The sequence below is a fragment of the Excalfactoria chinensis genome, chromosome 2 (assembly GCF_039878825.1).
Source record: "Excalfactoria chinensis isolate bCotChi1 chromosome 2, bCotChi1.hap2, whole genome shotgun sequence".
Taxonomy (NCBI): domain Eukaryota; kingdom Metazoa; phylum Chordata; class Aves; order Galliformes; family Phasianidae; genus Excalfactoria; species Excalfactoria chinensis.
The window spans coordinates 22045690-22188232 of NC_092826.1; the positions used below are offsets into that span (position 1 = coordinate 22045690).

At 44.6% G+C, this 142543-nt stretch overlaps 5 protein-coding genes across 14 annotated transcripts; 2 read left to right on the forward strand and 3 right to left on the reverse strand.

Annotated features, from left to right (window-relative positions):
- Nucleotides 1-16162: 16162 nt before the first annotated feature.
- Nucleotides 16163-26433, forward strand: TP53INP1 (tumor protein p53 inducible nuclear protein 1). Of its 4 annotated transcripts, XM_072330377.1 has the most exons (5): nucleotides 16176-16238; nucleotides 18202-18485; nucleotides 18937-19288; nucleotides 21081-21114; nucleotides 23058-26433. In XM_072330377.1, exons 2-5 carry the CDS (start codon nucleotides 18374-18376, stop codon nucleotides 23073-23075), a joined length of 516 nt encoding a protein of 171 aa, XP_072186478.1. In that variant the 5' UTR covers nucleotides 16176-16238; nucleotides 18202-18373; the 3' UTR covers nucleotides 23076-26433. The 4 variants fall into 4 exon arrangements, with proteins under 4 accessions (XP_072186476.1, XP_072186478.1, XP_072186479.1 ...); XM_072330375.1 differs by lacking the exon at nucleotides 21081-21114 and having other exon boundaries at nucleotides 16163-16238; XM_072330378.1 differs by lacking the exon at nucleotides 16176-16238 and having other exon boundaries at nucleotides 18238-18485; nucleotides 18940-19288; nucleotides 23058-23218.
- Nucleotides 26434-28164: 1731 nt separating this feature from the next.
- Nucleotides 28165-37233, forward strand: CCNE2 (cyclin E2). Of its 6 annotated transcripts, none has more exons than XM_072327823.1 (12): nucleotides 28165-28293; nucleotides 29970-30007; nucleotides 30099-30213; nucleotides 30373-30432; nucleotides 31208-31359; nucleotides 32709-32844; nucleotides 34110-34256; nucleotides 35291-35386; nucleotides 35628-35762; nucleotides 35980-36091; nucleotides 36802-36956; nucleotides 37097-37233. In XM_072327823.1, the coding sequence occupies exons 2-12, from the start codon at nucleotides 29994-29996 to the stop codon at nucleotides 37196-37198; spliced, it is 1224 nt and encodes a 407-aa protein (XP_072183924.1). In that variant the 5' UTR covers nucleotides 28165-28293; nucleotides 29970-29993; the 3' UTR covers nucleotides 37199-37233. The 6 variants fall into 6 exon arrangements, with proteins under 6 accessions (XP_072183924.1, XP_072183923.1, XP_072183922.1 ...); XM_072327821.1 differs by lacking the exon at nucleotides 28165-28293 and adding an exon at nucleotides 28581-28648 and having other exon boundaries at nucleotides 30376-30432; XM_072327820.1 differs by lacking the exon at nucleotides 28165-28293 and adding an exon at nucleotides 28627-28648.
- Nucleotides 35245-59919, reverse strand: INTS8 (integrator complex subunit 8). Of its 2 annotated transcripts, none has more exons than XM_072327815.1 (27): nucleotides 59711-59919; nucleotides 58585-58759; nucleotides 56785-56925; nucleotides 56347-56418; nucleotides 55099-55150; nucleotides 54535-54717; nucleotides 53923-54030; nucleotides 53056-53211; nucleotides 52478-52578; nucleotides 51350-51491; nucleotides 50064-50134; nucleotides 49194-49369; nucleotides 47023-47156; nucleotides 46354-46464; nucleotides 45541-45742; nucleotides 44922-45043; nucleotides 43713-43897; nucleotides 42545-42578; nucleotides 42173-42229; nucleotides 42028-42089; nucleotides 41441-41559; nucleotides 39873-39976; nucleotides 39434-39484; nucleotides 39104-39177; nucleotides 38951-39015; nucleotides 38807-38850; nucleotides 35245-38611 (listed from the first exon to the last, which is right to left on the reverse strand). In XM_072327815.1, the coding sequence occupies exons 1-27, from the start codon at nucleotides 59838-59840 to the stop codon at nucleotides 38495-38497; spliced, it is 2988 nt and encodes a 995-aa protein (XP_072183916.1). In that variant the 5' UTR covers nucleotides 59841-59919; the 3' UTR covers nucleotides 35245-38494. The 2 variants fall into 2 exon arrangements, with proteins under 2 accessions (XP_072183916.1, XP_072183918.1); XM_072327817.1 differs by having other exon boundaries at nucleotides 35816-38611; nucleotides 59595-59720.
- A 134-nt stretch (nucleotides 59920-60053) lies between these two features.
- Nucleotides 60054-97018, reverse strand: LOC140247810 (neural-cadherin-like). The gene is made up of 33 exons (XM_072327814.1): nucleotides 96376-97018; nucleotides 91656-91850; nucleotides 90862-91087; nucleotides 90573-90777; nucleotides 90070-90181; nucleotides 86677-86926; nucleotides 86344-86486; nucleotides 84996-85168; nucleotides 84526-84694; nucleotides 83268-83438; nucleotides 80548-80720; nucleotides 80275-80442; nucleotides 79350-79599; nucleotides 78640-78767; nucleotides 77600-77786; nucleotides 77307-77450; nucleotides 76461-76744; nucleotides 74028-75645; nucleotides 72330-72423; nucleotides 71428-71612; nucleotides 70593-70822; nucleotides 69354-69631; nucleotides 68774-68988; nucleotides 67915-68042; nucleotides 67337-67458; nucleotides 67060-67192; nucleotides 66797-66977; nucleotides 64826-64992; nucleotides 64134-64398; nucleotides 63742-63922; nucleotides 62466-62719; nucleotides 61326-61480; nucleotides 60054-60914 (listed from the first exon to the last, which is right to left on the reverse strand). Exons 1-33 carry the CDS (start codon nucleotides 97016-97018, stop codon nucleotides 60513-60515), a joined length of 8229 nt encoding a protein of 2742 aa, XP_072183915.1. The 3' UTR covers nucleotides 60054-60512.
- Nucleotides 97019-99847: 2829 nt separating this feature from the next.
- DPY19L4 (dpy-19 like 4) lies at nucleotides 99848-129261 on the reverse strand. The gene is made up of 19 exons (XM_072330050.1): nucleotides 128373-129261; nucleotides 126042-126149; nucleotides 124971-125095; nucleotides 124252-124342; nucleotides 122469-122590; nucleotides 121388-121533; nucleotides 119312-119435; nucleotides 118625-118759; nucleotides 117851-117982; nucleotides 117663-117761; nucleotides 116333-116406; nucleotides 114841-114999; nucleotides 113010-113129; nucleotides 111763-111883; nucleotides 110248-110304; nucleotides 108897-108979; nucleotides 106714-106846; nucleotides 105638-105796; nucleotides 99848-103093 (listed from the first exon to the last, which is right to left on the reverse strand). Exons 1-19 carry the CDS (start codon nucleotides 129001-129003, stop codon nucleotides 102929-102931), a joined length of 2784 nt encoding a protein of 927 aa, XP_072186151.1. The 5' UTR covers nucleotides 129004-129261; the 3' UTR covers nucleotides 99848-102928.
- Nucleotides 129262-142543: the final 13282 nt, after the last annotated feature.

Sequence of the window (142543 nt, forward strand, 5' to 3'; positions counted from 1 at the left end):
ACTTAGAAGCCTTCAGTTGCAAGCTGGGACACTGCTGGACACAGCCTGTCTGCAGTGCTAGCTCACAGAGCAGCCATTTTAGGCCTATGGTTACTAGTAGAAGCAGCAGCAGCAGCTGAGCTTTCTTTCCTTGGCCCTGCCACCCTGCTTCCAGTTTCACTGTTCTCTTTGTTTTGCTGAGTTAGTCCTCTGCTAGTCTGGTGGTGTGAATCAGTTCGCTGTGAGAACTTCAGCAGGGGAATTTAACATGGGCATAGAGCTACAGACTGGAAAGTGAGGAGGATCTCCCTGACCACGGCCAGTAATATGTGTGTTTGCAAGCAGAACTAACTGGACTGAAGCCACGCAGTGCATATGGGCAAGTTCTGAGTGGGCAGCGACATTTAAGTCGCAGGACTTCTGTTTGGAAATGAGAGCAAGCCTTTATTTTGTATAATGGAAAGACAACATGGGAGAGGAGGAAAGGAAGCCTGGGAATCTCACCCGAACCTTATTTATTTTATTGATCAGTGGCTCTTGTGGGTTTATGCCGAGTCTTTATTCTTCCCTTTCCCTCTGTTCTTTCCCTTGTCTCTAAAGTTCTCTTTGTCTCGAAGCTCTGGACCTTGTTTTGAATCCCTGCTCTGCCTTGAGCAGGAATTATGTTTGTCAGGGCACCCAAAGGAGGTCATTTTGCTTTGGTAGATTTCTGGGTGGAGGCCGAAACTGCTGTTGTTTAAGTTTTCAGAGAGAACCCCTAGATAAATGAATCCAGCTCTTTCAGCTGCTGCCAATTCCTGCCAGAAAGGTTACATAAACATACTCTAAACCTCAAGGGTATTATAAATAAATCTTATAAAATATTAAATTTTGTTAATCTCTGAATGAACCAAAACGGTGCTAAACTGATTTAAACCCTTAGTAAGAGAAGAATTAACCAGATGTCTTATAAAAGTCCTGACCTCTTTCTCAGCACACCGACATTTGTTTCTGGCCATTCTGTACCTTCACTGTTCTCATTAAATTACCTTTTCTTTTTCTTTAAACAAAAACCTCAGACATAATGGATAGTTATCAAAAAGCTTCTTCAAGTCTGTATGGATTGTAGCACTAGCAGAACTGCTAGTGACAACAGCGGCTGGTTCAGGTAGAGATAATTCACTTATTGCTTTAACATGGGATTTCTGGGGGAAAAAAATATGTTAGAAAATAGCAATCAGTTATAACCAACAACTGACAGATATCCACATGGTGCTGGTCAGCATATAAATGAGAGAGACCCTGAGCTATCCCATGAGAGCATGAAATATGAGTGGCCTACTTGCTTTCAGGTGCATGTGCCAAAAAAGTCATCATACAGAAGAGCAAAGGAGAAGGAACCCACCTCAGGATATCCAGTGGGCTGGAGGCTCAGGTACTGACTGGAAGCTGAGAGGCACCAGTATCCCTAACCTGTAACAATGAAAGAAGAACTAAGAACGAGGATCTGCACTCGTATGGGCAAGGATATATTCTTGCTCTCTCGTTTTCCTCTGCTGAATAATCCTGGATTCATTCTGGTGTGAGAGTTAAGGAAAAAATCTTTGTGGAGTAGCAATAGTATTTCCTGCCCAGTTGCTTGCCACAGTGAACAGGCACATGGCAGTTATTTTTACCTGAACTACGAAAAATACTCAGCCAAAAATCTTCTGTTTAAAGGGAGCACACTAACAAAACATGACTAACTGCAGTCGTTCCATTCCTGGCCGCGGAATAATACATTCATGCGTGTGGTAACAAGCAGTGAGCTACTTGAAAACACACTTATCCCATTTTACTTGGTTTAAATAATGAAGTCTTTAATTGCAAAGTAGATAGAAAGTTCCAAAATGCCGTTGAAGGGGGTTCATCTTTGTTGCTGCTGCATGTGTTTATTTTTTGTGGTTTTGTCTGCAGATTAATGTGCTTATAAACTTTCTTTCTTATTACCATTCTGCACTCCCCAGTTTCGATCACAGATGAAAACTGCAAGAGGTGCTGCTATTCTAATGACAGCGGAGAACAAAGGTCTCTACTTTATGAAGCACGAGGACCACTGTGTGCTTCCTTGGCTGCGTGCTGAAGGACTGAACTGACTGTTCAGCTGATGGAAAGCAAACAGCTCTTCTTTCCATGTCCACTGATGCCTTTGCCAACCATGGGCACACTCCGCTGTGCTCGGCCGGCATTGCTGCCCACCTGGTGTTCTCAAACCTCCTGCAGTTTTACTTGAGGTTCCGTTTTACTCCCATAGGTGGATCTCTCAGTGAACTTTAAATATGCCATCAAGCATACTGATGGATGTTAACTAGCTCTCAGTTATTTCTGATTCAGGCTGCAGAGCTGTGAGTGAAGCAGTGGGTATTCAGGTCATGCAACTTCTGTTGCACGATACCTTTCGATACCTATCTTTTCTTAGGATAGTCTCTTATCTCTTTTTACCCAGTGGAGCAAAACAGGAATTCTGCTGAGAGTAACTCAGAATAAGGACATAGTATCAGCACACAGATCATTCTAATTAACCTCAGACTCTCTCCTAATTGCTGGTTACAAATCCTCTCTGACCAAGAACCTCTCCATTGCAGTAGCACATTCACTGAGCACACAGGCAGAAGCAGAACTCGAAGCCAAATTTTCAAGGGCTTAGCACATAGCTGCCCGGCTTCCACTTTGACATCAAAATGAGAAGGCATTGCTATTTATCTAAGGCATTCCTTTGAAAACCCAGCTCCCTGTGGGGACAATGCAGTCTCTTCAGAATTTTGGCTCTGGTTCTTCAAGAGCCACCCTGAAAACTCAATATTGTCATGAGAGATGACTTATCTGTCTGCCCTTGCGCAGAAGCACAGGCCTACGCAAACACAACTTGGTTGCATGTTGTTGCCTGGGGTGATATCAGATGCAAATACAGGGAGTATTTGAATGGAATTCACAAAGTGTATGCTTTTAAGATAAAGCAGAGCCAAGTCCTGCTGCTGCTGCTTTGGATGCAAATGTATTTGTAATGAACTCTGGTTTTGTACGTGTCCCTTATCTTGCACCTGTTATCATCTTTGTTGTAAAAAGCTTACAGGTAAGCTTGCCAAATGATACGCCCCATCTGTGCTACCTGGATAAACACTGTTAGCAAGAAACATGCAAACTGAAAAGCCACAAGTTCTTGACAGACAGGTACCAGTGCTGTTTCTCGAGCTAGCAAGGACGAGGTCTTTGTGTTCCTTCAACAAGTTGCCAGCCTTTTCTTGTTTGAAATTCTTGTGAGGTTATTGGGAGGGAGACGAGGAAGAGGAGGTGCAAGCTGGTTTTTGGCATGCAGATGAAGTCAGTCACAAACAAAAGAAGGATTTCAGTGGAATCTACAAAGCGAATGTTTTTTAGCCAGTGCTAAGATAGAGCTGTGTTGGAGGCAGGTGTGTGTGTTGTGAATGCTACTCTTGTTTAGATCTTGCAACCTGAACTAGCACTTGGATGGAGGGAAGGTGAATAATGGAATACTGCATCACTGGGGCCTGTTCCTAAGAAGACCGGAGAGAAATGACCCAGCAGATATGGCGTGCTGAAAGTCCTAAGGCTTTCCAGTGAAGAAACAACAGTAGGGGAGAACAGTTTGTTCTGGGAGCTTATCATGTTCCACTGAGACCTCAACATTTTCCTGCGTTGTTTCGTTTTAGGAACTTGTGTGAGAGAGAACTACTGAGTAACTAATGCACAAGGCTGGTAGCTTGGGTTCTGAAGGCCTATCACTAAGTTCCCGTGGGCCACATTTGTACTCTCAGATGGTCACATCTTAGAGAGGCTGACACTCTGGTCCCTGGAGCAAGCCATTTTAACTTAGTGCTCGAGTCCCGAGGCCTTTTGGATGTAGAGAACACATCACTACTGCATATTAGCAGGGACACAGGGAGGTATGAGACATGACCCACCAAGGAAACATCCCTGGGCCTGTTGCCACCTTTGCTACCTGAGGCAAAAAGGATGAGACCAACAGCACTTGGTGTGCCTGGGTATGAACCGCTCCCTGCTCTGCCATTCATTGGCTGCCTCGCGCTCCCTGTGCAGGCATGCTGCTGCTTGTTGCTTTTGTGTTAGAGCAAGGTAGAGGGTAGAACTTGGCATGGTGAGCACCCTGTCCTAGACCTCCAGTCATAAGGGAGTTCACCTAATGCCATTTTCCAAAACAAAAGACACTAACAGGGCATGTGTTCCTATTGCTGCCTGCCACATAGGGTCTGTTTGTATAAAACTAGGAAGGGCACGGCAGGCTGTCACTGAAGGTAACCCATAACCTGATTTCTCTGTCAGAGTCCACTGTGATGGCAACTTGGCCCTTGGATACCTTGTAGCAGACACTCCTGTTGTTTAAAGAAGAAACAGTGGCCTGAAGGTATCCCTCTCCATTATGGTCAAGGAACTTTAACCAGGCTCCAAACTCTTGCAGGGCCGAGCGTGCTGCCCAGCAGCTGAGCAAAACATTGCAGGTTTGCTGGCAGTGATACAGCATCCATCCCAAGCACCCTTGCTTCCTCCAAGGTTCTTGTACAGCTTGTACAAGGACTCGGAGAAAACGTTCCATTCAGAACGGGCATTCCTAGGTGCTGCAGGCCACCTTCTCACTGGGCAGTGTGCCAGTCTCTGGGAGGAGATAATGCTTTGGGACACTCACACGTAACAAAGATCTAGCAGCAACATGTCCAAAAGCTACAGGTCTGCAAGGACGCAGAGTTGTATTCATTACACATTAACCTTTGGTCACCAGCTCCCAGTGGCTCATGACAGAAACTGAGCTCTCCTTCCTTATCCCAGCCCCCTGTGGCACGTAGCAGGCTGCCCCCATTTAAGCAGGCCATGCAGTCAGTAGCTTGCAGGAGAATGCCTCAAACCCTGCTGGTTCCTTACTGAAAAGATAGTGCCTGCTGAGTATTACTGATAGCCACAGTTCTCTTCTTACCACAAGCGTCTTATACTGCACAGTCTGGGGACAAGGGCTGTTTATGGCTGAACAAGGAAAAGAAGTCCCAGGAGCCTCAGAAACCTTTACAGAGGTGAGCAAACAGCACTTCAACTCTGTGTTCCTTTTGTGTTTTTAAACAAAAGCCTGAAAAGCCCAATGGCAATGAAGTTTTTGTTTATACATACATGCATGAATAATGAAAGCCTTGCTCCGCTGACTGGGCTTCCTGGCAGGAGCTGAGACACCACAAGCCTTCTCCTTTACTCCTATGCCTTTTCCTTTGAAAAACTGTTTCTCCCCCACACCGTGATACCTGCAGGTTGGTCCCAGTGTCCTAGGACACCTGCATCCCAAGGTCACATGTAGCCACTCCAAAGCTGTGGGTGCTCAGCCCCTTTGCTGACCCTATTGCTGGGGTGTGACCTGGAGGAAAGCAGGGCCCAGCTTGGCCCACAGGCTGTTAGTGCAGCACAGCTGCCTTCCAAAGTCTAACTCCAGATTGTTTACCTCTCACAACGCAAGCATAGCCCCATTGTTGTCAGCTCATGGGGCTGCCAAGAGATGTTTCTGCTGCAAGGAGTTGGAAGTGTGAGCACTGAGAGATGGAAAAGAATGCAAGGCTGCCAACCCTACTGAAATATACTTGAAGGACAGGACAGTTTTATACACTCAAACCACTTGTGACTACTGTAGGCATGGAACTGCAGAGTATAGCATGGAGGTGCCTATGTAGGTTCCTGGGACACTGTAGTGCTTGTTTTATGTATGCTCCTTTGAAAAGGATTGTTGGAACGATACCAGGTTTCCTGGGGTTGGTCCCTGAGGTGGTAAGAGATGCTGTTGTGTAGGAGATGCTACAGCTGGCTTTACCAACTTAATCATTAACCAACGTTACCAACCGACATCCATGCATAGAAATAGCACCTCAAGTACTTAAACGCTTTTCCTGACAAAATCTTGGGCACTTACAGCTCCTCACAGCAGCATGCAGGGCCTGACTTCTCAATTAGCATCCTCACTGGCATAGGGATGGCCCGCTTATCTCAACCAGGATCTGTCCCTCCAAGCTCTGCTTGGCCAAATATCTGTCAGATCCAAAGAGGCAAGGAGAGGGAACTTATCTGGACAGAAACTGGGAGGGTCATCTGCAGAGGGCTCCAAGACACACACATGGGAATCTGCAATGGGAGGCAGAAATGTTCTCCTCCTTGCCACCCAACCTTAACTGGTCAAGCACAGCAAGTACAGCAGTTGCTGGGAAAAAGATGCCTAGTTACTGCCCTGCTTTCCACTCCCTCCCCCCAACACCCAACCGCCTTTTTTAATTTTCCTTTTCTGGTGCTATTGGATCCTAAAGCATTTCTAAAACTCCTTTCAGAAACTGACTACTCAAATCCACAAACAGACCAGAGTTCAATTCCGAGCATTATAAATGGTCTCGCTAATTAAATGCAGCTAAAATACTGAAAAGAGATGCGGAGAGGACAAAATGAATGACAAAACACCCTCAGAGAGCATAGGAGGAGAAAAAGTACTGATGTAGAAAGGTGATTTATGGTGATTCTCTGGTTGCTGAAACAGATGAATTATTGAGAACCTTACAGGAGAAAGGAGCTTTAGGTTGGAAAATTGATGACTAAAAACCATGGGGAAGTAATCCTTTCTGCATCAGTATGGCAAAGCTCAGTCCTGGGAGGCAGGTCACCGTAGGTCAAGGCCTGAAGAGGAAACCCTGAGCTGGAGAACTGCTCCGATCGGCTCCTGCCCCCACACTGCTTTCTCTCCACTCCCTCATTAACAAAAGGAAGCTGTACGTTTCGGTGGTGTGATTTCTCTCAGCTGCACAGTTTGGCTCCTAACCAAAAGCCTCAGCCTGATGCAAAGATAAAGTAAGTTACTCTTGTTTTGTCCTGAAGTTAGCAAGTTATTAAATGTAGATGTTACTTCATTTTGGCATATGCGAGATTAGGGAGTCATTTTCTCATCTTTTGTTCTATGTAGGTCATTGTAATCATTTAATACAACAACACCGAGAAGGGTCCAGTTTAGGGAACTCATACACAACTGTGAGTTACTGCGTGTCCTTCCCTCAGTAACTGCATTACAAATAAAGCAAAGAGAAACTCCTGTACCACTGTTAAGAAGTAAGTAATAACCTCACCTGCAACAGGGGATGGCAACCTGTGGAAAGTCAGCATACTGATTTTCAAAACTTGTCTTTTGGATGAATGGAGTTATGCATTAGAATGATCACACTGTTACGTTTGGACAATTATATGATCATATGACCATCATAAAATTGCCGTTTCCTTTATTTCAGGACGTTTCAGACAATGATTATTGCAATTGGATGGCATTTCAAGAACTGATCTCTATCAGACACCAGTGGTGAGTCACACCATCAGCAAAACATGGCAAGTGTGGTGGCACATTGTCATGTAACAGCAAGGCACTCTCTTATTCTAATGTTTTAATGACAACCTTCTGAATTAGACCAAGAAAGTGCTTGTTATTCACACACAATTATTTGGGTTGCAAAAATGGCCCAGGAGGATAGAGCTAATAAAATAAGCAGCTGGTTAGAACAAACTTCTTCATTTCATTTTACTGTGTGAAGAACGGCAGAGTTTTCTCACACAAGAAAGGCACTGCTGTTGTCTGGAAAGGTTCCATGTGGCCTTGCAGCTTTCACATTGCTCCCACCAAAGCTGTCAATCAGCAGTTTGCTGCACTTTCACTACTGTAGACTTGAACATCTCCATGCATTTCACAGATTGGCTTCATTTGAAAAGCAATGTGTAGTTGTAAACCACTAGTCATTAACCAGGCATCAGTTAGCTGCAAAATATTAATCATTAATCCAATACTGTTATTGCCAGGTTTGCACCTTCATTTGTTTTTTCTTCACTGGAACGTAATGTCTTGCAAATGAAATATAAGATCAAGGGCTGGAGCACCTCTACTGTGAAAACAGGATGAAGGAGCTGGGCTTGTTTAGCCTGGAAAAGAGAAGGCTGCAGGGAGACCTTGTTGTGGCCATCCAGTATTTAAAGAGAGCTTATAAACAGGAGGGAAATCAACTTTTTACATGGGTAGACAGTGATAGGACAAGAGGAAATGGTTTTAAACTAAAGGAAGGGAGATTTAGATTAGATGTCAGGGGGAAGTTTTTACTGAGAGAGTGGTGAGGCGCTGGAACACACTGCCCAGAGAGGCTGTGGATTTCCCATCCCTGGAGGTTCCAAGACCAGGTTGGATGGGGCCCTGAGCAATCTCATCTAGTACTTGATCTAATGGTTGGCAACTCTGCCTGCAGCAGGGGTTTTGGAACTCGATCATCCTTGAGGTCCCTCCAACCCAAGCCATTCTATGATGTTATGATCAATTCTGTGTTTCTTCTGTTCCAAAGATGCACTTAAGAAGCCATCCGTTGTGCTTCCTTGCATCTGGGAAGTCAGCAAACCTGCACAGTTTGGTCCTGCCTGCTAGCCCTGCCTACATACGCACAGCATGGCAATTACGACAGGAGGAAGTCTGAAATAATTGTGTGTTTGGAGCATGAGGTTCATCTCTAACCAGACCTCAGACTGTGCTTTCCACAACATTAAGATTGCTGAAGGACTCTTACATCAGCCTAATTGACACAATTAAAAGAACGATTCCTTACAGATGTGTGTTGCTTTAGCAACCTGGGGCGAGGGGAGCGAAATTGTCCTCCATATTTAGGAAAATAATATTAATCATAAAAGGTAGAAGCACTTTATCCATTTTACAAGACTCTTGCTCTGAAGCCAACTGCCTTACCGTGTTGCAACAAGAATCACTCTACTGGAGCTGTAATAATTTGACGTTGAGCTAAAAGTCTCTTGGTAAATAACCAAAATTACATGGAGACAGAAGTGTATTCACATTGGTGTCTAAATCTCCCAGGATGCAGGCAGGAGGATTAGCTGTTCAAGGCTTTGATTCTGCTGCCATAGGAACATGGGGTGAAGAAAAACACCAAAGGTGTCTGTAGAAGCAGGATGAGGCCTGAACTGCTGTGCTCAGTCAAGCTTTGTCTTTCCTCAAGGTCCAACTGCCCGGTCAGATCACTGTGAGCAGGTTTAAATCCACCTGCAGCTTCCTGTATTTCAGAGGGACTCCAAGCAGCTCTGTGGATATGCATGGTAACATGGCAGCAAGTCTCCTACCTCCCTCCCACACAGCAAGCCAGAGCTGGAGGGGATGCTTTATAGACTGGATCTATGTGCTTTTATTCCTGACTCTGCTTTGCTTGTCCCAGTAAAACTGCAATGTTTATCCAAACACAGTCCCTCTGAAATGTAAAAGGGACCATGAATTACCTGAGATGCACGACATGTGACTTGCTTTAATGAAATCTTTTGATGTAAGGCCAACGACAGGTATTTTAATCAGTATGAGCATTGCTTCAAATGCTATTATTTTAACAATTGCTATTCTAAACTTAGTCCTGACATCCTTGCAACTTAAACACAGTCATGTTGTGTTGCTGCGTAGTACAAGAAAAGCCTGAAATCAGTGCTGACTGGGACTGAACAATTTGATTTCCATTTCCAAGGTGAACATGCAAGTGAACAGCGTGGCTCAACAAGCACTTCTGAAAACCCTTGTTTATGGAAGATGATGGAACATCCAGATGAAAAGGGATCTCAGGAAGCCATCTCTACCATCCCACTCTTTAGGGATAGATTCATTTTCTCTCTGTCATTCCTGACTAAATTTTCTCTGATCACTTCTTAAAAAGATTTACAATCCTCAGGCAATCTGATTTAATGCATCACTATCCTTATCTTTAGAAAGCTTCTCCTAACGTATAACCAAAGTATTTATGCTGAAATCGAGTGTCTAATGTTTCTAATCTCTTAGTGCTGGAAGACTCCTATCTTCATCAGATTTCCTTCACTGCAGCAAGCACCTCCTTTCCTCAGTCTTCCCTTTAAGTTGTGTTTTTCCAGAGCTCTAATGGCATGAATTGCTCTCCCATGTCCCTGATCAGAGTTCACAGAATCATAGAATCACCAAGGTTGGAAAAGACCTAAAAGATCATCCAGTCCAACTGTTCACCTATTACCAATAGCTCCCACTAAACCATGTCCCTCAACACAACATCCAATTGTTCCTTGAGCACCCCCAGGGTCGGTGACTCCACCACGTCCCTGGGCAGTCCATTCCAGTGCCTGACCACCCCTTCTGAGAAGTAATACTTCCTAATGTCCAACCTGAATCTCCCCTGCCATAGCTTGAAACCATTCCCTCTAGTCCTATCACTAATGGCACAAGAGAAGAGGCCGACCCCAGCTCACCACAACCTCCCTTCAGGAAGTTATAGAAAGCAATGAGGTCTCCCCTGAGCCTCCTCTTCTCCAGGCTGAACATTCCCAGCTCCTTCAGCCTCTCCTCATAAGGCCTGTGCTTTGTTGCCCTCCTCTGAACACATTCCAGGGTCTCAATGTCTTTCTTTCAGTGAGGGGCCCAAAAGTGGACACAGTACTCGAGGTGCGGCCTCACCAGAGCTGAGTAAAGGGGGAGTTCCTCTCCTGAGCACAGTGCCCCAAGCCAGACTTGTGGAGCTCCAGCTGAGTTTTGCCAAGACTGTGTAAAGTGCAAGAATTACTTCATGTACTTTATAGCCTCTCTTTTATAGCCTCATCTCAGTATGAAGTTTGCTTTTTTTGAAGCAGTATGTAAGCTCCAAAGCGCTTCTGCAGGGCGGCTCCCTACTCTTTGCTCCTCAGTCTGTTTTTGCAGTTGATCAAACAGAAAACCTTGCATTTTTTATTTTTTTAATAGCATCTTATTTATTTATTTTTTTCACTAACAGTTAGTGTGCAGTTAATTAATGTGTGCTGTGGTTTAACCCGGCAGGTGGCTGAGCACCACACAGTTGTTTGCTCGTTCCCTTCATTCTGAGTGGGATGGGGAAGAGAACTGGGTGGAAAAAAAAGCAGAAAGTTGAGATAAAACTATTTACTAAGATAGAGAAAAGGAAAAGGACAATGATTATGACTCTCTCTCTCTATGTATATATATATGAATGTGTATATCAAGAAACACATAACCAATTGCTCACCACCTGTCAACTGTTGCCTAACTTGCCCCCTGTGCTGTGGAAGAGGGAGGCCTTGGCTCTGTATAACACTGTGTAGCAGCAACTATAAACACTGGTGTGTTATCAGCATTGTTTTCATCCTAGAACCAAAACCAGCATCATTCCACACACTCTGAAGAAAACAATTCCATCCCAGCTGACATTAAGACAATGTGGCATTGCTCACTGGAATATTAAACTCATATCTCTTCCAATTTACGTCCTTATCTTTTAAGCTTTCCTATACCGCTTTGTGTTGGGATCTATAAACCTTCAGCTTTACTCTAATTATAGCTCCAGAGCCCAGGTACAACGTGTTCATGTTCAGGCTGCACGTGGCCCCTGTGCTGACCCTGTTCCAGGTGCAGTGGTGTGATTACAGCTGTCTGACCTGTTGCACCATTGGAGGCTCAGCGCAGTTATATTTACTGTCCTTGCAGCTCTGGCAATTACATCTCATTACACCACTTTAATTATTGAAACACTGACATTAGGGTGATGAGAAAATGTGAAGAGAAAAAAAGAATTCTTTCAATTTAAAGGTCTTTTATTTAGCTCTTCTCTTGAGCTGTGTTTTCTTACAACACGCTCCTCATTCTGTCACAGCCACAGTCACGATGTTTTTAAGACACTCCCAGGCTCTGCATCTGCCAGGCATTTTTTATATAAAAAAAGAAATAATAATGATAATAATGCTAGTAATACTTCATAGAATCATAGAATCACTGATGCTGGAAAAGAAGTCTAAGATCATCTGGTCCAACATCAGCCCATCCCCACCATGCCCAGTAACCACATCCCTCAGTGCCACATCTCCACGTCTCTTGAACACCTCCAGGGATGGAGACTCCCTCAGCTCCCTGGGCCTCCTGTTCCAATGCTCACCACTCTTTCTGAGCATATCTTTTTCCTAATGTCCGACCTGAACCTGCCCTTTCTCCACAGCATGGGGAGATGCATCTTCAGAATATGGGAGGTAGTGTGCATTAAGTACTGGAATGCATGTAGTGAATCAGCACATCAGCTCTTTGGGTTGATGCTCAGTAATACTTGGTGCTTGGAATGGCAATGCTGGCAACGTCACTGCTGAGCTGTTACATTCTGTCATGTCAGGAAGTGTCATTTTGGTGTCTATGGACAAAAACTGAATCATACGTGTAACTCTGGGATTCAGACCTCACACACCCTGGAAGAATAATCCAGGAGCAGTTTGACTTCTTGTAACCACAGAGCCTTTCTGACAACTCACAGTTACTGGAGAAGCTCTAGGAGAGCCTGCAGCACAAAGAGTTAAGTGCACAAGGCCTCTTGCATCACCCCTTGGTGCCTGGCTGGCTACCCAACCACATCCTACCTACCAGGAACTCAGGCAGAGTTACACAGCCTGCCCAAAGCCCTAGAGCAACTAAACCCGGAGCACAGGTCTCTTGCTATAGCAGCTGGACAAGGCTGTCTCACTGGCACGTTTCATTGAGAACTTTGCTAGCACCTAGGGAGATATCTTGATTTGCATGGAAGTTGTACCTCCCTGTGGAAGCTGGCTTTTCCAGCCGGGAAGGGCATGCGGCAGGATCTGTCTCTTGCTGAGAGGCTTCATTACCCTCAATCCCGCAGACACTGAGATCTCATTGGTTTGTTGTTGTGCATAACCAGTTTTAAACTGTGATCTGAAAAGAGCCCTTCAGTTGCACGTAACAGCAGATTCGCAGTTACACTGACTCAGTATGCGAGGAGGACTCCTGCACCTGGCTCCTATGAGATGCTGTCTAGTGCAGCAAGACCTCCCAAGGCCTGTATTCATTCAGTAGAGCTCTGCTGGCACAGGGTGCTGGCATGCACCATGTGTGTCCTAAGCAAGCAAGGGGTGCACGGAGCCCAAAAGACATTTGATCTTCTCTCGGAAGTATTTGGCACATCTTTTTATCTCCTGGGGCCATTCTGAGTAATGTGGAGAAACTCTGGGCTCCAAACTTGCAAGAAACACCCACAGCTAAAAAGAATTACAGTGCAGAATCAAATGCTTTGTACACTGCAAAGAGCAGGAACTCTTAGTGAGGTAACGGTAATGCACAATTGGATGGAGTCTTGCGGTTGAAATCCAAGGACATTTTAGAATGACCAGATTTGTATTTCTTGGTGCTAAGCTGATGTTGTTAATTCTTTTGTTACTCATCACCACAAAACAAAGATAGTGCTTTCTATTTTAGGAAGCCCATGAATCAGTGGGAAAGCCAAAAGGAAACAAGTGGATCCCTGCTAAGGCCAGAGCTGCCTCAGAGATGGTTGGTGCATGTCTGCAGACTCCATGGCGGTGCATAAAAATTCAGTAAAGGGTTTAAGCATGGCTGGCCCCGCAACAAAACATGCTGCGAGGAGGCAATTTAAGGAGGAAGCTCTGCAAGCTTCTAATATTTCATCACCATCTGTCATTCCCACGTGATTTAAAACACAGACGTGCTGCCAACAGAGAGACCTACTTATCCCTTCACCAAGCATTAAGTGACAGTCATTACAAAGATAAATCCAGCGCAGAAAATAAATCACGGAACAAAGGTGCGTTCCTCCTAAGCTCAGCCTGCAGTGGGTGCAGAACAACTTCTGATTGAGCAGCAGCTTCCCCTGCACTGAGTGTTGCTCAAGAGCACTGGCCGGCACGTGGGACACCAACTATTGTAACATCGCCACTGAAATAAAGAACAACAACTGGAAGGGTTAATAACCACAGTAATAACCTATCTGACACGGATGGGTTAGGAATCTCATTAATGTGTTTCTTAAGTGTAACAAAGGCAAGTTCAGTGCCAAAGTCAAAAATCCCCATGTCTTTTCTTCGCCGGGTGTTGGGACCACTTCCCTTGAGTTAGGCAGGAGGTGTGCTTCTGGAAGGCCTCCAACCTCAAGGCAAGGCTGAAAGCATTCAGTGCGCGTGGCTTGTGGCTGTGCTGGAGGTGTACCAGGGTCTCCTGTTAGAGAGTGCTGAAGGAGAGGACACGTTCAGGCAGGAGCATTGAGCAGTGCTGGGCTTTTTCTAGCACAAGAAACAAACAGTGCAGCCCATGGAGGTGCCCCCATCCGACAGCCCCAGCTCACAACTCCGCTCTGTCACTGAATGCAGAATGACAGAGGCACGCAGACCACAAAAACCCACACGGCCTTCTGACAGGGTTTTTGTTATGATGGAGGCAAGGAAAAGAGCTCAAAGCACGGCTAAAGCTCACCGTTATTTCTTAACGTGGCGGGGATTTACAGTGGCTCCCTGCCAAGGAACATTTGAATAACACCTGGTTTTGCTCTTCAACAATATGAATTGAAGGGATTGCATCTTGACAGTCCCTCAAGGAAAACAAGCTTTCCTCTGTCTATCCAAGCACCGTTTGTGAGAGGGCTGGCAGGGCTGATGTTTTCAGACCAGAATTCCTCCCCAGAAAACCAAACCCCAGCTCCTTCCAGTCCAGTCTGAAGGATCACATCCCGTAACCTCTGCCTCCCCGCCTCTGTCAGCCAAACTGTGGGGCTCCTGGTCACATCCCAACTAGATTCTTGAGTTTGCTCACTTCAATACTCTCGAAATACAGAAACAGGTCTCTGGCACCTGTTCTGCTTAAGTCCTGGGGGGGGGGCTGGGCAGGAAGGGGGCTGGTCTCACTCACCAGGGTAGCTCGCTGCTTGGAAAATAGCATTACGGACTGTGACTTACAACAGGATCAATCAAGCTGATGTTGTTAAGCCAACGCTGCAGAAAGCTCCGCACTAACCAAAGGAAGGAAAGCAGGGAAGGAAGCGGCCATTTTAGCTGAGCCTGATGTTAAACCTAAAGTGGACTTGCAGAACATTTTGCACATGGACACACACGTGAGAGTGTGGTTTTTTGTGTTGGGTCTGCTCCGACAGCTTGTGCATTAAATAACATGGTGGGGCTTGAGCCTAAATTCGAAGCAGGAAACCTTGGAAGCAGATGTGTAAGGAAAGAAGAACGGCTGGGAGGTTCCTCTACAGATACGTTGGGCTCGTGCTGCACACAAGTGATTGATGTTCATGCAAATTGCTCGGAGTGACAGTTTGCAAGGGATTTGTTTTTACCTCTGTTTGGAGGAGGAAGAAGGAGCTGGGGCACCCCCTGCACCTGGTGGCGGTGTGGCAGGGAGCAGCCTGACGCTGTGTGCTGCAAAACTAACAGGGGAGTGCTGCCCAATCACTTCCTGCTTCTCTGACCCATGGAGTGCCGGGGCATGGTGGAAGCATGAGCAGGTCATTGCTCCAGAGAGCACTGTTGTGTTTTTTTTGTCTGCAACGCAAATACCAATGTCAGTTCCCTTAAGGAAATCCTTTAGCCAGCCTTTGTACCCAGATAGTCACAGAGCACAGGGACTGCTGTTCCCAGGCCTCAGCACTGCCGGGCTACAATGGCAGCAATGGTTGGAGGAAGGCCACTGTGCCTCCACTTTGTGATGTGGGCTATCACAAGGAGGAAGGGAAATGCGGGATGTGAGAGCAGTGCTGCAGGGAGAGAAGGCTCTCAGCTCCTCTCCAGGCTTGTCTCAGATACAACCCAAGGGCTTGACCGTGCCAGAAAAATACACCTTGCTAATTGATCAATGCTTAATTTTAATGTAACAGCCACTGTAAGCGAGGATGGCCACGAGCGACGTGGTTGCTGACCCAAGGTGACCCAGACATAGTGGTTTTCACCTCCTGAAGCACTTTGTGTGGCCTCAATTAACATGTCCCAACACAGCCTAACGCTGAAACGCACACACCTCCCACGGGGCATTCATTCTATACGCCTCACCTTTGGCCCCACCTGCCTTTGGCTCCCAGGCACGCCCCACCTCCACACAGACCTATTTCACTCCCGGGGCCGCTAACACTGCAAATAAGTCATTCTGCCCATCTACGAACTGCAAACCCACCCGCACGGCTCCCAGCCGACACGGCCCGGCACCAGCCCCACGCGCACCGCCCGGCCGCGCGCACCGCGCGCCCCCGCCCCGCGGGAGCGCGCCCTGCCGGCCCCTCCCCTCCGTCACGTGCGTTAGCGACAGCCGCCGGCGGCGCCGATTGGGCGCGGGGCGGGGCCGGCCGTCAGCTGTGCGCGCCGCTATAACAACAAAGGGCGGCGCGGGGCGCGGAGTTGGCGCGGCTGCGGCGCTGGGAGCGGCAGCGCTGTGCGGGACAGAGGTGAGTGCGGGGCCGGACGGTCCCGGCCCGCTTCTCAGTCCGCTCCTCAGCCCCGAGCGCCTCCCGCGTGCCCGGACCCGTCGCACCCGGAAGGGCGGTCGGGGAGACCGGGTGTCCGCGCCGCCGCTTTGTCCCCGCCGGGTGGGCGGCTGCGTCCCGGAGGAGCCCCGCGGGGTCCCGTGCGCTGCGCTCCCCCCCGCCGGTGGGGCCGGTGGGGTCGGGCAGCGCCGCCCGCCGCGCAGCGCCCGTATCCCGGCCGGGAGCGCCTGGGAGCCGCCTGGCGGCAGCGGGAGCAGCCGGCCCAGCTGCGGCGGCAGAGGAGCGGTGCTGCCGGCCCGGAGCTGCTCTGTGCTCCGGCTCTTTCTTCTCTTTCCCTCACGTTCGGTTCTTTCCTCCAGCGCGTCCCTCAGTCCCGGCGGTTGCGCTGCGCGCTGGGCGGGGCGCCGCTCGTTGAGCCGCCCTCATCCAACCGCGTCCTCAGCTTCGGTCACGGCGGCCCCGCTGCGTGCGTAGGGCAGCGTGCTCGGAAAGCTGGACGGAGGAAAAGGATCTAGGCGTGTTAGCTGACGGCCGGCCGGGCGGGAGCCTGCGGTGTGCCCAGGAAGGCCAGCGGCATCCCGGCTTGTGTCGGAAACTGTATGGCCGGCAGGAGCGAGGAGATGATCGTCCTTCTGTGCTCAGCTCTGGCGAGGCCGCGGCTCGAGTGCCGTGTTCAGCTTTGGGCCCCTCGGTGCAAAATAGCCATCGGGGTGCTGAAGTGTGTCCAGGGCAGCAGAGCTGTGAGGGGACTGGAGCACGAGTCTTATGGAGAGTGGCTGAAGGAGTTGGGCTTGTTCAGCCTGGAGAAGAGGAGGCTCAGGGGAGACCTCATTGCTCTCTACCGCTGCCGGAAGGGAGGTTGTAGTAGTGGGGGGCTGACCTCTTCTCTCGGGTAACAGCAACAGGACCAGAGGGAATGGCGTTATGCTGCACTGGGAGTGTTGAGGTTGGGTGTTAGGGAGGATCTCTAGTGAGGCACTGGCACAGGTGGCCTCATATCAGCATGAGAACTTGGCATGTTCAAAAGCTCTTTGCTAAAAAACCGGCTGAAGTCAGCGCAGCTTCAGGTGTTACCTTGAATCTTCCTTGGAGTGGAGAAAACAGCACGGTGAGGTTGAAGCCAGTGTGCCCCATTAGCGTGCTCTGAGAGCTGTGGGTGAGGGGGCGTGCAGGCCTTGATCAAGGATGCAGCTTGTAAGGAGTGCTGTTGGCTGGTGTTGTCTCCTGCGGTGTCTGTCCCATTCTGAATGGGGACACTTGTGTCTCTGCCATGCATATCATTTTCCTTAGTTAATTATTTAAGCAGGTATTTAACTAAGAATTCCAGCAAGCTGAAGTAATTCAAATATCGTTCTGGTGAGGTGAGCTTATAGTTCAGTCCCTGAATGTTTCTCACATGTAGCTGTTACTTATTCAGCTGGCTTCAGCTCCTTGGGTTGTACAAGGATATTCAAAGGCTGTCTGCATGCTACTGTGGGGACAACTGGATGCTCAGCTCTCAGCAGCAATGGGATGCTCTCATCCCAACCTCTGCATGCAGGGCTCAGGCTCGCTGGCTGTCATTACACCTAGATGTAGGGAAGTATGCTAAGAAGTAAACATTACTATAATTAAGCCATGTTATCACTGCTCGTTCCTTGGAGTCAGTGAGGGCAGGGTGCTGAGGAGGGGTTTGGTGGGCCTGTGTTCTGTGTAGATGGGGGGCAGCAGTAGGGCAAAGCTTCTTAAGGGAGGAGGACCTAGGAGGAAGGTTTCAGAGGGACCTGGGCCTCTTCTGTGTACACTGGGATGCCAGTAGGGCTGCTGCTTTCTGGGAAAGACTTTTGCTGGTCCCTCACCCTGCACCAGTGAGAGGGCTTTAGTTTGCTGCCCTCGGGATGCTCTCTGCTGTGTTACTAAGACCCATGTCACTGTTGTTTTGCAGGTTTAACACAAACTGTTGACCAGCCATGACTCTGCGTGTCCTGTACCGAAGCTAATAAAGCATCTGTGCACTTTAATCTCAAGTCTATGCCACCCTGCTAGAACAGCGTGAGCTGTGCCTTGAACCTTGGATATCAAGATCTACCAGCCAAAGTCTCATTCCTGCCTTAGTAATGTTCCAGAGGTTAAATAACATGTTCATGGGAGAGATTGATGGCTTGTCCAGCCAAGAGCCAGAGTTCAGTGAGAAAGAAGATGACGAGTGGATTCTAGTTGACTTCATAGGTAAGGTGCCTGTCAGACGTGAGCTCTAGCCTGTACTGGTTGTGTTTCCATGTGAAGAAACCATACAGTCAGCAGGAACTTGGTGGAGGCAGAGAGGATGGGAGTGCAGGGTGTCTTCTGAACACGTGCAGCAAAACATATTATGTAAACTGGTGAGAAAAACGACGTCAGGTTTATGAGCCTGCCGTGAGCTTCAGCAGAACCACTTGTACAGATCAAATGTGTTTGACTTATTACACAGTTGTATCGCTCTGCTGATAACGGCTGCTTTACGTGTCTAACCTGCGTTGTCAGGGAACTCCCTTTTCTCCTCCCCTTGGCTCATAAAAACTTGTGTACATACTGATAGGGGTTTGTTTCTGTTTTTGTTTCATATCCTGTTTCTGGCGATGACCTTGCTGTGTTTGTCCTGCCATTGCTGATGTCGGTGGCTTCCCCTGACCACCTGCAGCAGACACTTGCACTAACTGCACCACGGAGCAAGATGACATCGCTGAAACATCGCCTGCGGGCGGCTCACCCGTCTTCACCTGCCTGCCGTCTCCCTTGGAGCACTTGCCTGAGGCTGGAGAGTCGTGCTTCATCCAGTTTGAGTCGTGTCCCATGGAGGAGAGCTGGTTCATCACTCCTCCGCCGTGTTTCACTGCAGGTGGGCTGACTGCCATCAAAGTGGAAACCAGCCCCATGGAGAACCTCCTCATTGAGCATCCCAGCATGTCTGTTTATGCTGTCCACAATGCCTGCCACAGCCTCAGTGACACTGGATGTGGAGATGAGGAATTCTGCAGCCCGGGCAGTCCCAGGTACCTTTGCTTTTTGCCAAGCAAGTGCTGCTAAATATATCTGGTTTCTACTTGATCAGTATAGACACTTAATACTGAATTTTCCAGCTTATTTCAGAGCAAGTGAATAACATGAATACTACACAGGTTGGGTAGGGTGATCAGGGCTGCCTGCCGAGAAAGATGTTACAAGAGATGACTGCGCTAGGAGAAAATTAGCTGTGCTGTTCTGACACTGAGAGGTGTATTTATGGAGCCCAGTATTTCCTTCATAGAGCACACTTAAGGTCCGTTGAAACTGGTGGCAGTTAGTTGCACAGCTGATTGCAGATGCTGGAAGCATCTCTTTGCCCAGTGTAACTAAAAGAGGGGAGACTTAGAAAACTAATGTCCAGTCTATGATAAGGATAGTGAAGCACTGGAACTGGTTGCCCAGAGAGGTGGTGGATGCCCCACCTTTGGGGACATTCAGGGTCAGGCAACCACATCAAGCTGGAGATGTCTCTGTTCAGTGGAGGTGAGTTGGGCTACATGGCCTTTATAGGTCCTTCCAACTCCAATGAGATTCTATAGCAGTGTGTATTTTATCATAACCATTAGTCAGTACCTTCCTGTCGCCTTGAGCTGAGAAATGTTACTCCAATAATCCTAACAGGGAAGTCTGTTTCTTTTTGCCTCTTTCAACCTAGTAATAGGTTGGGATAGAAGATTAAAATCTTGTACGTGCAGTTTGTGGAACAGACCCAAACTGAAATACTTAACAAAACTTACATCCCACAAGGTGAGAGTCTGCACTGCAAATTTATACTGAGGTGACAAGTTGTGCTGTTCTAGCCTTGAGTTCTAACAGTCTTGCCATGTAAGATTACTCTAGATGTGTGTTCTTGGTGCTCTGCTTCCTTGCTGTGAAGTGCCCAGTATGTGCATCTAGACCATATACCATGTGTATATGCATGCAGATATATTTTTGTTGCTGTCACTCCACATTTGCCTACGTTCCATTAATTGGAATTAATGGGATGTTTTGGGTATCCTGGTTGATGGCAGTGACTTAAATCATAGAGAGCTTTGTATGGGAGAACAGCACAAGTGCAGAGAAGCTGCTGTAGGTAGATGCCCATTGACTTTGGGTCAGGTCCTTGTTGTGTTTAAACTATTCATTTTGAAGAAGTGAATGACTGAGATGCTGCACATTGCTGTGTTTTGAGCGTAGTGCTGATGCCAGATACCAGTACACATACAGAATATGGGATTCCTTGTGATTATCTGGGAGGGCAGTTTATGGTGTCAAGCTCTGAGGGCCTGAATGAACTTAAAGGGGAAGCTGTGTGCACACAGAACCTTTTAAAACTTGGGTTAGAAGGGCAACCATAGGCTCTTAGGCATGGCCTATAAAGATAAGACCAGCTTTAATAAGGCATCTCCAGTGGATAGAAACACCTCAAGTCAGATACTGGCTTCACTGGTGGCTTCTTTGCAAGAGGTGATGGTATTAATTTGGGAGAAGAATCTTGTGTTATGTGATGCAGTGGAGTTAAGCAACTTGGATGTGTTGAAGATCTCAGCTTTAGTTTCCCAACCGGCATATGATTAAGTTTCCATGTGCTGTCTTCTCGTTTGTTACCTTATCAAGGGATCTTGGTTGCTGTATAAAACCAGGCTATTTGGGGTGGCAGAACTGGGGGTTGATTTCAAGTGTAAAGCTGAGGTAAATAGCAAACTGGGAAAATCAATTGTGCTGAAAGCACAGTAAGCTTTGAAAGCTGTCTTTTAAGTCCCCAGTGGTTTAATGGTTGGCCATTTAATGTTGTAGGGCCAAGAAAAGCTGCTTAAGGCACACTGGCACAGTAAGTACTGCTGTTTTGGGTTAGTGCTTCTTGTTTGATCAGCCTGCTAGCAACACTGCTTCCTCTAGAGCCTCATATGCCAAAACAATACTCATTTTTAGGACTAACCTTTGTGCCGAATAATGTGAACTGATCAAGCCTAACTACATCTGCTTTAACAAGCCAAAATGCTAAGTGCAGAAAAATTACTTTAAAATATTAATTGGTGTGGGGTCTGAATCCTATAGCATCTCTTGTGAGCTCTGGCTGCGTTGTGACTGTAGTAGCGGTGCTTTCTAGCAATAAAGGTGCTGGGCACACAGTGTCTGCAGCAGCAGGCTGCCTTTACATATAGCTCATCTAAAAAGATGTCTTTGACTGTGTGCTTAGAGGCTCATCAACCCAGTTGTCCCGGTGCCTAGCGCTCACTGGGGCCTGGCTACCAAGGCAGCCACTGAGATACCAAAATACTGGATTTTTGCTTAGGAAGTCTTCATTTGTTCCTTCTAAATTCCTGTCATAAACTTTCCTTGCGTTCATTAAGTCAGTTGTATTTTTTCCCATCGTAAGTCCCAACACTTGGGATTAGCAGTTAATGCACTTCTTTAGCTAATGACATGAAGCAAAAGTGTGTTTAAGAGTTTACATTCCAGTAACACACTGTGGTATGGCTTCCTAACCTCTTAAGGCTTTCTCTGTGTCTGGAGTTCCAGCCCCAGCACTGTTGAACACATGAAGGGGCCACCAGATATGGAAAATAGTAGCCCCATGTTTGCAGGCACTCTCATGTAAATTGAGCTGGTACAATCTGCTGAGCAGGTTTGTGTTCTTATTCACTTGCTTCATTTTTGAAGTGCTAGATTTAGGATAAATCCAATGAATGAAGAAAATGAGCATGTCATATATTGCTATCCTGTAGGGTTCAGTGCAGTTTCTTCAGGTTAACTAGAAGCTTATAAAGCGAGCGGGTTAAGTGCATTTTGATATGTAGAAGAGAAAAGGAGAGAGGAGGGGCGAAGTCCCATTCTGACAGAGCATATCCATCCTTCTGTATGGAGTGGAGGCAGGGAGAGGAGCTCAGCTCTGTGCCAGTCACCTCCTAGAGTTGCTCACTGGTAGCTGGGGAAGTGAGAAGGCAAGTAGTGCTGGTGCCTCTGGTCTCACACCAGAGCGTGTCACACCAGCTGTGTCTCTCTGACTCGGAGCTTGCTTTTTTCACTTTGAAAACCAAGTTATTTTTAATATCTACTCTTGAAGTGTCAGGAAACACCAGTGATTGTTCTGTGAAGCAGGGAAGTCCTCTCTCAGTCCATCGGGCCCTGCTTGCGTAGGCTGCTGCTTTGTTTCTCAGTAGTGCATGATGCAAAGGTTTGCCAAAACTGCTGACTCTCCACTCATGAAATCAAGAGGACTGTTTGGAGAATGAGCCTTTTGAGTTGTTCCCAGCGTGTGTCGCAACTTGTCTGTCTTTCCCACTCCTGTGCATGGACGTTGAATTTACTCGTATGGCTCACAGTGCAGATGTACACTTCCATTAGTGTGCTGCTGTTTCCAGTTGAAACGACCGGTGTTCAAAGTGATTTTCTTAAACCAAACTCCATCTAGAGGATAAATTTAAGTCTTCTAAAGCTGGATTGGTGACGCACGTTGTCTTGTATCTCTGATCTGTGCTGTATCGTGGGGTTAGGGAAGTGGAGTGGGAAAATAAGGGCATGGTGGCATAACACACCAGAAGCCCAAAAGCTGTTGTGCTGCCTTGATGGCAAAAGCAAGTTGGCAGTGCTGCTTACTGATGTGATTTTCTTAAACTGGCTTGGCCTAACTTCAGCCCAGATCTTTACCCAGTACAATCATTGCGCCCCTTCTTGAGATGCTGGATGTTGTTCATGTTCTTGTGCCCTCCACAGCTCGCGTCTTTCAGACCTAACTCAGAATCAATCTGAATGTGCTTGTTTTGTGTTTAGACTGGAGGCCCGAAATGAAACAGGACAGCGCGTCCATTGCTTCGTCGCAGCTCTTCCTACTCGTTCAAGCTTTCTGGAAAAAAACAAGAGCTTTCGTCCTACCCACTGGATGAAAGAACACAGTGAAAGACACTATCTCAACAGGAATGGTCTCCGTCGCCAAAACCTCACCAGGGATTGCCACTCTCGGCACATCAAGCACAACGGACTGTTTGTTCACCAGCCTTGCCAGCGTCAGTTCAATTACTGATGGCTCTGGTGGTTTTAATCTATGATCTAAATTGTTTCTTAGGTTGCTCATGTCTTCTTGCGTAGGTAAGCGTGGTCAGCCTGCAGCTGATCATTGATCCCTCAGACACAATCACAACTAGTGCTGCATTTGTTTGAAGTGACACATCTCCAAGAATCTTGCTGCAAGCCTCAATTACGTTAAATATCAGTGTCTTAGAAGCCTGTCAGTACAGTAGCTCATGTGCTGACCTATCTACTAACTAGATAGGTTCATAGGTAGTCTCTTGAAGCTTAACTGAGGTAGAAAATCAGTTGCGTCTTTGCATTAATCAAAGTGGAGTTTGAAAATCTGAAGTTAGCCATATGCTTTAATGACAAGTACTTGACAGCTTGTGTATCAGTCTGCATTGGGCTTATATGATTAAGTTCTAACAAGGAAATACTGTAGCTGCCAGTGAATATTACATAGCTATGCTGAACTGTTACGAGGACGACTAATCTGAATTGGCTAGTACCTACCTGTGTTTGCATGGAGTCTGTGTAGTTGTGTTAGGTACTTAATATGAGTATCAGAAAAGGGTTAAACGTCCCTTTGGCATTCCTGCAGTATCTATGGCACTGGTGTTACAGATGAAGTACCTCACAGTGGAGTGAAAGGAAGAGTGGACCTATGGGTTAAATACAGATGCATAACCCAGAGAGCCGATCTGTTCTACCTGGTACAGTTTGAGTTCTCTTCCCTTTCTAACTCTTTTTATTGCTGAAGATCAATTTTTCTTAAATCCTAACCTATTCCATTTGTTCTGTAGTCTAGTTACCAAAAAAAATGGTGGATCAACTGTTGCTCAGAGATAGCTGGAAGGAAGGCTTTTATCAGAAGTTCTTCCAACTCTGTCTTACCTGTCCTCCCACTCAATCAAGTCTGAGATAAATTGTGACTGGAAATGAAGGGCAGTGCGTGGCAAGGAGAAGAGCATTCGGAAACTGTCTTACAAAACTGAATGCAGGCAATGGTATGTAACATTTGAGGCACCTCAGCAATAATGCTGTGTTTTGGTTTTTGGGTTATTTTTCCTAAGTCAACAGGGGGCAGGAAGACTGGATTTCAATTCCATGGGCCACCAGGGAAGAAAAGCCATTCAAAACTAACAGATACTTAAGTGTACGCTCTTAAGAACACTCTGCAACATATGTTGGAAGTAGGTGGGCACTTAAAGGCAAAAAATAGCTTACTAATAGGTTGTGCATTGCAGCCTCATGGCACGCTGAACACAGATAGGCAATCTGGGAGGTGGGTTAAATCTCTTCGAAGGGGAGAGAGAGCAGAAATTCTCACATGATAGGGGGGGAATAAGTAATTTTACCTCCTTTCTGTCTGTGCCCAAATGTTGTTTTTGTCTCCCTGTGCTGGGTGCTTAGGGCATTACATGTTAGTGTTGCATTCAGTCATGTCTTCCAGTAGTCCTTAGGCAGAAGGACTTATACAGGGAGCATTGGAGATGGGTGATGTCAGTGTGAATCGTTCCAGACCTGCGTTGTTTGTGTTCAAAATCCATCCAAATGCTTCAGATTTTCTCCGAAGCCCAACAATTGGGATTAGTGTTGATGTAGTTAGAGCATCATGTAGTGCATGGTGTAGTTACTGCTCGTAGAGCAGCTGGAATTGCTGGGGAACATATCTAGCGTGCAGAAAACAGCAATTACTTCAGTCTTCGTTTCTCTCCTCAGTTCTGCTGCTTCCTTGGGATTAATTAGGGTTGTTGTGGAGGGATGCTGGCAAGTACATGCACATGTAAGAGCAAGTGGTGCTTTCCTGGATACACTGGTCTTTGAAACACATGGACTTCGTGTGAACTGGGAAAGAGAACGAAACTGGTCACATTGTGAGCCTCAAAAATAGCAGTGAGGGTGTTAACAGCTCTTTAAAGCCTTACATACCCGTGTGCATACAAGACTTCTGTGGTCCAAATACTTTGGCTTATCTCTAAGTAGCTGTAGTTTCTCCAGCCTTGCATCTGTACGTATCTGCATCTGGCATAAACTTCTACTTGCCTCAGATGATCTACCTTTACCACTCCAACTCTGTCCAGCTTAAACTTCCTTCTCCTCACTGCCAACTTTCTAGCTCAGGAAAATTCTGTGCTTTCCTGTATTATGTTTTTTTTTCTTGATATATCAAGTAACTACTTTCCTTCAGCTTTAATTTTCTTAAAGTTAAATGAAGGAAGATGATGTCTCCACCTCCCTGTGTTGGAAGGAGTGAGTAATCCTTTTAGTCTCAACAGGGAGATGGAGTTGAGAGTATAAAGGCTCCCAGGCGTTAGAATGAGAGCCTTGGTCTGTTCTTCTTAGCAGGCGAGTAAATGCAACTTTAGACTGCTCCTAGAGTTGGGAGAAACTGATCTCTTTTTTTATACTACATTACTAGATAACTTTCTGGTGATGAACGCCTATATCTTTCAGGATATAAACTGTTTTGTTGCACAAAGCTGTGCTTCTCAACCTGTAATATCGGGAACCGTATCGTTGTGTGAGATAGTCCTGCATCAATGGCTTTTTTTGTTCGTTTGTTTTAAGTATTTATATTGGTTTAGCCCCATTTTATGCCTGGAGCTGTTGGGCGATTAGATTTGTTTCTTTGGTTTCTTGTTTTTAATAGTGAGCTGTGTGGCTTTTTATATGGATTTTGAGTTGTATTCAGGTGTGTGTTTTTTCTTGTCCAAGCGGAGGCCTTGCGCTGTCTCATACTGGTTGATACTCATGAATTTTCATATAATATTGGTCAACAGACAGACTCGCGTTTTAAACTGTGCCTTCTAGGTGTAACTTTACACAGCAAACTTGAAGATACAAAAGGGACATTTCAGATGGGATTAATACTGTCTATCAGTCTATGCATATACGGCAGCTTCTTTCCAGAGCCACTTTGAATTTGTAGCAGTCTTTTTGATATGGAAGAACGTCTCGCTCTTATTTTTACCGGTCTAACACAAGCCGTAAGCTGACAAAATACAGCACCTTGCCAAAAAGTAGCATTGCTTCACCGGTGTGTATTTACTGAAGTGGTCTTCTGTATTTTGTTTCCACGGTGTGTTACGCGCTGTGGGGAGACGTGAGCTCTCAATAAATGGCCTATTGAAAAGTGTCAGCCTGCTGTGTGTCTGTTCAGTTTGAAATGGATGGGTGTCGCGTTGGGGTGCGGTAGGTGCGAGTACAGTATGTACCAAAATCCTCGCTGTTGTCCGAAGGTTTCTCTGGGGATTGTTTTGCGTTACTTGATCGAGTGATAATATGTGGTCTCGGGGATGCCTTGTGTCTCTGCCATCTGCTGTGCCTCCTGAGGAGCGTGCCAGAGTGCAATAGGTGAATAGGATAGAAAGTCCAGGTGATCTGTGCCCACATTTGTACTTGGAAGGCTGTGGTTACCACTCAAGAGTTAGAAGTAGGGGTAGGTAACGTGAAGCATGTGAAGACCCTGTGCAAATGTATTACAAAAGCCAAGCCCCCTGCAGCTGAGTCCAACAAAGACTCTGTCGTGGCTGGAACCATAACACTCTGGAAGGCAATAAGGGGCTTCTACAGATACACCACCTGCATAAGGATTAGGGAGAATGCAGAGCTGCTTCTAAATGGGGCAGGAGAGGCTGTGTGAAGGCAGCACAGAGAAGGCTGAGTGCCATGTGTTCTTTGCTATAGTATCTAGTGGTAAAAAATGGTCTTTGGGAATCACGGGCTTGTGGGGTTAGTGGGGAAAATCTAGAGCAAAGAGAGCACTGACCCTTGGTGGAGAGGGACTGAGTAAAAGAATGCTTCAAGAAATGGAAGGTAAATCTGTGGGATGCATCTTTAACTGATAACAATAATCGAGTGTCTAATGGCGCTGTGAGGACACTCAAAGCTTTCAGTGGTTATGGCAGTGGTTCCTGAGGAGGGGAAGAAATGAAGTATCATGGCTGCCTTCAAGAAAGTACGAAACAAAGCCCTGTGAAATCATAGGGCAGTTGGAATGGTTGAGCTCAGGACACCGTGTGCAGTGACACCAAGCCTAGCTAAAGGCCGTCACCTACTGCTGTACCCAAAGTCAGTGACCTGTGCAAATAAGGGTATTGGTGGATACCGAGTTGACTGTGAGCCAGCAGTGCACCCTCGTGGTCTCAAAAGCGAAGAGCCTCCCAGGCTGCAGTGGGAAGGAAGAGCAGAGCCATCAGGTTGGCAGAGATCTGAGTGCTGTGCCCAGTGCTGAGGGCCCCAGCATTTAGAGAGGTGGATGTGCCAGAGGGGCCTGCTGGAAATGGCTCACTTAGATGTTGTAAACTACAGACCTGTTTACTCTTTTGTAGCGTTACACTTGGGAAAGGAAAAAGCAGAAGTGAAGAAAACGATGATGAAGTGGATTCATCTGAAGGCAGGTGGGGTGTTTCTTCACATGTGTTCACTCTCTTGTCTCTCCCACCTGCAAAATAGCCGCGCACAGCACCGCGCTGCTGCCCAGCCTTCCTGCACAGCGTCATTTCAAGGAAGAAAAGCAGCTTTCGGGCTAGTTTTCTCACGTATAAGGAGAGGCCCTTCTCTCGTTTAGATGAACTTCCCGCTGCTTCAGCCCTGTGTGGCGGCGGGAGGGCGAGGCGGTGCCCCGCCGGGCGGCTCCGACCCCTCAGCGCCGCCGAGTTCTTGGCCCCGCCGGCTGCGGGTGAGGATGGTCCCGCCGGAGAGCCGTGCTGCCGGCGGAGCGCAGCTGACAGGCGGAGGCCGCCCCGCTGACAGAGCCGTCCGGCCCCGCCTTCGGGCGGCGGGAGCGGCGCGAGGAGCGTGTTTACATTCCGCCGCCGCTGCACGTTGTCGCCGCGAGGCGGGCCGCCATTGGCGGGCGGAAGGCGGCGGCTCCGCCCCGGGGCCGGGCCAAGCCGGGAGCGCGGCGTGCGCGGAGCGTGGGGCCGACCGGCAGAGCGAGAGTCCGCGGGAACGGGGAGGCGGCGGAGCGGGACGGCGATGCGGGGCGGTGGGGGTACGTGCGTGGGAACGGAGACGGCGGGCGGAGCGGGGAGCGGCGGCGGGGACGGCAGAGCGGCCCACCCGGCCTGCCGCTCCCTCGGGTCGCCTTACGGGGGACACCGAGGCGGGCGGACCCCGGGGTCGGGCGGGCGGCGGCGGCCGCAGGGTGCCCGGGGGGGGGGTCGGGGTGGGGGCCGGGGTGGGCGCCGCGGCCGAGGGGCGGCGCTGGGGCAGCGGGGCGCGGGCGCGGGGCGGGGGAGCCGTCTGCCGCCCTCGCACATGCGCAGCGCGGGCGCGGGCCGCGCTATATAGCGGCTTGGCGCCGGCGGCAGCGGAGCAGCGCGGATCGGGCGGCGGCGGCGGCGGAGGTGCGCGGGGATGAGCGGGGGCGGCGGGCGGGAAGGAGCCCGCGGTGCGGGGTACGGGGATGGCGGGGCCGGGGGAGCGTGCGGCGGGGACGGCGGGATCGGGGGACGGCGGGATCGGGGCGCGGGGCGTTAGGGGTGCTGGGGTGCCGGGGACGCGGTGCGGTGCCGGAGCTGCGCGGATCGGTCCGGGGCTGCGCGGCTCTTGGGGCTGCGCGGCTCTTAGCGGCGCGGGCGGGAGCGGCGGGCGGGATGCGCGCCCGGTCTCCGTTTTGGGGGGAGAGCGGCTGAGGCGGAGCGGCGGCGGCGCCCATCCGAGCCCGCATCGCCCCGCTCAGCCCCGCGCTCGGCGGGATCCCGTCCCGGCGCGCCGTCCTCCCGCCCGCCGCCGGTGGGGGCGGGGAGCGCCGTTGGCGCGCTGACCCCGTTTGCCGCCCGCCCGCACCCCGCGGCGCTCCGGGGCTGCCGCGTCCCCCAGGGCGAGGCCTCGGCTCCCCGCGCCGCTCACGCTTAACCCAGAGACGCGTCCCCTTGAGAGGAGCGTCCCCGCCGTAGCGGGCTGTCCCCGCCAGCGCGGGCTCCCCGTGAGGTGGCGGTGCCGTCCCGGAACCCCTCCCGCGTTTTGGAGGGAGCCCGGCGCGCACCGAGGCGGGAGCGAGAGGAAGGCTGGGAGGGCCGGCGTCCTGCCGCCCAGAGACCCTGTGCAGCCCAGATACCCCGTGCAGCCCCGCCTGGGGGCAGCTCGGCGCCTTCCGCGGGGACCCCGAGTGCGGTCGGCGGTCTCTTCTCCCCACCTCCCCCAAGCGGCCCCGCCTGAGCCCCGCTCGCCCCGGGGCCGGCCGAGGCGCGGCGCTGAGAGGCCGCCTCCTCCTCCTCCTCTTCCCCGCTCTGCAAATTGGCGCGGAACCCGCGCTGAGGGGCGGCAGCAGCGCGGGCGGCCCGGCCCGGCAGGTGGGGGGTGCGGAGGGATCTCCCTTTGTGTCTATGTGTGTGTATGTGTGGGTGTATGTGTGTGTATGTGCATGTATGTATTTCGTGCCCCCTCTGTGCCCTTTCACACGGGGAAGGCCGTTTTGCTGCTTCCCCCCTCCCCCCCCCCACCCGACAGAACGAGCTCAGGTAGGCACAAGCGAGCTGTGTAAAGGAGCATCCATCCTCTGAGCAATGCACTGCAGGGATCTGGGTTTAGCACTACACCACCCCCGAGGGATGTGGGGAAGCGTGTTTGTGTACCACAGGGATCTCACACGTTGTTCTGTGTTAGGGTACAAAGCTCCCAGCTTTCAGAATATACATGAATTCGGTTGTTATTCCTTTGGTCCAGGTAGAGAGATCTTACCGCCCGAAGATGTCAAGACGCAGGTAAGCTGTCTGCGTCGGGATGCACCCACGTGCCCTTTGCTCCCCAGCCAGCTGCTGCTCCCTTAACACTGACTGTCTCTGCCCCTTGCAGCAGCCGACTGCAGGCCAAGCAGCAGCAGCAGCCGCCGCTGCTGTGTCAAGAAGAGACTCCACGTGAGCTGCAGGCACCGGAGCATCTCCAGAGCAGGAAAAGGAGAACAGCTGAGGTGACCCATTTGGTTGACTCGAAGCTTAATACTGCACGTTATTCTGGTCACTGGGATGGGGGGCAGAAAGTGCGGCAGGAGTAGCAGCAGCTTGTTGTGTTGTTAGAGATGGGTGTGCTGGTCACTGTCAACCTACTGACGAGTGTTTTCTTTATTCAGCAGGAGATTAAGAAGAAAGAAGATGGGAAAATTGCTAAAAAACATCAATATGAAATTAAGGTAACTTTACTTCGAGACAAAGTTCTGCAGGAAATGTTCCTGTGTTCAAAGGCAGGTTTTGTTATCCTTTATGAAAGGAATCTCCTGAATTCCAAAGAGCGTAATTAAAGCTCAGTTGTCACCATTTTGAAGGCTGTCAGCCATTACAGCTTTGCATATGCTTCATGTGCTTAATCAGTACAGGTAGGGAAGTATCGTGTGCAATGAGACAAGTTGCAGGCTGAGCTGAAGCAATTCTTTCTCTGAAGCTTTCTGCATGAAATGACTTCATGCTCCTTTGAAGACATTGAGTATTTGGCATTGGCAAGCTGAGAGATAGTTCACAGCTGGGGGGGTATCTAGCTTTGGAGCCGAGATGGGTGGCTCCTCCCTGGAGTACTTGGAAGATAACAAGTTGCTGAACTTCCCCTAAGACAGCAGAACCTCCACCCTCTCCTTTCTTTTCCCCCCACATAGATAAGTAGATAGGACCAGCAACCTAATGCCCTGTTTCTTAGCAGTAGTGAAAACCTATTCTGTACGTACTGTAACTGTCGAGCTCACGTGATGGATAGGCTACATGTGGGCTCATCAATCCAAGATGGTTTTCTTCTCAGAGCTGAGTTCCATTGGTTCTGTCAGGTTGGTTTCTTTGTGTTTCATCTCTTGGATGCAAAAGGTTTTGTCCATAGAACTTAATGCACGTGACATGCGTTGTTGTTACAATAGTCTGTGTCTTGCCTCTTGCTGCCCCAGTAAAACCGTCATTCAGAAGGCAACGTGTTTGTGTTTGCAGAGCTGTTGGCCGCCCACAATAACGGGAGGCATCTCGCCTTGCATCATCATTGAAACGCCTCACAAAGAATCGGTAACCACCGACTTCTCAAGGTTCAAGAAATACAGGTTCAGAAACCTCTTCATAAATCCATCCCCGTTGCCTGAACTCACGTAAGTTGACTGAATGCAGCAGTTGCTCTTCTATATTCTGTATTCTTACATACATGTTATGAAGGCATTGCTGAAGAGGAAAGAGTAATCCCCCAGTAGAGCAGTTTCTCTTGTAAAACGTTTGTTAGCATGTTGTTGCAAACATCTGTTAGTGCACTACAAGTTCGCTGACTGAGGTGCTTTCCCTTTGCAAAGGGATAGGTTAGCTGGGCGGGTGGAGGTTCGGAATCCTTGGACATTTGGGTATGTTAGTGAGCGTGTGCTGGTTGGTGTTTGTGTCAGCCCAATGTTAATGAGAAAGCACTCTGCAGTGCACTGCAGAAAACTACTGCTGAAGTGATTGGAGGGGAGGACCAGACATGAAAGGTCAAAATGAGATGAGACTGTGAAGCGGTTCCTTTAAGAGAACCTGCCTAGATATGCCGTGTTTTCGTGCTACGATCAGAACTTGACTGGAAGTGGGAGATGCTGCATAGTTACATTCACTTACCCTCAGTGCTATGTCTCTCACTGAGCTTCAAGCTCAGCTTCTTAGAATTGCTCCTATGCCTGCTGTGTGTTCCTGAAACGTGATTTAAAAAGCAATATATTCTTATCTGCATTTGGCAAATCCCATCTCTGTAAGCGCTGGGAAGCTTAGCGTGCTGAAGGGATCTCCTGTACTCCCTTAGCAAGCTGCTGGGAACTGCTGGGATCCCCAAGATACATTCAGACACAGATTTTCCCCTCAAAATCATCATCCTCGATATTATCATCTTGTCAGTCAGTATCTGGTAAAGCTGAGCTCTGCTTTCTGTTTAACCAGTCTCCTGCTTGCTGCTTATGGTGGCAGCAGGGTGGAGCTGATCTGAGTTAAAGCTGTAAGCAATAGCGGTGATGAGGGCTGTTTAATTTCTCTCTGTTCCTGCTTGGGGGAAGGTATTTAACTCTGAGAACTTCAGGGGGAAATTGGCATTGTGTTGGTTAATCTGCTGTCCTCCTTAATAACTGTAGGGTGAGAAATGGGGGCTGGAGGGGGGAACCAACCATGTTAATTCATAATAACAGTAGTTCCAAAGTAAAACCAAATGAGATTTATTATATGAGCATTTACTTGCCAGGTATGCTTGACTGCTGATAAATCATTAGTAGTAAACATGACCCTAATATTTATTGCATGCTTCTGAGCCTTAAGGTAGATTAGTCACAGCGTAAGTCACTCTTTGGTCCCTTCTGCTTTTCTAACCATCAGCTGCAAATAATTTTTCCATGACTAGAATGGATGCGCTGAGTACTTATAGCTCATGTTTTTATGCTGCCCTTATGAAGGTGTGTGCATGCTGACAATGGTTTGTAACTTTATTCCATAGCTGGGGCAATTCCAAAGACGTGTGGCTCAACATCCTGAAGAAGGAGAACCGATACGCTCACTGCAAACACTTCACGTCGCTACACTCGAGTTTGCAGCCTCACATGAGGTCGATACTGTTGGACTGGCTTCTAGAGGTGTGTGCTTTGTGTTATTTGCACCTCTGTGAGGTGGGGAGGTGAAAACAGCTTTTATGTAAGGGGTTTGATAACAAAATGTATGAGAAATGACCAAACAAAGTTGCAAGTTGTTCTGATCCATTGGGTGAACTGCTCTCAATATGCCCTGCCAGTGAAGCTGCCAAAAGAGGGCGGTGAGTGAGAGTCCCTAATGCTTGTTCTTGCTGTGCTGCATAACTGCCTGGGAAGCGGGAAATGTCCTTCTGAGGTACCTGCAGTGGGGTAGCTGTAACAGCTTGCTTCAGAGTTCAGGTATGTTCTAAGATCTGAGCTTGGAGCTCCATAGGCAACTGCGTTTGTATTGGGGACTTGAGTTGTCTCCTGGCTATATCAAGAGCCTTCAGATGTCTGCCTCCCACACCACTTTTTCTGACTAATCAGTAAGTAGTTATATCTTAGGAAGAAAGCGTGTTAGTGGCTAGCATCTGAAGGCTCTTGTTGTAGATGCGTTCTTGTTTGAAGTAGGAATGATTTCTCTGTAATCCTTTTCAGCCTAATTGCTGTACTTCAGACTATTCCAGCTGTCAAGCAAAATGGAGGTCCTCGTGCCGGCAGCCAACCCTACGTGAAGGAGTACTAGTGTTGTAAATAGAGAGCTATGTTCAGGAGCAGTTTCCAAGAACACGCTGTATTGCAGAATATTTGGTTGCCACTGCCAAAAGCAACCTTGCACTCACGTAGCTCTTGCTCACCAGTAGGAGGGATCTCGCAGGTCTGTCAGTTCTATGATGCCCAGTGCTCTGAGGAAGCAGATGTTACAGCGGCGTTTTCACTGCCTGGTTGTTGAACAGCACCAATAGGGGATTTCAGGGGAAGGGATGTGCAGTTTTTAGGTATGAATACAGAAACAATGCCACTTGTGTACTTCGCTGACCCTTTAATGTGGCGTTGGCACGTTGCCCCTGGATCGAGTGTCATTTATTTAAGTCTTGAACTGTTAGGAAGTCATCAATTAAAGTGTTCACATTGACCTCATGGCCATTGTCCACCTCCATATTTCCACATGCTGAAGTAAAATCACTTGGAATTCTGCAGTAGCTCCTAACCCGGTACTCTGTAACATCACTTTGGAGATAATGGAACTTGGCCATCTGGAGTATTACTTATGCTTGGCCAATACACGTTGGTTGAAATCATACCATTTTTTCATGGTGTGGACCTTCTTAGTTCTGAACCTTGTTTGGAGCAGTTGTTAAGCATAATGTTTGTCCTGCTTGTTGTAGGTATGTGAGGTGTATGCACTCCACAGGGAAACCTTCTACCTAGCTCAAGACTTCTTTGATAGATTCATGTTGACGCAGAAGAACATTAACAAGAGCATGCTGCAGCTGATAGGAATTACCTCATTGTTCATTGCCTCCAAACTTGAGGTAAGCAAGTTGCCCTCCCTCTCAGCAGTGGGGAGGGAGACCACCCTAACCTTCAGAGTAATGCAGGTATCCAGGATGCAGGTATCAGTGCAACAATGAGGATGAGTTGTGTTGGTTTCTGTAGGTCTCCTGGAAACACTGTAGCACGTGGTAGGCTAAACTGAGTGGAGAATTTAGGATGTTAAGTTCAGGTACTTGGAAACTCCCCTAATCCAACTGCTGTTTGCAAAGTGGGGCTGCAAGCTGCTCTGCTGGCAGGTACCTCTACACCTACCCATGTGTGGCTACAACTGGCACGAGGAGGTTGCTACATTCATTTTTTAACTGTCTCTGTACTGTAGATTCTGCCAGTGGGAGTTTTGGTCTTCATGGCCACATCAGCACTGACTGATGTTGTGCCTAACCTGCGTTGCTGAGTGTCCTCTAACAGAGCACCGTACTCTGAAAGTGGGATGGTTCTCATTTCTTTTTAATAGCAAACAGAATGGCTGAGTGGGAAGTGGTTTTAATGAAAGGTGGTTCTGATTGTCCTGTCAGCATTTATTTCATAGACTCATAGAATGGCCTGGGTTGAAAAGGACCACAATGATCACGTAGTTTCAACCCCCTGCTATGTGCAGGGTCGCCAACCACCAGACCAGGCTGCCCAGAGCCACATCCAGCCTGGCCTCAAATGCCTCCAGGGATGGGGCATCCACAGCCTCCTTGGGCAACCTGTTCCGGTGCAGCACCACCCTCTGTGTGAAAAACTTCCTCCTAATCTCTAACCTAAACCTCCCCTGTCTTCGTTTAAAGCCATTCCCCCTTTTGTCCTGTCATTATTTTCTCCAAAGCTAAAAAGGTTGCAGTAAATTTGTTGTGTTATACAGCACACAACGTAGAACTCACTTGTTTTCAGCATCTCCTGCTGTGCAACTTTCACGTCACTCCACGTAGCAAGAAAAAACAGTCCTAGTGTAAGAGAAGTGACTATTTCAATGTGCTCAGCCAGTATTGAGCTCCACCTTCTGATCTTTTTCTTCCTCCTTTTGCAGGAAATCTACGCTCCAAAAATACAGGAATTTGCTTACGTCACTGATGGTGCCTGCAGTGAAGACGATATTGTAGGAATGGAACTTATTATGCTAAAGGTAATTTGGTGTTTGTGAGACTCGTTTGAATTCTTGCTCCAGGGTAACGTTGTGTTTTCATGTCACTCTCTTCAAACAGTAGGAGGAATGTGATCTAAAATGAGCGCTTACAAGTGTGTTTGACCTCAAGTGTCTTTGGGAATCTGTGCAATGAACTGAGAAGCGTGGGGGGGAAAAGATCAGAGCCCCGAACGGTCTTTGCGTGGTTTAAGGCGTTTATGTATTTGTTTGATGCTTACAGGCTTTAAAATGGGAACTCTGTCCTGTGACAATCATCTCTTGGCTGAACCTCTATCTGCAAGTGGATGCTCTGAAGGACGTTCCGAAAGTGCTTCTACCTCAATATTCTCAGGAAAAATTCATTCAGATAGCACAGGTAGCTAACAACCTCTATAGGGAAGTGCTGGTTTGGAGTGATTACGGCTGACGTTGTACCCCCGAAAGCTGAACTCTGCCTTGTTCCACCTCACCTGTTACTTTGTTAATGGATATGCATATATGGATATGTAGATCCAGCGGGTTCTGGGATAGGATGGCACCAAAGCATCTTCCTGGAGTTTGTAACCTCTGTGTCCTCAATTCTGTTTCCTCAGCTCTTAGACCTGTGTATTCTGGATGTGAATTCGTTAGACTTCCAGTACAGAACACTAGCTGCTGCTGCGCTCTGCCACTATACCTCAACTGAAGTAGTTAAGAAAGCTTCAGGTAAGAAGCATTTATGATCTCGTTAGGCACTGATGGCTGTTCCCTGCCTCATGTTGTGAAGGCGGTGCTGGTTAATGGCTGCAAGAGCTCTACATGGATACCAACAGTTTGTTCTTCTTCGGGGCCTTTTTTTCTTCACCCCTCTGCTTTTAACATTGATTCCTTCCTACCGCTGTTTCAGACTTACTAAGACCCCAAAGAGAAGGAAGAGCTTTCAGAAGCACATTGTTAGCTAAGGAAAGAGAGCAGATGCTTGCTTCTTTTTGGACCAGCACTGCCCCTCTAATAGATCCCGAGTGCTCTGTTGCCAGCACTATTTCATTTGTCAGTCTTGTTTCCCAACATACAATTTGCAGCCAGGCATCCTTGTCTGTCAGCGGCGCTCAGCCTTTGTGTGGATCCCGTAAGTCTCCCTTACAAAGAGCAGCTGCCACCTGACCAAGTTCAGCACTGCGTGTTACAGGAGGTGCCTTAAAGGCAGCGCCACGGTGTTTGTTTTAGAGCATGAACAAAAACCTCACTCAAGCTGAAGAAGTCAAAGTGTTCCTTTAATGTTCCGATGAGCAGCAGAAACCCTCGTAGCCACAGAGCTGCTTGTTTGGGGCTTGTGGTCACATCCTTTGCCACAACGCACTGAAGTAACAAATGCAAGGAAATACTGTACAGCTCCTGCAGGATTTCCGAGCTTATCACTGTGTTTTCTCCTGTAGGCTTGGACTGGGACAGCATTTCAGAGTGCGTGGAGTGGATGGTTCCCTTTGTGAACGTGGCAAGGAAAGTCTCTGTGAAGCTGAAGCATTTCAAGAAGGTCGCAGTAGAAGACTGCCACAATATCCAGACACACACAAACTACTTGGACATGCTGGTAGGTGGCCTGCAGATCTGTGCTTTGTACAGCCCTTCTCCTGAGGTGCGGGGTGCCTGGATCGTACCAGCAGCAGGAGGAAAAAGCTCTGAAACAAGAGCTCTGCGTGCTATTAACTGTCTTCTTCACCCTCTACACAGGAAGAAGTTAACAGTGGAGTAGCATCTGCTGCGCCAGGTCAGTTATCACCCGTGTCAACAGCAGGAATAATAACTCCTCCCAAAAGCACGGAGAAGAAATGAAGTGTGGGCAGCAATCCTTAGGAACTGTTTCAGAAACAAGACCAGGTGCTTCAGAACAAGACCACACTAAGGGGGACTCACTTTAATGCTCCTTACTGCTATTCAAGACTTGAGCAGTAAGGGATGCATCAGAGCAGCGGATGGAATTGAAAGCAGCATCTTCCTTGAGACTTGATTAAAGGACTTAGAGCAAGCAGCCCTCCCTGTGTCAGCACAGGAGCCTGGACTACACGAGTCCCTTCTCAGATACGACTTTTGTAGTTCAACTCTCCGAACATTCCTAACTTATGAATTTCAGGAGTATGTTTAGTGATGGCTGAGTGGCAAGGTTTGTCCACTCCACTTACATGTCCATGTGCTTTAATGTGGGATAGCCGCACACGAGACCTTGGTGCCAGCATGCACGTTATTACCTCTTCTTGACCTTTCTTTTCTCTCGGGGCTTACAGCCAGTAAGTCAGTCAGCGTATGAGCTCAGGTGCAGTATTATGGAGGTCAGTGAGTGAACAGTTTACATTTCAGAAACCACTGTGCCCTCGCATTAAGGCATGGCCAGCCCTCTTTCAAATCTTAGCTTCTCCGGGAGGTCGGTAGCGCCTGTTAAGTCTATGGCAGCCCTGAAGTTCCCACTGACCTCAGGTAAGAGTACAAGTAGAATAATGCTGCTGAAGTAATCTTAACTGGATGCAGTGCAGTCTCAGAAGGAACTGGTTCTATTGTATAAGACTCGGCCACCAGCTTTCAATAGATAAGAACATAATGAGGAGCAAGGCTTTTTCCCTACCTTTTCCCAGTCTGGTTCTCTGTAACTGCTCAAATCCTGCCACAACCGTTAAGAAACAACCGTGTTCTTAACCAGCATTAACTACTGTGTGTGTCTGTGGAATATTGGCTACCTCTGGCTGTGAGGTGCTCCTCTTGAAGAGATAGCATAGGGAAAGCTGCACCATGGCTTGCCTTCCCTCTGGTAAGATGCTTCCAGCATTGAGCAGCGCAAGAAGCTGCACTACAGCAGCAGCTCATCAAACTCTTCTCTGCCACCTTTACAAACTTGAATTCAGGGCTTCTTCAAACAGCCCAGTCCAGCAATACCTGAAGTTGTTGTTTTAGGCCTTCTGTACAGTTTGTAAAGATAGGGTGTTTTATTATAATATTTCATCTATTTCTATAAGAAAGATACCGGACTGTAAATGTTGTACAAAAATTAAATGAATTTAAAAATAAAAAAAACAGCAAGTCTTGAGAGCGGTTTCCTGTCCCTTTTCATGTAGTTTATGGTAGTCCTCTGGCGTTAGCCTAGAAATAAAGCTTTGCCATTGCCTGAAGAAACTTCTTTTTCCTCCTCTGTGCAGCAAGCTGTAGGACTTCCTCGGGATTGCTGGCGTTCAGCTCCGTCTGGCCAATAGCTTTGATCTTAAAGACAGAGCAGGAGCAGCAGTTAGAGCATACAGCTGTTCTCTTACGGTTTCGGTGCTGGTCAATGAGATGAGGGATGGGTGGATGCTTCTCCCCCTGCACTCACACCAGCACCCAGGCTGAAATACAATTACAGCCGCAAGCAGCAGCTCTGTTAAAGGGCTCCTCCCCCAGAGCACTGCGTTAACTCACCGCTATCTGCCTCTTGTCCGTCTCGCCTCTCTTGTGGTGGAGATCTAACAAGACGTTAAGGGCAGCACAGATGGAGGAACTGCTGGCTTTCCCCAGCCATGGACACCCAGCCTGAACATGAGCATCACCCCACTGAAAGGATACAAGTCAGATACTCCAAGATCGTGACATCCCAGATGTATTCATAGTAAGAATCCATGGCATCGTGACTGGAAGAAACCATGGATCATTACACATGTAATGTTTGTACAGCGACGCGTTACTAATCTAACCTGCAAGTTTTACCGTGAGAATCACCTGTTTTGCTCCTGCAGTGCCTTGAATGCCGTTTTATAGTCTACTTCTCTGAGGAACTGGCACAAAATAGCCACCTACAAGGATACAAAGACAGGCTCAGGTGTCTTCCACAGCATTAGCCCCCACTGATGGGGAGTCTGCCACAAGAAGCAGAGACTCAGGCAAGAGCTCCTTCCCACACGGAGCACGGGGGAAGGTTTAAAGACCTGTCCAGACAAAGGACTTACTAAGGTCTGACAGAGGAGCTACTATCAGCTACTTGTCCCTGTAGCTTCTGAATTCAAAGAGTTTACAGACACCATTTCCTTAGTACCACGCTCGGGCTCTTACCTGTGTGTGGCAGTTGAGTAGGGAGCAACACTTTATCATTCTTTTTATCACCTAAGGTTAAAAAACATTTTCAAACTGTTAGCAATGGAACACACCGAGCAGCAAATCTCTATTCATTTTTCAAATGGGATCAGCTGTACGTCAACCTTCTATTCCCTTCCCCCGTCCTTGTGTCTGGGCACACAGCAGCATGCCCTGAGCCCAGCAGAGCTCACAGAGCAGAGCACTGCACTGCTGATTGGGGCTGCTGCAAAGCAAGCTGCAGCGCTGGGGGCACAATGTCCCTGCCTGGAGTTCTGGACGGCTATAGCCCGGCACAGAGCATAGCTGTGATGGGGCCTGCTGAAATGCAGCAGATTTATATCCCCAGAGGATGAGGATGTCGAATCCACCCCATCTCACTTGTACACTTGAATTCCATTCCAACACCGTAACTCACCTGGTCTGTGAACACATCGGGCGGTACCATCTTATTGAAGAAATCAGAGCACACAGCTCCTGCCTGCAGGTAATAGTGAAGGGCTGCTGAATACTGGTTTGTCGCTGCGGTGGAAAAAGGGCAAAACAAGGACTTGCAATTAAATACAGCAGTTCATTTCTAAGACTCAGATCAATTGTTCATAGAATTATTCAGACGCCGTTATCTCAGCTAAGTTCTATTTAGAAAATGACTTGCATATCATCTGCAGAAAGCACAGACACGGAGGTAGTAAGGTTTGTGGGGAAGCACACCATCCGGCAAACTGCCAGCACAGGCCGAGGTCTGAGCTCTGAACGTTTCTTTTCACTTTCCAGGTAGTTGATTCTAAGCTCACCAGCTTCAGAGCAGCAAAGGAGTTTGCTCTTCTTGGAACTCAGCACATGGGTGGCAGGGAGGTTCAGGTGGCCCAAACAGCCCTGCTCTCTCAGGTGTCAGCATCAGAAGTATCCCACATAAACCTCTCCCTGAGATGCTGTTACACTTCATTTAAGTGAGCTCTGTGTTCAGTTTTGGGCACCTCAGTACAGAACAGACATTGAGGTGCTGCAGCAGGTCCAAAGAAGGGCAACAAGGCTTGTGAAGGGCTTGGAGAACATGGCCTACGAGGAGAGACTGAAGGAACTGGGGATGTTTAGTCTGGGGAAAAGGAGGCTGAGGGGAGACCTGATTGCTCTCTTCTGCTTTATTGGCAAAGAACAACATTCCAGCTTCAATGCTAAATTCCACCAGAACGGAATCTATAGGTAACTGAAACACAAGAAACACCCAACTACCTTTAGAGACTGTTTTAACATTATCATTCTATAGCACATATTTGTCAGGCTGGCTTTTGAAAGTTCATACTTCACCGTGTAAGCAGAGTGAGTGAGTGGCTGATGACATTCCCAGAGCCTGACTCCAGGCAGGGCAGTGAGTTACCAGCCAGGCTCTGCAAGGCTCCCCCAGGCAGTGCTAATTGCTGCAGTGTGGTTGTGGTGCCTAGAACCTGAACTGCTCCATGTCCCAGTGTGTTGGCTGTTCCCAGCTATGAGCCCCTGGGATAAGCACCAGGGAAGAGGCAGATTGAGGACAGAAAGACAGGAAAGGGTTTCCCCACCGCAACCAGTTCCAAACCAGTTCATGTTTCCTTGTTTACAAACCCTAGATACCTCCTGTATAAGATACAGATCCTCTTTGCTCATCTTCTGCTTCAGGAAAGCCGATCTCCACATTTGAACACAAACGCGACCCACAGAACTTTTATTCACTTAATAAAACACTAATATTACACTAATATACCATTTGAATGAAGCAAAACTTACAGCAACTCTGAAAGTTTCCCTTACCACAGGAGTCACTGAAAGCTGTGTCAGCTCAGATAGCCTCCTAGGCAAAGTCAGCTACACTACTGTCCCCATAGACTCTGAAGTCACATCATATAAGCTTCTTTCCATAAGGGATACAAGGAGGGTTATGAAGGCAGGTAAACTTCAAAATAAACACTGTCCCCATGCATGCAACTACAAAAAGATCCTGGCGTTGCTTACCAAAATAAATATCTGCCTGGATAATTAACCAGAAGTGGTTGTTGGAGTTGATGGTCAGCGCATAGTTGACAAGCTCTTTCACTGTAACAGCCACGGCTTCAAAATCCACTGACTGAAGGCTAAAGGGAAAGAAAGGAGAAAGAAAGAACTCCTGGATGATTGTGCAAAGTTGTAGCTCCACGGAGCCTCCCAACTGGAGAAATGCAATTCAGTCTGGCCAGGACAAACCAAAACATCCCATAGGCCACTCCATATTTTGTCAATTATTCCAACACCTTTAACAACACATTTCAGATATACCAAACTATCATAAAGCTCACACAGCTCCATGCAGCTCCATAAAGTACACAACTTAAAACAACTAAATAGTAACCCTGTTTCTTGCACCAGCATCTCTATCAGTACCATCAAGTTAGAACCAGAAACCTCTGCACAATCAGACCGATCTATTTACAAACAACAACAGTCAGCGATGCCCTTATATGCCAAAAGTCATACTAACAGTGGTAACTTCTGCACAGCAATTGGAACCAAACCAAGGACCTACATATATCTTTTAAGTTGCCCTTGAGTGTTTATGATCTTACTTGGGAATGGATGAGGGCCAAATGGAGATGTACTCTGCTGTAATATCATTCACAATATCTTCCTAAGGAAAGAGGGACAATAAAGCAGGTTACAAAGGTAAGCGCTTCAAGAAACCCTAACGCCATCCGTATGAAAGATACTAACCCGAACATTATGAAGCTTCACAAACAGGGACAATATTGTAGTTAAAACCAATGGTTCCTGTAAAGAAAAGATATTCCCATGAAATCAGGGAAATCCACTTTTCCCCCTATGCTCTGAAGCTACGTCATATGTTCTGCCATTGCTATAATCGGTGTTTTGTTAAGAACCCTGCAGCACAGGAACACTGCAAGAGCATTTCTTTATGTAATCTTCAATCGTTTCAGACTACTTTCACCACTGCTGTATAGCAGGTATCATACACTGAGCTCTTCAGCCATTCGCTTTTCTGGATTTTTTGTGTTAAATTGCAAAGAAATGTGATACTAAAAGAAAGTTCTGGTTCCAAACATATTCAGGTCCGACGCAACTTACCCGAAGCTTTTTGATGAAGGACAGCAGTTCGCTCCTAAATCAGGAACACAAATATCTGTGAGTCACCATCCACAACTGAGAGCACCAACTTAATTCACTAGAAACAAGTCAGTAAAGCAAATCCTTCATCTGCCAAAACATCCCTTCAGCTCTAAGCTTATAAATACTGGGTATATAAATGAAAATATTCAATCGCTTTCAACACAGCTGCTAGCAAATTCCACTTTTATAACTGAAAAAAGGTAAAGAAGCTGCCATTATATCCTGGGATGCATCAAGAGAAATTGTGACCAGCAGGTTGAGGGAGGTGATTCTGCCCCACTGCTCTCATGAGACCTCACCTGGAGTACCTGCATCCAGTTCTGGGGCCCCCAACACAAGGATATGCTGATATGCTGGAGTGGGTCCAGAGGAGGGCCATGAAGATTATGAGAGGACTGGAGAAACTCTCCTATGAGGATAGGCTGAGAGAGCTGGGGCTCTTCAGCCTGGAGAAAAGAAGGCTCCAGGGGGACCTTACAGTAGCCTTCCAGTACCTGAAGGGGCCTACAGGAAGGCTGGGGTTTTGGAAGGGCAGGTAGTGACAAGAGAAAATGGTTCTAGACTGGAAGAGGGTAGATTTAGACTAGATATTAGGAAGAAGTTCTTTACTGTGAAGGTGCTGAGACACTGGAACAGGTTGCCCAGTGAGGTTGTGGACGCCCCCTCCCTGGAAGCATTCAAGGCCAGGCTGGATGGGGCTGTGAGCAACCTGGTCTAGAGGGAGGTGCCTCTGCCTACAGCAGGGGGTTGGAACTACATGATCTTAAAAGTCCCTTCCAATCCAAACCATTCTATGATTCATCAAGCTCCAAAAGGCATGATAGTCACTTTGTATTAACATTCCAGACTTTACCATAACAAGAAGCTCCCAGTTGGCCTTTGATTTGAGAAGAGCCCAAAAACATCAACTATTTGGACAAATCAGAGCCCTAAATCAGTCACACCAGTCAACATGAAGGCTAGCAGAGGTTATGTAACTGACAGTGAAATGACTCCACTCAACAATATCTTTTTATTCCACTCTCCACGGGCTTTGTTTCAAGCCTGAATAATATCTTGTTTTCAAAACCTAAAGCCAGAAGTAGACAATTCAAACAACCTTTAAACGCAATTTAAGGAAACACACCTGTACATAATGCCTAGCGTAGATTCTCTGTGCTTTATCAGACTCACTCTGCCATCGTTCCCCCGTTTGTGCTGGTTAGATACACTGCAGATCTGTACAACGACTTCCCAGAGATCTTTGGCTGTCCTTCTGCTTTCCTTGGGGCCTGGGAGTTCTTTGCATGTAGCAGCCAACAACTGCCCCAGCTGTGCAGTGCAAAGGAAGAAATACAACGCATAGAGATTCTCTGAATGTTCACTGAAGCAAAGAGAAACTGTCAAGAAAACAATTCTAAGCTACAAACTACAGAGCAACGTAGCTGAACTTTGCAGCAGAGGACACTGATCTGTAATGTGGAAGACAGGAATAAAACAACAACACAATCTTCCCTTTAGCAGTTTCTTTATGGGGTACTTCATTATGAAGAGCTCCTGAAAACAAGCCTTACATTCCACTTATTCACATAATACATTGCACAAAAAGTTTTAAAATGACTCGATCCCTTTGATATCTATACAATAAACAACCTGAAATAAAATGTTGCAGTGGCACTCTTTGCTACACAGAGAAATCAAATGGTCAACATGGCAATTAAGCTGCACCTCAGCTAACCAAACCTGGCCAAAAATGAACATCACATAATGCAACTGCAGTTCAGCTTTATTGCTTGACTGATGCTAGAATGCTCCCATAGAACTATTCTGAACACAAGGTTTCACAAAGGGCAGTGCTTGAATGCCCCCAGAAATTAAACACTGGACTCAGGCTCACAAGCAGAGCTATCACAGTGCGTTTGGGGGGAAAAAAGCATTCTAGGAACAGAAATAGTCAGTGAATGATATCTTAACCAGTCATATCTCCTCCATAAGCCTGGGCTGAATCCCAGCTGAGAGTCCAGGCCTCCATGCAAGGTGTTCCAGCACTCAGCTTGGGGTTCCTTCCAACACAAACCCACCACCTAGGGAACCGACCTCAGCTGGCCTAAGGGATAATGCACTTTGTTTCATCTGTTCTGTGGCCTGCAAGTCTTTTACCAGCTACCAGGCTGTCAGCTGCGCTGGTTTGTGGCTCAGCCTAGGTCCTCCACTTTGCTACATTTCACTTATTATACCAACAAAGGAAACCAGCACTCTGGTGACAGAAAGGTAAATGCTTTCAGAAGTGCAAGAGACCTCAACATGAAAAAGCCAGTTACAGTCTGACAAGGCTTTGAGTCTGAGCGCTCATTACCTTTACATAAGGATTAGTCTGAACCAGAGGTAATGGAACTTGCATGGTCAAGTACTCATTTTCACGCCAGTTTAACAAGAAGGCAACACACTCTTCAGCTATAACTTGTCGAAGAGGAATATCTGGGAAAAAAATGGGCATTTTAATTTTATTTTGAGAAAATCAGCATTATAAGAAACCAACAAAGCCAACAAAAACAGAGGATTAAATGCTTCCTCCAACTGCAGCAGTACAACACCACTCCCTCAGCATGAAACCACGCGGACTGCTTTACCAATTAGGAAAACTGAGCAGATGAAAGTGCAGATGTTTATCCTGTTCAAACCCTCTGAGTGGTACCCAACAGAAACTGCTGATGTTTAGCAACGTGCAGGCATCATGATGCTCCTGTTCTTACCTCCAACTTCCAAAGACTGACAGAAAAGAACATGTCAAGCCTCACTATTGTTTTTCCAGTTATACAACTGAAATACCTAAATCTCTAAGGTCCCTTCCAACTCGCACGATACTATGATTCTATGATACTATGAATACAAAGCTGTTGCTCTTTATTCATTTATTTGTTCTGAATAAAGCTTTGTGCTTCACTGCATCTCAGGACAAAGAGCAACATACTTACCAGGTACTCTCATTTCCAAGTATCCTCGGACTCTGCTTATAAGATCAGAAGGAGGACGTTCCCCAGTAGCACCGGGTCCAGCCTCGTGTGTGTAAATGTCCAAAAGCAGCATTTCATTCAGCATGACTTGACGGAGTTTTGGAGAAAATTCTGTCACAAGCTCTAAGCAGGCAGCGAAAAGCTGCTTAGCGTGGACAAAATCCTACAGCAAAGAAGTTACACATTAACGGCTCTGAACGGACTCATAAGGAAAGACAACAGAGATGAAATCCTGGCTGAAGGAACATTCATGTTCATTGTCAACACTGCTTAGGAAACTCGCAATTACCATTTGCATTACTGAGTTATTTGGACTTGCTATTAAGCTTAACAGTTGCCATAGTTTCAGGCTCTTCAAACAAAACAAGCTCAAGCTAAAACATAACGTAAGTCGTGTATAAGCATATTATGCAGACATTTTGTTTTTTCCCTGTAGATCAGCAAACTATAGAACAGTCAATTACAGGGCAAATAAAACAGCATTCTAATAAATTCTTCATATCAATGCGTTGAGTTTAGATACATCATTTAGTACATCCTGGTCAAAGTGTATGAATGAGATGATCTCCAGGCCCAACTCACTGGAAAGCCATTATCCTTGCTCTGAAAAACTGAGAGAAATACTTACTGTTATATCACACACACAGTTCGTTACCAGATCTCTATCACCTCCTGATTCTTCAGGCCTTCTTCTCAAAAAGGGCTTTCTATGCTGTTGTTGTTAAACTTTAATTGCTCAAACCAACTCACAGCAAGTTGGGATGGCTTGCTCACCTTAATTGCACAGCAGTGTAATCCCTTCGCCATAAGGATGTAGACCAAATCCCTAGTCAGATTATCTTTGATTCCTAGAATAACATTGCCATAAACATTTGGTACTTCCCACTGTGAGAGAAACATGCAAGACATTTACACAGAAACAGATTTTAGAATGCATACATGTGCTTAAATACTAAAAATAAAGCTCAAAATGTGGACAGCAATTACTTTCTAAGTGCCAAATCTTTCAGAAATGTTTGCATTCCACCAGCAGTAAGGTATGGCTCAGGCACACAGAAGTACCCTAAAAAGGGCTACCTACTGTACTTTGTTCACATGCTGAGTATGCAGCCACTTGGAAGACAAAGACAAAAAAAGCCAAAAACTTAACCAAAAGAAATCTATTCCTCTCTCTTCCAAACTGGTCAGAGCACTGCAAACAAAAGCTAAAGAAATTTACTCTCATGCAACAGGTTTGCAGCACAAACAGCAATTACTTAAAATGAAGCTTAGGCATTTTGTTGCAGTATTTTAATTACAGAACGTCAGTTTAGACATGCACTGTTATTTTTACCACCATTACGTGGAGAGAGGAAAATGAAAATAATACACTGAGGATCTATGGTAAAATATTTACTGTTCACAGAAATCAGTTCAATCATATGACCACGTAGAATAAATTACCTTATTTGAAATAGTCCAGAACTGGCGTTCAGAAGTCATACCATGCAATTCAATCAAGATCTGACGAATCCTCCAAGGGTCTACTGACAATATGAGCTGATGTTCAAGCTGGCCAATATTGACACTTGCTGAAGCTAGGGAAAAAAAAAGGCAATGAGGCTTCCAGGGCATTCCTTCATAATGCAGATCCTTACAATACTTCAGTATATGACATTTTAAACAATACACTAAGGACAGTGGATACGCCAGTACCTTTATAGAATCACAGAATTGCAGAGGTTGGAAGGGACTTCTGGAGATCCTTCAGTCCAACCCCCCTGCTGACACAGAGTAGGTTACACAGCAAAATGTCCACATAGATCTTGATAATTCTAAAGGAGACTACATAACTACATAACCTTTCTGGGCAGCCTGTTCCAGTGTTCTGTCACACAGTATAAAATTTCTTCCACATATTTGCATGGAACTTCCTAATTCCCAGTTTGCGCCCACTGCACCTTGTTTTGTTGCTAGACATCACCAAAAAGAGCCTAGCCACACTCACTTGACACCCACCCTGCAGACATTTATAAGCACTGATAAGATTCCCCCCCAGTCTTCTCCAGGCTGAACAGCCTCAGGTCTCTCAGCCTCTCCTAACAAGTGAGATACTCCAGGCCACCCATCATCTTTGTGTCGCTCCACTGAACTCTTCCTAGAAGTTCAATGTGTTTCTTGAACTGAGGAGCCCAGAACTGGACACAGTACTGCAAATGTGGCCTCATCAGAGCAGAGTAGAACCTCCATCAGCCTGCTGGCTGTGCTCTTTTTAATGCACCCCAGGATACCATTGGTGTTCTTGGTCACAAGGGCACACTGCTGGTGATAGTCAACCTGTGGTCCACTTGGACATCCAGATCCTTCTCTGTAGAGCTTTATTCCAGCAGGCCAAACCCTAACCTATACTGATGTACACAGTTACTCCTCACCAGGCACAGGACTTTGCACTTGTCCTTGTTGAACTGTAAGATTCCTCTCTGCCCAACTCTCCATCCTGATTACAGCTCTGAAGCTGAAGTTCCAGAAATAAAGAGCAAAACAATAGAAAAAAGGCTCCTCTGTCATATTTGAGATACTAGCCACAAAAAGAGATAATTCATCACTTAGCCAAGAAAAGAATCAGTCATTCATTTTCCTTCTTAACATTTGCCCTCCTGCTCCATGGGGTACATGTGTCTGCATTCTCAACTTTTCCCATAAATTCAACAGTCTTCAAATGTTCTTGGCTTAAACTCTTGCTAAATTTATTTCAGTTAGATTTGTGATTGGCATAAAATTGTAGCATAAAAATTATAGCTTCAAATCAGATGATCTGTAGATGAAAAGCAAAGGAAATAAATTGTAGCATGTCGAGCTAATGCACTTTTAGGCCCCTTACATCCTCTTGTGTGACTCCACATACAGGTCATGCTAAACCCACAACGCTCCTTACCTAAGGGGCTGCTTGCAATATCCCCTTCTTTAACAACAGCAGCCCCAGGTATCCCTTTGTCCCTGCTACAGCGAAGAGTTACCCTGAAGATCTGCATAAAGTTCAAGATCTGTACCAGGAAGTGTTTCTTTAATGCACTAGTGAAAAAACATATTTTCACAACTCATTAAAGTCAATGCATGACTGCATTAGAGCAGAAAAGGTTTGCTTTTCCCAGGTCCACTCAGCAGCTCGTAGGCCTTTTTCTTATACTAGCTTTGAGCTGTGCTGCTGCACAGCCAGCCAGCTGCATCTGGGAAATGAGCTTGCTGAAAAATACCGTGGTTACACACTGATAGGTTAAAAACTTCATCCAGATGGTATTCCTGGTCCAGCTCATCAGTCACACCAGCATTAGAGCTAACGTAAATCCAAAGGCAGAAGAAATGCCCCTTACTGTGGAACAGCTGCCAGACAGATCCAGTTTAAACCAACTGCCATACCTCTCTTTCACTTGTCAGCAAGCACACACTCAGCTAAGATACAAAGCAGAACAACCTTCTTGAAAAGGCAGGGCATTCACTGACTGAAGGTGAGAAGTCTTCAACCCTTAAAACCATTCTCTCTGAACTTGTTCTGAGAACAGTTCTATGCGTAGCAACTTCAGGTACGAAAACAGGTAGCTACATACATATAAGTCAACAGAAACATTGAAAATTACCTGGGATATCATAAAATGAAGTCACAGGTTTTGTGGACAGGTTGACTCGAAGAGACCTCTTCCGCATTTGATCTACAAGCAGTTTCCGTTCATCATCTTTCAGAAGCTTTATGAACAGCTCGTGAGATGAAATCATGAAGACAAGCTGAAGGTCTTCCAAACTCAAACACAGGTTTCTAAATAAAAAAAAATGAATCATCAGCAGGAATAAACCATTTGTTTGTCGAGTTGTAAGTTCTCAAAAGTACTTATTATATTGCACTATATTACCTCCCCCTCCCCCTCTACTCTGCCCTGGTGAGGCCTCATCTGGAATACTGTGTCCAGTTCTGGGCTCCCCAGTACAAAAAAGACAGGGATCTCTTGGAAAGAGTCCAGCGGAGGGTCACAAAGATGGTGAAGGGCCTGGAGCATCTCCCCTACAGGGAGAGACTTAGGGAACTGGGTCTGTTTAGCCTTGAGAAAAGAAGGCTGAGAGGGGACTTGATCCAGGTTTATAAATACCTGAAGAGTGGGAGCCATAGTGGCGAGGCTGGTCTGTTTTCAGTAGTGCGTGGGGACAGGACTAGGGGCAATGGGCTGAAACTTCAGCATAGGAAGTTCTGCACGAATGTGCGCAAGAACTTCTTTACAGTGAGGGTGACGGAGCACTGGAACAGGCTGCCCAGGGAGGTGGTGGAGTCTCCTTCTCTGGAGATATTCAAGACCTGCCTGGACGCCTACCTGTGTGACATGGTGTAGGGAGCCTGCTTTGGCAGGGGGGTTGGACTCGATGATCTCTAGAAGTTCCCTTCCAACCCCTACAATTCTGTTATTCTGTGATATTGCTTATAAGATGCAAGTTCATGATGCCTTAGAGCCAATACGTACTTGAGAAATGCTGCCATTTTTCTCTTCAGAGGTTCAGATGCAGTTTCCAAGTTTATTGATCTTGAACAAACCTGGGAAAAGGAAGCAGTAAATAATTAAGCCAGGGCTCAGAAAACTTAACAATATTTTGCTAGAGATAGCGTTGCTTTCCAGTCTTCTAACTCATTAGTATCAGGTAGCAACCCACTCCTCAAAGGAGGCAACAAAGTTACCTGATAAATACTATCGCTATCACGGATGGATCAGAATCTCTTTCAACTGGGATACAAGAAGCCGTTTCAGACAACTGTGACCTTCCTTGACATAACCCACATTCTTTTTTTGCCAATTCCTCAGGTATTTAGGCATGCCAACCCTGAATGTCACAGTGTGAGTCAGTCAAAAACATCATTAAGTACATAGCAAAGTCCTTCTGTGGGAGTTTAAAAATGAATGAATATTTCAAAGTTTGATCTCTAAGGTCCCTTCCAACTCGCATGATACTATGATACTATGATACTATGAAAGTGCAAAATGGTAAAACTACTAGGATTAACTTGTTCAAAAAAATGAAGGTGTTTCAAGAGAACTGAACAGTTGAATAATTACCAGCTTGCAAGGAATCTTTTGTTTTAAGAAATAGGCTTGCTCCTAATTTAAACAGTTGGAAGAGCTTTTGCTGGCTCTGAAGTACAGAATACACCAGTCAATTTGTGAAACATACTTGAAGAGAACAGCTGCAGCTGACAAGCAAAAGACCCAAATTAAGCAACAGAGGATATGAACAGCAGGGCAACAAAAAGAGTAAGTTCTAAATAGCAACAGTTTCTTAAAAAGCTTCACAGAGGGCAAGAGTTTAAGTCTCACATGTACAGCAACTGAGCTGCTTCACCACAGGCCAGTTTGTTGTAAAATCTAGCAAGAGTGGTCATCTTCACAGATACTTTGTTCCAGAGTCTCTCTCTCACTCTGACTTCATTCCTTTGTTCCTCAAAATAAACATTCCATTATATTGCTATGCATTTTAATGAAGGAAGGAAACGCAGCAATTTCAAATCCAAGCTGAAGCAATACATCAACACAGCTTCAGCCCAGCAGATGAACTATGAATACAGATGGAAGAATGATACGAAGTGTATTTGGGCTAGCTGTAATGAAGCTGAATAAAGTTTGAGAGCTTACTTTATAACACACTTTTCTCTGCTTCAGAAGCAAGTGTTACTTTAAACAGCAATACAGTTAATCAAGGAAAGATGTACTCCATTAAATACCATTTCTCCTTCTAGTTTCAGGTGATAATTCCTTACCTCCAGGAGGAAGTCTATTTTCTCTTTGTTGGGTTTGAGGAACAGCTGACAGAACTGAATATCAATTATTTGACCCTGCAATACATCACAGACGGTGTTGCATACACAGATTTTGAAGCAAACTTCATCCAGAGCATCATTCCTGCACGAATACAAAACTCAAAGTCATGACTTCTCTGACAAACACAGTTGATATCAAGGCAAATCTCCACATCAGATCCCAAGACAAGACTGGAGCACATGCCTTTGTCCACACCTCAGAAAAAAAATGACTCAGAATCTACATACTTTACTCCAGACCTCACTTCTTTGACAAAGAATTACCTCCTAGACCACTGCTCTTTTTCACATGCAAGCTTCATTCCCTGCACTGCTGGGACCCAACTAGAGCAGTGTGGCTGACACAAGTCTCAGTAAGCACACCCTACACATCACTGACAGCCAAAACAACTTCAGACATGTTCATACACCTCAGAATGCACAATCATCAGACAAAGTCAAAGCACATAATCTACAGAACCCTCCTCTGAGGCTGTGCGCCTCTTGTAGGTGAGTACACTGATAAGAACATTCTCTAAGATCCTTTTCTAAATCTTGTGATCCTGAAAACTGAAACTGTCCTAATTACTATCTTTTCCTTCCCATGGCTGTTTGTGAAATATAGACTTACTCTCTGTAACTGACATGCCTGTAGGCACCTTCCCCTCAGAAACAAGTTATCTCCATTTAATGAAGATGCCTTCCTCACAGCCCTGGTTTCAGTGCCTAAATTCCACTGAAGGCTGAATTTCAGATATGGCCACACACTTAGCATTTCTCAGGAGTCATCCACAAGCTGCCATCGTAACATGCTTGCATATCTGTGTCTGTTTAAAGTCCCATACTGATTCTCCAGGACTGGGCTGGTGTGGCAGTGCACAAGGCACCTATTCACAGGCAAAGCGTAGGGCCAGTGCTCCCAATGAAGTCCTCCTGCAACATCACTGCTCAGTACAGTAGACTTATCAGCTTTGATTTCAAGTTTCAGAAGACCTTCAAAGAGGCACTAACTTAGTTATAAGTTTAAAAAATGTGTGTGTATATATATATTTGCATCAACACTGCATAGATCATTAAAGTATGCCTCACCCTTGCTGAGCTTTTTGGAACAGCTCCCTTAGCACTGATTGTCTGAACTGAACGGGTAAACTGAGGGCTAGGTTATCTTCAAGGAATATCTTCACCAAATCCTGCAACACAGACACAAATGGAATCATTCATTGGATAGTTCAAATATGAATAAAATAATTTTCTATCTGTTAAAATGTTCAAAGAAAGTAAAGCAGCTTATACCCACACGTAACATTAAAAATCACTACACACAACTAGACAGAGAACTAACAACAAAAAAGTTGTTTCTCATCAGAGAATCAGGAGGTAAAAACATACACATCTTAGGAGCAATATACTCTGAAATCCGAAGAATTACAGCTAGACTGAAAAAGCCACTTATAAGCTAGTAGAAATTATTTACACTGTCTGGAATCCAATATATTTTAATCTGATATATATCAGATTATACTTCTATATTAGTGTATTCTATAACAGTATGTTAATGGTTGAACAAAACACTTAAGTATTTCCTGAAATTCCCACCAAATCAGATGGAATCACCAACGCAATAACAAAAATAACACTCCGCTGTAAATGGGCATTAACCACAGTACCTGATAGTTGCCAGATTTCATGCAGTTATGGATTTGATTATACGGAGATGCCTGTTGAGATGCATCATCATCAGACGAGGTAAGAACTCCACAAGCCTGACAATATCCAGCTAACCGTTTTTCATCTATGGTACAATGAAGTGAAGACGAACCGATCTGAAAAGCAGCAATCCATTAAATCTTAGTGATCAAAAATATTATGAAACGTGAGCTTAACTCTGAAACACAAATGGAAAAATCACAGTTTCCCCTAGCAATAACAACAACAACCCAAAAAATAGCAAAGGATGTGTGCATATCGACACATTTTTATGCTCTTGTATGTGCTATTTACAGCTTAGATTGTATTTTGTCGATTGAAATAAACCTTGAGTTTGGCAGTTTTGGAAATACAGATAAAAAGCAAATGGCAAAAGGAAGATCTTAGTTGTAAATGCAAAAGTTTTCTTTCATAACAAAAGAGGTGAGAAAAACCTGATTTCCAATGGAAAGTTAGATAAACAAGAATAGGAAGCGCCAATTGTGAGTATGGTTTTCTTCCTCAAAAACACACTATCACTGTTAGAATACCACTAATGGAACAGAATGTCCTGGTCAGCCAAGTTAATTTTAGCACTGAAAACACCACCACTGCACTTCTTACATCAATACGATTTGCATAAGGAAATATTCAACACAAAACAGATGAAAACAGTAACGGAGCACAATGTAAAAATCACACACAAAACACCCCAAACTGACATCAAAATCCCATGAAGATTATTAACAAACACTTGTAGCAGTTACTACATTGCTAAAGAAGGAAGCAACAATTTACTTTTTCCCCCCTTAGAAGAGCTGAACATGCAGCAATAAAACACTCATTACCTTTGCAATCAACTCCTTTGTTTTGAAAAACTTCTCTTTAGCATTTTCATGAAGAGCCGCATTTGTCGCTCCTTGTTGAAAGTAGATTGCACCCAAGTCATAGCAAACCTGCAAATAGCATTGATATAGAAAGCATTATCTCCGAAATTTATATAACATCAAGTATTTCAGTCCTATCTTTTCTTACATGTTCTTCAAACTACCCCCAGTTTTATCTTATGTACACCGTGCATCTTTCCCCACATGCCTCAATTGTTTCCTCTTTACTTGTGTGATCTCAGTAGGGGTAACTGCGCGGGCAGTACAAAACAACAGTATGATTTCCACATAACAGTAACAGTGTTGCAACCATCAGTCTCTGTCAGACAGTGCTTTACTCCAGAGTGGGAAAAAGCAAAGAGTTCGGGGGGAAAAAAAAGAGTGATAATATTTACAATATTGAAAGAAGCATCTATCGGCATAAAAATGATGTCAGTTGTATTTTATTGCTTTACGGATAGAACAAAGAAAAGATCGACAGAAAAATATTGCAGCTTGCCTCAAGATATTACATGACAATTTGTCTGAAGAAACAGAAATAAACAGAAAGCTTTGGTCTAGAAGGTACAGTACCTGGCACTGTATCTCCTCTGCACTGATTTTCAGCCCAGCTGTGGAACTCTCCGTTTCTCCATTCACCATACCAGGCTCCATGGCTAACAAATCCAGAGTTCTTATAGTGTGCACATAGAGATCCTTATTCAATTTAAGTGCTCCTTCTAGCACCAGGATGGAATCAGCAGCCTGCTCTTTCAACTACAATAATTCAAATACATTAACATAGTTATGAGTTTAGCTTTTTGGATTTAAATTAACACTATAACAGCAAAATAAATAGACAAGAATTTCTTTAGCACACTTGTCTCACACTGATTTTGTAGAAGCTTGCTTGCTTCACACAGCTCCAAGCATGGACTGAAGAGAGAACAGCTAAACCTCACAAAACAAATCCCATACAACATCCAATACAGAAACAACAGCATCCAAAACAAACACGAAGGAACGGTAGGAAATGCTAGAAGCAGCTAACATCACCTAAGTGTGCTGAATCCAACAAAGCTGTACACGTGAATGGAAAGGAGATGATCACATCACACATACATTCAAATAAAAAATTAAGAGTACAGAAAAGCTCACCACTTTCAGAATGTTTTCAGTTAGCTCCTTTTCCTGCTGCATCTGGTTCATCCTGGAAATAGAGAGATGCGGTCAACACTTCAGTTCTAAAGCAAACCATCGCATTACTTCACATTCAAAGCCACAACAATTAATTCCTAAATACCTTTTGCTTAACTACCTTTTTAACATCGCTATGCCAGACCACTGAATGTTCTTAGCTATCTTTATCTGACATAATCATATAAAGTGAAAGGCTTTAGATGAGAATATGATCTAATTAAAAGGTAGTATCAAAGTATTCATTGCCTTCCTTTTTTAAAATTTTATTTTATTTTTATTGATTTATTTTTAAAATCAGATTGTTAATAGCAGCAAAAGCAATCACTTTGCACATCCTGAAGTCTCTTAAAGCTTCACTAGCAAAATCACAACCAGATTTGGATAGAGATAGGACACTTCAGGATTACTAATGGAATCACTAGCACTATTTTCAATCAACATGCTTAACAGACTCATCCCAGTTACAGTATCATTCATAGAATCATACCACAAAATCAAAGAATAGCCTGGGTTGAAAAGGACCACAGCGATCATCCAGTTTCAACCCCCCTGCTATGTGCAGGGTCACCAACCACCAGACCAGGCTGCCCAGAGCCACATCCAGCCTGGCCTTGAATGCCTTCAAGGATGGGGTATCCACAACCCCAAAAACATATGAAAAGCACCACTGAGATGCTTCCAAATTTATCTGACAAATATGAAATGTAAACGTCCATTCCAAGAACAGGCAGTAACTGAAGCTGCACAACTTCTAGCATGTAAACTCAGTACTGACTTTAAGTTAGTACTGCCCAATGAAACCAACAAAATCATTGCATTATTTCTCAGATTATCTGATATAGAGTGTGGTAAATTGTTATAATAAAACTGTATCAAACAAGCCAGAGCAAGTTAAACAGGATGTAAGAAATAGTTTGTTTAAACTAGAGAATAAGCTTTCTGTCCCATAGAGATTGCCATCTCCCTTCCTCCTATGATTCTTCACACTTCTATGAAGTCAGATAAGGTACTAAAGAAGTAGAACCATGCAAATACAGATAAATTAAATGTGCTTGACAGAAATATACTTGAACTAAACACAAGTTTTCCACATTACAATTAACCATGTTAAACAACTGTACATTAGCGTGATTTAATCCAATTACAAGTTCTATTTCTGATTACAAAATACATATTAAGTCCAAATGAATTGTACTGGTAACTTACACATTTAGTTGAGGTGGACCAGGTTTCACTTGCTTTACAGGAAAACTGCTTTTAACAATGGTCCTTATGGCCCTACACGGGGGAGAAAAGTAAGCAAAGAACAGCATTAGCCTCAATAGTAAGAAGATGACATGCCTCTTAAAATATCAGTTTATCATATCATTTACTTTAAATCACTAGAATACATCCGGTGCTATTACAGAAATGTTTAAAAAGTTAAAAGGCAGCAACATTTTTTATCTTTATAAATGTGCAAATCACTCCCTCGACTACTTTACTGGAATAGAAACAGCTGTAGAATCACCTTTTCGACTTAGCTCCTCACTATAATCTACCCAGAGACCGCAATATTAACATTACTTTGAGATTCTCTCATTCTGCTTACAAATGATATAACCCTATTGTGGTTTTAAGGCCATTGCCTTAAAAGTACTTTACCATCTGTTGTAGAGTAGTATGGCCATGGCAGTGGTTGGGGGTAGGCTGGACAGGTCAACATCCACATGTTTAGTCCCTGGGGGAACTTTGCTGATGCACAGGAGCTCATTCAGTAGCATGTTCAATACGGGAACAGATAAGCTATGAAAGATAAGAGAATAAAGTACTTGACACAGTAAATCTACTTCTGGAATGTTTATGTGACATACACACTGGTACTCAGTACTACCTTATTACTTAAATGTCACAAAGTAGGGAATCATAGAATCACAGAATGGCCTGGGTTGAAAAGGACCACAATGACCATCCAGTTTCAACCCCCCTGCTATGTGCAGGGTCACCAACCACCAGAGCAGGCTGCCCAGAGCCACATCCAGCCTGGCCTTGGATGCCTCCAAGGATGGGGTATCCACAACCTCCTTGGGCAACCTGGTCCAGTGCAGCACCACCCTGGTGTGTGAAAAACTCCCTCCTAATCTGTAACCTCCACTGTCTCAGTTCAAAACCATTCCCCCTTGTCCTATCACTATCCACCCTTTTAAGCAGCTGTTCCCCTCCTGTTTATATGCTCCTATCAAATACTGGAAGACCATAATGAGGCCTACCCAGAGCCTTCGCTTCTCAGTTCCCAGTTCACTCAACCTTTCTTCTGAACACTAGACTATACACTCTTGCCTATTCAGCAGAACGAAATGCTCTGCATCTGACGGCATTCTAGATCAGGGATGTAAAACAGTTACCAATGTTATTAGCCTAAATTAAGTAGAAAAGGAAAGCAGTTCCAACAGAGCTGAACTACTTTTATGTATGCTGTATCAGTCTGGTTCAGACACATCCCAACAACAATTCAGTCATCTACTGCAGCATATCCCAGCTAGTGAGAGTCTCAAAGTAATCACAGATCGTACATCCAGTAGGTAAACAATTTCCACATCATGGGGAACTTTACTCACATAAAGACCACATCTGTCTGTGCTGTCATGGCTTATCTCCCCTTCTGCTGCATCCATCACCAACCACCACAGGTAAGACTAAGAATTGGATTAGCGCCCTGCAGTTCCATTGCAAGCTGCAGTACATGAAGCCAGATGCCAGGTGGGACAGAACCTCCCTTGGTAAAACCAGAAGGCACACAGACTGGTTCCCATCACTACTAGCTTCTGAGGTACAACTGAAAACAGCTGAACCACTATTGCCTCAACATCATTCAGCTGCTCACAACAGCAGAAATTTTATGGAAAAAAAAAGGGTTTTTTTGTTTGCTTGTTTGTTTTTAATCAATCCAAACCAACCCCATGCAGTTTTCAACTAAAAACAACCTGAAGGATCATGAGCTCACAGAAGATGAGCACTTGCTACTACATAGAGAGACACTCAATTAGTAACCGAAATGTCTTTGGATTATTTCACAAGCCCAACAAAGAAAACCAACAAAACACCCAACAAACCAAAACACCGTGGATGGACCAAGTGATCCCACTGAATCCTAGCATCACTGCAATACCGTCATACAGTAGGGCTCAGTTTAGAATTGGGATTATGCCTGTAGTTTAAAAAGGTGCTGACAGAATGCATGCCATGAACAAACGTCACAAGTTCCTCCTGCAAGAAGGGAAGCAGCCTTAAAAAAACCTACCTCGTGCAAATGCACATACAGCTAAAGTATATGTAAAGCCTATTGTACACCAGGTGCTTTTTTCTGTACAGTACAGTGGTTGCACTTATTAGTACTGGAGGTCTTTTCCAACCTAAGTAACTCTGCAAAGCAGTAGCTTTAGTAAAGAGCTATTTGGACCGTACCTTTTCTCCAATACATCCAAATCCCACTTCAGATGAGCAGCAACTTTAAGAGCAAGAAGTTTTAGAATGCGGTTTCTTTTGTTATCAGGAGGTGGCTGGACCTGGTTCTGTTCATTCACCGATGGTTTGGAAGCTTGTTCCAGGAACTGGACAATCAGCTGCACAGGGGGAGGATCTGCAGAGAACAACACAGCCACTTGTCAGAAGGCAGCTAAGCCCAGAAATCCATTTCTTGTTGCAGCCACGATCACACACAGAACCAGTCATAGGGGTTGGAAGGGACCTCTGGAGATCACCAAGTCTAACATCCCCTGCTACAGCAGGCTCTACAGGAAAACCATCTCATCTCCTTATCAACTACACAGAGAACACAACCACCTGTCAGATCCTAATTCCAAATGGTATTTGTTCATGTTGAATCAGACTGGCATTTTTATTTAGCCTTCATATTTAGCTGACCACAGCCACGGCACTCATACATTGTCATTTATTTCCCATATTTTGCACCAGCAAAATTTTAGTACACGCACCCATGGAAAATAAGTGCTGATCTGAATCATGCAAGATGCTGTAAAAATAGATACCCACTTTTCAAACTATTGAGAAGAATTACAAGTAGGTACGAGGAGCTTCTGGCATTTCTGAATACACCTAGAAAACACCATTTGTCTGATCTTGGGGATATATGAAAACCAAAGACGCTCCAGCATACAATAAAAGACTCCCCAGTACCGCAGGGCTGTTCTGAAGAACTTAATAATTGATATTTGTAATTGGAAAAGGTGTGAGCATGAGCGATCTCGCCTCTCGACTGTGCTTCAATCGACTTTCTGTAGAAGCAACGCCGTCACAGGCGTCCCTGCGTCCGCAGCCTGCTGGTAGAACCCAGGAAACGCAGAATTCAGGAGCCCATTAAACGGGATGACTGCTGCAGAAGAAGCACGGTCTGCCGCACTCGGGCCCGCAGGCCCCGCACCGCTCCAGCCGCGATACCGCCGGGCACGGAGTACCTCAGCGCCCCGAGCAGCCTTCAGGGAGCGGGGAGAGGCCGGGCCGCGTCGCAGCGGCCGAGACAGACGGAGACCCGCGAGGAGCCGGCAGCGGGGCCAGGCCGCGCCGCACGCACCGGGAGAGGGCTTGCGCAGGTGCTGCTCCAGCAGATCTTCCTCCAGCAGGAACTCGAACCAGGAGGTCTGCGGCGGAGTGCAGGGCCGGCTGGAGGTGGCGGCCTCCCGGTCCGCCGCTTCGGCGCTCATCGTTGCAGCGGCCCCGCGGGCACCCACGGACACAACAAACACCGCGCCCGCCCGCCAGGAGGCGGTCCCGCCAACAAGATGGCCGCCGCGCACCGCCCCGCATCCCGCTGCGTCAGGGGCGGTGCTGCGCCCAAACCCCGCCTGCTGTGGGGGCGGGGGGAAGATGGCGGAGGTGAAGGCCGCTACTGGCCTCGGTACTGCACAAGAGAAAAGCTGACAAGAACCACAGGCATTTAATATGTTTTATATTTAACTTTTATAACCCTTATTTCAACATCTAAAAGGAATGCGGCTGAAAGCAAGAGGGCCCTGCACATTGCTACCCCCTGGTAAAAGTCATCAGGGAGAAAGCAAAGTTCTTTCATCCAGGATGATTCTAGTAGCTCTCTGCACTCTACACAAACAAAAAGGGATATTATAATTCTCTAGTACTCAAATCCTGCATTCCACAGCTTTGAAGAAAACTAAAAGCCTTAGCGCTTCTACCATTAAATAACAATTTATATAGTACATATAAAAAAGACTACTTTCCTGGGAAACGCATTTCATACTATTATAACTACAAACATATATCAAGTAAATTACTTGGTGTACTTTATGTATAAAAAAAGGGCATCTTTTAAAAGTAGCGTCCATCTGTCACAGCAACATCTCAAGTTCCTTCCAATCCAGTTACAAATGTTCATGTGAGGGCTCACAGAGTTCTTTGAGCTTGTCAAACTTTGACCCCCACTCTTGGAGGCAGTCATAATTTAGATCTTCATCACCACTAATGGAGTTTAAGGAGCTAAGGCTCGCTGCTAGAGGGCATTCTCCTTCCAAGCAGTAGAAATGAATAGTGTCGGCTGGAAGATTCTGTAGATCATTGTCCGCATCCCGGATGATTTGAGAAACATATTCCTTGAAGTCTGGAACACCGCTAACAGCTGATGTTGATTGTTTTTGCTGTGCATGGTTTGGGACTGAGACTCTTTTTGGTCCGGTGGGTGTCCTGGAATATGGAAACATTGACCTCAAGGAGAAGTGGGGAATGTTACGGAGAGGTTTCTTCAGTTCATCTACATTGTAAGCATTCTGGGAAAAACAAACAAACAAACAAACAAACAAAAACAACCAAAAACAAAAATGCAAATGTCAGAAAGAGAATATAAAAGAAAACGGGTGCAAAAAATGTTTTTAAGCCCGATGCAACACAAAACTGGATTCCAAGTTGTCTATAAGCTGAACAAAAGAGAGGGCTGAGTTCAGACCATGCCCTTTGGGTGATGGCAGTCTTCAAGTAAACCTAAAACGGTGTGTCCAGAGGAGGCCCCTTAATGGTAGCCACAGATGACAAGCATGAAAAGGCCAGCTTACACTGAATTCTCCCACTCAAAAAGCTAAGGACAATAGAGGAAAAAATAAAAATGATGGGAAAGGAAGGTAACGAAAGGCTAGATTTGCAAAGGCTGGATTTGCAAAGACTGGATTGAAGCTGCATCATACCTGGTCATGTTCTCCACCTCCTTCTTCATTATAATTGAAGACATTTTCTCTAACATCCTCCCAGCTTTCACGCTCTTCAGGAATGTGGTAAATTCCTCCTTTCCGAAACCCTGAACTTCCCCACTGACTCCACACTGTATAGGAAACTAAGAGAGCTGGAAGAAATGAATACACATATTTGTTATACGGCATATGACAAAATATGATGTACAATAAACAAGTAGTTACGTGATTCCTGGAACCATCATAGAATCATAGAATGGCTTGGGTTGGAATGGACCTCAAGGATCATCAAGCTCCAACCTCCTGCAGCATGCAGGGCTGCCAACCTCCACATTTAATCCACTTTTAATCTGACAGTCAAATTCCCAGATAAAAACTGTGTAACCATTCATACATAAACAATTTATATTCAGGAAGGTAAAGAGTCAAATATGCATATTATAACATAAACTTCATTAAAAGAGTATTTTACTTACCTAAAGGAATCCATTTAAATAGAAGGCATTTTGGCCAATCTCTGGCCTTTCACCAATCCTGAGTAAATAAGATATCCAAAGTAAGTAAAACACTGTTTTAATGAAGGTTACAAATGTAAAATAATCATTGGAGTCATTACTATTCTGAGATATGTATGCACTTTTTTTTTAATATATGAGAAACAACTAGTTTTACAGTGTACCAACATTTCAGCCAACGCGTGCCTAAAAGAATATACATTGTGAACATTTCTTTCTGCCCTGCACTCTTAATGAGATTTGCCTGTTAAGATCATAAACCCTCTGGAAAAAAGCTCTCTACCTTCCTAATATGTGAACAGCACATGCTAGCTGTAGATCGTACTTAATATGAATGCAGGGGCATTCATGAGGTGAGAGTTTCAGATGGATATGGCTGCACACAGATTTGCACACACCAGTGAAAATCCTTATTTATGAAGGACTGAAAATAAGTGATTCTGGAAGACAGGAGTCCTAAATTTTCCTCAAATGGCTTCAAGCAAGTAAACTGTAAATATATGTTCCTTAGCATCCTTAAATGAGTTCCTAACTGATCACAACATCCAAGGCTAAAACACTTGATTCAATGGAGTAGGATACAAGATTTGAAAACAAAAAGGAGATGTACTTGCTTTCCTACCTAGAAAGACAAGGAGACACATGCTGATTGCCAGAATAGAGCCAGAGCTGAGTCCAACAGGTCTTCCAGCCTTCACCTGGCTAATTTCACACCATCTTCCCTTGTAGCCTTCAGGGCACTGGCAGATAGTCTTGTCTTGGGATTGAGCCACACAGGTACCCCCATTCCTACAGGTCCAGTGTCCACAAGGTGATGAAGTACAGTGTCTGAGCCCTGTAAGATTGTCAGTCACTTCCACTTTCCCAGCTGGACACCTGTCCAACAAAAGCAGAAGGTATCTTTAAGGCAGGTGAAGCACTTGTTTTTGAATGTCAGCTTTTGAGTGCACTAACCCTTTTTCTACAGAGGTGTTCAAAAACCCTTAGCCAGAAGTAGATAGCTGAGATTAATGGGAAAAAGGCTGGTTAGTACTTAGAATAAGCTTTATAACGTTCATCTGGATTTTTGGGAAAGAAATGGTCATTGGTCTTTTCTGAACAGCCATTGAATCTGCAGAGAAAATCATTTCTTCTGATATGTAGTCAGAGGGGCCATGCAGGAATACTGCGAGGAACACAGACCTGTTTTCTGCAGAAGAGCCTCAATACTGATCTTTTGCACCAGGACTGAAGAACAGAGTGCCTCAAGGCATGCTTCAGACACGTCTCTTCAGCAACAACTTGTGAGACCTCAGATATGCCAAATTTTGACTACTGAAAGAATTCAAGTGGCACTTTCTCCTTCTCCTGCCTGTATGTTTGTGTTATTTTGGAACATAAATGCCCGTATTTTGATTTAGCTGGCTGTTCTCTAAGGAACTAACTGGTGGGCTTTGATTCTGAACCTTGGCAGCCAATTTTAGAACTCATTTTTTTGACAGCTTCATACAAAGTATGACTAAATCCAACTTCTTTACAGAACTCATATATGATATATTCTCTCTATATGTTGTACATATATGTACACACAATATATATACTCCACATTAAAAAGTGTATATTTTTCATACAGACTAGCAGAGAACAAGCCAGCTTTCATCAAAGGGCATGAAATATCCCTGGTGTGTGATCTTATCATTATGGGGGAAAAAAATGGTGGAATAAGTAGGTTTGACACCAAATTTGCAAGTTAGGCCCATGATCGGAGATGAAATGGAGAGCAAGATTTGTCTTTGGCTTCCCTCTGGCCAGAAGCAGCAGGGAGTTCTGCTATTGAAAGCAATTTGCCTGACCAAAGGTAGAAAAAAAAAGAGCTTCCCAACCACCCCTGCATGAAAAAAAAAAATAGCTTAATATACCGGCATTCATATTTTCTCCAGAGATCAACACAAAGGAAGGGGCTGTAACAGGGATGGCTGCTGCAGGCACCAGAATGGCATCCCATCGTGACACCCTGCCGTCTCAGAACGAAGCCAAACTCTGTGCTCCTGCCTTCCACAAGTAGAGGCTGGCCATTGAGCTGGACATCACGCAAACAACCTGCAGCAAAGCAGAGGCATGCAGTGAAGTACACTGAGTTATCAAGTTCCCCACCTTAAGCCCTGCCCTCAACGTGTTTCTGAATTGTAGAAGAATTCAATATTTATAAAGATCCTTACATCACTTCTATGTTTTGTTTCAGAAGACCTACAGGAAATGTGCCTATATGTCCTGGCCCATCTGCAGATTGACAGCTCATCACATCACTTACCTTGGAAATCACTCTCTGGATGACTGGGAAGGCGGTTTCCTAGCACAACACTCGCCCAGTCCATCTCAAACCACCTATCTGTGCCCAAGACAGATGTCACTTCCTGATCCCCACCACCACTGTTGACACGCAGAGTAAACTCGTTGTTGTAGCGTTCCATGGTCAGCAGAACCCACTGGCCATTATTTATACGTAATGTCTTCATTCTCAGAGAGTGACTTTTGTCCCCCAAGCTGAAGTTAACACAAAAGTAGCCCTCGTCCACCTAAAAGACAATAAAGACCTTTAATAATAACATATCCCCTTCTGAGTGTTATTGCACTGTCCTGCCTCAAAACATGGACCTGAGTTTTTAAAATTGAAATGGCATTCTTGTTTCTAAGGGTGTAAGAAAGTGCTTTATTTCCAGATGAAAAGTTACCACAAGAAAGCTGCAAGTTCAAGAGATACCAGCTTTTTACTCTGCAGAGGATGTTCCTATATTGTTTCATCAGCAAGCATCACTGTTTTGATTGTGCTTCATTTCTGAGGACAACACAAATGAGAGTGGTTGCCCTCACGTGGACAATTCTGGCTGTTTATTACATTCAAAAATAGATGCTCTTAATCAGAAACTGCATCATTTCTTCCTGTTGCTACACCCCCCAATACAAATTAGGAGGGCTGAGGCAGAAGGGTTCCAAAGCACCCACCTCCAGTCGGATGAAGCTGCTCCCATCTGCAGAAGCCAAGCTGAGCAGTGTGCTGCGTGAGATGCGGGTGCGCACCATCAGCTGGATCCGAGTGCTGAGCATGCTGAGGGTATTCCTTGGCTCATAATGGATCCAGCTGTCCCTTCCAAAAGCCCATTCTGGAAGAACTACTCATGACACGCACCAAAGCAAAGAGAAAATCTCAAAAACTGCTGCTCCTTCAGAGTGCTCAAGAATTAACCAGTTCTGAACATTAGAATTTCAGTTCTTAAGATACTCTGACAAAGTAATGAAGCATTCTGGAAAGCGCTCCCCAACTCCAAACAATTAAATTCACATATGCGTGTATCTCCCTTACTTAAGAGAATTAAGAAGAAAAGAATGAACTGAGAATAAAAACCAGAACCAAATGGAGTAATCCTAACACATCAGGGTATGACTTGTGGATTTTAAACAGCTTGTCTCTGAGCACTTGGTTTCTTCCACAGTGGTGAGAAATAGAAACCAATCCATACATACATATCAAATAAGCAGTTGAGATTCTGAATCAGCATCCCAATATAATGCAAAATAGAATGAGAATTAAATCTAGGCAGATGTTTATAAACAAGTATCGTATATCAGCAAAACGTTAATACAAATAACTGAACTATGTTGGCCATTTACACGGCCATTATAAACAGTGAGGGCTCCAGGCTTAGAACATGCTGCCAATCATGACTCGAGTCCCCATCAGGCAAGCTTCCACTGAGTCATTTAATGTCACCTTTTAAGTCTTGTGTGGGAGGTGGAGAAAGAAAGAAAGGGTCTGAATGATTGCAGGGTATTATTATTCTGTATGCAGGATGGAAAAGTAAAGCCATTAAATTGAAAGGGTATGTGCAATACACCTGTCCTGCATATTTACCTCAACACGTTGATTCAGTGCTACCTATCATATACTCCTTTCCAACTAATCAATGCATTCAGGTTAAGGTGCAGAGGGGGCTAGTTCCCCTCCAACATCACACAAAGCTCCAGACATCATGGGGCACTGGTACTGATAGACTGTTACAGCTAACTTCACTGTTCCTATCTTGTTCCTAGAGGCAGAAGGCAGGTAGTCCCAATATGCACCTATAACTTACATCTGCTTTGTGTTTCCAAGCAATGGCCGATGAAGGTATTAAGATGAGAAAGTCAAAGCCAGTTCAAGCATATGTGCACCGAACATGGCTGAGGGCTATTAGAAGCACTTCACACATTAAAGACTTCATTGTTTAGATTTTTGAATGTTGCTAAAACTTTGTACTTTCTTACAATGCGTCAGAGGTTTTCATTATCGCCTCTTGCATGCTTTTGTTCTCCGATGCACATTTCATGCTGATTTTGCACAGGATAACACATTTGCTGGAGCTGTCCTCGCTTTATGTCCCTACACGAACCCACTGCTGTGGTCTAATGGCATTACACAACCTCCAATTCATTCCAGTGGCAGAAGAAAATGCAATTATCCTCCTTTTATGGATAGAAAACTGGGCCGGAGGACTTGAGTTTTGTATCCCCAGGTTTCATAAAGAGAACATTCCAAGCTGACACCTAATCACTCTTCAGACCACTGCAGGATGACAGACAGCACCTCACTTATTAGAATAAACTTTTGATCAGTATGGTCAGAGGAAGAATGCAAAAACCAAATTTTTTTCCTCTAACCACTGAGAAATAAGGTGCCATGTGATGAAAAAGGCAAAACAATGCATTTGACCATTTGCCTACTCCACGAAGTAAAGCAGAAGACCCTCATCTGTGTCATTACCTTCATTCAACAAGATTTAGAAGGATCTTTGCTTCGCTGCAGATCTAAAACATTCCCAGAATACAGCATGGTCTTATTAAGATCCTAAGTTCAAAGCAAAGGCAAATTCAGAGCAGTGTGTTTGATGCTGTTCCCACCGATCCCTGCCATGAGTTTCCCCCTAGAACTTGCAGTACCTTTGTCACATGTGGGTCCAGCATATCCTGGGGTACAGTCACAGTGAAAGAAGTTCCAGTCACCAACACACCGACCATGGACACCACAGGAGACCATCCCAGTGCTCTGACACATTTCATCTGTGAGGATGCATCCTGGAGAGCTGTTCAGGGACTCTGCAGGGTGTTCTAAGTCATAAACCTAGGAAAGGACAAGGAAAAGCATCACTCCAAATGCCTACAGTTGGCAGTGGTAGACCCAAGATTGGCCTTAGCAGCTCTACCTTAGTGTCAACAATGACATTGCGTATGCAGCCAACAAACCCTCTGAAGTGCCTTTGTGAGTCATGATGAGGCAAAATCTTCTTAACTCCACCCAGCTGTAGGGGCTGGTGACCACTGAAGATCCTGCCCATGCTGAGGGGAAGAAGGGGAAAGAATTAATGGAAAGAAAGAACATAATTTGGCTGTTTTTGTTCTGTTTTTTCCCCTCCTTCCTTTTCCTTAGCTCTTTTAAGTAATCATGTTTCCGGTTCGGGGAATATTATTATTTGTTTTTACCTCCAAGTTCCCATAGTCTCTTCGGAGGCTTCACAGGAGGACAGATCTACTTGAGAGATCTTCTTAACAACACTGTCTCTAGCTGAGCCATTTATGCAGTGGTCAAGAACCAGCTTCACTTTCTGAAGAAAATAATTATTTAAAACAATTGGATCTGGAGACATGCATGCAATTTCACTTGTTTTTTCTCATTAATCCGATAAATTATACACCCTTGTAGAAAAGCACACATATCTTCTTTGCGTGTATCTCTAAACTCAGATGGTGGGGAGGGGTTCCTCACTCTGAGAAATAAAGGATACTTCAGCCCATCAATCCATCTTGCCCTCTGGATTATCACAGCTCTAAGTTCTAAGCAATAGATACGATCATTAAAAATAAACTGGACTTTTCAAGATCTTGTTCTGATTGACTGCCTCCTGATTAAGGTGATTGCTGAGCTTACAAACATCAGTCCTTGGCACTGCAGTGATGGAAGGATTGATGAAAAACCTCTACGGAAGCAAGAAAAGTTATCTTAAGGGATAACTAGAGACATAAATTAGTACTTCATCAGGATTGTCCATATGTACACTTGCCTTTCCATCACTTTTAATTTTTATATTGTGCCAGCGGCGATCTGCAACATTAACTTTTTTGGACAGCTGAAGGTAAAGTTCACCAGAGCTATGGCTCACAGTCAGTGTTGGGACACCACCAGACAGCTCTGCAGAGAAAAGATTGTTACTGGATAAGCAGCCATGTCTCCATACACACCCAACTGAGCTCAGAATAACACTTTAGTTTGAGGAGTTCTTTAGCCAGTGGACAGAATTTAGTTTTAAAAAGTCCAACTTCCAATACAGTGACAGGACTCAAACTGCTGGGCATAGAACATCCCGAGTTGGAACAGACCCACAGGGATCACTGAGCCCAGCTCTCAGCTCCACACAGGACCACCCCACATTCCAACCAGTGTCTGAGCTGTGTCCAAACGCTCCCTGCACTCCGGCACTCGGGGCCGTGCCCACTGCCCTGTGCAGCCCGTTCCATCCCACCGCCCTCTGGTGCAGACCCTGTCCCTCACCCCCAGCCGCCCCTCCCCTGCCGCAGCTCCATGCCGTTCCCTCGGGCCCTGTCGCTGTCACACAGAGCAGAGCTCAGCGCTGCCCCTCCGCTCCCTGTCAGGAGCTGCAGCCGCCATCAGGCCTCCCCTCAGCTCCTCTGCTCTGGGCTGAGCAAACACAGTGGCCTCAGCCACACCTCTTATGTTTTGCCCTTTAGACCATTCACCATCTTCATTGCCACCACTTGGACACTCTAATAATTTTATGCCCCGCATTCTGGTCTGTACTGCATCCTCCTCATTCTCCAAAAGTAACTTTCTGAATCTTAAACAAACAAATGGTAATTCATTTTCATACTAGACACAGAAGAAATACTGATGAAGGTGCTAACCCAACGCAATGAAATCTTCCAGCTGTCCAGGCTGCCCTCGCGCTACTGGTCCCTGGTACAACAGAAGGCCATCCGAAACTTCAGTGATGAACTCTAAGGAGATGCGACTCTCAAAGCAAGGCTTAAGAGGAGGAAACCAGGCATAGCCATGGCCCTTAAAGCTGTGTTTTGTCTGCTGGCACTCTGGTCCATGGAAATTAGCAGAACACCTGCATCTATGAAAAAAAAAAAGAAAAATCCACTATCTAAGCAGGTTATTCAATAATGTAAGTGACATGATTAAAGTGTTCAATGACATTGAGGTAGGCTGCAAGAAACAAGGACATCTTGCAGGGTGACATTAAGGAAAGCACGACTGCTTGCAAAATTCCCAAGGGTTCTATGGAGACTACAACAAACCTAGGTACCTACTTGGAAACAGAAGTCTGTGTGCCGGACCTGTGTGAAGCAGAACGGAACTCAGACCTGTCACAGTGAGGAGACATGCAATGACGTCCATCCCCCCAAAGCTGCCTGTCCTCCTCCTTACAGACCAGTGCAGAAGCACTCTGCTTGCACCCCAGACAAAGCTCTAACCAACCTGTAGCCCAAATCAGTATCCACACAGGTGCCGCCATTCAGACATGGGTTTGTCTGGTAAGAGGAACAGGAGAGACGAGGACTCTCCCGAGCTGCACAGCTACACAGGGCAGTGCTCAGGACCGTCACAGACAGCAGTGAAATGCCTCCAGCTGTGGTTATCGTTGGCACATGACTGTGCTCATACTTGCTGATGCATCCGCTGCTATGAGTGCAGTTGGCGGTCGCACATTCATCAATGCCAATCTGGGTGATATTTATATCCAAGATGTTTTCCAGCTGTGGAGAACAATTAGTTATATTCATCTAGCTTTTCCACAAGAGGAAGCTGACAAATGACAGCCATGAAAAGACCAAGCCTTATTTATTCTCAAAAGTGATTGCTGTGCCATTTCCTTCCAACGTCTACCTCAGTCTATGCAGCTAAAGGCAGCTCAGCCTGGTATGTATTAAGGCAAAAGCCTTGGTAGAAGTCAATTATAGTGTGAGTAAGCATTAGAAGACAAAAGTCTTGTCATGGTCTTCATAAGTTAAGTAAGTTCTATTCACTTTTAGTTCTGATAGACGTAGAATATGAGATGTACTTTTAATTTGGACTTGTGTCTTAATACTGGGAAGGGTGAACTAACCTTGGCAAACCTTTTCTGGTAACAGTGAATTATTACCGCAGCACCAATGACACATTTCCAACAGAGAGTCATTTAGATCTTAGCGAGACTACTTTATTTATTTATTTATTTAGGATGTGCACAAACTTCATTACATTTTCAACGCACACGTCCAGCTTGTCTATCCAATGGATAATGGCTATTTTATTGCCTTGTGCTCTTTACTCAGAAAGCTGGAACTGTTGACTGAGTACAGGTTTGTGAGCGTCAGCTACAGAACATTTCTGTTCAAGAGAAAATAAACTGAAACATTAAGGCAACACATAGAAAGGTAGCAGCCAGACAACATCCTTTTTACAGGGTTTTACAGTCTTTCCAACAGGAAAAACATGCTCACATCCCCAGAAGTTAGACCACTGTGACTCAGCATGAATTTATAGGCTGGCATTTAAAACTTGTCTATTTGAAACTTCTAATATAAATGCCATGGGACAATTTGACTTTCTCGACTAGAACTATCCATTTTTCTCACACACATCCCTCAGTCCTTCTAAATAGGCACATTCACCAGGCAGTGGACATTATCTGAACAGATATAATGTGAAGATGCTGTGGTTTTTATATGTACTTACCCATGCTCTGGAGGCCGCTACATTGCCATTAAGTTTTTCTGCTTTATAATAAGGTGGGCCGTAAACTGCAAACCAAACATCAACCCCTTGTGTTTGACTTGACTTTAGTACACTGAAAATGTGGACATTTTCAAGTTGGACTGATATGATTTCTGAGAGCAGCTTCTTCAACTGGTTGTATTTACTCTCTTTTTCAGGGAATTGGGATATGAACTCCTCTGGGGTGATATCTGTAACAGAATTTAAACAACACGTACCTCATAACTGCTGCAGCAATAAAAGAGGAGACCACCACAGAGCAAATATTAAGGATGCAGAACATGAATTCAACTGCAAATTCATCACTGTTTTCACTGTTAGGCTCTGAACTTTTTCATGCTGGTTTCTGCTCAGAATTTGTTTTCTGAAGCTTTCTGAATCTTGTTTCTTTCTTTTATTCTTTTAAATCAGAAACACAGTTAAGAATGTTTTACTTTTTCACCAAGATTGAAACAATTTGCTGAATTTCAGGCAGGCAGTTGTTCAAACAAGGATTTTTTTTTTCCCCTGAAACATAAATTGGTGTTTTGTTGAAATGTTGATGTAGAAATCTTGTATCTTTGTTTTCTGCACCAGACATGAATCTCTGGCTGATTTTCCTCCAGACATTTTCCTTACATACAGTAAGGATCTGTTAGAAGAACATGCAAATGCTGATGCATTTTCAAACCCTCATCTAGCAAGCTGCTGACTCCTATCATACTAAAGAGCATTAAAATTTGAAGTAACATGGCAGTAACATTGAAGAGGCAGATTTCAGCATTATGATCCTAATGTACTTTGTCACCTTGCTTACCTTTGATTTGTAAAGAACCAGCATTATGGAGGGCATCATCTTTGATTTCCTTCACTATAACCTTTACAGTTGAGACAACATCTGGCCAAACACCGTCGATGACTCTAACCCTTATGTTGTATGTTCCTGGTGGGGTTCCTTCTTTAATAGTTAGCAAACCTGAGTTATCATTAAGGATAAAGTACCTGCAATAAGAGTTAAGCCAAGGAACAAGCTATGAGAAGTTAAAAAGCTAAGAAGTAATTATTATCACTGATGGTTCCTCTGATGCACTTTCTTTTGGGAAAGCTACTAAAGATGGCAGATGTGTTCCCTCATGAAGGAACAGGGCAGAATCTCCAGGAGTACACTGAGGTTTCTTCCTGCTTCTGTGCTATAGAAAACTGAGTAGGAAGACTGAGACTACTGTTGCCAAACCTTTGCAAACAGTGTGAATTGCTAATTTAGGTCCTTTCATTCCAAGGGACACAACCCAACCCAATGACATGCGTACATCCCAACTCTGCTCACAACTTTGGTGTGAACACATCCAACAAATATATGTTCCTATAAACACTGGTGAGACTGGAACACTAAACTCCAGGAGTCTGGAGAAGACAGGCTGGAAGGCAATGGGTATTTTTTCTGTAGTGGCTCACTGATACTGGTTATGGATATGACTAAGAATAGGGACTCTGGAACAGTATCCTGGTGGATGGGGTACCCCAGAAAGCAACAGGAAATGGGTTGCTTTGGCACACAGCATTATTTACTGTCATCTCACACTCAGTTGGGATTCTGGAGAGCAGTCTTACCAACAACGTGCACACTCATTTTCAAAGGAAGACAGTTTAAATGCATTCAGTGTTTTTGTGCATGGGTAAGTTTTCCAATCATTTCACCCCACTTTTCTGTCTAATTACCTTGATGTCTTTCCTTCAAATTGGTAAATTTTACGATCCCAATCGTCCTCATCAGGGGCAAGGACTTGACCCAGGACGGTGGTGGGCAGGATACCTAAACAACATAGCACATAACTAGCATAGTCAGAACAATCACATCTACACAAATAGATTGGCCACTCAAGGATTATTGGTTTGCCTTAAACCCCTACAGGAATAGTTATGCTGATTCCTTGATGATGTGCACCAGCATGTAAATACCACATACTGTAATGCTAACTGGGTGTTTGCTACATGGCTGTGTGGATTCAATTCAATCAGGGGCTGGACAAAAAGCAATCAAGAAGGAAAAAAAAAACAGCCACCTCTGAAGAAAGATGCAAGAGAGATCCAGAAACAATGCCAGAATGATTCTTTTCACTATTTTGCCTGTAGTCCTCAACCAGCTTGAAGAGTGGTTTAGACAGGGATTGGGGTTTGGCAGAATAAGCAACCAAAATACTGACTGAATTACAAAGGGCAAAAAATCCCCAACAAAACAAAACAGACCCAAAAGAACAACCAAAACAATAGCAATTTGGAAGAAACTGCAGCAAGATAGAGAGGATGTACAAAATACAGTACCCAGGCTTATATGGTGTAGGTGGTAAGACTATGGGGTGAGAGGGAAAGTGGTATGTATTGTGCTGTTTATAAATCCTCCAAGAAAAACTCACAGGTAAATGGTTTGGGGCTTGCTTTTGTTTAAAATCAATAGCCATTTCTGAAGGAAAGATCCACAAGTATTTGAATTCATACATCTACTAAGAACCAATGATACGCAAAGACCAAAGAATGCGGGATTTCACCTTGTGAAAGGAAATGGCACTCTCTCCCAGAAATCAGCAGTACAGATGAGCTTTACCTTTAAAAAGGCAGCTAACAGAAAATTCAGGCTTAATTAAAGGATCTGGTACTTGGCTTAGAAGCAAAGACTCCCAGTGTTTGACAGAAAAAAAAAAGCCAGGCTTGGTTTCAACTTTACAATAAGCTGAATTAAGAGTGGGTATAGAACAGGAAGAACATTTCAATAATATAGGGTCAAATATAGGGTCAAACAGAGCATCTATACAGAAGTAGTTTCTAGCATGCCCACAATTCATACCCTATTCAATGTGCTATTGCACTGTATGTCATACAGCAGAGAAGAGGAAGGAAGGATTGACCTGAGCCTACATGGATGTAAGCAACCTAATATCTTTTTACTTGTGTGGTTTAATCTGCTGATGGGCATATTATGTAGGACACTGGATCACAGGAGAACTACAGTCTAATTGCTAAAGCAGAGTGGGAAAGGAGGTCTCTCTTGCAGTGCTGCAGCTAACATCTGCAGAAAACTGCCCTCTAGCAGCAATTGTCAGCTTTTCTTTTTTTCTCTGAAATGTTAACTGTGCTGTAAAACTGCATCTGGAAACAAGCAGCCATTACTCAGCTTTGATAGAAACATACATAGAACAGCAGCCAGCTATCCTCTTAAATCAACGCTATCTCAGAGCCTTTCACAAAGCAAGAGGTCCAGAGACCTGTGCACTGCCCACCTACTGTTCTTTATGTGGGCTTGAGCAAACCTCAGTGGCACCTCTGCTAAGATCTTAACTTATGTGGAACACAACAAAGTCCTCTTAAGAATCTCACAGCTGCTCCTTCGTAATACTTGGGTGCAAGCATCAGAGGACTTACCATCATAGCTGTAAATGAGACATTCCATGTAGCCAGCAGAATGTGGGTGGTCATTTTGGTCCCCAATATTCACAGTTAACGTGTTGGTGGAGCTCATGGGTGGAATCCCACTGTCTGTGATCAGAATGGGCAGGTGGAAGACCTTGTGCACTTCCCTGTCAAAGGTATGCACTGCAGTTAGCAAGGCGCTGCCGTTATGGAAATCCTGCAAGTGGAAGTTACCAAGACTATCGAAATTGCTGAGTAAGTGAAAGGAGAAAGGTGCTCCGTTAACAGCAGAGTCACGATCCTTTGCATACAGCAAAGTAGAGGTCTCATTCATTTGGACAGACTGTGGAGAAGCTGTGTTCTCCCAGACCACTGGGTTATAATGAGCCTCAAACTCTGGCCCATTGTCATTTACATCCTGCAGAGTCACTAGAACTGTGGCACTACAAGACAGAGGGGGATGTCCCATATCGGTGGCAACAACAATGAGCTGGTATTGTGTCACTGTCTCGTGATCCAGCACTCCTGCAACTATCACCCAACCATCACTAGCCACAGAGAACTGGCCACCTGGATCAGACTTGTTCAGCAGGTGGAAAGAGAACCTTCCATTCAGGCCAGAATCCAAGTCAAGAGCAGAAACTTGAACAACTTTGGTGCCTAGAGGCACATCTTCTGCCAGAGATGCCACTTCATAGAACTGGGGGTAGAAGACAGGAGCATGGTCATTGGCATCCTCCACATAGATCACACAATGAGCAATGCTGAAGAAATCCAAGTCCTCAACTTTCACAGTCAAATTAAACACCCTCTCATGAGGCTTCTCAAAATCAATCTGCTTTTGCAGACGGATAAACCCACAGTTGTTGACTTCATCTGTCTCCACGGAGAACTTGTGGTCATTGTCGCCGTCAACAATGCTGAATGTCACCATGGCATTTTCTCCCTCATCTCTGTCCATAGCAGACAGCACCGCAACCTCAGAGTTAATACTCGCATTCTCAGAGACAAATGCTGTGTAGATCCTTTGCAGGAAGACCGGAGCATGATCATTTACATCAGTCACCAGAATAGTAGCAGTGCCAGTCCCAGTGAGTCCTCCTCCATCTCTGGCCTCAACCACTAATAGGTACTTGTCTTCCTTCTCCCGATCCAGGGACCCAAGCATGGTATAGATGGTGCCACTAACTGGGTTAACTGAAAACAAGTTCAGGTTGATCTCATTTTGGACATTCTGAATGATTCGGTATGTTAGCACAGCATTCGTGCTGGCCTTTGGGTCATCAAGGTCCATTGCTGTCATCTCCATGACAGCCGTGTCTGCTGGGGAATCCTCAGGGACATAACCCATGAAACAATCATCCGACACACAGAGAAAAAGGGGTGCATTGTCATTCGTGTCCCTCACTTCTATGATCACATCTGCAAAGCCAGTCAGCCCCTCTCCGCTCTCATCTGTTGCAAGAACAAGAAAGCGCCACGTTGATCGTTTCTCACGGTCCAATCTTCTGTTTGCACTGATCTCACCTGTGTTCTCATTGATGCTGAATTCACTCCCAGCTCCCTGTCCATGCAGGGAGTAGCTAATAGCATTTTGATCTGCCTCTTGGTCAGGGTCTGTTGCAGAAACCTAGAACAAAACACAGCAGGGAAACATTTATGCAAAAGAAACCAGTAAAACACTCTTCTTTTATTGATAGCAGTTAGGATTGTGCAAACTAAAAAAAAATAGCATGCATTTTAATAACAAACATCTCTTGGCTTGAGTCACCTAGGTCAAGTACTTTCGATAAACATCAATGCACAGCCTGGAGAAACAAAAAGATCATGTTTAGACAGACTAATGTATTCTACTTCCCATTTTATTTTGGAAAGAGGAAATAACTGCGGAAAGAAGAAAGTGGGAGTAATAATAGATCTGTTGAGCATATGTTTCTTATGAAACTATTCAGAGCTGTAATACAAAGAGAAATAGCAACTCTCTCTCAGAGCGAACAGAAGGCTGTGAAGACAGGGTGCCTGCACTGCCAGTGCATGCTCTAACAACAAAACAGAGGAGATGGCCGAGTCCCACAATCAAAGAACATTCCATTAAATGTTTATTTTGTAGCATGTGTAGCTAAAGGGTCTGTGAACTTAAGTGTATGAGGTATGCGTGCCTGTGAACTTAAATGTATGAGCTCAAATAAACATTCCTTTGCTTTGTAAGGAAAGCCAACTTATCGTTCAACATTTGTGGCGGTCAAGGGAGAAAGTTCAAGCAAATTCAACCAGGCTCTCTTTATTCTCTTACAGACAGTTCCTGGCTAAATCCCAGTTATCAGGGCTTACTCACTTGAAACTGTCTCCTTGTATTTCTGTAAATGGATGGGATTGAACCATCCTGAGCTCAATCCTGGAAAAAAAAATGTCAGGTTTTGTCCAGCTTCATGCAAACTCTTTTACCTTTAGAACAAGCACAGGCAGATCTGTGAGCTCCTCCAGGACACTGCCCTGGTATTCATTCTGAGTGAACACTGGTGCTTCATCATTCTTATTGACAACATTGATGATGATAAGAGTGTGATTTTCCCATTTTCCATCAGATGCTACAAGCTGAAGTTCATAACGTTGTTCTTCTTCATAATCCAGAGACTGAACGATGAAGACAGTACCAGCCTCGGGTTCCACATCAAAAATTCCTTTTGTGTTTCCTGATACGATCTGATACCTGAGTTTGCCATTTGCACCTACAAGAGAAAGCAAATGACCGCGGCCTGTACGGTCACTCTTCAATTCAGTTCCACATGGTGGACACCTACCTGAGACAAACCTTATTCACTCAAATCAGAAAAGGCTGTTACAGAGTGTGTAGGAGGCACAATCACAAACATGATCCATGCATGTAAGCTGAAGGGTATATGTATGGGAGATTTGTATTTTTAGCCACAAATATGATTTGCAATCACAGACAAGTCCCTGTTTATTGGTAATGGAAGAATCGTGCACCTCTAATTTATTGTTCACTCATTTAAAATAAAAAAGTAAAACACAATTAAAATATTAGAAGCTGTTTTTGCTTAGGATTTCCTTAACCTTCTACCTCAAGTGCCAACATTCCTTAACTTCCTTGGTTTCGTTTTTTACCACTGGATGGTGCTAAAATATAATGGCATTATTCTATTTTGAGACAGAATTCATCTGAGAACATTTGACCTGTAAGTTCAACCATTAGAGAAACAACCTTATGGACAACACTTAGGAATACTAAGAGGACTTAAAGAGAAAGGCATGCAGGGCAAGACCACTCACCCTCATCTCGATCATCTGCCGTTGCTGTCACAACAGGACTTCCAACATCCCTGTCTTCATCTACGCTGACCTCATACACCGGCTGAGGAAATGCTGGGGCATTGTCATTCACATCACTAACAAAAATCCTTACATAGGCTGTGTCTAAGGAGATGCAAGATGAACAAGCACACTCGAAAGGCAGAGGTGAAACACCTTATTCCAGACAGCTCGCACACCTCCCTAATCCAGTAAAGCTATGGAACCCATTTTCTGATATCTTTACCCAATATAGAATTTGTTACTAGTTTTACCTGTGTTGGGCTGCCCACGGACATCAGGCCTGGCAGATTCTGAAGAGTCCTGAGATTGAACTTCAATCAAATAAGAGGCTCTTTTCTCTCTGTCAAAAGATGCACGGGTAGAAATAATTCCTGTCTCAGGCTCAATGGTGAAGAACTGATAGTCCTCACTAGCATCTTTCAATATAAAGTAGCGAACCTAAAAGGAAAAATAGTTAAGGCGGGTTGAATTTTCCACTTCCATCTGCATGTCCAGGTGTCATGACCTCCCCCTCCCCTAATAGCCTAATAGGGTCTCTCTGCAAGATGGCGATGCTCTAAGGGAAAAAGCTCTCATCTGGACAGAATTTGAGAAGACTTTTCTCTATTTCAAAATTCAAACAAAAAAAAAACCAAACAATACAATTCTCAGGCCAACTGCACCAACCATGTCAAGGCCCATCGAGCACAGAACCTCACCTCCAACAGTGGCTGGCAGGAGTCAATTAAAAAAGATCACAAGTAGCAGAAAGCATGGAATGATACTTTCCCTGGTGACTCCCAGGCTTCAGGCAACCCACAGTGCTTCTGGTATCAAATAAGCAGAGCTAATTGATAGTTTGGGTTCGCTCCCAGAAGATTTTTAGAAAAGGCTCAAGAAAATGCACAGAAAATGTGTGTTTCCATCATACCACTGTTTTGTTTTGTTTCTTTTTTTCCCCCAAGAATTGTGTCACTGCAACAATGATGGTTCAATGAAAAGCTATTTAAACTGAAGAGCCAAGAGCTTGGAACCATGTCATGGGAGCAGCCCTGAGAATCACACAGCAGTGTTTTGCCATGGTTGCTGGTTCAGGATGACCTGGTAGGACAAAGCATCTCAAGATCTGGAACAGCATCTTCTCTGCCTGCACCCCACATTATGCACATCAGATCTAGACATATGCTACACAAAGGTGCTGTAACAAGCACTTATGGTTTGCTATCAGGTCATCTGCTGTCTGTGCACTCTCACTAATTACAATATCAAAACTTGCCTACTGGGAGGAAAAAAGTTGGATGCAAGGTCAAACCTGTCCATGAAGACCTGAATCCAAGTCTGTTGCTAAAACCTGAATCACTGATGTGCCAACATCAGCTCCTTCTGGCACAGACACCTCATAGTTGGAAGACACAAAGAACGGAACATTATCGTTGACATCTGCAAAAGATGACGGAGTGAGGTAATGTTTGAAGTCTTCCAGAACATCTTTCTTTACTCTTACTTTTCCCCACAACCGTAATCTTGTTTGGAGACAAAACTGGACTTAGGTTTATGTGGCTTTGTAAGAGCAGAGCCTTACAGAGAGATTTTAATATACGGCGTGTTAGGTCAAATCTTTCAAAATCGATCCTGTTGTAAAGACATTTTCATTTAAACTGTTTTTACCTCAGTGTTAAATACAAAATTTTGAATGTAATGAAAAAGTTAAATGTCTTATATCAAGCACAAAACTAACCTATTTGTAGCTGTTTCTATAGCAAAGAATATTTCCAGCGATAATTTGGGGATCTTTATTAGATATCTCCCACTATCAAAGGAATTCTTTGTGCTTCTGGTTGTACTTAGAACACGTCTCAGGCTTTTTTATGACTGTACAACTTCCTTTGATAGCACGGAAATGCATAAATTGTTCTTAGGCAAGTTTGTAATTTCATGTGCTTCACCTTAACTCATGGTGTTATAGTAAAAATAAGGAGAATATTCTTCTGATTGAGCTGCCCAACCAACAGCAACGCTTACCTGTTACATTAACATAAACAATGGTAAAGGAAGCTAGAGGAGTCAGCGCCACATTCTGTGCCCGGACTGTCAGGCTGAAGAACTTGGTTGTCTCAAAGTCAAGTGGCTCAGCAACAAGAAGAGAAGCAGATCCATCAGCTCTATTTGGCCTCAGGTAGAAACGAATTGGCAAGTTTGTCTCTGGAATTTGACCCTCTTCCAGGTTATATGTAACCCTGGGATCGCCAAGAGGGGATGTGGCTTTGATGGTCTGAAGGAGAAAAGAGCCACCACGTGTGTTGACGAAGCACAGGGTTGGAAGTGTTCAGTGTTCAGTTTGATGGGGAGAACAGAGCATGCACGACTAGGACAACAGATGAGAGAAACAGTTAAGGTCCATTCGGAATATCTGAATTACATCACACAACATTTAGGCTTGTTGCAGGTCTTCAACCAAGAACAAATGTACCTGCTTGTCCTGTTTAGCCTAGAGAAGAGAAGGCTCTGAGTATAGACCTCATAGCAGCCTTCCAATATCTAAAGGGAGCCTATAGGAAAGCTGGGGAGTGATTATCCGTCAGGGAAATGCATTGCTAGAACAAGGGGTAAAGACTTTAAATTAAAAGAAGGAAGATTTAGATTGGATATTAGGAAAAAATTCTTTGCTATTAGGGTGTTAAGGCACTGACGTAGCTTGCCCAGAGAAGCTGTGGATGCCCCAACCCTGGAAACATTCAAGACCAGGTTGGGTGGGGCTTGTGGTAACCTGGTCTAATGGGAGATGTCCCTGACCATAGAGAAGAGCTGGAACTAGATGGTCTTCAATGTCCCTTCCAACCCAAACCATTCTATGATTCTATGTTCCTGCCACAGATGCAAAGAGAGCACAACAAAGAAAGAGGAAATGAAAAGAAGAGGGAGGTAAGCAATCACACTCATAACATACCACTATCTTGGTGTCACGGATGGTGTTTTCAGGGATTGTTACCCAGTATCTGCTCTGCTCCCAGCAGGGTGGCTGGCTGAGTGCATTGGTGATGGTTACGGTCAGATCCACCGTGCTGCTCCTGTTGCCCCCGTCCGTTGCTACAATATAGTGACTAATGCGTGCTGTCTACGAAATGAAGAAGGATCAAGGATATTTGCAAAGCATTTTGTGCAAATCAAGACCCTCTGTGATGGGTCTGGGGGTTGCTCTGTTCCAGCAAGCAGTCATTACCTGGGGGATCCTGTGGTTCACATACACCCAACCCGTGCTGGGATTGATCTGGAAGTACTGAACCTGATGCGCTAACATGGAATACGTGATGGCAGCGTTCACACCTTGGTCACTGTCATGAGCTGTGACACGAAGGAAACTCATCCCTACAGGAGTGTCTTCACTGAGGAAATCTTTGAGAAGAGAAAGGTATTGTCAGCACGTTTGTTCTGACAGCCTCTGTCAGGACTCTTCTGTAGACTGTCACTCTGTGCCCGGCATCATGAGGGACCCTGGAATGGGGGTTGAATGTGAGCAGTAGCACCCCCACAGGGAGGACGGGGATGATGGCAGAGCAGGAAGCCCCGGGTTTCACTCCCTGCTCCCAGCACACTGTCTGCAGCAGAGGCAGCGCCTTCGTGCCAAGGGTTTGAGGCAGACCAGCCCTCTGCTGAGCCTGCTTTTGTAACTGTCATCTGAAAACCTGCCAGCAAAAAGGTGCACAGTTGCACAGAGTAATTTTTGTTTTGTCTTCCCGATTCCTAGCAGGGATCCCAAAGAAGTTATGAGAAATAGTGAACAGCTCAGCATCTTTGAGGTGGGAAAATCAGTACTGCTCACTATTCATAAAGCAGCGAGCTCATATTTTCTGCTTTTTCTCCCTCAATATCTACATTTGTTGGCAGCAGGGCAGTAAAATTATAAACCAGCACCACTCCATGAACACAAAGTTGAGCTCTAATTAGCTTCTCTTATCCCCCAGGGTGTTTAGTTGGCCTAGGATTCATATCCCCAGTGTGTCAGATCTACTGGCATTAAAATAGATTAATGAAAATGGGATTTATTACAAAGAAACACTGTAAAATACCCTTTCTTTGTGTTCAGATTTATACTTTTAGAGTCAAGTTCTGTTAATTCACATTGTGAAAAAAAGCTTTTGGTTACTTGGAAGGATCTTTCTCATTTCACGTACTTCTACTTGCTGCTGGCATAACTAGCAATTACTATGCCATCCACACTGCGCAGAGTTAAGCATTTGTTTAATGCCTTCCTTTCATGCAGATTTATAAGATACGTGGCTTAAATGAGGGATTTAATTCACATGATAGTGCACAGAAATAAAGAACCAGCAACTTCCAAGAACAGAAAGCTATGACTAACGGCATTTGATCTTGTCAGAGAGGAAGCTATTTTTAATTCTGTGACGTACAAACATTGATCACTTAGCTGCAGACACTGGAAAAGTGCTACACATAAAGTGACCTCGTTGTCTGCAGTCTCTCCATCCCATAGGTCTGCCTTTGCTACAGGACCTCTGCCGGTTAATGCAAAAAGAAATTATGCTCATACCTCACAAGTGCCAGTCACCATAACTACTGAGTGCCACCACTCAATGGCACAGCTTTCATAGTGAAGGTAGAGAAGAAAGGTTCATTTTGCTGCTAACATTGTTTTTTGCCTCAAGAACTTTTCTTCTCCATCCCTAAATGTTTCTCTGCAGTCAGATCGCTCCTACTTGCCTTCTCGGTGCTTCTCTGGCCAGGTTTGCAGAAAACACTGGTGGAAACGCAGAAATTCCTATCTCCAGTCAGTACCTTTTAACCAATTTGTCATTTGAACTTAGTATAAGATACTCTAAAAGGTGCAAAATAAATTCATTTCTGTCTTTGTGCATATTGCTAATGTATAGACTGGCCAGGCTGGATGTGGCTCTGGGCAGCCTGGTCTGGTAGTTGGTGACGTTGTACAAAGCAGGGGGATTGAAACTAGATGATCATTGTGGTCCTTTTCAACCCAGGGCATTCGGTGATTCTATAGACATATACTTAGATTATTTCTTAGCAGTTCACTTTTTCATTATAAAATCCTGCCATAAAGCATTCAACTTTTTGAATCCTGCAAAAAATTCTGGCCTCTCTGATGCTAGAGACAACATACTTATGAGCCATCTTCATTTGAATAGCACATTGGTGTCTTGTGTGACATTTCTATAGGACTAGCAAAAAGCCTCCAAAATTGAACCATTTTCATACGTCATCAGCCATTTATTCTTTTTGACATTCTTGGTGAGGCAATTACCTGTCCTAGTTTGTCATCTAAGGAGCATGCTCGTCGTTTGTGGGTGGCATGAAATGTACCCAAGTGCTCCATTCAGTTGGAGGAGCAGCAAGTAAAGTTAGATCAAAGACTGATGAAAAGGGCATCATGTAGGGATGAAAAAGGGAATGGCACCAGGGCAAATCAGAAGAGCAAGCTCAGCAGCACAGTTACAGGAGGGATCAGGGCTCACAGCCAGCTGCAGACTACAAGCCAAGGATTTCAGGTTGTTTGACAAGAGATATATCTACAATCACTCCAATCCATTTGAACAGGGACACTCTATCAAGGGGACAAAGATGATGATTGCTCTTCTAGCCAGGGTTGGCGAATTATCAGCCACAATGTCATGCATTGTTTTAAGATACTGAACAAAAAATCAGTGTGCAGACAGATGGGGCAAGGGAAAGACACAAAGGAAAGGGATCAGATTTGGATAGTTTGTAGGACTGTTTTTAAGAGTATTGCACTGAATAAGACACTTATAACACTGATCAGTTTTGCATACTTGTGCTAGCAATGAGTTAAGCAGTAACTGGCTCAGCTGGCAGCAAAGAAAGACCTAAAAACTCGTAATCAGTATTAGAAACTATTGAACAAATTCGTGTTACAGCAGTGGGACAGGTGGCTAACCAATCACTCACGTTGGTAGCGGCTGTTCTCAAACTTGGGATCGTTGTCATTCACATCAGCAATCAGGACGGTGATCTGACAGACGCCGATCAGCGGCTCCTGTGCTTGGTCTGTCGCGGTGACAAACAGGGTGTGCTCCCTCTGCTCCTCACGGTCAAAGCTCCGCGTGGTGGTGATGACCCCTGAGGACACGGACACCTCCTGTCTGCGTGCCACAGCCTCAGGACTGAGCCCACAGAGAGGGGCCACCACTGCTCCCCTACAGAAGAGAGCTACAACTGCACGCAGCACAACTGTAAAGCTCAACCCACACCAACCCTGCAAGGCACAGCCCCAGCAAAATCAACCACACGTTCTTTCTCTCCTCCTTTACTTGCTACACGCCAGCAGCAGTCAGCAGGTTTCTCTCCTACTGCCCCCCTAAGGGGCTTCAATTTGAGCTCCTGGCTACCTCACTGCCCAGTCTCCTCATTAAGATGTCCCATACAGTTATTCCAGCGATAGTCCGCACAACTGAATATTTCAAAGTTAGCTCATCATTGCTCTGGAATCTTAAGTGATGTAACCAAGGTCATCTCAATAGTGGGAGTCTTTCTGAACAGATTACAACAAGGTAGGATCATGTTGCTCAGTCAGTAAATGGAACAACTTTCTCCCAGTCCACAGCTTTCCAACCCTCTCCTGGCCTTAGCTCTTTCTCTCTGGTTGTGAGCCTTCAAAGTAGCCTTGGGACTACTTCCAGACCCACATCTCTGCTATGCTCAAGATAAAGGTCTGTGTTTCTCTACTGTCAGCTCCCCAAGTTTGGACACCAGCACAGAAATACCCCACCTGAACTGATCTGACTACAGGAACTCTTTCCTCCAAGAGGGACCAAGAATCTCTGCCACTGTCACCTGCTATGAACATTTTGCCTCTGTACACATAACACAGTCCTTCCCATTTGTGTACAAGCTGAGAAATAATCTGCATTAAAGAACTGTAAGCCCCACTGCAGGGAACTACACACTCAAGCTGTTTGATTCTACCATGCATTTTATAGCTGATCCAATAGGAAGAGAACTGACTCAAAATAGCTTTTTACGTTTGTATTGAACTGGGGTTTGTTGCCCTACCTAATTTTTCTTTTTAATCACTATCAACTTAAGTTAATCGATATGCATGGTTATCCATGTAGCTGTTATAGTTAACCCACCAATCAGGCCATGGCATTCTCACTGCAATACAACGGCATTTTCATTTCAACTCAGCAACCCAAAAGCCACTGACCGGTGTCCGAATCGATGCTGAAGCCCAGGGAAGCTCCATCACGGTGCATGAGCCCATACTTCACCTCTCCATTAACACCAAGGTCTGCATCGTAGGCTTCTACCTGCAGCACGTACGTGCCCGGAGGCTGGTTCTCCAGAACCCAGGTGCTGTCACTGTAGTAAGTGCACTAAAAAACACACCCAAACATCCAGCCCTATGCATTACACCAAGCTGTGTGAATTAGCTGCATGGTGGCAGCACATCTGAGAAGAACTCAGAAGAAAACTATTACTTATAGGCACAAAGAAATAAAGCAGGAAGGAAGAAAGAAGATGGGAAAAAAATAGAATGAAGATTTTACTATGTAAGTACAAAGAAATGTGTTCAATTACAGACTTTGTTTTACACATTTCCTTCACCAGGAACTAAGAAGAATCTATAAGGTCAGTTATGGATGGGAAGAGAACACCTGCAGGAAGACATCTTACCTCTCTGAAGACAGGCCTGTTGTTATTAATGTCATTAACTCCTACAATAACCTCAGCAAAACTGCTGAGAGGAGTGGGTCCACCGGAGACATTGTCATCTATTGCAGTGATGTTCAGGACGTATTGAGGCCCCTTCAGATTGGGCGCAGGGCTTCTGCGGAGCTTAATGATACCTGCATTTGGAAGCATGAAGTGCTTTATTTTACCATGTAAACAAATAAGCAAAATAAATAGAGCATCGTATTTCCCTGCCACTATATCTTGGTTGCAAAGCACAGGGCCCAGTCATCACTGAATCACATCAGCCATCACATCAGACAATGCAGTCCTTAGACAAGGGCTCCAAATTTTGGCTGATATTCAAATCAACCACGCATAATCAAAGAGCTAATTCTCACTGATATGAAGCCACCCTCACAGTGAAGAATTTCTTCTCTATACCTAATTTGAATCCAAGTTCTTATTGTTTCAAACCATCAGCCCTTGTCCTTGGAAAACATCTCTCTCCATCTTTCTTATAAGCCCACTTCAAGTACTAGAAGGTTGCTATCAGGTCAGCCTGGAGCCCTCTCTCCTCCTGTCTGAACATCCCACCCCTCTCAGGTTTTCCCCGCAAGAAAGAGAGTGTTTCACCCTTTTTGTGAGAGCCAGGGCAGAGAATGCTGGAAAAGAATGGACACAGAAGGAAAAAGGCAGAGGCCAGGTGTAGTTTTAATGTGAGATTTTGTTGCTCCTGAATACTTGCTGCACTCTCAGGTGGGGCTGTCCCCGTGTTTAAAAACCACTGTTATAGCTTCAAAAGTTAGTGAAGATATCTTTCTTTTTATTTATTTCTATCTCAAGGTTTTAAAACATGCCTGCTTTGTGCATTCGACAGATGTACCTGCATAGAAGCCAATCAGATATTTCTCCTTTATTGAACAGTACCACGCTTCATTCAAAATGCAGACATTTAAGTGACTTAAGGGCTAGTGCTGAGGTAAGACACTATTTATTATGTGACAGCAGAAACTAGGCTGTAGTGACTCGGCAGCCCTGGACTGTACTCATTTTAAATAAAATCTATTCTCTTTTTAGGATCCATTTTCTCCTGTGCTGAATTTGTGTTTGGAGTATGGAAATTAAAACAGAAAAGATTGTTTAGAATTGCTATATCTCCTAAATGTGCATATACGAGGTAACTGCTGTAGACTGATGCTGTAAAAACTATGGATAGTAAAAGGATGTGGACTTAGAGTTACAGGAAAACTAATGATGGAATCTTCAAAACCTCTATGAATAACTGCCTCGGAGTGATTAAGCCAGGTACTTGCATTCCCTTTCAGCCGTGCTGTAAAAGCTCTCTTACCTTTCTGACTATCCAGTTCAAAATTGCCCTCCTCATTTCCTCCAGCAATTAGATAGAGCACCCCATCTCCATCGGGGTCCTTGGCCCGGACAGTAGCCACTAAGGCACTGGGACCAGCATCTTCTGAGAGGAACGTTCTGTAACTGAGGCAAAAAAGGGAGCAATCAATCACATTCATTTACAGCTTCCAAAGCTCTTCTTCAGACTCATCACCCTTTGGTTTCACTGGTCCAAATGCACAAAAAAAACCCCAAACATTTAGTCAAGTTTTATCAAGGTTACACACATGAACAGCATCTGTACAAAGCAAAGCAGGTGTTCAGGCTGGCTTACACAGGCTGGGAGAACACGGGCGCCTCATCATTCACGTTGGCCATTCGAATGCGCACCGACGCTGTTCCCGTCCGAGGGGGGTGTCCTTTATCGACGGCGATCACCACAAACTCATACATGTGGTTCTCTCGCTCAAAGTTCAGCCGCTGGTTAGAACTGATGACCCCGTGGGGTGTGATGGAAAAATCAGTGCTCTGGATGAAGTAAGCGATCTCCGAGTTGGAGCCAGAGTCGCAGTCTGTCGCATGCACTGTCAGGGAGCACATTTAACAGAGCTGTCATGCCAGACAGAAGGTTTGGTTGCGCTGTTTCCCACCCAGTAAACTTCTTTTGGAACAGACCTCACACAAAACTCTTTTCCCCATGAAAGCTGGGTTGCTGCGGGAAGGAACACAGCAAGAAAGCAAGCCAGCAGCTCTGTCCCACATGCATCCCAGCAGCAATGCAAGAGCAGCGAGCCCAGCACTGCAGCCTGCCTGGTGCCAGCAGCACTCAGCACCGGTAATTAGCACACAATCAATATGCACACCTTTAGAGCATTATCAGCCACAAACTGTGTCCTCGCTCTCTCAGGGGATGCCGTTCCCATTTAATTAGCTCCCAGCTACGTTATAGCTAAAGCACTTTTTAATTACCTGGCACTTCAAGGTATAAAGAGTGATTAAACATCGCTCCCTGGCAAGTGTTTGCTCAGTACAGCGGTGTCCCATCTGCTCAGCAGCAGCAAATCGGCAGAACAAAGAGTGCTTACATGCTGTATCACAAGCGATTGTAAGAGCGGGAGCTCACCTCTTTAATTACCCAGCCATTTTCCTGCTCAAACAGCGAGGCTTCAGCTCATACCCACAGCAGCACTAAACCACCTCCTCTTTCAGGCAGCAGGACACAAGCGTGGCCGCTGCAGCAGCCAGCAGGCTTGAGGAAGGCATAGGAGTGACTCCAGACTATGAGAGCAAAGGCTATTATGGAATTAACCACTCTCTTGCTGCACTGAAGATCTACATCTATTAAAAACCCAAGAAAGGTAGAAATAAAAGTGAAATAAAACTTAAAATTTTGTGGTAAAGTGTCTATTTTACAAAGAAAAGTATGAAGTGTAAAGCAGTTTTGATATGGACAGTTCTGATTTATTCTAAAGAGTCATTAATGACATGTAACCACTCACAAAAACATGTTTTACTTGCTCAGTGATCACACGCTTCTGTTTTTCCTGGAGAGGAGGGAATGTGATACTTACTCATACACTGCAAAGCAAGCTCTTGCTTCCCAACAGCAACAGGGAATTCCATTCCATTCCATTCCATTCCATCCTACAAACTGATCTACACTGCAGAAGTATTTTGAGACTCACACAGCGAGTGCAAGCAGGTCTGAGCTAGCTTTGCCCATGCTGTGAGCTAGCTTACTGCATGCTAACTACACATCAAAGCCTACTAGCGTGGCTGAAGTTAACAGCTACAACTCCAATCCCTGCTTTGCTAGTGCAACTGAATGAGTAAACCAGCAAAGGTGCACAACCAGCCTCAGCACAGCAAAGGCTGTCCTGAATCTGCATTTCTCTTTCTTTGCAGGACAAGCTGGGGCTGCTATGTGCCTCCTAGTCCTCCAGGAACTACAGTCAGGTAAGAGCTGCTCTTTTCTGGAGTGATATTAGCTTCAGCAGCCAAGCTTGGCAGCTCCATGTGCAGCTGAGTGCACACACCCCTCCCTCACAGCTGCTCAGACCTGTGACCAAGTTGCCCATTTTTACATCACTGTATTTACACTTAGCACTTTCTTTTTTAAGAAAGCTCTTCCCCTTGATATTCACTCAGTATGGCAAGACAATCAAGCTGGACGCTATTGTAAAGCTCACTGCACAGCTCTGCCATTCTGCTTGCTCTGGATACGGGGCATACACTTCTTCCCCACAGTTTATCAGCATTAGAGGTCTCGTGGAGAGAACAGCATTCATCTTTTGAAAGAGAATCTCATACTTGAGAACTTGTAGCAGCTGATCAGCTGGAAACTTATTTCTTCCCATGAGCCATTAGACCAAAGCATGAGCTGCAGCTGTTTGCTCTCTTGTTAAGTTTCCAGGGAAAGCATTCCCTGCAGCCCTGCTATCACAGCATGTCATCACACGAGGGAAACTAAGCTTATTATCCCCACTGTGTCCTGTGCACATTCAGCTTCAAATGCTGGAAAACTACATCCTTGTCTTCAAAAGAGACATTTTCTACACGTGTACTTTTGCACTGAGTCTTGCCTTGGCACTCATCCATTTCTCATACCATTTATTGCTACCCTGAGGTCTCAGCCTGAGCTTTAAGCAGTGCATTTCTGTTCTACGTGTGGCATCATGATTGGCTATGTAGATTAGTAGATTAGATATAAAGAAGAAACTCTCCACTATGAAGGCTGTGAGGTCCTGGTACAGCTGCCCAGAGAAGCAGTGGGTGCCCCATCCCTGGAGACACTTAACACCAGGTTGAAAGGGGCCCTGGGCAGCCTGGTATGGTGGGGCACAGCCCTAAACATGGCAGGGGGTTGGAGCTGAGTGGGCTTTAAGGTCCCTTCCAACCTAAAAGTCTCATGTTTGTGATCAGGGTTCACATCCAAGTAATGCGCGATCACCTTACACACAACAAACTCGGAACAGTGATCAATAAACCACAAGAATAAATGTAAAAGTTTACAAGTTTTCCAAAGGTTTCTCCTTTAACACTTTTAAAGTCAGTTATACAGTATTAAAAACTATTTATGAGACAAAACTAGCTGCTGCCCATTACAAACCAAACCAAAACAAAAGAACACTAAGGGAAAAGAAAACCAACCTAGTTGAAACTGCTTTCAGGAATCAAAGATGACCAATCTCAGTGAAAATACAGCCACAAGGTTTAAAGTTAAAGCAATCCACTAAGTTACTACCTGTCAGCTGCCTTAGCTGCTCTGAATGCTTATGTCCCGTCACCTTCACCCTAGCTGCCTCATGCATCATACTTCAGATGGGAGAAGCTGTCCATGAGGAACTCTGCCAGTATGACCTAGCACAGCTACATGACCACCCAGAGACACTCCAAAGGCAGCATCTCTGCACCACTGTGCAGATGCTTCTGCCTGGGGCTCCCTGTGTCTTGCAGCACCACCAGCAATCTCCTGTGCTGCTCTGCATGGCAACCCACACCCATTACAGCAGATGCTCCTGGACTCATGCATTCAGCATCTACAGACACCTATAAATCTACTTCCAGTATATCTAAAAGCCATCTGTAGACCCCAGGGGAGGCCACAACACACATTTTATGAAGCCACTGCCCACCATGGAAGAGTATTTTCTTACGACACAAACATGAACCTGTAACACCAACGAATGGGTCTGTGACGAGACTGAGGTGCCGGGAAGGTGCTCACCTTGCAGGAGAGATGTGCCAATGGGAATGGTTTCAGGAATGTTGTCCCTGCTGTAAATGGAGTTCTGGAATTCAGGAGAACAGTCATTTTCATCCGTGATGTGGACCTTAACCTGAGACAAAAAGGACATGCTGAGACATAACTTCATTTTCTATGCTTAGGAAAATATGCACCTCACTCCAGACGAAGTCTGGGCATTCACTGGAGGCTTAAGGATGGGACAGCAGCAATGTTAAACACTTCCTTGCACTGTGTCTGCAGCACTGAGAAGTGCTACCACCTCCACTTCCAAGCTTATGGGAGGCAAAGCCGTAGCCAAACAATAAGAATTCTTCTTTTTTTTTTTTTGGAGCCAAAATTGGCCTCACTTCTAAAAAGTCTGTTCCCTTCTTTCCTATAGTCTCCCTTTAGGTACTGGACTCTCAATACATGGTAAATCATTCAGGTGATGAGGTGATGGAGACGGATGGGACAGTGGGTGGCAAGCGAAGCACTCCCTGTACCTCAATCACACTGCTCAGTGCGCTCCCAGTTTCCATGGCTTTCAGGAGGAGGTGGTAAAGGTGGTGCTCGCCCTCATAGTCCACAGGGTGGGTGAGCAGGAGCTCACCACTCTCCTGCCTCACAGTGAACAGCCCACTGGGGTTCATCAGCAGTGAGTAGGAGAGTGGCTGGCTCTGAAAGGAAACAGCCTCAACCACTGCCACTCTGTAAAGAGAGAGAGAATAGCATTTTACTCCAAACTGATCCCTGACACAAGTGAGACAGCTCACCTAACAAAGCAGAACTTACTTTTCTCCCGGTGGAGTGTTTTCAGGAACAAACACGCTGTAGGACATGTTAGTAAACTGTGGAGGTCGGGAGCCCACCAGGATAGAGATGGAGGCAAAGGGGCTCTTGTTGCCATACTCGTCTGAGGCTTGCACTGTGACCACATACTCCTTGTTCCATACCAAAGGTAAGCCCGTGGTCATGATGATCCCAGTATCCACATCGACCTGAAATCGCTCTTCACCACCTACCAATGTACATACAGAGCTGGTCTGAAAAATGCCCCACAGCACTAACATTTGAATCATAGAATGGTTTGGGTTGGAAGGGACCTTTAGGGATCTAGTTCCAAACCCTGCTATAGGCAGGGACACCTTCCTCTAGACCAGGTTACTCAAAGCACCATCCAACCTGGCCTCGAATGCTTCCAGGGAGGGGGCATCCACATTTGCATCTTCAGAGTTTTAAAGTAAACTACCCTCAAATCATCTACCTGTATCCTTGCATGCATTTCTTCTTCCCTCTCCTCATCTCTCACTCATACCATGTTATCTTGACTGGTGGGCAGTAAAAGAGGAGAAAATGTATAAAAAATATAAGGTTGCAGTCACTTTCAAAACAGAAGTAAGGTGAAGCAAGGAAAGTTCCCACCCACACAACTGTTTATCCTAAAGCACTTCTACCTTCTTTACCTGCTGTATCCATAAGAACCTCCCAAGGGCTAAGATCTATCAACTAAAATGATAACAGGGGAAACTGATAGGAAAAACCTGCAGCTTTGCAGAAGTTCACCATTTCTTTCAGACTAGACCTACCTGCCATCAGTGTGTAAGATACAGAAGCGCTGGTGTTCTCACTGTTGCTGTATCGCGCAGCAAGCTGGTAGACAAGAGTGCCTTTCCGCGCATCTGGATCAACGCGTGCCAGGTAGGGGTATGGGTACATGGCCCAGGACAGGAGCTCCTCTTCTGGGGCCAGGAGGGTCACGTGGCAGAGGTACCAGTCATCGTCTGCAAAAGATGCACACATTGCCAGGCAGATTGCTCACAAACTCTCATCATCACAGCAGTGTTTACAGTCAGATCCTTCAGCAGTTGTGAACCAAACTGAATCACCCATCACATTCATCCTACTGCATGCGTGAAGAATTCAGCTCACTCATGGACTTTCACAGCTTGATGAGCACTAAGTACAGTTATCAACTACCTAAAAGTACTTAACAATAGTAGATATAAATTAACTAGATATGCATGTTAAACACTGTGCCAGTTATACCACTTGGCCATCAAACAATTCTAAATGCATAATTATCTAAAGCCAGGTGAAATGTGACCATTTTATTTTCAACAGATACAGCATGAATCTCTCCACTTGCTGGTCACACCACCTTTGATGCAGACCAGGATACAGGTTGCTGTAAGGACACGTTGCTGGCTCATGTTGAGCATTTATCAACCAACACCCACAAGTCTCTCTTCTCAGGGTGACTCTCAATCCATTCTGTGCCCAGTTTATATCAGTCCTTGGACCATTAAATCCACATAATAAGTTCAAACAAAAACAAACAAACAAAAACCCAAACCAAGCAATGAGCCCAAAACCCTACAATCAGACCCTAAATGTGGAAAGGGAAAAATAGAAATCAACACACGAGAAATGTGCATTGCCTGCCTGACAGAATACGGTCAGGTATTTGGACAAACTGCTTCAAGGTCGCAGCTCTGCTAAGGTTTATAGCACTGTCAGAAGAGACATCCACAGCTGGGTGTCCATACGCCTCACATAGGAGGTCCCAGCCTGTGCCTTTAGGGCAACCAAATTTGACATAGGACTGAAGAAGAAAGCAGCATGTGAGCAAAACTGAAGGCTACAAAGAAGCCAGAAATTCCAAACAGATCTTAACTGTACACCTCATAGATCAGATACCAAATAAAAGACTACCCACAGACAAAGACATCCCCCCACATGGAAGACCAGCGTTTATGGGCAGTCTTAGACCAGTAATAATGTGGTCTGGATAAATTTATCGGAGATAATTGCCCCCAGAAGAGGAAAGACTTCATTGAATGTTTGTTTTTTGAAGTATTTAAAATAATTTAAGGCAAAGTTTCTTTAGTTAGAGTAAATTCTTAGATTACGTGGTTTCTCTTGGTAAACTACCAACACTGAATAAAGGGGAACATTTGTTAGACACATTATCCTAAGAAACTTGTGAACCATTCAGCACAAGGCAAGGCTCAGCCCTCAGCACAGGCTAGAGGGTGACCGGCGTTGCTCTAGGTTTCAATATTCCATTCACAGCTGAGAGGAGGGTTGAGAAACACACATTAATTACACCATCCATATCCAGCACCGTTTGGTGAGTAACAAATAGAATCAACAAAGAGATCCTGCTGTAAGAGTTGTAAAAAACACCCCTACACCAACGTGTAGGCCCTATACCAATGTGTAGGCCCTACACCAACGTGTAGGCCCCACACCAACGTGTAGGCCCTACACCAACGTGTAGGCTCTACACATAAGCCTTACTCATTAAAATAAAACAAATAAACAGACAAAAAAAAAGGCACAACCCACACACGGGAATAAATTTCATTGAGTTCAAGACGACATTGGGGGGAAATAACTGCACTGCTCAAATTAATGATAATTTTCTTCTGCTCCACCCACGGCCCATTTGTTTGTGCAAACAGAGCCCAGCAGGACAGGGAACTATAAAAGGGGGGATTGGGATTGGATGTAAGAAAGAAGTTTTTTAAGTAAGAGTGGTGAGGCGCTGGCACGGGTTGCCCAGAGTGATGGATGCCCCATCCCTGGAGACACTTGATGTTAGGCTGGATGGGGCTCTGAGCAACCTAATGTAGCTGTAGGTGTCCCTGTTCATTGCAGGGGAGCTGGACCAGGTGGCCTTTAAGGGTCCCTTCCAACTCAAAGATTTCACTGATTCTAGGGAAGCTTCCATCTTCAGAAAGACTGAGATTTTTGTCCATGAAACGTAATTTTCAACCAAAATAACATCCTGGGCAGAGGGGTTTCACGGGCAGAAGCAGCAGTGCCACAGTGGCCTGATCGCTGCAGTGGTTTTCCATCATAGCATCCAGAAGCACGATTCCCTCCAGCATCCTAGAGGACTTACAGCTCTGGGAAGTGCCTCAGAACGCTGTGGTGTTGGGAAAGCAAAGATGAGGCACTTCATGTTCAGAATGTTGGACCAAGAGAGATGCTCAGGTCATGGCTGTGGGTGCACACATAGGCCTAAGGCCCGCACCTGAGGTGTGCATATCTCTGTAGCAGTTCTTAGCTGAGTTTTTCTGCCTCAGTCCCTCCTGCTCAGCATTTGAGCTGCTTTCAGTTCTCAAGCCCATCTTTTCTCCCGGTCTGAGCCCAAAGAAAGCAGATGCCACACAACCACACGAAGCTTCTGCCTGACAGATGTACAAGCATACAACAAAACCAGTCCCAACGAGGAAGATAATTTTCTTCCAGCTTTGTATTGGTTTTTCAGCTGTCAGAACTGGAAAACCATTAACAGATCAAGTCATTGAAATCAATAATGTTTTATTTTTCCCCTGTCACAACTGTAGCATCCTATCAAATCAAAACACAACAGCTCACCCGTTTTGTCAATATGAATTTATATTCTGTGTGGCAAAATAAACCACTTGAATGTAAGAGACAAAAACAAAAGGTAATGGCCAGGAACACCTGATGTGCTGAATAAGCTAGTAAACTTCTATCTCAGATGTCACATGAAGAAAGGAAAGTGGCTCTAGAATCCTGCCTAAACAGCATTAGGACCCGGTTACTGGTTTGATCCTACAAGCTTTAGGAAAGCAGCTGGCCAAAAGCTGTTGATCTCAACTAAGGGTTTCCCCTGAAGGATAAGAGAAATCAGTTTTCATGTGGTCTTGACAAGCGGTCTGGTGAGCGATGCCTGTGATGCTCCCACCTGTGCTGCCCTTCCCATTGCAGGGAGCAGCAGAGGGACAGCTTCATGGCACGGGTAACACTCTGAAATCAAACCCTTCCTTTCTTAAATGTCTTTCCTCCAGCTCTCTCAAGAAAAGTCGCACGTTGTGGTTTTAATGCAGTCGTGGAAGTGCCAGGTCAGCTCCACTCCAATCAATGAGAGAGTCATGGGGGTGAAGTTCTGTCACGAATAGAGGTGATTTCTCAGAGATATCCTAAAGACATTGGATCCAATGCTTGGGGGTACCATATTCCTTTATAAAACCCTGCCATGAACGCACACTGAGCTTTTGTCTATCCCATATGTTTGCTCAGCCAAATTGCATGATGTAAGCCAGCAGCTGGAGGCACACAGCACTGGCTGCTGCCTACATACACTGTGCCATTCCTCAGTCAGTAGTACATAAGCCACCAAGAACTGTACAGTTACAGGAGCAGAACCCCAGGCTCGGCTTTCCAAACACGAAGGCAGCATGTGTGCTTGCCCAGCTGCCATTCATGGACAAACAGAGAATGTTCATGCCCATGTTTGGGACATCCCGTCCCGCAGCAGTGTTATAGGATCACAGAATATCCAGGTTGGAAGGGACTCAAAAGGGCCATTGAGTCCAGCTCCTGGCTCCACACAGGACCACCCCAAAATCAGGAGCGGTGGGCTCCTTGCTCAGAGCGATGGTCTATCTTTGGGTTCACTTACAGCTGGAAATGGTCCTTATTGGCTGTGTTTCCACAGGGCCAGCTATGGAGCCCTCACAGCACTGAGGGTAACCCCATGCCCATCAGTGCTACCGAGCCACTGATGGGGCACCCACTGCATCTCTGGGCAACCTGAGCCTGCCAGTCACCTGCTGTTAATCATATTTGGCAAGGGGCACAAGAAAGGAGAAGCGACAAGCAGGCACAAGTGAAAGCTGCTCAGCTTCAGACAGCTCACCACATCTTTCAAGTGAAAGTAAGGTAGTAGAAGCCTCCAGCTCTGATCATGTAACACGTGAGATCCTCAGTTCATCCCTGGTCAAAGCTACAGAATAGTTTGGATTTTAAAAGCAGCTCAAAGGAGCATCAAAACGACCTTGTCCCAATTGGCCATCGAACTCCTTTCTCCCCGAGGCTCATCCCGTGTCAATATGTTATTTGTGCACAGACGTGAGTGAAAATACATGGCACAGTTGGAGAGGACAGCGTGTCTGATTTACACAACACCGCTCACAAGGTTAATTGCTGCGTTCAAAATAAGCAAGGCCGCCAGGCAGCACATTGTCCAGGCAGCATCCAGTGCTGGCCGGGTCTTGGCTGAGAATCATACAATCATTACCACCCTCCCCGTGCCCACTAAGCACAGTGCCACAACCGCGTGACTCCTGCACACCTCCATGACGATAACTCCACCACCTACGGCTACCAGCTGGGAGTTTTTAGGTTAACCCATGACAGGAGGCAGACGCCCTCCTCGCCACAGTCTCCTTCCAGGCAGTAGTAGAGAGCGCTAAGCTCTCCCCGGACCCCCCCTCCCGCAGCCCCGAGAGCCCAGCCCAGCCCAGCTCCCCACGCCCCTACCGCCCTTACCTCTCCCCCCGCCGCGGTGCACCTTGACGATCGCCTCGGCACCGCCCCCGGCCGGCAGCTCCCGCCGCAGGTAGAGCCGCCCCGACGCGCGGTCCACGCCGAGCGCCGCAGCTCCGGGTGCCGCCAGCTCGAACCATCCGCCGGAGTCGCGGCCCCGCGGCAACGTGAACACGGTGTCTCCCACCCGCGCCCCCGGGGGCAGCCGCGCCGCGTACCGCCGGGGGTCGGGGGGCAGAGAGCGCGGCCGCCGCCTCCTCGCCTCGCCCGGGCCGCGCGCGGCCAGCAGCCGGCGCCGCGGGCGGTGGTCGTCGCGGGCGAGGAGGCGGAGGCGCAGCGGCGCTGCCCGGGGCCGGCCGGCCGCCCGCAGCAGCAGGCGGTACTCGGCCCGCAGCCCCCGGTCCGGCCGTCGCGCCTCCGGCGCCCCCCGTTCGCCCCCCGGCCGCCGCTGCACGGAGAAGTGGTGCGCGCCGTCCCCGCGCAGCGCCCAGCGGGCGGGCGGCTCCCCGGGGTCCCGCACGCGCGTCCCCGCCGGGCCGTTCACGGGCACGCGGCCGGAGAAGCGCAGCAGGCGGGGAGCCCCCAGCCCCGCCGCCGTCCCGCAGAGCAGCGGCAGGGCCAGCAGCAGCACACCCGCTCCCAGCATCGCTCCGAGCTGCCGCAGCGCCGCTCCGAGTCCCCTCCACGTGCGGCCCGGCCCGGCCCGCCCTCCCGGCAGCAAGGAGGGGCCGGGGCGAGCCGTGCCGGCAGCAGCGTCCTATGGGAAGCTCCGAGCGGGATCAGCGCGACGCGCCAGCTACGCTTCAGTCTTTGGGAGGGATATCCCTCCAAAAGACTGAACAGCGTGCTGCTCCAGTGCGATGCTGAAGCAGTATCACAGAGCCAGGGAAAGAAACGCACCACTTGCTGACACCTGATGAAAGCAACCTGGGCACGGGATCACTGTGGTGACTGTAACGCAATCATCAATCATAGAATCATTAAGCCTCCAAGATAGTGTGATCCAGCCATCAGCCCACCCCCACCATGCCCACTAACCACGTCCCTCAGTGCCACATCCTCACAGCTCCTGAGCACCTTCATGGACGGTGACCCCCCACCACCCGAGGCAGCCTGTGCCAACGCCCCACTGCTCTTTCTGAGAGTAATGTTTTCCTAATATACAACCTGAACCTCCCCTGGCACAACCCGAGGCCATTACATCCCATTCTATCTCTAGAAGTGTGACCCCAAGCCACCCCACTTCTTCCCACCACTCACCAAAACGAAGCTCACCTATTTACCCATTTCCTTCAAGCATATTTTCTGCCTTCTCCAGGGGGACACAACTGGCCACACTGGGCTCACATTTATATGTTGGCTGCTGCAGCAGGAGCTGCTGGCCAGGCAGCTGTGCTGTAACCTCAGTGATAACACACCCAGGCTGGAAGCAAAACTGTGCTCAAGTGCCAGGAGCAGTTGCAGTCAGCATTGGGCAAATGCTGTGGGCACTCAGCAAAGCTGACAGCCTGGTGCTGAGAATGGAGCAGAGCTGGGTCACAACGTCCTGTGGTGTCCTGGGGAAGCAATGGGCTGATGGCTCCTGTCAGCACCCCAGGATGCTTAGGATGGGAAGGCAGGCTGTGAACCCAACCACTTCCAGCAGTGGTTTGCCATAAGGATCCAGCAAGGGGCAACTCACTGCCCCAAGGTTTGAGTGCGTCCCCTGTACACTCACCTAAAAACAACATGAACAATAAGCGACCTCGGAAAGGCATTGGGGAGAAAACTAAATTGTAGTCCTTAATCTGAGCCAGCCACATCGTGAGCATTAGCCATGTTATTTTCAACACCTGATTGCACAAAGTCATTGCAGTGACAGCAGATGTACGTGCACATAGATATTGCTGGACACAAATCCCACCCTACAGTGAGAAGAGATGCAAGAACAGTGGAAGCGTACTTGGCGGTGATGACCAGCTCTCAGCATTGCTCTTGGTGAGGTCAGACAGTTATGTACACATCAAATACATCTTCTGGAAAGGGAAAAGTTATATTAGATTCTTTGCAACTATAAAGAAGGACTAAAGTGCATTTTTTGTTGGAAATACCAGTTTGAAGAAAACACCTCCATCAGTCTCTTCACTGAGAGCCATTTTCCCCCTGGCCATCAGGGACAGCTGGGTTATGCAGTATTGCATCCCCCTGGCAGGATGCTGCCAAGGCAAAAGGGTGACTCCTGGGCTACCATCTTCCAAAGGAACCTGGGCACCCCATGGAACTGAAGGCACAGAGAGCCCAGTGCAGTGTCAAGCAAGGAGGCAACCCCACTACAAATAGTGAGGTGGTTCTTGGCTCTGATAGGAAACAGGGAAGGAATAAATGGAAATGGAACAAGCTCCCCAGAAAGCATCAGGGCACTGCCAGCTCCTGGTGCTGAAAGATCACAGTGAAATTCGTCTTTGGGATTCCTCTCTAGCAAACATGAGCTGTTCCTCATACAGAACCACAGAATGACCCGGGTTGGAAGGGACCTCAAGGATCACGTAGTTCCAACCCCCCTGCCTGGCAGGGCCACCAAACATACACATTTACTAGATCAGGTTGCCCAGGACCCCATCCAACCTGGCTTTGAACACCTCTAAGGACGGGGCATCCCCAACCTCTCTGGGCAGCCTGTTCCAGGACCTCACCACTCTCCTAGTAAAGAACTTCCCCCTAACATCCAACCTAAATCTACCCTCTTTCAACTTAAATCCATACCCCATTTTGAGGCCCGGACTCTGATGGAGCTTCCTGTGGTGCAGCACAGAGGAGGAGCTCCATTCCTGCCTGTCCTTTACCAGCCTTCTGAATAAGGTGGAGCACCACAGTGGTCCTACATTCACCCTCATCTTATAGAACGGGCCGGTTGTATGACCAATTCTTTGATCTGATCTTTTTACCATCTTTAGAAACTTCAGCTAAAATAATCTCAAGGTTTTCATACTATTATATAGTACGTGATTACAAAATAGTCAGCACAAACATTGTCTTATTACAGCAATAGAGAAAAGTGAATTCATTACAAACTATTAAACTGTTGTCTTCTTTCCTCAAAAAGGTATCAGAATGGCAAAGAAAGCATAAAATGGTTTGTGTCCCAAACATCACAGAATGGCCTGGGTTGAAAAGGACCACAATGATCACCTACTTTCAACCCCCCTGCTATATGCAGGGTCTCCAAGCACTCCACCAGGCTGCCCAGAGCCACATCCATCCATCCATCCATCCATCCATCCATCCATCCATCCATCCATCCATCCATCCATCCATCCATCCATCCACACAACTTTCTGGCACAGCGAGTTTGTCGCAAGAGAAAAATACTTACTATTATCCGCTATTGCTACATCACTTTGATAAAACAGCCACCCACACAGCGGAAGCTCTAGGAATCAAAGGCACGGGATTTCCTTACGGAAGCACCTTCACAACAAGAAACACCAATGGAGTTGTTTGTCTGTTTAATAAAAGCTCGCAAGGCACATGTTTCAACTGAATTACAACATCTACAGCAAAACAGATCCAGATTTGCAAATCATTCCCCCAACCCTCTCAGAACTGAAACCCACGACCTGGGTTGAAAACCGAGCTAGGGTGGTGTGCACCAGTCAGATGTGGTCATGCTCCATGGTTGTCCTTCCGAGGGATATCACAGAACTTACTGCTGCCATCTTTTCCCACGGAAGGCGGAGATCAGAGCATACAACAGTATTTTTGATAATCCATAACTGGATAAGAAATTCAAGAATATCGTTTTCTTCACAAGATATGAATCTTCTGTGCCTTCTGACCGGGACAACAGCGACGTTTCTCCCAGCAAAAGGCTCCTTCTCTGTTACTTAAGGCTGCTGCGCCAACGATGCAGCTGTACAATCTTCTCTAATATAAAAAGCAAGGTAAAAATCTTAAATGACTCTCCTAATGCAGAATCGATTGAAGTATCAAGAATACATCTTTATGACAAAACTAATAATAACTATGTCACAGTTCAAATAAAATTCAACACGTTCATTCAAACATGTATAAAGGCCAATGTGCTACAACATACGTCATTTCCTTAGATGTACGGTTGGCCTCATTTGTGTTTTTCTTAACACATGTGCTCTACATGTAAGTATTCCAACTATGCCCCGTGTGGTCACACACACACACAGCGTCGCAGTAAAACACAACAGGCAGTCCAGGATAGTTGAACGCTGCACCTTGGTGTGGCATTATAAGGCAAGAAGCCATAAGCTGAGCGGCTTCATCCACCCAAGTGCAATTGTAACCCTGAAATGTGCTACCTGGAATGCCTTATTGCTGGTATGAAATGGTGCTCGTGAACAATCGGCTTCAAGAGAGCAGATCACTGACACGTAGACATGTAATTCCACACAGTGATTCAAACAAACGTCAGTTGTATATGGAACTCTACACTTACTTCCAATTATTGACTCCATAGCACATACAAGGTTCCTGATTGCTTGCCATAATCCAAGTTAGTTTGCAAACTTCAATTGCAATTGAAAAGTCTGAAACTGTTACAGTGCAACAAAACATACAGACTTGTGCATAAGCAAATAAACAGGCTGCTTTCGGCCAGAGAGACATGCATGCTCCCCTCAGCACAATGACTGCATCCCTAGAAAGGATATTTACTCCTAACTTGTAACCCAGTTACACTGATAGATGTTTCTCCCAATGATCGCATCAGATATTTTCGATGGTTTTATCTGAGCACTGGTTTCAAATAAAAGGAATAATTTCAATACTTGGTCTAAACTCGCAGGCCTAAAAATACAGCCAGATTATAAGGAAAAACAAACAGATTAGACTTGTTGACATTTACAGCAGTAAAACTTTCCTCTTTTAAATCACTCTAATAGTGATAATAGATGTTTAGAAACCTCTGCACTATCTCTTAGTGTAAACACCGTATCTGCATACAGCAGATAGGAATCATGTATATACATCAACACATTGCAGTTCCTAGCAATTTCAGGGTCAATCCCTCTGAATTTGCATTTTAGCCAACAAATGCATTAGGGATGGGATAGTTTCTCAGCTTTCGTTGGCAGAATGGTTGTTCAGTTGAAGGTTCATCCTATTAAGCCAGATGGTTCTTTAAAGACACCTGGACTCCAAAGAGTCATTCCCACATGCCTGGCAGACCGGTCTCTGGGACAGATGTTACAAGAATCCATAACTGCATGCAGCTCCTCGTGGAACTTCAGTCCTGTCTTTCTGTCCAGCTGTATCTACATCAGCAAAGTTACCTTTTGTTGAGCTTCCCATTCACAACACCAGGATTAGGCCCAGAGCTGGAATGAAAGCATCGTTCATTCTCTTGAAAGTACCTCAGCTAGCAACAAAACAGGATGAACAGAAAATCTAAGGAAGTCGTAGAGACAAACACATAATGAAGGCAAATTTTGGAGGGAAGCAAGATAATGGAGTGCTTTCCCACATTTTCAAATTCGCCAGCATAGTTGAATAATTAATGTATAAAAAGCTATGAGCTACTGTGCCGTAACTGATTAATGATGGTGATGATGGTGTTTACAATTACAGTTATGACTACCTTAATCCATCACGAAATAATAAGTTGAATGAAATGACCATCACCCATCCCTTGCCACACATACACATACACACACACACACACCAGCTCGCACACAGGAGTGAAGAACAGCAGTCTCAGCAGCAAACCTAGTCGTCCTGCTACACTTGTCTAAAGTACAGCATAGTGTTGTATACTGGCCCATTTGGATGGCTGCTAAAACACACATACACACATATGTAAGCATGGAAGAATCCTGAAGTCAAGTTCTTTCCAAACTGGAAATCTGACTTTGTCAACTCCTACAGGTACATCCAAGTCCAAGCACTTCCACCAACACGTCTCCAACAGTGCAGAGATCAATGCCTCCATCTATGGAATTGTTTAAATAACATCTTCCTTAATTGAATTATACAAATAATTCACCTATACATAAGGCGTGTGAACGTGTTCGATAAACGTAGCAGTGTTTATAGTGGAAAACAGGAATAATAATAAAAAAAAAAACAGAGGGACCAAAGAAAAATATTAGAAATATTAAACAAACCCAAACGCTTGAAGACTTAGGATACAGCACGTGATTTCTTACTAGAAAACAGAAGCTACATGACTTAAACGAGCTCTTCAACATCACTTTTGCCAAAGTCTATCCACATCAGCACTCTAACGCTGAAGTCAGAAATGCCTGTTGAATGAAGATTAAGATGATTTACAACGGGAAGACAAACGCAAGAACATGGAAGACTGTCACACTTTCTTGTAGAGACTGTAAAATTGTCCGATTTTCCTGGTTCCTTCAAGGAAGGTATCTGTAATAGTTGGTCTGTAGAGTTCTAACAGTTCCAGTTTGGTGGAAAAAAAGCAAAACCCCAAAAACCTGGTCAGTCCGCTGCACCCACGTGTCTGTAAAAATCATTCTCTTCATCAACAGGAATTTTTCCAACTGAATTCCACCACAGTCAATCCTCAAAAAGAAGCTTGCACGCTTTTTCATGACTGGAAGGATATCACAGTGTTGATCCTATACACAAAGTAGGATCTATTCCAGTATACTCGAGTGAAATAGTTCACATATGGAGAATAGTTCATTTTGATTTCATGACAAAATCGTCCGTATTTTGAATAGGCGTAACTATCACCTTCCTCACAAACCACCTGTCAGGAAAGAAGAAAATCGATTAAAACACTGAAGATAAATGACTGCAGAATGCAATTCCATACATTCATTTATTTCTGCGTTCTGTACGTTTCACTTACACTCCGGATATTTAATTTCCATACGGTACGATTCCAGTAAGGTATAAATTATACTCCCTTACAATTGGTTTTACCATCTAAAACAGCCTTGTGAATTAATACATCACTTTTCTACTCTTTCCAATTGCAGAAGTTTGTAGGGATAAAATAAAAAGTGGTAGGACAAATTCATGAAGAAATGTAAATCAGCAGATCTTTCAATGTCTCATAGAATCATAGAATCACCAAGGTTGGAAAAGACCTAAAAGATCATCCAGTCCAACCGTTCACCTATTACCAATAGCTCCCACTAAACCATGTCCCTCAACACAACATCCAATCGTTTCTTGAGCACCCTCAGGGTCGGTGACTCCACCACCTCCCTGGGCAGTCCATTCCAGTGCCTGACCACCTTTTCTGAGAAGTAATACCTCCTAATGTCCAACCTGAATCTCCCCTTGTCGTAGCCTGAAACCATTCCCTCTGGTCCTATCACTAACAACATGAGAGAAGAGGCCGACCCCCAGCTCACTACAACCTCCCTTCAGGAAGTTATAGAGAGCAATGAGGTTTCCCCTGAGCCTCCTCCATGCTGAACATTCCCAGCTCCTTCAGCCTCTCCTCATATGGCCTGTGCTCCAGACTCCTCACCAGCTTTGTTGCCCTCCTCCTAAAACACCAAGACAGTTTCTCTCAGTGAGATAGACCTTCAGCATCAGACTGCTGGAAAACATTTCTGTCTTGGTCCGTATAAACCATAAAAGCTTATGCTTTTAGCCAGGGTCAGAAATAGGATACTGGGCAACGTACATTTATAGTCCAATTTAGAATGCAGTACCTACATTCTCATCTAAAGGATGGCAATGAGGAAAATACAGAACCCCGGGATGGCTGAGGCTGGCAGGGACCTCTGGGTCCATCAGGCCCACCCCTGCTCCAGCAGGGACACCCAGAGCAGCGGGCCCAGGCCCATGGCCAGCAACCTCTCAACGTGCCCAAGAAGGAGACCCCACAGCCTGTGGGCAACCTGTGCCAGTGCTCTGGCACCGCATAGCACAGCAGTGAAGATCCAGAGACCTGTCAACAGAATAGCAGCTTCACCTCTGCCTTGTTTACTTTGAGAATAACTAAATGTTACAGTCTGAAACTACATACGCTTCCCCTACCTTAAGAAATCCTGATAATACAGTAGGGTCGGGACAACTTTTTTAGCATGCAAACTGAAAGTTTCGCATTAAAATTCCTGTGAACACATATCAATTTTATTTATGCACACATATTTCTATTATATGTGCATCTATTACAGATACTATAGATATTTAATCGCATGCTAAAAGTGTACAAGAAGTTATTATGTATTATCGTTGTGAATAAGGAAATACTTTATTTATGTTGTCCATGTGAACATTTTTTGACAACAAGGATTTCCAGATATTTACAAGCATTGATAAGACCCCCTTCAGCCTCCTCTCCTTTTTCAAGAATGAAATATAAGACTATATACATGAAATTTATCTTCGCCATTGAAAACAAACCAACCAACTAATAAAAAAAGTTTTCAAGTTGAGGATCAGTTTGGTACAGTTAATACATAACAGGTTGAAATGTCAAACATTCTTACATTTCCTGTCCAGGGAAAAAAAATTAATGAAGCGAAGCTAACCTATAATTGCTCAGAAGTAACTGTTGGCACCATCTCCCCTATTGACCTGAGAATAAATAATGAATAGCTACGTGAGTTTAGAACCACTCCTGTCTTTAAAGTCAAAACTTCAACTGGCTTTTCAGGAAGCAGCTGATAAAACCCGCCCTGTTTCCTACTTCAACAGCAAGAGCAACACTGATGGCATTCAGAACGGACACGGCATGTTGATGTCAGCAGTATATTCTCACAGTCTCATGGTTTATTGAACTAATCTTTCTACCAGCTCTGGCTTAGTTTACCTAAGGGATGACTAACCTAACCCAAAAGACTGGATCAAACAGACTTGCAGCCTGATCAGTAGCAAAGAGGCTGTACTGAATTGAGTAGTAGGCTGGACTTCATGCCAGTATGCTCCCTGGTAGAGCTTCAGAAGAAAAGCTTATCCATTGTAAAGTTTTTCATCTTTAAAGCCAGTAAAGAGTGACCTTTAAGGGATGGTTTTGCTGATTTTGTAGTAACTTCCTCAGGTGTTACAGTCACAGATATATATACCTAACCTGTATTTAATGATTGGCATAAAAGCAGCATTGCTTGATGTATTAGAAGAAATTAGGACAGGTAAGGAATAGAATGAGGTAAGATAACAGTTACGTAAGAAACAGACACCTCAAAACCGAATGGATCACTGTTAAGTCTTATAAGTCTTTGTCTACACACCCATTATAATTAGAAAAGTAAGATCAGCACTGCAAGAATGTTTCCTTTAAAATGAATTATTTATGCATTCAGACACTCACGTTTGTCTTGCTGTTACTTACATGACCATTGGCAATATCCAATAGATCTTTAACTCTGCATCCTCTCACAGGTCCCACTTCATTGCAAATCGAATCTTCAATGATCAAAAAATTGGCTTTGTAAGATGTGAGAATCTTATAAATATCCTCTGCTGACCTTTTTGAATATATCTGATAGATCTATAAATTAAGAACACATTTTAATGCATGGTAAAGATCAGTGGAAAATTAAACATCGTGAAAACAGCGGTGAGCAAAGGATGACTTATCTTTAATAACAAGTTTTATATAGACACGTATTATATGTATACGCCAAGCTATAAAACATCTATTTCTGAAATTTTCAAAGCAGGTGAGGTTATGGGGAGCCAAATAGGAAGCATTTGTCTCTGCTGGTGCAAGTTCACATTTTACAGACTTATATTGGCCTGAAAAGTCTTCAGAAAGAATATTCATTTTTGTCCAGAGCACAGCACTGACAATTCATTTGATATCCCCCTCCCTATTTGCTGGACTATGCTCTTTCTTCTAATATGCATTTGGGCAAACAGGAAAGCAGCTCCTATCAGTTGTTTTCCAAGTCAAGTATCCCGCTATGCACTTACATTTGCCTTCCGCAACCCTGTAGCATCCAAACGGAGTGGGAACTGAGGCTGAGTAGCAATTTTGATTTCTTTGCTATTCAGAGACAGGCAAAGTCCATTCACAGCTTTGTAACTTCCGCCCCAGCAAAACGGATAGAATAAAAATTGCTCAGAATCATTCAGAAATGACAGCCTGCCTAAAACTCAGTATTGTCATACTGCTCAGTAGGGAATCTTGTTCTTGGCTTCACTGATTATGTATTGGCATTACCTTTCTTTATGACACTCCATGCTCTTTTTTCACCTCAGAATGCAAACAATTTGGGGAAAAAGAATTTGGAACATGGAAGAGCAATGCAAATGAGTATGGCATGAGGAATATTACAAGATCATCCTCTTTGGAGTGTTAACGTTTACAGTACTCCCACATGTCTCAGGCACTTGAGTCTTACAGGATGGAACAGTCTACAAATCACTGGTAATACACACATATTTATGGAAGTGGATACTCACATTTTCATTTCTTTTTAGAAGATCATCATCATTATATAAAGGCAAGCTTGACACCATCCATCCAGTACAAAGCTTAATCACACCCATTAATTGTGGGCTGCCTGCAAACACAGCGGCCACAGGAGCTTGTCTTCTGCAAAAGCAACATCAACATACATGTCTGAGTGCAGGACCCATTTCTCAAAATGATACTTTAAATTTTAATAACTGTTCAAATCTTTGCAGATGCTATGGCAAGAACTGGCTTGCACGACAATACCTAGAAAGAGGGGCACAGGCTCTTTAGCAGGGTCTGCTGTGATAGGACAAGGGGAAATGAAGGGGACATTTAGATTGGATATAAGGAAAAAGTACTTGGGAATAAGGGTGGTGAAGACCTGGAACAGGTTGCCCAGTGAGGTGGGGGATGCCCCATCCTTGAAGACATTCAAGGTCAGGCTGGATGGGGCTCTGAGCAACCTCATCAAGCTGTAGGTGTCCCTGCTCATGCAGGGAGTTATACTACATGATCTTTAAGAACCCCTTCCAACTCAAACGACTCTGTGATCTTTGGGGTTCTAATTACAATTGGCATTAACACTCTGGTAGCATTGGTTTCCCTACCAGTAAAAGCACAGACTTGCAGCAATGAGGAGTTATCAAGGAAGGTCTGCTGGGTTAAGAGCTGATGGCCATCCTCCCCTCCTTGTAATTCATGAAGCACCACTCAAAATGGCCCCAGAATGGAATCAAACTATTGCTTTTCTGAATGGTTGCTGTCTTGGGACAAAATAAGCTTGAGATGGAGGGCAGGTAGACAGCAGAACAGCATGATGTTATCTTGTAAGTGGAAGACTTGTGGTTATGCTTATTTGATATGTAGGACAATGTATTTCATCATTTATGAGTAAATACTGTCATAAAGAATAACAACTACAGTAATTATGTTTTGAGATTTTGATTTTGTATTCATATTGCAGTGTTAGTGAAAGAAAACAACCGTTGTCACACTTTATTACAGATCTCCAGCAACTTTTCCCATAGAGAAAATTCAAGTAAATTCATTTTATCAGAAAGAAAATCATAAGGAAGTATACTGATAATAATGACATTCAATTAAAATTCCAATGTGGATATCTAAGCATAAGCACTAAAAAATCCTTTTCATTAAACATATGAACAGCTGCTACAAATAAGGGTAGTCAAATTGCTCTTAGCTGAGTGAATCTCAATGCAGTTCACCATGATTAATTACGTACTTGAAGTGTAATATATGCAGACTAATGTAAAAGCCATTAGGATACTTGGCATTATTCCACTTGCTGCCTTCAAAAGCTGCAGCAGTGACAAACAACATACACTACTATTAACAGAAAGAAGAAATTGGCTGTAACACCGTAATTACCAGCCTTGTCTTTTCTGAAGATGAACAGGTTGACATTAAAGACTCCATAAATACAGAAAATAATATTCTTTAAAAATTGCATTTAAAGGTAAGTAAGTTATTTGAACGCAGGGGACCTCATTTTCACCAAAGTGCAGTTAGTAATGACACGGTTCCAAATTAAATTGAATGAGACCAGAATCTAGTTCTGAAACTTTGGATGAAGATAAAAATATATCTGTGAAAATATCCTGACTCTAAGCTCAGCATTTGCTATGCCCTACCTAGACAGCCAGATAAGATCCATTGCAGCCTTCTGCTCAAAGGGGAAGTTTGAACTCCACATTACACTCCATGTTTCTTGAATAAAGTCTCTAAATCTTTACATCAGGCATTTGCTTCACTGGCTCCTATACATACAGATTTCATTGTTTCTCTCCCTTGTGGCATTATAGTCAATATGTGTCCTCTAATCTGCTGAAAAGGCAGCATGTAAAGAATCAGGATGTAATGGATGCACATCTTTCTTTGGAAATCATATCTAGCAATGATACTAAAGATAAGTTGATTGCACGTTTCAGGATCTTCTCTTGTAATCAATGATAAATTCCTGCTACTTTGCATGGGAGGAATACCAAGCCTTAAGTAATCATTTCTCTTCCCATCTCCCCCTACATCACCTAAGGACTAGGCAAGGGAAAGCTCAGATTAACATAGGTAGCTCCACAAAGCTCAGATTAATACAGGTAGCTCCACAATATACTGAGATATAAGTACCCTGGCAAAGAATTAAAATAGAAGTGCAGGAATTCATACTCACTTTATCCATGTCATAAGTTCTACTGTATCAGGATCATAGAACTCTTGTAGTTCTGAAAGCTCTGTCATAATCCTAGGGAAAAACTGATGGAAATGTTATTTGGTTACAACTACAGCAGACTAAAGGGACAACTTATTACCCATAAGCGGGTAAAACATCTGGATATGGGAACCTGCTTTTAGCTGAGGAGATTTCACCCCTATTACCGGTCTGCAGTCAGACAAATTAAGGTAGCACAATGACAGCTGTCCCATGTTAATATGAGAGCTCTAGCACACAGGAGCTGTTATACCTGCACCATCCCAGAAAAAGAAAGAGAGAAGAAATACCACTGCCACCCTCAAAGAGAACCGGCTTCACTGATCACTCAGAGCCCTTAGAAAAACGTAGCAGATGAGGGACTATGCCTGACTGAGACAGAAGGCAGCCAAGCAGAAAGATGCTGAGCTGTACACTCATCTCTTTAAAGCCAGAGTACAAGTCTCAGGGCATTGCACTACCCTCATCCTATTAATCAAACTTTCCAAGCGCAGGGGTGAGTTAAGAACCCAGAGAGGATATGCTCACTACTAAAAGCAGAAGTGGGATTTCCAAGGGATGAAGCCCTCTAGAGTCCAAATCCCCACACTGCTATTATTAAACAAATTCTTTCATCAACTCAACTTGTTCTATTGAAATTGATTGCATAATTTTGAGCATCTTTAGCTTTTTTTTTCTCCCCCCTCAGGAGAATTATCTGTTACTCTGGTAGGAGCCAGTTTATGCTGCAAGCAAATTATCTATTAATGACAGGCATTATACAATTTGTTAAAGTACAGTCAGTGAAGATTGACTTTTATGTTTCAATGCCTTGTAAAAAATACTTAAATCCGCAGATTTTTCCTCCCTGTATCGGTGTGTAAGGATTTAACTCTGTTATAATTCGACAGCTTTTCAAACACGTTTGCCTATGACCTCCCATAATTTTACTCCCATGTAAGTTCTCACTAAAAGGAAGATAGACACACAACTTGCTTTTCAGTATTCCAAGTATTTATTTGGCAATATTTTCTTTGTTGAGTCAGTGCACGTATTCAAAGCATAAAAGCTGAACATTATAATGTCTTCATTTAAATTCAAATGCTTCTTAATTACAGTAAATCATTGTTACCAAGCTGAATTGTTAAATACCTCATACTGAAAAACGTAAACGCTTTTGTTTAAAAACAAAACAAAGTAAAATAAAATAGAAAAGCCAGCACATTTTCAGAGGATGCCAGCTTTTGTTTCACCTTGACGTTACATTTGCTCAGTGTTTTGACTCATGTGCTGCCTAAAGACAAAACAAAATACAGAACAGTATGTTTCCTACCTCTTTCCACAAGCTGAATCCAATTATTGTGGGAACTGCCATACTCAGAATGAGAGCCTAGAAAACAGATGTTAGAAGAAAAGGATTATGGATTGGAGAATGGAGAACAACCTCAACTAAGCTGTTGCTGTTTGTATAGCAGCAGGTTACGTTTATGCCTGAAACCTTAAGAGTGATTGTAGGTGAATCATTGCAATTTTCTAGCAGGAAAAAGCTTTCTGCAAAAAATAATCTGTCTTACTTATAACGTGGGTCAAATCAGTTACACAGTGCTATTTACCACCAATATTAGCGACTGTTAATTACTGCCCATCTAAGAATGAATCAGTGCACACATGAAGTGTGGACAGGAGAAAAGTAAATACTTCTCAGACACAAATACAATGCAATAATTTGAAAAATGAAAAAAAAAAACACAAAAAACAAACAAACAAAAAAAACACCTATAAAACAAGCACTTCAAACCTCTGATCTCAGTGATGCTTCCACTCCTATTGACAGTAGGGACAGGCAAAAACCAGAAATTCACTCTCCAACATTCTAGCTGGTATCCCTTCCACTTTGCAAAAGGAGACCAGCTCACAGAGTACAGAAAAGACTTGGTAAAGAGCATACACAAGGCGTTCTCTTGGTAATAATCTATTAACACATTTACTATATGAAAAAGCAGGCCCATATAGCAGAAAGCAAGTAGTACATATTAAACATACTGCTTTATGTATGTGAATATATTTTTACTTTTCTACTGGAAGAACTCTGTCAACATTTACGATGCAACATTAAATGGCATTTGCACAAGCGCCATATATGACTGCTTAAGTTTTAAATATTTATTCTTCTAAGTATCTTGAAATTAGGGTAGAGTAACTCCCCATCCTCATTTCATTAATAAAACAAATGCAGAAAGCTGCCTAAAGCGACTCTTATCATATTAGGAATAAAGCTAGGGTTGGAAGTGGAGGAACTGTCTGCACTACAGCACAAGCTCATCTTCAGTTACAGCACTTCTCTGAAATGGCTACACCAGAACACATCCTACACAAAGTAACTGCAGCTACTATTTCTTAGGAAGTTGTTTTACTCTCACTGATTAAACGCACCTAACTACCACGTTTTAGTCAAATTTCCTAGTGAAACAAGGCTTACGTCAATGCTTGTCTGCATGCCTGTACTTTTTCTTGTGTGCTTTTTCTACAGAACACTTGACCTTCTTGGCCAGTCTCAACTAAATATGACAGAGGGCTTGAGGTCTCAAAGATCTATGAAATGAAATTAAATAAGTCTGAGAAAGAGGGATAAAGATTGCTCTGCTCCTCATGAGGAAAAGGCTCTGCTTTATCACCAGGTACCAGAGAACATGGGAAAACACACAGTTAGGAATGCAAAACAAGATCTACTGTTTACAGAACTACAGGTCCTTTTAGTGGGCTTTTCTTTAAGTCTTAAGCAATTATTGTTGGAAAAGTGATATGACAGTGAGCTGCACTTTCCAAGACATCGTCGACAGCAGCTCACCAGCAGTATCGGATGCACAGCTTTCAGTCGCAGCCACTTGAAGAGCGTCATCCAAAGCTCAGGAGAACAAACACCAAATGCAGCGAGCATGCAAACATATGGAGTCCACAAGTATTTCATTCTGAAAAAGATTGCGAGAACGTGGTTGGCACTTTGCACATGTCATTGTATTCAGGCTACTTATTAAAAAAAAACAGATTTTTTTTGCTTTTTCCAAACAAGTCAATCCAAGATCAAATCTGATGGCATCGGAGGGCAAACCTAGGGAATCTCTAGCAGAAGAGCAGGCACCTGATTATTTGCTGTAAGATGCAGAGGTATGATCCCAGGTCAAAGATAACAAAATCCTTCACAGAGTTCAGGGGAGGATGAGAGAAAGAAAAAGCAAACAAGACTTGTAAAGTCACTTGGCTGTTACAGTTTTCCAGCCAGACAAGGACAAAAAGCAGCTATCCAGCAAAGTTGTACAGACACTGTATTATAAGGGATTTCCTGAAGAAAGGAAAATATTTAATAAACAATTTAGTATTTGTCGGGTTTTTTTTCTGCCTGAGGACAGATGAGTCAAGACAGCTACTTGGCAACACAACAGTTTGCTCACTTCAATAATTTATGCATATTCAGATATTAGGATGATTAATGTAAATGTATAAACACAACTGCCACTTTCCAGTTGATTTGGCTGAGAGCTAGACTGGAACAAAGAAGTTATCCAAACATAAATTCCTGTAGCTTTAAGAACTACTACTCAACAATATTTTTGATAACTGTTTCACTGCTGCCTAACATGTCAGGCAAAGGTATATTCAGTGCTCGTCTACATACAATAAGATGGTTGAGAAATCTTCCACACCTTGAAGAACATTCGAGAACACACACTATCCATCCGAATGCTACATGAGATCTCACTAGAATATAATATTCAAAGAACGATAAGAGCACTTCTATGCTTAAATACCACAAGGAGAGGGATTCAGTTTCTTCTAATGAATTTCTTGGATTCTGGCTGCATTAAAGCTTACAAAATGCACTGAAGAGACCAAGCACAATTCATCATACTCCTCTATCCAGTTCACAGTGAAAATTCTCTTTGCTACCTCCCCTACCAACTAGTACCGCTGTATGCCAAATATATTTCTGAAAAGACTTCTGAGTTGTAGATACATTTGAAAGGGGTAAATAGCCTATCACATCCAGTTAAGAAATCGCTGTTGCTTTCGAAAGAGATACATCAAAACAAGACTTACCCTTCCAAACACATCGCTAGAGAACCAAGTAAAATTGTGTGAATTACATGATAAACTATTTCTGGCCTCTCTCCAATTCGACCATCCTCAAGTTTAACTGTCTCTTTCAGTGGTTCACCACTGCAGTTGGAGAAAACGAGACATCACTTAATTCAGACATTATCTCAGGCAAAGGTGTCAATAAAAATATTTTTATGACCATTAGGTAAGCAGTACACCGAGATCATTCGGTGTCGTATCATAAACTATTGTTTGCACTGCTTATTTGGTTTTTGATCTTTGTCAGTGATCTATAGGGACCTGCTGTCCCTTGTGTTGGACTACAACTTCTTTGGAGCAACAGTTAGGAATTAATACAATAGGATCACCATCTATGACCGTAAATTCTATCTGTGGTGCTTCAACAACAAGAGCCAACCTAATTGAAGAGCACACATACACCACAAACACTTAGATGAAGCACTCCGTACACGTATTCTTAGTTCTTTCATGTCATTAAGATGCTGTAAAATTACAGAACCCATATTACTGTATACACACCATCTTACCACAAAATAAGACTACAAAGCCAGTTTTTAGTCGCAGTACTAGAACTTACAAGAATAAATGGCAAATAAAAAACCAATCACAACCACAATCTTACAATGAATGTTTTTCTGCAAACAAGATAGCAAGGCACGTGACATACATTTTGTTCTACCATTAAGCAATACCAGTTAGAAAGTTGTAATAAGCAATTAACTGCTTGTAAATCAGATAGTTTTGAGAAGGGAGAAAGTTTATTTTAAACTCTTCTTAAAAAGCTGTAGGATATAATGAAGTTACTGCTCTTCACAAAGCAGTACGCAGCTAATAGAGCCACTAGCAAAGATCAGTAGAGTCTGCTTTCTTGTTTTGGATTAATCATAGCACCTCCAATAAGACATACATTTTCATTTACACCAGTATAATCTCTATCTATTGAAAGCCTTACTCCTTGAAAAAAAAGAAAAAAAAAAAAAACACAAAAAAAAGCTATTGATTTTTGCTGCAGGAAAGTGAGAAATTTGCCCTAAAACCTGAGCAGTTATACTATTTATCTCCTATCAGGGAGATGTAATTTCCCAGCCATTCTGTTCCAGGATAAATTATGCTAGGATCTACACAGTGTTGCATTCTGAGTCTGCACGTGGACAGCTCCAGTATCCCTTCTCTCAAGGGAACTGTAAATCACTGTGAAACTACAAATAATTGAGTCTGTGCAGCTTCAGCTCTGTTCCAAGCAGCAAAGAGTTATGAACCTGATCGCAGTAAACATAAAAAATAAATAAATAACATGGAAGCATCAAAACTGGAAACCCTCACAACTCCGCCCTTCTCATTCTTCGCAATATGAAAAATTGAAGGGAAAAAAACCCCCACCCACAAAACCAAAGGGAAAAAAAAAAAGAGAGTGACAAATCCTCCAGCAACAATCCAGTGACTGCTGTTGGAAAGGGAAAACAGACAAAACCTCTTTCTCACAATGGTAAGAGACATAAACATGTGACAAAACTGAAAGCCAGATCTCTGCAGGAACTTCCCTTTTGGAAAACAAAAGAAAACAAGAAAGTAAAACCAGAGACAATTCCCTGTCCTCACTAGAGGGATGCTCATGAAGCTCCTCACTAATAAACTTTCTGCAGAAGCCTTAAGGCTTTGCACTGCTGCCCACAGCCTCGCAAGCTCAATGGTGCAATGGGTCCTCACTTAGGCTAAGGCTTCAGCCAGTTACACAATTGGTCATTCACTTCTATATCCAAGAAGCTCTTATCTCTAACCTCTTATATTCCAACAAAAATAAGTTACTTACCAAATTCTCCTAAAAACGACCTGAGTTACAGAAAAAAGGCAGATAATTAATACTAAAATATAGAAAGGCAACAGCGATGACTGTGTTAGCCGCAAAAAAAAGTCTTGGGAGGGTGCCTGAAGAGATTCTTGACAAAGGAGCCAATTCATTGTAAAATTCCTAGTAAGGCAAAAACATCCCATTAAAAACCAATAACAATGCCGCATAGATTAGGAAGGGAAAAAAAATAGTACACAAGCACATTTCCATCTACTCATGTCACAGGAAACTACTTGAAATTCATCTTTGAAAAGTGATATTCTATAATTTGGAACTGCTTTGTAAGTACTCTTTACAGTAACTGTCAAAAGCTTATCTTAAAAAAAAAAAAGCCTGTGATCTGAAGAGGCCAGACTATGACTCTTCTATGTCACAAAAACCCAGCCTCCTGTATAACTGTTAAGAGGAACACAAAGAACTTCGTTGTCACAGTGGATTAAGATTCTGGCGATACTGATACAAGAAGGTATGCTTGTCCTCATTCCAAAGGGAAAGTGGTCATCGGAGATCACACACAAGCCCAAAGCATTGCCAAGGATGGAATCCACAATGCTGAAATTCTAATTCTGCAACTGATCCCACTTGATCATTCCCCTTTCTCAGCTAATGAGCAAAAAGACAACATACTCTGCCAAGACGTTCTATCAATGCATATTCTCAACTGGAATTGATGTGACACATCATGTCATGAAAGCATTCTTGTCTTTATTCTCTTCTGCTTTCCTCCCCCTCTTCTTTTAACCTCAAGTGAAGACTAGAGAATTCTACCACTTTCAGTTAGACAGAACCAGTTTTAGGACTAACAGCTGAGCATGTTAGAAGCCTTAAAAGACACATCTTGAAGTTTTTATGCTGCAAACCACAATTCCAGCATTTAGTTACACAACTTTCCAGGGGTAGCTGCATCCAGTTTGTTTCAATCACCACTTTCAATACAGGGTTGCACAGCCTGGAGAGTAACATGTAGCAAGTTGCCAGGGAAATAAACACATCCGCAATACCTGATAGCTGAAATAACCAAAATCCTGACCAAAGGCAGCCTTGAATTTTTGTTCAAAACACTTAAGAATTAATTACTCCCTTCAGAGCCCTGTTTTCCAGCCATGAGAAGCTAGGACCACTACCCTGACCGTATTATCTCTGCTTCCAAGTCTCATTAGAAACATCAGCTGGGGTACAAAATGTTGTTGCTCTTCAGCATAAAGCAAAAATCTATGTAAAGTTTTCACCCCCAGGGGATGAAAAATACTGAAGTGCTTCAGAAACCTCCAGACTTTAAGTAAATTCTACATATGCGTCTCTTAAAACTCGTCTGTAAAACCAAGTGAAAAAGGTAAAGTTTCTCTAATTCCTCTATAAATACAGACAAGTCACTGAAATTTTACACTTCTCAGAATAGTTTCGGAAGTTTGAATATCTTATAAGGTGTAAAAAAAAAATAAAATAAACTTACTTAGTTGTGTTTAAGCCAAGTTTTATCTCAAGAAACTTCAGCAAATGCTCATTTTCTTTATGAGGAACAAACATCTGAAAATTAATTTAGCAGAGAAAAAAATCTTATCAAGTGTTGGGAGCAGCTTTCACTACTCACTTCATTCAGATTACAGAACAGCAGGGAAAAATTAGTTATTTGAGATTTAGAAGGAATAAATTAGATCAAGTGTGTCGGTTAAGGTATCAATATTGTACCATAAATCTTCACTTAAATGAATCTATCTTTAGGGTTTCCTAGAGACAACCATACACTGCATTTCATACATACACCCCAAGGAGAGGGCAAATGAAAGCTGCCAGCAAGATGTTGGAAGAATGTGAAAAGGACCATGGAAAACAGACTTACATTTACCCCCAAGCAAGCCAAAGAACTCTGTTTGGCTTTACTAAGCAACAGGACTGCAGCTTAGCAGAAGTTACAAGCTTGTTGTAATCTTCACATAAATTGTTTGAGCTGCCAAAGTTCTGTGCACCGTCTACGTAATTTAAGTCATATTTTTCAAGACTAGGTTTTATATTCCTGGAGACACAGCAAAGCTGGCTAATCTGAATGGTGCAAGAAAACATCAGGTTTGAGCATTCTCTTGACATTTTTTAGGGTTCACTACGTTCTGAATTTATAAGTTGATACTGTTTATTAATACAACCAAGGTGAGCTTGAGACATAAGGGGAAGGCACTGCTTATGCAAAAGGCAAGGGCAGGTAAGTGGGAGTTACTAATAAAAATGCAAGACCAGGTTAAAACCCCATTGAAAACTATAATCTACTCTAAAACTACTAGCTCTTTTCCATGCACAGAAATACTGATTTAATATTCAACCCAATTGGTAGAGGTGATCCAAGTTATAACAAAAAACACATTTATAACTAGTGTGTGATTTAAAGAATATTTCAATACTATGCTTTAATCTCAATCCAAAAGCTCCAAAGCCCAAATGAAAAACAGCTGCTTGAGTTGTTAGATAAAATATTTTTAGATAAATATACGGACACAAAATTACTCAGTCTTCAGTATTTCAATTTGCTATGAATTAAGCTATTACCTCTCAGATCAGTACCATGGAATCACAGAGTGGTTTGGGTTAGAAGGGACCTTTAAAATCACCTGGTTGCAAACCCCTGCTATAGCCTCCTCCTAGACCAGGTTGCTCAAAGCCCCATCCAGCCTGGCCTTGAATGCTTCCAAGCATGTAGATAAGCAGCATGTCAAATAACATTTCCAATATATAACCATTGCTTTCCATTTAGACTATAACAATTAAAATAACTTCGTACAGCAGAATCTTACCTTTAGTAACAAGTTTAGTGTCAGTGTTACTGTAAGTACCAAATATATGTACATAATTTTCAGCAATCTTGACATAAATGTACCTTTCTTCACATTCATCTGCAAAAACAGTTTAAGAATGCTGTATCACTTGGAGTTCAGTTGAAGTAATAAAAACTGCATTCAGAGTTAGAGGAGGGTCTTGTTACCTGAAGGTATTTAGAGAGCATTAAAGCTGCTACGAGACTCAGTAATGGTGACACTAGTAAGGCTGAATTTTCAAACTGCAATAAATACCCCAGGAAGAGAGAAAACATGTAGATTTTGTACACTTCATGCACCTGTAGACAAGAAAAGATAAGATTACAATGGATACACAGTCTGCTTCCAGCAGCAGACAGTTCAGTACATTTCCTTGCTAATCAGTAGATTAATGGATACATTTCAATCCTCCAGCTCAGGAGGCTAGCAGGGTACCATCTGGCTATGAAAAGTCTTTCATATCAAAACGACCCTGGTCAGCCTCAGTAAGTAACACACCACTGCTCCACAGGGAATATGAAAAATACCAGAAGTAGTAGTAATATTTTACAAGGGCTCTTTATTCTGTAGCACTGTGCTGTAGCAGTAACCACAATGTAACAGCATGAAAACACACAGTTTAAGGGGAGGAGCTGACCACTGTCAACATGTTCTTTACCTGTCCTCACAAAAACAACTTGTTTATTTATCCTAAGGAATACATATTCTGCTACTGACACTCACTTTGTTATTTACTAATTGAGAAGCAGATCTCATAAATTTCAAAACTTGATTCTTCAGAACAAGTTTAAAGCTATTACACTCCCCCAGCGGTCAGGACACGCGCTTCAGCTGGACCCAGGCTATGAGACACCCAAGTGATCACCCAGTGTATGCTCTTTGGAGCAGTATGAGGCTGTATTTCAGCCCTCAGCTATAGGTAGGCTGACGAGTTCTGATACCTTCTCTGACTGTGCCAGGGCAAAACTGTCAAGCAGGAAAAGAGACACGGCCTGGACAAACAGGAGGTAATGACTGTACTCCCACATCATCATGAAGGTGTATGTCGAAGCACTCACCAAAAGGTAACAAAATTTCTAGAGGGAGAAAGAACGAGAGAAAAGAAAAAAGAAAAAGCACTTCAATTTGCTGCCTGTGGGATCTCTGCCACAAAGCAAGCGAGAGGTCATTAAATCAGAAATTACAGAAATTCACTATTTTAGGAAATAATTCAGATACAGAATTCAGACGTATTTAACACCTCAGACAGAAAAAAAAAAGTCATTACTGAAACATTCAAAAGCATTCAAAGCCAGTCGGAAGAAACGCCTTTGTTGGAGAGAGGAAGCTACCACCATCTTCTCCCAGCAACAAGAAAAACAACAGAATAGCTTACACATTGAGAAAAATTTGGCTTCTGTTCATCTTCAAAAGGCAGCACACAGCTAATTACCACACTGTTCTCTCTTAAGCCTCATTGGGGGCATAACAGGGCAGGGCGCTTTTGCTTAGCAAAACCCACACATGCCTACTTGAAATCCAAGAGGCTGTTTTGAAAAGAGCAAACAAAACATCTGTTTTCTGCAGGTAACTATTCTAGAGCACAGTTCTATCACCAATTCTTTATTAAGAAATTAATTTTCTTTTACCTCTGCAGAACAATTTAGGTTTTTTTTTAAATAGCCTGTGAGAGCTGCTACTTGACATGCAAAATATGGCAAAGCCCAATTTTCCCTTGATGGTATGGAGTAATCAATTCTTGTTGTATCTGTCCTAGAATAAAGTACAGACAAACAAAATTATTAAAGATTTATGGAGCAAAAAAAATATCAAGGAAAGCCTAAACGTTATTTTTAGTTAGCACTGTGACCTTGCAAGCAAGCTATTCCTGTAATAGGCTCAAAGTAACATTAATACAGTTTTGCTGCTGATACAGGTCACAAATTTAACATCAGCACAGAAGGTCCAATCTTTACTCGCTTATTAAGCAGAACTCCTAATGAGGAGGCATTTACAGGACCGAAGCCAAGAAACAGAGCCTCCAGCCATTCCTGCCCACACCTCCACAGGAAATGTCACGTTGTGACAGTCCCATTATGGACATGACAGCAGCCTTTCATGCTAACATGAACATCTGCTGAGTGAGAAGAGTTCTTCCAGTTCTCACACGAGATGTCCACACAGTAATAAACGATTCTAAGGAGCAGACTGGGCAGCAGAGTGCAGCATACTTCGAATCTAAAGCAGTGCAGCACCAGCAGATACTTTGTCTACAGGGAAAACTCTGGCCAGTAAAACAAGAGGTTAAAGATGGATGGGGAGCATGGGACAGAACAGCAGCAGGGTTCTCATGGGATGACCTGACAGTACCTGCACAATTAAAGCTATAGCAGAAAGTTATACAGAGTGCTGCAGTGACTCAGAAGGACAAGACATGCTTTCACATGTGATCAAAGGCACTGGTTTCAGAGTTACATCGTCTTCTTTGTGTCTACTACGCTTTCAAAAGGGAGCTTCAAGCTCCTTTATCATTTAGATATTTGAAAGTGTCACCTTTCATTTTTACTTCTGAAGTATCTCACAGAGGTGTAGCTGGAGCTTTAAACTACTGGATCTTTCAGTTGTTTAAGTGCTTAATATTCCTTGCTGGTGAAAAAAAAGACAGATTTGTTCACCGTTTTTCCTACTTTTCACCGCTCATATCAGGTTGGTGAGCAGTATTTTTATCTGTTAATCACAGGTTTGGTCATGATGACTTCACACTCCAAAAAGATGCAAAGATGCTTCTCAACAGTTCAGCTTTAAAGGTACATCTCTAATACTTTGCTTTAAGGGTACATCTCTAATACTTTGCTTGTCCACAGCTCTTATATTTTAAAGGGCCTCAACATTGTTTTAGAATTAATAAGTGCTGGAGTCAAAGCTGGATGTGTCTCTGGGCAGCCTGGTCTGGTGCTTGGTGACCCTGCTCACGGCAGGGATGTTGAAACCAGATGATCTTTGAGGACCTTTTCAACCCAGGCCATTCTATGATTCTATGATAAGTGCTCTCAAGCTCACAGAGCTATGTGGTGACAAAGCAAGAACCAGAACACAACTGTTGTCATTGCCTAAATGAAGTTCCCTGTCACTGTGGTGCTTCATAAAAGGAAGAGATACTTTCATGCAAACAAAACATTGTAAGATAAAAATACCTTGAGCTCAGAATCATTTAAGAAGATTCCACGCTGCACAAAGAAAAGCCACCAAAAAAGCAGATAAAAAGAAAAAAAAGATGAAAACAAAAAACAATCAAAGTCTTGTTACAGGAAAAAAATGTGCTTGGTCATTTCCTTCGAAGCAACAAACGAATGGTCACAATGTTTAGAGCTGGCCACAGACAATAACTCCGTTTGCAGCAACTTCAGAAATTTGTTTTCATCCTTCATCAGAACAAAACCCAAACCTTCTGAGGAACATGTTTGCTAAATGGAACTGTGTGAACATATTCATGTATTCACACACGCTCATAAACTCAGGACAATTGTCAGCGTGGCTTGTTCAGACAGCAGAAGGCCCCAAAAGCATCAACGGAGACAGTGCACCTCTGGGAAACATTCTGTATTCAGTACAGGAGCTCACTCTCACAATGAGAACACCAAGTTTAATAGCAAGAATTTTATTCCACTCTAATATTTTCAAATGCCTTATTAAGAAACTAGATTGTATAAAGATGTTTTTCTTACCTGTTAATAATGAACCATGCTACAGTCAGCATTCCTGCCAGCCAAGTCCCACTCATAACCCAACTGGTTACAAACAATGCAGTCACATAAATTCCCTGCAGTCCAAAAACTATACCAATGTAGAAATACACTGGTTCAATAACTTCCTGAAATTACAAATAAAAATGAAGAGAGATAGCAGCAACTGAGCTGAAGCTGGAAATTATTGCTATTTACTGCTTGCATACTGCTAACAGTGTGCTAGATGCTTTACAAACAGGTAAGAGACAGCTTCTATCCTAAGAAAGAATCAAGCACGCTTTTATTGGGGCTCAGGAGGACAAAGCAGCGCCTACTGACAGCACACGCAGAATTCAGCTTGCTACTGCTATGACTTCTGCATGTGCTATAGCACCAACACTGTATGTGTCAGGCTTGAAAAATCATACTGCAGTGAGGTATAAGCTTACAGGACTACCAAAAGAAAATCATGCAGAAGTATTCTGAAAAGTAAGGATGTGGCAAAAATGTTTCTAAACACAGGAGAGTACATATATATATATATATACACACACGTATACGGTTGGACTGGATGATCTTTTAGATCTTTTCCAACCCTGGTGATTCTATGATATATACATACATAGGAAAAAAACAAAAGAGAAATGATAAACGAGAGAGTATATGGTAGAACACAAGCATGCAGCGTAAGCAAAACAAAGCCCACGTGGAGCAGAGAGAGACTGTAGGTGCATATACAAAACTGTTTTCCCTTTTAACCCACACTGAACGGATAGAGACAGGTACTGCTGTAACAAATGTCAGTACTCTGAAGGATCTAACTTTATTTTGAGTGAGTAGCACAGTTATTCTCAACAGTTCTAAGTGGTTTGTAGAAGCAAAGAAATGACAGAAAAGTATAGTGCATATTAGCTTCCCAAAAATCCTACTCCAAATGCTGATGAGAACTGAGGAGAACATGGACCTAGTGGTAGGCTTAGCTAAATTCATTCAATAAAAATTGCATGTATTTACTGTATACAGCAGAGAAAGGCACAGATGAACACACTGAAAGCAGAAGAAGCAGGAGAAATGCACATACTTCGCTACCAGATGCTTGATATAATACACTGGCAATCAACTCAGGGTACAAGGTCATCTGCTGGACTGCATTTATTGTCTTCAGTGATACTGTCTTATTGTTGTGTGTCAACTCATAAACACCTACAGACAAAAGAAAACACGTTATTCTTGGAATCACTTACTATTGCTGTTCTTGAAAGGGTGCATGTATATTCAAAGGTAGAGGGAAACAGACTTGACCACTGAAGCCACTCACTGATTTAACATTTCTAATTTTAAAAGGAAGCAAAAATTATTGTTTTAGATGTCAGCGCATCCTATGGATACTGCAATTAAATTGCTACTGCTTTTTGAACTAGTCTTTAAGTAGAAGGTCAGCCCCTCCCCCCCAGAAAAGCATAGTCTTTTCAGAAACAACACACACATGCAGTTTGGAACAAGCTACCTATAGGTCACCTTCACAAGAGGTTCTTCAGAAGTGACACAAAGACCTATAAAGGATGAGCAGGATGCATTAAACCTGCATACACAAAGAGGTTAGATATGATGGCCTTCTCAGCCCTGCATTTGTGAGACTTGCACGAATCTCTCAACACAATACACTTCTGTACGGGATTGAGATGAAGTTGGCAGACTTGTAGGATACATCACTCTCAGGGACATTATAACTAAAACAATAACTTGTCATTACTTCGGACAATGAAAGGAAGGGGAATAATACTTCAACTAAAATAAATAAATAAAGAAAGAACAATAATCCCAACAACAATGAAACAGCAACATAAGATTACTGCTTCCAGCTCCAAACATATCCTGATGTGTGGTCTGCAGCTGCTTCTCTGCAGGCCAACCTCGTTCTAACAGAGCACAAAAAGCCATACTCAGCATTGCCGTGACACACCTCTGTAAACCGTGCACCTCCAAAATACCAAGTAGACCTACAAGCTTTGCAGAGCCAGCTGCAGAATGCCCATGAATAAGGCAGCCCATCTGCCCACAACAGCAGTAAACCTCCTGGAGATGATGAGAAACTAACTACACCGAAGCCCTATTGTACCCTACTGACACATGCTACACATCAGCTAGGAAACTGCTACCAAAAGGACTATACCTATAAAGTTCAAATGGCTTCAGATTTAGTTTCATAAGATGATCGAACTGATTAAGTGGCTTAATTCTACAATGCAGAGCTGCTCGCTCCTTCTTCCCTCCTTGAATTCTCACCTTTCCCCTTGAGCTAACCCTGGTGCTCTTCTGGAGTCACTAAAACAGCAAAACACTGTTCAAGCTTCTTTTCCTGTTTTAATCTTCCACCGGTTCAAGGACGTGACCCAGCTTATGGATGGGAGAGCTCCAGAGCCAGTGCAGGACAGAGTGCTGAAGCACGAAGGGAAGAGACACCACCGCAACCAGCTTTTTCTCCTCCCCTGTGGCTTCCGTCCCCCTTTCTCAGCCCTCATCATCATCCACAAATTAGAGCTGTCAGGTTTAGGAACAGTTGGCAGGGACGGCACTAAGCAGATAAACTCTTGACAAAAACTGTTCTATCTTCTGATAGGACGAAACAGGAATTCCCATCCCACATTTCCAAATTAAATATATATCATGCTTACAGGGCTAAAAATCCACTATGCAGCATAGGCAAACCTAACAATAAGACAATATCAGCATAACATAAATCCCACTCTCTGAAGTTTGGTCAGCAGCGTGCAGTTGTTAGTTAACGTAACCAATTACAAGAGTATTTGTCTCCAAAGGAGAACGAGACCTTTTAAGGTTAAGGAAACAAACATTTTTTGTACCTCTTTCAAAGGAAGGAGCCTTTAGTAGTTCTTTATAGAACGAATAATAAATGGCGCTGTCACCTTGAAATGTAATTTCTCGTTCAAGTTCCTAGGGAAAAAAATATATATAGATATATATTCACCTGCAGTCTCTTCTCTTAGAAAAACCATGCATTTTTAGATAGGCTGGTTTTGTAATCCTGCACATGGTTACGACTCCATTGTACATCTCCAAAGTATCCCACAGAACATTAATCTTCCCAGCTCATCTGTCAGATATATAACGCTCTATAACTTAGCAAGCATGCTTGGAATGAGAGCGACTCAAATCCACGTAGCAAGTCAGTAGGAGACCCACAAGATCACTTCATAGTCACAGACCCGAATTTCACTTGACTTTCTCTAATTTGCTGACTAACAGTTCTTACAGCACACATCCCTGACATTCAGCTTACACTAAACATAGTTTATCCCAGCGCATATTTTTTCCCCTCCAAATTTTAAAGAAGTTATTTCAACTAATCATGATGACAAGGAAAATCAGATAAAAACATGACCAAGCAGAACCGCTGTAAGTAGCAGAAACACCAGTTTTTAAAGAGCTATTTCAAAGACAAAGGCCCCCGAGTAGAAAGGCACAGGATTGTGAAAGCAAGCAGTTCCAAGCTGGCACGGATCAGCTTTGATTTCAAGGACACAATTTGGCTTTTGTTTCGCTAGTTTAACTTTTTCTTTACCTGCCTGCTGGAGAACCAGAATTTCCGTTCATGATATGTGGAGAGGTACACAGCATACATCATCCCGCTGGTCACTGCCGCCAGACAGCCAAAGAACAGCTTTGCAAAACGCTGAATTAACATATCTGAAAAGGGACAGTCAAAAAGCTAAAATAGTCCAGAGGACTTAAAAGAAACAAAGAGCATGCCCTAAGCACGACTTGTTCTGAAGAGCAAGTGAATATACCGGCATCAGAAACACTGAGAACTGGACTGTTCTTCCTTCGCCGCAGTTTTCTCTCTTGATTACTGCCGCTACCTCGCGGGCCTTTAGCATGAAGTACCCACGCACTGCATTGCAAGTTTATCACCCTTCTAACAAGCTTCAATTGTAAGGGAATTTCAGGAACGGAAAATGTATTACGAGTAAAGAGAGAAAACTCCGGGTTTCACTCAAAACACTGTAAAAGTCTTACACACGTCAATAGAAAAAGGTCTCAGTGCCACATTTAACATCAATGCTGAGATGTTCTGTTCCCAATTCTGCTTTTCAAACGTAAAACGAAGGAAATGGACCAAATTTTACCCATTTCTTTCAGCTGGTATCAGCTCCCCCTGTAGCTCCCACAAGCCAGTATGTGCTTTTAACTTAAAAGCCTCTGGCAGCTTGATGAGCGTTCACCCAACATTACACCTGGTCTTAGTTGTGTGCCTTGAGAAGCTGTAGGTACTCTCTGTGCGTGCTTGTTTCAGTGCGGTTATTCCATGCTTTTCAGCTTCTCAACACAAAGATAACTCCAGATGCAATTACAATATCTACATGTGCTCAAATAGACAACAATCAGGTCCGTAACACCCTCCTTTCGAGTGAAACAACCCAGGAGCAGCACTTCACTCTGCAATACATAACATGTCATCATGAAAGAATTCTAATGCGAATGCCAGTTTCTCTCGAAACATTCTGCATTAGCTTTTTGAATAAGCCTGTTAGAAATTACTGCGCTAGAAATATATTCCTGTAAAATGTCAAAAAAAGAAAAAAAGAATGAATATAAAATAAAATCAGAACTCGGCTAAAAATTCTGTCCTTACATTTTGGCGATCTTCCCAGCTTCGAGTTTTCTTTGTTTCTCTCCTCTGGAGCCATTTTGTCAGATTCTGTGCAGTTTTGTTTCCTTCTCTGTCGCAGGTCTGCTGCCCCTGAGGACATTTGGTAGGATGTTATTGCAGCGGTGCTCCTATAATCGCACCCTGAGAAATCCATGCAGCAGCAGGTACTGCTGTGGTTCAGCCACACAGTGAACACATCTGACAGAGACACTCAGCTGAAGTATTCCAGTGCCTAACTAAAACAGTGCAACAATGCAGAGATCAATTTGGATGCTATTCCCTTTGAAAACTCAGTGGGTTTCTCTGAAGGCCAGGCTCTGGGATTGCCCTGAGCTCAAACAGGAAGTTAGCTGTTTTATACCCTGCTGAACATGTTACACAAAGGAAGGAAAGAGGAAGAGCAGGTAAAAGCTGGCACGGACACTGGGACAAATCAGTGCCACTTCCACTCAGGTTAAACTGTAATGACACTCCAGCATTTTCATCTCACTGATCTACTGCCCAAGTGTGGCTACAGAACTCCAACCAGCACCCCCCCCATCATGCAGCCATTCCACTTTCAGTCACAGTGTCTATCTTCCAGCCCCCAGTAAAGCTGATAAAGACTCTGCGGGTATATCCACAGCAAAATGGGTCTACTTTTAAATCCCGGTGCTTGGATTTATAAGTTAAAACAAGACAGTAATACATATGCCATGATGTCAAACCAAAGACACAGTGGTACCTCTTGGTGTGCTGTGCATTAAGTCAAACAGCAACTCAAACACAGTGCGCTGCAATGGGAAGTCACTTGTATCACACAAGATAACGCTGGAGAAAGTATTCAGATCACCAGAACTGGCAGACTGCTTGCAAAGCCAACCGCCTGGCCTTGTCATCCTGGTTACAAGCAAAGCTATGGAGCGAAAACACTGGGGGAAAGTGCATTTCCTTCATTCCTTTAGCACATTAGTGAGCCAAACTGGGAGCGTAGGATGCCTGTAAAGGCCAGGGTTAGCAGCAGCAACAGAAAACTTCTAAGGAGAAATTAAGTTAAAATCCTAGTTCTGAAGCGATTACACCTCAGTCAGCAAATAATGCTCAGTAGCTGCCCCCGTCGCCCCCCCAGCAGTAATAACAAGAGGTCCAAGCATGCTATTTGTTTCATTTGCTACCTCCAACAAGAAAAGTGCTGTTTCCACGTCTTTGAATCCTTTACACGGGGTGAAATTAAAGTCAAACAAGGTGACAACTTTGTATAATGTAGGAGTCTGAACTGATGACACAGCCTCTGTCTGGTACCTCTCTATTCAGCACTCAATTTATCATCCAAGATTGCTCTTTACTTCCCTGCAAGTTCTCAATACATTCTTAACTCTTGCCTAGAGAACACACTCCACTTAGTCGTGGGTATCTCTCGCAAGCCACTCCAGTAATACATCTGTCACCTGCAAAGCAACTGCAGTCTGCAGTTCCTGTTCTGCCATCGAAAGACAGAGAAGTGGGAAACGTTCAGAGAAGGACCAATAGCACAATGAAAGGTGCGTGCGGTGGCTCCCATATACAAGGCTCAGCACGCAGGTTAGGATATTATCGTTGGCCTGCAAAGATGATGGGACAGATACCCGCATACAGCCCTGCTCCTCACATGAGGATACTGGAGCCGGCTCGTGGCAATTTGCGGCCCAAGGTGTTCTGTGCATGAAGAGCTCACACGGCCCCATCGGCAGACGGCTGGATGAGCACAAAGAGCCGAAGAGTTCTGAACGCACGGGAATCACCACCAGCTTGGGATGCCCCCGAGCTGGGGACAGCCGGGAGACGAAGCGGGACAGCGCGGGGCGTGCGTTTCCCTCTTGCGTTTCTCACAGCGCTCACTGCGCTTTCCCCCAGCAAAGCTAAATGCCACCTCAACCCCCACAGAGGGGGACGGCCAGGAGAGACCCGGAGGAAAACGAGCGAAGAGCTGCAAAACGTAACAACGGGGAAACGGAGGGGATGCGGAGCCGAGCAGCACCCGCAGCGCCGGCGGACGGAAGGGGCCGGAGCGCTCGCCGAGGGGCCGCACCAGGAGGGCTGAGCTCGGCGCAGGAGCGAGACCGAGCGGCCCCGAGGCGGGAGCGGGCTTCACCTCTTCGCGTCGGCCGCCGCCCCGCGGCTCAGTCTCGGGCCGGCGGGAGACGGGCACGAGCCGCTACGCCGCGGCCGAGCGCTCCGGCCGGGCCGGCCCCGCGCCGCCCTCCGTCCCCCCCCGTCACCCGGAGGCGGCCGGGCCCGCCCCGCGGCGGCGGAGGGGTCGGGATGGAGGTGACACCCGCGCCGCCGCCCCCTCACCTTCCTCCATCCTGCGGCCGCCGCCCGCCGCCGGGGCCCCGCGCCGCTCCGTGCGGGGCGGCGATGCCGCCCCCCCCGCGCTCCGTCCGCCGCCGCCCGCCTCTCGTCGGCCCCGCGGGCGGGAGCGCTCTCGCATACCACGGCGAGCGGGAGCGCCGCGGCCCCGCACTTCCTGGCGCCGCTGCCGGGCAGCCTGCCGACGGGGAACGGCGGCGGCGGGGCGAGGGAGGCGGCGGGGCGCGGCGCGGCGTACCGAGGCGGTACCGAGGCAGGCGGCGCGCTCTGCCCCGCTTCCGGGGGAAGGCGCTGCCCCTCGGCCTTCCCGGCCGCGGAGCTCTATGGCAATAAGAACGCCGCATTGCTGCGCTCTGCCGCCTCCGCCTGGTGGTCCGGCTGCGGCCCCGGGGACGCTCCTCGCAGAGGCGGCGGTGAGGCGGTGATCCTCAGCGCACAGCGCGGCCCTGTGGGTTTGTAGGCGCCGCGCTAATGGTTGCCATTGCGGCCCGCTTCTAGGGAAAGAGGCCTTGTTTGGGTAAAAGGAGGGCAATGGACGGGTGTAAGGAGGCGGGGAACCCGGCGTCCCGGTTATCAGCGCCCCAGCAAAGGAAGGGCTTGGGGGGAACGGGGTCATTGGCTGCGTGCTGCCTGGCAGTGCCTCCTTCAGACCCTAAGGGTCGGCATGGACAGCTGTGTGGAAGTTAACGGAAGAGCTGGGAATGTTGTGTTTGCTGACAGGACCTCAGTTCTGGCAGGAGGAGTGATTAAGGACTCGGGGAGGTCGGGAAAGACCACCTGGTCCAACCACCACCCCCACCGTGCCCAATGACCGTGTCCCTGAGTGCCACATCTCAGTCCTTGAACACCTCCAGGGACACTGACTCCCCCACCTCCCTGCCACTGCATCACAGCTCTTCTGGGAAGGAATTTCTCTTACTATCCAGCCTGTGTCTTGGGATGCAGCACCAAGCGGAGCCTTTGGGCTCGTTGAACCTTGCAGAAGCAAACAGTTGGACAAACTGTTGGGGAGTTTGTGAAAATCACCCACTGGAACAGCCTGCTGCCCCATCAGCTGCTGGAAAGCTGATTGGGTTTCTTGTCGGGCAGCTGAAAGGGAAAACTAAAGCAATTTGTGTATCCTGTTGGAGCGTAAAATGAGATTTATAGGTTTCCTGGATTTTTTAATAAAATTTATCATACTTCTGCAATTGTTGATTTATTGGATAGTTAAAAGAGTTGCTTATGTTTGTAATGATCCATAAATTACCCGTTGCATTTTTAATGGAGTTGGTTTTTATCTGTTTTATGTTTTTCATAACTCGGTTCTATTATAAGTTACTGGAATGAGCACAAATAATCATCGCAATCAAAACAAGAAAAGCAGTTTTGTAATCAGACCATTAATACACGGACAGGAGCAAAGTGAGCGGCTGTACAGTTATGCTGTAATCTTTGGTCTTCTTAAGCCCTCTTTGTACCAGTTTCATTCTCTACCTTCTTCCATTTCTCATGCAGAGCTGCAATGTGTCCCACCTGCTCAATTGTTTGTAATTGTGTTCCGAGGTGGGAAAATGGAAGAGAATCAAAGATCATTTGCCTTGCAAGTTTCATCCTCTCAGCACAAATGGGCCCAACTACTTTTCTTGATTAATGTTGAAAATGTTACTAATGCTGCCCTTCGGTCTTTCAAAACACTTTCTATAACTCGTGTTGTATGCAAGTTCTTTCATTTGGCAGCTTGTGGTGTGTCCTAAACGCAGTGCTTTAATACATTATAATGAGTAAATATAGGGATGTTGGGTACTTTTCCCAAGCTTTCCCAGCACAAGCATGAATCTTCTATCTGCATTTTGGCATTAGTCCTGTGTTTACATACTATTCCCAAGGCCTGCAGACATAACTTTTCTTCTTATTTACAAGTCCATGTTATCGACGCTTTCTACTTTAACAATATTTTTTCCTGTTTTAGAGATATCACGAGGCACATCACACACAGGTGGATTTTAGAGCGAGGCGTTAATATTGAGCTTATTTGTCATTCTTCCAAAGGGAAGGACGTGTACTTGTTTATTTCGTAAACCTACATACAAATATGTAATTTCAATTAAAGAGAGAAAATACTCCCCGTGCCCCCAGAGTGCTCTGAAGTTTCATTTCAGTAACTACTGCAGATATTTCACCTGTTTGGCCTTTTGTGGTGTTAATTCTGTGGCTGTTCTGTGCTATCAGCATCCCAAGTTTTTGCTTATTTTGACTATTTCGGACCCTTTCCTCCTCAAAACTGTTTGTTCTGCTGGGATGTAAAACATGCGTCCTGTATAAGACCAAGGTTTTTCACTGTGCTGTCCCATCTGATGTAGGAAATTCAAGGAATTAAGGGTAGGGGAAAAGGAGGATAATGACAGCATGGAATCGTTACTTAAAACCAGAGTCAAGGAGTCAGAAAATTAAACCCCATCAAAATAAATAAACTCTTTAAAACTCTTGTGCTTCCAGGGTGTGACTTTCCTGTGTTTCTGTGTCCTCCTCTTGTCCAAACCCTGTTGATCGTGCTGGATAAATAGGGTTTGGACAATAAATTGTCAGGTTGGGCCACTCCTGATGAAAGCACCAGGTTCATCTTCTGTGCCGTGTTGTTCAGAGTTGGTTGTGGGAAGCCTTTCTATTAAGATTTATTTTTTATAGACCCACAGAGAACCTTTGGGATTTCTCCACCTGTTTAACCCTCCTTCTACTTTGCAGTGCTTCTGATCACTTCAGCTATTCCTTCATTGCCCAGGGTGTGAGTAAGTCAGATTCTACTGACATCTGCTTTATTGTAAAGCTCAGTAAATCAACAGAGCCTGTTTACATTTGCACTAGTGAAACCAGTTGGGCACCTGGAAATGTGCTTCTAACACTCTTCTCTGTTTGAGTCCTCTAATTGTAAATCTGTGGTTTGATTTCTACCGGGGCCTTTTTTCCTTCTCCTTTGTACCAGCTCTCCACCAAAGCAGAAGGTGCTGCTGATGTGGTTATAAAGGCCACCTTCCTCTTCTGCTTTCTATCCCACCTCTTGCACTTGCCATGTCTTCAATGATGAGTTTTCCAATGCTATCTCTGAAGCAGCAGATCCAGCGTGCTCATTTTCTTTCCTTTCCTTGCCACTCCTGCTGCTTCCATGTAATGTAGGACAACGTACTAAGCCAACTGCAGTTTAGGTCTGTGGGGTGCTGTGTAGCTTCTCATCCTGTTTGCGTTTTGTTCTGCCTCTCTCTAACAGTCTGTTGAAGTCATCTTCATCACTTTTTTGTACCACCTTAAAAGACTCCTCACTCTTCCTTGTGTTTTTACCTTCCAAAAATGGATGATTAACCCAGTTGCCTGTATCCAACCTGCAGTTTTCTTTGTTAATTTCTCACTCCTCATCTTGGTAGTATCTTTAGTCGCTCAGTGGTAGTAATGGTGATAGGAGTTTGGTTGGAATAGATGATCTTGTAGGTTCTTTCCAACTCTGTGATTCTATGATCATAACATTTAGCCATGTCAGCTGGCAAAGTGCTGTCTTGCTCTTAATCTGTGCTCACTGCAGCATGCCGGAATTGTTTTGCACAGAGCCGAGGAACCGCCAAGGATTGCCTGGCTGCTGCTGCCCATGATGCCATTTGGAATGTGTTCTAGAACATTTTTGTACATGCAACTCCAAATTATGCTGGCCTGTAGGGCTGATGATTTCAAGCCCAAGTGCCTGCAAAGCACTGTATCCTTAATAAGGTCATGGCAAAGGGGCTATAGAAGAACTCAAAAGGCGTGTAGTTCTTTATCTATTCTATTTATTTATTTCAGCCCCCTTTTAGGGATGTGGCTTGTTTTCTCTACTATTTCCCTCTTGCTGCAGTTCTTGTGTGTGCTCACAACTGTGTTCCGGGGCAGGAGCCTGACCCTTACATTTGTAAAACATGCAGCTTATGATGTGTGTGGTCAGAAATAGCTCTAAGGCAGCACCAGGGGCTGGTACCAGTCTTGCCCTTTGCCTGGCTTCTGTGCTGTGAGGCGACTCGGTGCCTTGCCATCACCTCTGTTCCTCCCCACACGCCTTTTCTCTCTGGGCAGTCACTTTGACTTTTATCCAAGGATAAAGGCCTTTGAGGTGGATGACTCACAGCTCAGCACTTCCTTTGACTCACACTTTGCCACCTAGGACATTGGTCAGCTCTTACGAAACTGCTATATTTTATTTTTCTTTATTGCTGATGACGGCACTCAACACAACTCATCTCTCTGGTTTCACTATCACTTCTTTCAGTTCAGAGCTTTTTCATGCTGGTTTTTCTTTTGGTGGCTCCCATCTCCCCGCCTGTGGGTTTATTTGGTAGCCTCTCTGTTCTACCCATCCCCTGCAAACTGCAGAGCCTCGGGGGTCTCTCCTCCCTGCGACCCTGCTGTAAGGGCTGCATTTGCAAGGAAAGAGGCAGCCTGGCCCTTTGCCACCCTGTGCAGCAACACTGCCCCTTCAGCCGCCGTCTGGCCCCGAACAGCTCCTGGTGACACTGGTGGGATGATGGTGCTATTGGTGGCATTTCACAGATGCAGGTGATTAGGTCTTGGCAAACACTTCAGCGGGTGCAAAACAAAGAATCCAGGTCACTTCCCGATAACTGTGCTGTCTGTGCAGGGCAGGGCTGACGTGGCTGGAAGTTGCTAATACCTCATTCCTGGCACTGCCACTAGCAGAAATGATTGATTGCAGCCAGGAAGCTGCTCTGGGCATATTGTGCTTGTCCATTGTCACAGAAGGATTTGTCAGAGAAGAGGTGCAGTGCCATCTTTCACATGTTCATGTATTGGTGTCTCATTAAAGGTACCAACAGGTTCCCTTCCTGCACAGGTTCCCTTCCTTGTACCCCCATTCCCTGGTGCTGGCCCACCAGCCCACCTTTCTGCTCACAGAAGGAGGGGCACTAACACTGCTTCTGATGGCTTTCCAGATTTAAGCAGTTTGCCCTGACGTTGTAAATCAGGAAAACAACCAATAGCACTGATGTGAAGCAGACACCGGATCCCTCCTGGAGAGTTGCATCTCATATTACTAAAGGACTTGAGCAGCTCTCAGCAGCTGGTGCTGCTTTTCAGGGGAGTGAGTAGGAGCCGACTGCAGCAAGGGCAAAGCACAGTCTGGCTGTGCACACGGGCTGCACCTATTCCTGAGCTGTTTGTTGGCTGCTCAGATTTCCTAGACAGCAGCAGGAGAGGTGGTTCAGGCAATGCTCTTTAATGCAACTTCTACCTCGGGATCTGATTTGCAGCTCTCAGGCATCACTGAAAATCACAGCTGTAAGTTTTGGATGTTTTGGAGAAGAGTGATTCATCTGCACTTTGTTCTCTCCCTGGCCCATTCTCAGCATTACTGTGCTTGAACATCAGTCCCAGAACCGGTGCTTCCCAAACCCAGACTCATGCAAGTTGAATGGCCTCATTGGAAATCATTGCTTTTACTGGCACCTACATCATTCCGTGTAGCTGCTCTTATGAGATATGATGCATTATGAAAAACGCCTGGAACAAACACATCTGACAGGTGGGCAGGACTTGCTTTATAATTATGCATAACTCTCCAGTTACATAAGTGCTTTTCCTGGGGAATCACCATGACGGAAGCAAGCCTTGCTGTCATGTTTGGACTGGTTGAGGTACTGATTCAAGACGATCTATTTCCTGCTTGTTCCACAGCAAATGCCTACAATTTCAATAGTAATTAATGATGATGAGAGATTGATGCACGATAAAGATGGGTCTTCTAAGGAAGGTTTCTGACTGATGGGAGTGATTCACCCGCATGTCAAAGCACACAGTGTTACTAGAACATCACTGCCTTGTTTACAAACTATTTCTCTTCCACACAGGTGCATTTCTATCCGCTCTGATAACAGATATAAACACATGAGCTATGATTTAGCTATTTTGTTCCTCTTTCATCCAAACTCTCCATATTTTTCTGTTTACGCCACTCTCATTCATTTCTGCAGTGTAATTCTCTAATAGTGCCACTAACCATCTCTGCTCCTACCTCAGCTTATGACCCACATAAAGTTTATTAAAACTTGAGCATAGAGAGCAGCACAACTCTGTTACAGCAATGCTTGGATTTGTGTTCTGCTTCCAGCTGAAGTAGTCGTAACATTTCTGGTACCCATGACAGCTTGTTTAGCTCATTCATTTTGCTCTGGGTAGACCTCATTGTGTTGAATGAACTGCTGAGACAGAGATGGCAGCAAAAGGAGCAATACCACAAAGAGAGGAGCAATGCCACAAAGAGAAGCAGTGCACAAGAGAGGAGCACGATGGGCAGAGCTCAGTTTATTCCATTCACACAGAAGCTGTGGAAGAAATGCCAAATCTGATGTTTTAAAGCACAAGTGTGAGCCTCAGAGGAAAGGCACTGTCTCAATGCTAGATATTTATTATCAGTGTTATTAGCGGTGTTAGAATGGCTATTACTGTAATAGCTTATTTCAGTGCTTAAGGAAGAGGCAAATATAGGCAAAGGGAGGGAACAAAAGCCATGGGTTTGCTCCAAGCAGACAGTATCAAAATTGGACATCTGGTCTGAATACAGTGATCTCAGAACAAAAGGTACATTCTTTGCTTTTAAGTCTTTTCTGGGTCTTTTGTTCTGTGGTTATTTTTTGTTCTCTTTTGTTTTGTGTGATGTTGTTGGTTTTTTTAATGGATTACGCAAGTGCTTTCTGCACAGGTAAAACAGCTATCTGGGCTGAGATCTGTCATTAGCGAGTAATTTGTGAAGAGATTCATTTACGAAGAGTTCAGATGAGCAAACATTTTTCATGTTGGTTCATATTCCTAGTGAAAGTGCCAAGCATTCGTATGGCTCCTGCGATGGGAAAGGAGGCATTGCGTTTCAGCTCAGCTGGCTGCGCTGCTTCTTCCTGCATGTATCAGAGTTGGACTCATTTACTAAATAGCTTTCCCAGGCTTACGTAACTTTGACCTTACAGGTGAAGAGTTTGGTCCTGCCCTGGGAATTGCAAAGAGAATGGTATTTGTTGACAGAGGCAGATAACGCCTCCCCATTCAGTGAGTCGGCATGTCAACGGCAATGGTAGGACAGGAATTGGCAGGAAATTCGGGCTTCGTCCTTGAACTCGTCATTTTTGGCAGAGATGGGAAAGAATGAAACAAAAAGAGACACAGAGGGAACCTGGATTCCCTCCCAGAGAGAAAGTTTGCTGAATTGCTTGGTCATGGGCTGGCTTGTTTCATTCACAGAAAGCATCAGGAAGGTCTCATGGGAGACCACAGCGTGAATCCCACTGACCCTGGGAACAGCCATCACGTAATCCTTCCCTAGAATACTTCAGGATGGTGTAGATCATCTCTGTAAGGCCCCCGTGTGGCTTAACGGCATTCAAACCGCTTCACTGGACCTCTTCTAAGAGGTTTTGATGATAAATGAAAACCAAGCCTATATGATGAGCATTCAAAACATTGGTTAATTTTATACCAAAATGATTTTTTTTAGTATTGAGTTTAAATTTTCATTAAATTTTCATTTCAAGAATGACCATTTATTTGGTTCACGTTTTCCAGATGTGCGTGGTTGCAAATCAATAACCAGTCCCCTGCAATAAATTCTTGTGTTAAACACTGTATAGCCAGGCTAGAGGGTACATAAGTAAGAGGAGAGCAAACTGATAGACTGCTAGAGAGCCAGTATTCCTGCCTTTCCTTAGGAAACTTTGTGTACGTATCAGCTGGCACATATCACATTTGCTTGCAGGGTTTTCTTCCCTCCTCCTCCTCACTGTAGGTTTGCAGTTGGCACTTGCAGAAATCTGGAGCCAAATGTGAGCCAGTGTGCCTCCATGTAACAACGCTGAGCTGCACAGAGGGGCAGGACGTTTGTGAAAGCAGTGCTGGGAAAATTTGTCTGCTGCCTTTGCCCTCAGCAGGGATCTGTGAGGGGAGTTCGGGATGTTATGAGAACACAGCCGAGCTGAAGGCCCTCCCAGCTGCAGAGAAGTGCAGCCGTGCCCGAGTGCAGCTCGGAGGTGTGCGGTGCCACCCACGGCACACCAGGGAGGCTCCTGCTTCTTGGAAATGTTATGGCAACATGTCATGATGTCGGTAGGCCTCGTGCTTTTCAGTTTGCTTTGTCATTTGGATCAGTAGTTTCTACTCCATAACAAAACACAGATACGTGGTCATGTATTAACAGGAACATGTGTTTTCAACGACTTGAGAAAAGAGGGTAGCATGCTGGAGTGCACCATTCCTGCTTCCAACAAGGAGCAGCTCTTACACCAAATGCTGGATTTCTTCCATTACAATGAACAGCACTCAGCAAATACCAAATTGTTCAACACACCTCTGCGTTGTACTGCTCTCCCATTGGTGTGAGGCACACAGAAATGGTGATGGCCCATCACTTGCCAGTCAGGCTCAAAGATAAACAAGCCAAAAATGCAAATTCAGGTACAAAACCATTCTATGGCACTGATCAATGGACATTTCTTGCTTTGTGGTGAGGATATTTTTACTCAACAGAGTGAAGCAAACCCATGTCTGAAGGCTGATTTATCTCATTTATACAGTTTATTACTGTAATGAATCTTTGCTTCCCAGTCCCAGTACCTGAGGGATTTGCACACGCTTGTGCCAAGATGCCATCTCCTTGCCCAGCAGTATAAAAGCTAGGATACGTGAAGGTTGATTTCACATGGGGGTTATAGAGGGAGGAAGAGATTTATCACAAGACATTTTTGACCCTTGTTACATCAGCCTTTATGAACACAGTATATCAGCCGAGATAAAGACTCACTCCACAGTATCGTTTATAGTTAGCACTGATAAACAGCTCTTCAGCAAAGAGGGCGTTGAGAGTCAGGCTGAAATACCAAAGTCTTTTGAGATGTGGAGTTTAACAATTTGTCCACAAATAGGTTAGGGATGGAGAAGGGCAGCCAGCATACCTGACCCAGCTTTGGGCTGCCACGCTGGTGCCAATCTCTATGTGAGAACTCTTTATGTTCACTGCATCTTTGTTAGTGTCACATTGCTGCTCCTTTTCTGTTAGATGTACCAGGACAGAATTCAGCCAGTCTCCTGCTCTTTCTCTTACTGCTAACAGCATCCCCTTTTAGTATTTACTGTTGCAGTGGTTCAAGTCAGATTTGATCTGATGCCAAGTGGCAATGGGTAATGAACGTTTTCCACAGCAGCTCTCCTCTCTGAAGGACACAAACACCTTCACACTGCTTTATAAGCTTGAGTTAAGCAACACCAGACTCGAATGGGTCTTTCCACACCATTTTCAGAGCTTGGTTCAAATGCTTTTCATTGGGAGCTCCCAGTGGGGTCAGATTTTTTTTTCCATGGTTGTTCTGGTTACTCATTTTCCTCTAGGGCTGAATGGTCCAGCATTTTGTAATCCCAGCAAAAACACGTGATGAGAGATCCTGGGGAAAAGGGCTGGGATTTGTTCACCGCTCTTGCTATCAGGATGCAAGCACACAGCTTGAGCGCATCATTCCTTTGGCAGGGGGGTTAGGCTCGATATTCTCTAGAGGTCCCTTCTAGCTCCTACAATTCTGTTATTCTGCATGTGTGATTCCATGTCCATCACTGGCTATGGGGAGAGAGGAGCACCTCGGAGGGCGTCTTCTCTTAAGATCTGACTGAGCCAGAGAAGATGTGTCCTGGGCTGGAAGCCCTGGCCAGGGAGCTGGCAGAGCTGCAGGGCTGGGAGCTGCAGGGACGAGATGAACCCTGCCTGAGCAGTGCGACTGAAGGTAACAGCCATGTGGGATGAGTGGGAAAAGGAAGATGCTGGGGTGTGGGTTGTGTGCTGTGGTGTTCACGGAGGGTCACAGAACTTCTCTTAACGACTTGATAGTAGTTTATTTTTTAAAACTATTTTATTACAATATACTTCAATGCAAAATACCTTTTAGAATGTTTTCTTTCTCCTTTCAGCAAATCCTTCATTTGAACCCCCTTCTTTTGTTTCTTCCAGAAAACCTCTCTTGGCTTCTGTGCTTTCAACTAAGAGCTAAATGAGGTGAATCACACCTTTATTGACAACACCCAGAAAAGCACCCAAGAAAACCCACCGTTGGGCCCACGTGGCTCCCTTTGCACCTCAGAAGTTTTCAGCAGCCAGTCCAATGCTTCACCTCCCTCTGTAGCACCCTTCATGCATTATTAACTCTCGTCCTTTTCAAAACATCACTGTGCACATTTACTGCATGTAAATGCAGAGTTAGATTCTTATTTATTTCACATAGTGCCACGGAGTAAAAGAGCTTTTAAAGTACAAGTATATGAAATACATTTTTTTCAGAGAACTGTTTAGTTTGTTTATAAATCCAAGCCAAACATAGAGCTTTTTACAGCGTAGATCATATATCACAGTCATTATTTGCTGTTTGACCTCATCGTTTATTTACTCATGTGGCACAATAAAAGCCATGCAAAGATCTGTCTTTTCTGTGGTTCTGCTTCTCGTGGCTTCTAAAGCTTTCTGTTTGTTTTATGTTTTGATTTTAACTCACATTCCAGGAGTCACGCGTCTGAGGAAGAAACTGTTCTCCTCCGGTTTTCTTTCTGTTTTGTGTTTTTCTATTATTTATTTTAAAGCTAATCCCCAACCTTCACCATAAAATAGGAACTTGGAAACATAAAGACACAAAACCTTGCGGCAAATCTGTACCCAATGCATTGCCTTTCAAAAAAAAGGAATCAAATGACTTCTGAGTTAATCTCTTGATTTGTGATTTGCTAGTGTATGCTAGGCACATGCTATGCTTTGCCTGATGAAAGCCGTGCTGCTGTGTAAGCAATCGAAGAAACAAGCATCACAGCTAGAACCTGGGGGGAAGAGGTGGGTTGCTTTCCATGAAGGCAAAAGTTAAGAAGTGGGAATGTTGGAGAGAGCGGGGTTTGGAACCAACCTCTTTTCCTTTGCTTCAGACAAGGACCCTCCCTCAGGTTCCCACGGGCTTTGTACAGAGGATGCTCAGCAGGGATGTGCTGAGCAGGACAAGGCAGGGCTGTCCCACCCCAGCCCCAAGGAAGGTGCTGTCACTGGATGAGCTTCACATAGCACACCCAGGGAACGTTCAGATCCTCTGACAACATTGGGAACAGCAGTAGTGCTTTGTTATTGGAAAGAAGCAAGTGAACAATAACATTCAAGCTGTAAATTAAAAGCCCACTGCAAATGTAGATTTCACGAGCAAAGCTCTTAAATGTATTGGCATGCATATTATATGTTATTAAAAACAAGGAGGAATGCTAGGCAAGAACGCTCAGGTTGAAGGAGAATTCACCACTCAGTTACACAAGAGTAATCTTGTAAATAAACCCACCATGATTTCCACGAATGACGTTGCAGTCATGCTGTATATATAAGCAGCTTAACCATAATGCTGGGAAGCTGAAACAACAGCATGCCCTTTACAACAACGAGAAGATGAAAACTGAATGGAAAACAAAACAAACCTGCCTGTCTGTTCTCAGCCGTGCCCTGGAAATGAGGTTATCCTCGCAAAAAATAATTGCTCAGGTCTTTGTAGGACTGGGAGCGGACGGCTTTTCTCTGAGTAATGTCACCAATTGCTTTAAAATGTGTATCTGAGAAGCCTTCTCTGCCAGAGCTCACTTTTACTCTTTCTCATAATGTTGTTTAAGATGTTGTTTACAGTAACAGTCGTTCACACTATTTTATTGATGAATTTCAAGTATACACCATGGCCTCCATCTTCCCACCACTGATCCATGATTTGCAAGTGTTCTACAGGTGATTCAGACACTGCCTTCTCGTTCCATCTGATGTCTAGAAATCCCCTGCTTCTTGTCACTTGCAATTTATAGCTAAGCTGTAAAATAATTGCATCATTGTGCTTGCTCCTAACGGGGAAATGCGACATTTTGAAAACAGGTGTAATCAACAGCAACGCTCTTTTGATTAAAACAAGTACATTCTTCAGAAATATTTTCCCTACTATCCAGAAGTTGTCTGACTTGTCAAATAAGAAGATGACTCACACTAGGAAATAATATCTATCTTGTTTGCCCAAATGCCAGCCAATCTTTTAATAGTCTTCAGATCGGTTTACTCATGTGAAATTGATATTCCAAGGTGCTCTGGTACCTATCAGAGCAAATCAGTTGCTGACCAAGATGCAGCCAGTGAAGCTTCTGTGTTCCAATGATCTGCACCAAAGGAGGGAGTTGAGGGCAGGTAAAATGCCTGGCTCCTGAGATCATCTGCTGCAGAGAACACTGTGGAAATGTGCCTGGTCAGGTCTTGTTGCATGAAGTAATCTGACGTGCCTCTCCTTCTAGGTCAGAGGGAGCTGCAACGTCTGGGCGACACACAGTGCCATGCTATCGTGTGTATCACAGGAGTTAAAAATGTGGTTAGGCTGCAAAGGCAAACACTCGAAAGTTAAGAAATGCCAGAATTAAGGACACTTGCTCAACTGTAATTTGTTTCCCTGTGCCAAATTACTCTGATACCATCTCCAGCCACAGGATTGCCCACAGTTTTCCCCCCTCTGCTGTGCAGAGGATGAGCTGTTTGTTTTCACCATACTGTGTGCCCAGCCCGTATTTACTGTACACTCCTCAGCCTGCTTTGAAAACAGAGCTATTTATTCCTGCTCAGGTTTTCATGGGATCAGATCTCCACAGCAGCTCACTCGGCTCAAACATTTCCCACCTGTGGGTGCTTGGCTTGGCAACTGCAATATTGTTCCTTTGCTACAGAGTGGTGAGGGACGGGGAAATCAAACTGACGGCGATTTTCTGGTATGGGATTGAAATTCATCTGTCTCCTGCCTCCTTCCCCACGTTTGTTCTCTCTGTATCCTGTATAGAGTCATAGAATCACAAGGTTGGAAAGGACCTACAAGATCATCCAGTCCAACTGTCCTCCCATTACCATTGCTACCACAAGCCACTAAACCATATCTTGTAGCTCCTTATCCAGACTCCTCTTGAACACTGCCAGGGATAACGACTCCACCACCTCCCTGGGCAGGTCATTCCAGTTCCTGACCACTCTCTATATGGTATATCAGATCCTAAACTCTCCACATTCAAATCAGGCTGCCCTTCTACCTGGCTGCATCACTAGGTTGTGTTAAGAACCAGAAATCACCATTTGTCCTTAGTTCTGCCATCTGGGATGACAGTGCTTCCCAACTGTAAGTGCAGGCAAAGCGCAGCCCTGAGGAGCACACCCCCAGTCAGAGAGGGGTAATGCACAGAAGACAGAGATTTGGAATTAAAGTACTGTCTAGGGTCTGACAAAACCATAAGCAACAGAAAGCAAGGCTTCTAATGTAGCATGATGAAGGCCTCAGTAACAGATGTTGTCCACACCCCTGCTTGTAATAAGCGGTGGGAATTGATGGTGTTCACTGTAAAATCATTTCCACATTTAAATGTTGATGGGGCTCATTGATCAGGTGCTGAGTGAAGGGCCTATGGAGAAAATAGACTTGTGAAGTCATCATCAGTCCCACGGGAGCCTGCCAGTGGAACTCCCTGTGCATTCAGGAGGATGGAAGGTCCTTGGCACTGTTCTGTGTGTGATGCACAATGTGTCCCGTGCCGCCGTCCTCACATGGACTAGGCTCACTCCATGGGCACTGGTCAGAAAGGGGCTGGGTGGGAGGCCTGGGATCCCAGAGGAGAAACTGATTTGCATTTTCAGTTTCCTGGCCAGGCAAAGCCAGGCTTCTCTTCAGTGGTTAGCAGAGGGTTATAATCTATTAGGAAGTGACCTCAGCTGACAAGTATATCATGTTCTTTCATTCTATTCACTTACTGCATTTATAGCATCCCCCCATTATCGTTTGGACTTTTACAGCTCTTAATGACCCTTTTATCAGAGCAGCAATAACCAATAAATCCACTTTGGCATTTATTGCCCTGTCTCTAATACATAAAAGCCCCAATTTATAACATCTCGTGGATGCTTAAGATTATTTTTAAACTGTTAGTGCTGTAGAACTTCTTCAAACCTCACTACAACAATAACAGCAAGTTCTGATAAAGGCCCAGTTTCTACTGTTTGCTCAGCATCAGCCCTATATGAAATTCAGCACCAACCTGCAATAAACGACTCTGTGTACTGGGTCTTGTATGGCAGAGAGGGAGAAACCAGA

Bases quoted from the DNA above. Each gene is read 5' to 3' on its own strand.
- TP53INP1 (XM_072330375.1), top strand. From the start codon at position 18,374: ATGTTCCAGAGGTTAAATAACATGTTCATGGGAGAGATTGATGGCTTG. The intron at 18,486-18,936 runs GTAAGGTGCCTG...GACCACCTGCAG, and splicing joins GATTCTAGTTGACTTCATAG to CAGACACTTGCACTAACTGC. The intron at 19,289-23,057 runs GTACCTTTGCTT...TTTTGTGTTTAG, and splicing joins TGCAGCCCGGGCAGTCCCAG to ACTGGAGGCCCGAAATGAAA.
- CCNE2 (XM_072327822.1), top strand. The intron at 31,360-32,708 runs GTAAGTTGACTG...TTTATTCCATAG, and splicing joins TCCCCGTTGCCTGAACTCAC to CTGGGGCAATTCCAAAGACG. The intron at 34,257-35,290 runs GTAAGCAAGTTG...CTCCTTTTGCAG, and splicing joins TCATTGCCTCCAAACTTGAG to GAAATCTACGCTCCAAAAAT.
- INTS8 (XM_072327815.1), bottom strand. From the start codon at position 59,840: ATGAGCGCCGAAGCGGCGGACCGGGAGGCCGCCACCTCCAGCCGGCCC. The intron at 54,718-55,098 runs GTGAGCTTTTCT...GAATTATTGTAG, and splicing joins CTGAAAACATTCTGAAAGTG to TTGAAAGAGCAGGCTGCTGA. The intron at 49,370-50,063 runs GTACGTATTGGC...TTTTTTATTTAG, and splicing joins AAAATGGCAGCATTTCTCAA to AAACCTGTGTTTGAGTTTGG.
- LOC140247810 (XM_072327814.1), bottom strand. From the start codon at position 97,018: ATGCTGGGAGCGGGTGTGCTGCTGCTGGCCCTGCCGCTGCTCTGCGGG. The intron at 77,451-77,599 runs GTAAAACTAGTA...GCATCTCCTTAG, and splicing joins CCGTGGGCAGCCCAACACAG to ACACAGCCTATGTAAGGATT. The intron at 69,632-70,592 runs GTAAGTACATAT...TGTTCTCCACAG, and splicing joins TAGCGGCCTCCAGAGCATGG to CTGGAAAACATCTTGGATAT.
- DPY19L4 (XM_072330050.1), bottom strand. From the start codon at position 129,003: ATGACCCCGTTCCCCCCAAGCCCTTCCTTTGCTGGGGCGCTGATAACC. The intron at 119,436-121,387 runs GTAAGAAAAACA...ACTTTATTCTAG, and splicing joins GCATGGTTCATTATTAACAG to GACAGATACAACAAGAATTG. The intron at 115,000-116,332 runs GTAAGTTTATTT...TTGCCTTACTAG, and splicing joins CTTGGCTTAAACACAACTAA to GAATTTTACAATGAATTGGC.